Here is a 144,179-nt window from a genome sequence, read left to right on the forward strand (position 1 = left end):
ACACATCAGCGCATCCATATTGTTGCCAGATTGGGTTTCTACCCATCTGGGCTAGTATTGATTAAGGTTGGTTTGGATGGTAGATGAAAGGTGGTTGCTTTTTTCAAAATTGGCTGGGCTGGGGAGGGCAACAATATTGACAAACAAAGTGACATTTAATGGTTTGAAACAGTTAGGAAATAGGTAAATATGAATATCTGTACCACTCATATATTATGGACTCATTTATTTGAAAAGATGTGTTGTATTCAATCGTCGTAAGGGATGATTTTGACTCTTATTTGCTACTCACACAAAATAGTTTATTTTAAACGTAACCACCATCAAAAAATCGTTTAAAGTGGACCTATCATGCTCTATTTGAATAATATAGTGTAGGACCATACCTATATAAGGCATAATTATACTTTTTATTCAAAATACCAAACAGATCATGTATTTTAGCCATGCCTCATTTTGCTCAATTTGACATTTTTTAGCTCTGTTTTTGCAAGGGCTGATTCAGTGAGAACAGCACCATCTACTGGCCTGGCATATGTACTACAGCGTCTCCAGCGCTTTCGAACGGCAATGGCCGTGGCTGTCTCCTCCTGATTGGTGGAGTTGGCCCAATAGCCGTAGCGCCACCGTCCTGACGTCAGGACAGTGTTCAAATCTGGATCAGTTTTTATCAGATCCGTTGCAGCCCCTTTTTTAGAGATTTGGGTATGGAGGAAAATAGAGAGGGTTGTGTTTTCTGACACTTGGTGAGTTCCCTGGAACACCGGGGACACATATTCATGTATAAAAGACGTACAAAAGTGCATTTTGCATGATAGGTCCCCTTTAACTTAATTTCATCTTTGTCCCTAAAGGTGGATCCAAGTGAATGTTTTGCAGGTCCCAAGTCAATTATCAAGTCCTTCACGTTTAGTTTTCAGTCTTAAAAAAGGTCATTTCCAATTTCAATTTGCCCATTTTGCATATTGTTATTTGTTTGTTGTTGCCCACTGCACAGTTTTGACATGCAAGCAGATAATATTTGTGTTAACAACCTTGTTATCGACTGGAGCTCAGAGACGTAACATTAGTTTTCAACGGTTTTCTCCGTCAACATGATGCTGTCAAGTCAAACAAAGCAGATCTGGGAAATTAGGTGCCGACATGCTGGTAATGAATATCGTTAATGTGTGTTTACTCAGGAAATAAATGGATTTGTGGCACACTTTGATCTTCAGGCTTGGCGGGAGGTATCAAGTATTTTCAAGTCAAAAGACTCAAGTCCAAGTAAAGTCTTTCAACCAATTTCCTTGTATCAAAACAAAAAATTAAGCACGTTCACATGCAGCCATTTAAAAGTGGAAGAAGGACAACACTTCCCTGTTTCTCTCAGATAAAACCTCTCTGTCCTTTTCTTTCTAAGCAGCGTGGTGAGTGAGTATGTGATGGATTCACTCTGCAATCCATCCTGCCACACAGTGTTCCCACTACTTTCCCGCCTCTCTAATTCCGTCCTCTGTGTCTCTCTAAGCGACGGATGGATGGCAAACATCCCTGAACGACCCGCACACCTTTACTTCAACTCAACTGATCGTCAGCTCTCTGCTAACAAATGGATAGAGAGGAAGAAAGAATGGGAGAGTGCGACAACAGAGAAATTAGAGTGTGGTAGGCAGAGAGGTGGAAATGAGCCGGCAGTGGAGGAGCAGGAAAAAGCAGTAATTGAGTTGAATTGTGTCCCCGCTGGCTTGTTTTCTGGGTACACGAGGACAGCATGAGATGTGCGGATGAGTGAGGAGGCTGCTGACACTTCATACGGCTGCAGAAAGTGACATCCTTTCCACAGATAGACAGCCTAGCTTCACATTCTGATGTTTTCCCAGACAAAGAGATTGTTCCTCCGCTGTGTGACTGTCAAACAGGTCTGGTGAGGAATGGGCAATTACTGTTTTGGGGGTTTTAGGGGGAAATGATTCAAAATGCAAGATTTTATTTTTGAAACTAAGAAGCAAAGTTACAGAGAAAAGTCAATTTGAAGGAAGCATTCAAAAGGTTTATGTTTCACAAATTTTAACAATGTATTTTGAACTTATCAGTGTTCCCCGATTTAAAGGAAAAACCAAATGGTTGCCTGGTGGTCATGGGGGATTGTGGGTGATCTTTAAGTTGATATGGAAACATTTATAGAAAACTGTTACACACACACATCCATTGAGCATCATCTCTCAAAACGCAAATCAAAATCAAATATTGGCTCTATTTTAGCTCATTTATTGGTCCCTACCAACCCCTGAAAAAAAAGATATTGGGCTCTTTAGCTGCTAAATATGTTCACTACAACCTGTCGGTCTGCTGTTATCTGCCAAGCAGGTAGAGGTTGAGAACTGCTGGTTTCTAATAGCTTTTGCGTGCTGCAACTTAAAGCAACACAGTAACAAAACAATGAGCAGAATATTTCGCTTTTCATTCAAAAAGTCATATTTTAGTTCCAATGAGTGGATATCATAGAGAAAACAAAAATAATAATGTTGCTGAGAATTGGTTAAATTGGTTTTCTATTAACGATTTGCAAGGAGGCTGATAAACTCATGAAAAACAAAAACCTCAATATGTTTGGTTTAAAAAAAAAAAAAAACATTATTCAGGGGGCATTACATTTCCTTCAAATAGTACTTGCTGTTACAAAATTCATTAAAAAAAGACCTACATTTAATTCCTAGAAGACACAGTTGGCTGATGATAATAGCATGACAAGGTAAAACTTGTGAGAGGGTGCATCTTGAGTTGCGGACATTTTGCCAACTGATTCCCTCCTCCAGAAAGTTAAAACTAGTGCTTGAAAGTGAGATTTACAAGTTGAAATGGCGTATATGAGTTTCACAAACTGCTGTTTTGGATTTATTGAATTAACACTTCCATTTTTACTCTGCAGTTTAGAGCTGAAAAGTCTATTGAATCAATCCGACAAATGTTTAAGATCCCGGTTTGTGATTTTCACGGCGACTGCCTTCCCTTTGATACATTAACTTATTTTTCCCGTTAAGACTGACTGAGGTTCAGCGGGAATAAATGCCAAGGTCTTATCACGCTAAATGCCAATCTATGTTTGGCTTTCACAGAACCATTAACCGTTAACCTCTATTCATCTGCTGATTGGCCGGCGTGGTCCAAGTCAAACACGATCAATAGAGCTTCCTTTTACCCTCCAACCAGCCTTGGCAGAAACCTTCGATGTATTGATGAGTTCATCCGCTGGCAGATCAGCAGGAAGCTCAATGGGCCCAAAGAAACTCTTAAAGATCCTGTAAGGAATCAGCTGGCCAAACACACACAATACAACTCCTTCATCTTTATATAAAGTATATTACGAGTGTCATTTATAAATCCTGATGACCTTCATATGACCGTCACTGCATTAAGCTGTGGCCAAAAAAAGGTTCGACAACTAAATTCTGTAACCCAGTGCTGTTGGAAATCAGACTTAAAATGTCAGATCAAGTGTTTCACTAAAGTAACTCTGGGCTGAAATTGCTTTAAAGAGGTCCTATTATGCTTTTTGGAGATTTCCCTTTCCTGTAGTGTGTTATATAAGTTTTAGTGCATGTAAATGGTCTGTAAACGCCTCCATTGGAATCCTTTGTTTACTTCCGAAACACAGTGACATCACTATGTCACACTCGTGCTTCAATTCCAACACATTGTACATGACAGGCTAAGGGGCGGGACATATCAAAGCATCAATACACCCCTATGACATCCGTATTACACCCTTATTTTACCCATGTTACACCAATATTACACTGTTTTTAGACCAATATTACAACCAAGTAACAGCTATTGTACGCCAATATTTCACCTTAATTACACAGTTATTTCTACCCATATTACACTGTTATTATTCCCATAGTACACATTAATGCATCCGTATTACACCACCATTGTTACACCTGTATGGCACGCATTATATACCCAAGTTACCCCCATGTTATACTGTTATTACCTGCCTGAAAAGCTTCCATTGGACTCCTTTATTTACTTCAGTAACATAGTGACATCACTATGTAACACTGGCACTTCGATTGGCTAGCCCTCCAGCACATTGTGCTTCTCAAAGTGTGGTCCGCGGACCACTGGTGGTCCGTGAGTGCCCCCTAGTGGTCCGTGAGTATATTGGTAAAATTTCACATTTGAAATAAATACATTTAAGTTTTCCGCACTCTCGCGGGAATATCTCCGCAATGGAGCGAGCTTAAGTTTTACCTTCGATTGCATGATATAGCCCAGCGCAACACCTTCATCACACATGTTGCCACCTGTTTGTACCATTTTCAGGCGATCTGTAATCTGTTCTAGAAAAACGATGTGTTTTGGGATATTTGTGGAGTTAGGTGGTCCGCGAGTGTTTTTTTATTGGTTAAGTGGTTCTTGGTATGAAAAAGTTTGAGAAACACTGTTGTAGGTAAAAGGTTAAGGGGCGGGACAATCACAACAGAGCCGGCCAGCTAACCAATCAGAGCAGACTGGGCTCTGGTTTCAGACAGAGGGGGAAAAGAGGTGCTGCAACACAGGCAGTATGAGAAAAATAAAGAGCTTTTTGAACATTAAAGCATGAAGACATGTCCCAGTAGAGACACTACATACACATATGAACCTGAAACTGAGATAGTAGGGCCCCTTTAAATCACATAGCTCAAAGTAACACATTGTACTGGATTAACAAAACAAAAAAATAAATGTATCTGAAAAAGAAAGAAATCAATAAACATATTGTGTAAATAGGAGATAATGCAGTAGTTAATATATTCACTACAGAGATATCCCAATCAGAAACCCCTTAATACACCTTCCTTTAATAGGTTGTTTGGCCACACATCAAAGTGTTTAAACGTCCTAAATTTCTCTTTCTTCTTCTCTCTAAAACTGGCAGAGGCTCTTATTATTCCTCACGGTGCTCTCCATCATGACTTGAATCAAAGATGCTCTGAAACAGCGGGAAAAGCTTTGCCACGGTTCAGTTTTGCTTGTTGGACAACGGGGTAAAGAAAGGAAGAGGGAGGGCGAGGAGAGATAAGGGAATAAAGGAGGAGAGGAGAAGAATGAAAGAGATGGAGGTGAAGAGAAGAGGATTGGCAGTGAGGGAGATAAGCAAACATGTAAAGAGAACGTCTACTTTTGATGTGTTTTAATAGAGCATCTAACAACAAGGCCGGGAAGCAAAATAACTGATAACACACACATTCACACACACTCTGCACTTACTGGACTACACACACACAGCGTGGCCACCCACATGACCACAGCTGACATTTTAATGAATACTGTCAGACTCTTCTCTCCCGTCATACATATTGAATTGTGCAGCTGCCGAACCCTCCCAGATGTGACAGCAGCTGTGTTTCCATCTGAGGATCCTTAGAAGCAGCGCATTATAACTAATGCACTCAATGTCTTTACTTTGCTCATTATGAGACAATTAGTGATGGAGACACATTTGTGAAATGATGACAGAGTGGAAAAATATCAATAAACAAGTGCTTGTTCGCATCACTGGGAGAAGTATTCACCTAAGTTAAAAAATAACAACGGAAATACTTCTATAAGTAAAAGTATTTGAAGTATGAAAAGTAGTTATTATACAGTAAAATATTACCGTCAGCTTTTGTACTTTAATGTATGGTGTTGTTGGATTAATATAAGCGTACTGCATTGATGTATTTCACTGCTGTAGATATGTATTGTTGTTAATTGTCTAATTTACTCTTTTTATATAGTTCAATATATCTAGCAATATAATTCAATCTATTAGTAGTTCATATTCTATAAGATCATCACATGTTTGTAGCTTTGTTGCTGGCCTGTGAAATCTACATTTCACTTAAAAGTTGAAATAACAGCCCTGTTTTTATCTGTTTTTAACCTAAAAATAGGGAAAATGTTTGTCGACCAATAAAATAACACTTCATCTTTGAGTCCATTAGACCAAAAAAATAAATTACATTCAAAATTATCAAATGGGTATCTTTAACTTGACAGCAAGGGTGTGAAATGTGTGATCTAAAAAGTAGAAAAAGCTGTCAAACAAATGTAAAGTGAAAACATGCTCTGAGATTTAGTTGCATTAAATGGAAAAAACCCAAGTAAAGTACAAGTAACTCACATTTATAATTAAGTACAGTACTCTTCCACACGGTCCAACATATCAACCGATAAAATGTAAGCTGCATTTAATTGCTTTGATAAAAATGTACCAAATTTCCCTGTAAAATGTTAAAAAGGCATTCATGACTTTATGGAAAACGTAGCCACATTTCAATGCTTAAAACCCTACGGTAGTAAAACGGCGTCTGTTTCAACACTTTCTCAAAGATTATAATTAGCATGAAAGGAGAGAAAGAGCTAAATTAGCGTCAAGACCCGACAGAGAAAGAAGGAGGCGGTCGATGAGCAGAGAGGAAGAGAAGAAGTTGTTTATGGATTAATGTACAGACACCTCTCATCACATCTGACCATCTTCTACTCTCTTCTTGTTTGACCATCATGAAAGACGTGACAGCGATCAGAATTAAGCCCTCGGTATCCAACAGTCTTTGGAGAGACACTTCTTTATTGATGAAGCCGGCTGTTATCTACGTACAGTAAAAACAGCCTGAGTTCAATCCGCTCAGTGGGAGGTGAGATCTCTATCCATCGCCTTCATACACAGCTTAATTCAATTGGAGAGCAATTATCGACCGCCCGAGGCTTCGAGATCCTCGTCGGTTTGTGTTCCCATCAGGGAGGCTTGCTGTGAAGGACCCCCCCCCTCTGTATTGATGTGCTGCTGAGTGTAAAACACCAGAGCAGACTTTCTCCGTCACAACCTCAGCATTCAAAAGAGTGTGAACCTGAGACGACAGGTGATGCTTGTGTCTCTCAGTGATGTGTTTAATGAGTATGAGAGCAAGTAGAACAAAAGAATAGTCTCATTTAAAGGGGACCTATCATGCAAAATGCACTTTTGTACGTCTTTTATACATGAATATGTGTCCCCGGTGTTCCAGGGAACTCACCAAGTGTCAGAAAACACAACCCTCTCTATTTTCCTCCATACCCAAATCTCTAAAAAAGGGGCTGCAACGGATCTGATAAAAATAGATCCAGATTTGAACACTTTCCTGACGTCAGGAGGAGACAGCCACGGCCATTGCCGTTTGAAAGCGCTGGAGACGTTGTAGTACATATGCCAGGCCTCTAGATGGTGCTGTTGCTCACAGAATCAACCCTTGCTAAAACAGATCTAAAAAATGTCAAATTGAGCAAAATGAGGCATGGCTAAAATGCATGATCTGTTTGGTATTTTGAAAAATATTTTCAAATATAGCATGATAGGTCCACTTTAAGGAATATAGTACAATCAAGAACAACATAAACTACTTATACAGAGGTGGAATAATCTAAGAGGAAGGAAATCATTTAAATTCTACATAGGAGGAAACATTTTTCCAGATCTTTGAGACATTTATTTTGAGTTCTTAGAAAAAAAAGTCTGAATTCTGAGAAAACATTTCTGAATTTTGAGAAATGTCAGAACTTTATTTCTGACTTTTCTCTCAAAAAATCACTTTCACATGTGGCCCTAATCATCTTCCCTGAAATCCCACACGGTTTTCACTATAAAGGTTTTACTGTAGCATTTATTTCATATTTATGATTTCTGGCAACGCTCTAAAGTTATAAGTAGGTTGTTTATTATTACTATTTGGGGATGGAGTGGCGCAGTGGGCTGTGCGTTGATCATCAGATCAGGGGTGGCGTTGGGGAACTCCAGTTCGAAACCCGCCACTGCGTCAGGCCGTTGTGTCCTTGAGCAAGACACTTCATCCGAATTTGTTCCTGTGGGTACTGTCCACAGTACATGACCGTTACATGTATGATATGTGTGTAATGTGTACTTGTAAAGCGCCTTGATGACTTCGAGGTGTGAAGATGGGCGGAGTGGCGCAGTGGGCTGTGCGTTGATCATCAGCGTTGGGGAACATCAGTTCGAAACCCGCCGCTGCGTCTGTAAAGACGTTGTGTCCTTGGGCAAGACACTTTACCTGAATTTGCTCCTGTGGGTACTGTCCACAGTACATGACCGTTACATGTATGATATGTGTGTAATAAATGTAAGGAATTATTATTATTATTATTAGGATTCAGAAAGGTTTTAAAGGCTTTATTGTTTAATGCACATGAGATTTTCTTCGGAAACAACTATGCTATAGCTAAACTATATTAACATAAAGATAAAAATACATAAAGTGGAATCCAATAATGCCTGTGAAAAAAAAAGAGATAATGGTGCAAGTAAGTTTCAGCAATAAAAACAAATATATACATATAAGATATGAGGGCTTCACTAACAATCATTTTTTATTATCGATTAATCTGTCGATTTTTTTGCCAGATTAATCATCCAAGATCTTTGTGTGAAGCTGACCGTTGAGCGGCCCGACCAAGTAAGGAGGCAGAGGCAGAAATCCCAAATATAACCCGGTGTGGGCCTTTATTAAAAATCATGAACACATGACACACAGCCTCAATCTGCTGTTTCTCCCTGCACACAGCCTGCAGCCACAAAGATCTCACACCCCTCTAACCCAACAAGAAAACAGCACCTAAATACACACAGAGGGTGTTTCTCAATCGCGAGTAAAGCTGCTTCAGAGCCACTATTTCAAGCATACTACGTCATCGAGTGCCGCCGAAGTACTGTTCCAATCTCCAGTATACTTGGAAATCTACCGAGCCCGGCGTACTCCGTTTGGAGAAATATCGAGTGTGCACATGAGTAGACTTCGCGGTCTTAAAATCCCCACAATGCTTTGCGCACGGACCAATTTCCCCAAATCTGTGGCGGAAGATGTAAGGCGGGGCCTCTCATATGACGCACACCTGCACACTTGCTAGCGTGTTCCACACTTCGTTTTCCGAATGCCAGGAAGTATTCTTGACTCGCTTCTGAAGCAAGATGCTCGGCAGACATGTGCTACCAAGCAAGCGTACTCGCGATTGAGAAACACCCACAAACTAACAAGACACAGGTGAGGGTGGAGCAATTAGACACAGGTGAGGGGGGAGGAGCCATCACAGGGCACCAGTTGAACACAATCCCCAACAATTAAGCTATCCAACCCGTAACGGAGGCCGAGATCTATGGGCCCAGAGATCACCTCCGTGACACTTTGTGTCGTTCTTTGTCGATCTACAACATACTTTATATTCACTTAAATATGATGCAAAGGAAAAGAGGAAATCTCATTTGAGAGGCTGAAATGTGCCTTTTCTTTCAAATGACTTTTTAATTGATTAGCAGTCGCTTCTTTTTCTGTCAATTGACTTATTGATTGGTTGACCTATTGTTGCAGCTGTCTATTGTTTTTTGCTCAAATTGTACTTTTCTAATCTGACTTCCTTTTTTTACATTACAACTAAATAATCGACAGACACCAAATCAATTACTGCGTTCAATCAGCTCCAGAAATCATGAATATAAAAAGTGTTTCAGGTTCATAGAAACATGTCACTCGACGACAAATGATAACAAGAGAACAAGGAAGCAGAACAAATAAATCTCTGCTGAGGAAAAAACTCAATGCCACCGTCATAATAAGCTTTTTGCTTTTGTTATTGGATATCATGCCAGACTGAGACAGAGAAAGACTAATGTAGTGTTTGTTCAGTGAAGGAGGCTCTCAGCACTCATTAATGTGCTCTATTGATTATCACTCTTTGTGTTTTGTCTGAGATAATTTGTCCTTTTCAAGCACCTTTTACATTAATACTTTTATATTCTACTGAAACCAAGTCCATTTATATTTCCTCACCATAAAAGCTGCTTCTAAGAGCTCATAAAGCCACCGGGGTTACCAGCCACATTCATTCAAGCAGAGAACACTTTTATGTACTTCAACATCTTGTTTATACACCGACAATTTGCAGTTATCTAGTCAGGCTGACATCAACCCTCTTACTACACAACACCAACATATACAGATAAATAGAAAATAAGAAATAAAATGCCCTAGAATAAAGTGATTTGAGAGGCAAGCTGATGTTTCTGAAGAACACAGGATCATAAATTCAGCTTCCTGTTTTTATTGTGTTATCAGTAAATCGCATATTGGAGACTTGTGACGCATGTGAGCTGCTACAGATCAAATATACTGGCCTGTGGAGCAAATAAAATAAACAGATGCACCGGTGATTACAATCCTTTCAGAAATACACTGCAGTCACAGAGAGGACAGATGTTTTACACATTGGGAATAAAACCATAACTTGAGTTACACTGCTGACTTCCTTATTTAAAAGGTGTTTGAATCCAAATCACAGGAACAGCAGAGGATCTGCCGCATAGCTAAAAAAAAGAGGACCAAAATATATTTGGCAAAAACTTGAGTGTGATATCTCCTCAAACTTTGTTGTTAATTATTGGCAGAAAGTGACTGCCGGGTTTCTCACAATGATGTTTTGCCATTTTTAGTGAATCAAAAACATATTAAAAGTGCATGTTTTTGATTATTTGCTGTGTTTATATAAGGAGAAAGTAAAAGGGACTGCATCACTCACAGTACAGTCTGCATCAAGTTAAAGGGAGTTAGATATTGATCATCTGATCTCATATTTCACTTACAATTGGAGGGTTAGTTTAAAAAAAATTACAGTAACATTAACTAATTTCTTAGGAAAACCTTGGATTGCCAGACGTCTCCAACCCTTGGAATCTATCCAATGATGCTTTGACTTCAATGTTCATTCTCAAACAACCTATAGTATATGAATGTCTTATATCTTGTATTGAGTTGTGTTAAGTAAACATGTGTATACGGGTCTCCCTGAGGTGTCCTCTCATGAAGACTTCACTTCACACCATTGTGTACTTTAACTGCTGGCTTTCCAAGAACTGCAAAAACATAGAGACACCAGAACTGAATGACCCAGCTGAAGAGAGCAAAGGAGAACGATTGAATAACCTAAATAAACAAAGTAAGAGACATAATGTCGACGATTCAATAAGTGAATGATGTGCTAACATAAAGAGGTTGTATTGGATGCCTTTCATGCAAGTAAACTCCTGAAATCATACTTTCCTGACTCCAGTCTTTTTCCTGGAGATGTCCAGAAATGATAAAATACACAACAATGTACACACAGACTGTGTGAAATCCCAAGCCAAAACAATGACATTTCGTCACATTGCAGATGCTCCCTGCTAAAGTTCAGTTAGCAGGATTCACACTCTCCTCAGGGTTTCTGCCACTTCTAAACGTAAATATGCATCAGATGACTCTTGGACTAAGATTTCCAGGAAAAAGCAGGAGAAGTTGAGAATGTTGTTCCCATTTACTCCCCATGCCATGGTTTTTTATCTTTGAGCTGTCAGCTCTCGCTAAAAATTACAAAAGGTGACATCCTCTTCTCGGCTCAGATCACTTTGCTCTAGAGACCAACTGCTGAGCTGACAAAACTTTCCTTCACTTCAACACTTCTCTGCTCGCTCTCCCGCCCACACACACACACACACACACACACACACACACACACACACACACACACACACACACACACACACACACACACACACACACACACACACACACACACACACACACACACACACACACACACCACACACACACACACACACACACACACACACACACACACACACACACACACACACACACACACACACACACACACACACACACACACACACACACACACACACACACACACACACACACACACACACACACACACACACACACACACACACACACACACACACACACACACACACACACACACACACACACACACACCACACACACACACCACACAACACACACCACACACACACACACACACCACACACCACACACCACACACACACACACACACACACACACACACACACACACACACACGGAATTTGTCTCAGGAGCACAGCAACAGTGAAGCTCAACTCCCTAGACAGTTGTGAAATATGAACGTGAAAGCATCCGACCTGTTTCATTCAAATAAAGACGAGGCGGCTCGTCCACAACACATTCCAGCGGGAGAGTTTTCAGCCAATAAACAAAGATTTGTAATGATTCAAACATTAACATGTCCATCCCTAGACACAAGGAGCTGTAATGATGTGCAACAAACACTGCATTTGAAATAACCGACAGCAAAACGGAGGTGATACTGAGATAACTGTCACAGCGATAATATCTGATAACAAGCAGGTTGTCTGCAGACACCAAATGCACTGAATACATGTCAACAACCAAAAGGACTTCTGGAGTTAAGGAGTAAGAACTTCCAAAACTAGCAGGAGAATAGAAATGGCTATTTTGAGACACAAATAAATCCTCTTAATTTATTCAACTTCAAAGCACTGCTGTCGTTTCCAAAGACAATAAAAGCAAACCCAGCGAAAACAAGGGAAAGAGATTAAAAAGCGTGACTTACTTTGAGTATTCTTCATTATCTCTGTTGCAGCGAGAGTCCTTGTGTTTCTCCCAGTCCTTGCCATGTTTGCATGTGGTCAGCAGAATGATATCTTCCCCGTTGTGGATGTGATACAGAGCGTTCCTCGTCTCAGAACCGATGCCAGTCAGGTATCGCTTCCCTTTGAAAACCAGCAGGTACTTCCTGGAAGGCGGTGCATCGTTGAGCGTCAGATAACCCATGCCCCCTCCTTTTAGCGGGTGCTCCTTGGAGAATAGAGGGATGGAGATATCAAAGTTGGGTCTGAAGTTGACCACATCTGCGCTGGCTTTGGCCAACATGGCCTGGCCCACCTCGAAGCCCAGGTCCTCTGTGTAGTCCGGCCAGGTGCCAGAGTACAGGTTGAATATGATGTGGTTCCTGCCATCGTTCCACGTGGGCAGGCTCTGGATTCGGAGCCTGGCGTTCTGGACAAACTGAGCCGAGAGCTGGTCCCTGTCCAACGTGTCCACGGCCAGGATGAAGAGACAGGCCCTCGAGGGGTCTGTGGTGTGGAAGCGAGACTCCTCGATGGACGACAGGATCTTCTGGTAGGTCTCGGAGATCTCGTCCCCTCTCTGTGGAGGGTAGATGTAAACCCTGAAGCCCGTCTGGCAGCGAGCGAAGTCGAAGCAGGTTTCCATGCGGCAGCGCTTGTTCCTGTAGATGTTGTCTCGGATCGCTCGGCGTTCACGAGGCGACGTGTGCTGGTGTTGGACCTGAGGGCTGTCCTCCTGCAGACACACAGTTTATATTGAAAAAAACATGTCTATTTCATCAATCCATCAACACTGCATGATCAATTCTCAGCGAACAAATGAGAAGAAAATAAAGCTCTCCTTTAAAATGCCATAAACTCTGTTATCATATTCCAGTTTTGCCTTCATTTTAAAAAGATACAGTAGACGGTTACATTTTAAGCCTTTACATGGTTAATACAAATGTATTTTCCAGTAATATTACTCTTTAAATCTGACTCTGAATAGTCATGAAGCGCCCGCCTGATATTTGCCCTTCACATAACTTAAACGTGCTGTACCTTATTGGAGCATTTTACATGCACCCCCTTTGACAGCATTTTGCACGTTTGGCAAATCTGTGGCCTCCCAGTTATTCTTTTTATGGTAATAAACAAGATCAAACTGGCTCAATACAAGACACAGAGCTGACCGTTAACAGTCAAGAGGCCATGAGTCACAAATTGAATAATATCTGCATTTCCCACACGTCATAATCGGATATCGCCATTTTGTGAATAAGGCCTAATTCAGAATATCCGTTAAATTACATGACCAGTATCAAATCCAGAAGATTGTCATATTAGGTTGACTATTTATGCATTCACAAATGTTTGCCCGATAGGACTCACTTGACCATAATGCAGCACTTACAACCAGGAAAAGACAACACTTATGGATTTAGGATATCAAAATCTTAGACAATTTCAAATATGTCAATATATCAATATCCCAGTCCGATAGCCATGTGTACCTCCTGCTCTCCTCCCTCCAGGTACGGCTCCAGCAGCTGGGTGGACTCTGGCCAGTGCCTTGGGGGTCTGGAGGGGCTCCTCTGGGGCAGGGGCTGGTACACCTCCTGGCTCTGGTGGTAGTACTGGTAATCCGGCTGGTGGTACTGGGGGTACTGGGGAAACTGGTGATATTGGTACGGCTGCTGCTGGAACTCCCCGATTTGCAGACCCCACAGGTAGACGAGGAAGAGAAGACCGGCCCCCACAGACACAAGCAGGTACCGCTTCTTGGCCTGCATGTGTGCTGTGGGGGGGGGGGGAAGAGGAGGAGGTGGAGGGATAGAGACAGGAAGAGAGGAGGAGGAAGAGTAAGGGGAGGATAAAGAGGAGGACGAGGAACTAGGTAATGATGAGGAGAGGAGGAGCAGGGAGGTAGACACAGGTCCGCTCGACCCACAGACAGGCTCTCTATCCACAGCTCGGCATGTTGGGATTTGGAGTCACTAAAAGAGAAAAATAAATATTAATTAATTACCTTACAAGTTACTAATAAAGTCTCCAAGAAATGCGGTTACTAAACAAAGTCAAACTTGTTGGCAACTTTTTCAAGAGAAGGCTAGACAAATATCAGTGTAAAGATTTAATAATATGCTGATCATGTGGAGTCCAATGAAGATCAAAATAAATCTAAGAAATAAAATAAAAAGAAGCCATGTGCAGTTATAGGTGTCAGGTGCAATAGTTTGAAAAAAAAACGCACACAAATAGTCCTTCAAATAGCATCAAATAAAGTCAAACACTGATGCATGCCACTGTAAGCAATATGTTGTAAATCAGAAGTCCTTCAAGAAAACCAGAATCTAAAACAAGTGCCATTCATAATGTTGCCAATTCAATGTCTTTGACTTTTTGTAGAGCTTTTTACCTAATTAGATATTACTAAAGCCATTTAGCAAACAGCATTTGTAATCCTTGTAACTACCTGTGCAGCAAACATTTTGAGCAGTAACCGGTGTGTCCGGGTTGTGCGATTAAATTGTGAATATATCCCAACATTCGCATCAGTGAAACTAGATTAAAATGCAACTGGGGCAAGCTTAATAGGTGGAGTTTTAATGAAGAAAGACGAGGATGTGTGATGGTAAACTCAGCACTAAACTGCAGGATTTCTCAATGAGGAATGAGGATACATGAGGAAACACGTGGAATATCTGTACCGTTTAGTAAGCGATCTCCATAAGTAATGTTTGGATTATAGTAATGATTTGTTTCCTTTGTTTTCGGTCGCCTGAGTCCACAATGTAAAAGCTACAACACTCGGTGCACTGCCCTACCTGTTTACAGGAAACACCTGTGGTCCCGGGAACAGATCCGGACCTCCGCGGCTCCCCTCCAGCCGGAGCACCGCTCCTCAGCTCGGATACACATTCTCCAGCTCTACGGCCCAAAACACCCGATCACAAATCCATCCACGAATCTGAAATGATGTTAAAAGCAGGTTTTCCCAGCAGTCACTGAGCTCTGCGTCCGTTGGGAAGCCCAACACGGTGCGCTGGCTTCATCCTCCCCCGCGCCCCCAGTCTCAAACTTTGATTTTCACGTGCACGAGGCTCCGGCCGGGCGAGCACGCACCTTTTTATCCGCTTGGCAGGTATCCGAGGTGGGAACACACGATCATCTGCCAGAACAGCCGGGATAACACCGACAGCATCCATCCAGGATTAACTGCTGTGTTAACATGCATGGCAAATCATCAACTGCCATCACCCTTTAAAACAAAAAAAGGAAATCCCAGCAAGACAAGATCCAAACTTTTAAATGTTATTCCACCTGCTCGCCGGGTGAGAAATAAGCAATGATCAGCATCCCAGGTGAGGTAAGGGTATGCCGGCGCACCTGATCCGGAGAGACGCGCTTCGATAAAATCCCATTAGGTGCGTCTTCACGGTCTGACAACAGGCAGCGGGGTTTCCTCAATAGGGTGAGAGTGATAGAGAAAAAGAACAACCTGAGTGCTGGTGTTTCGGGGTTATTCCATCCTGACTGCTCGCCTCCAGCAGACCCGCTGTCCTCATGTATCCTTCCTCAAATCCTCAGATGGATGTGGACTGCGCCACCGTGCAGCAGCAGCAGATAAACCCGACACACTGAGGGGGGTTTGGAGCAGGCATGGCTCTGATGGTGAGGTGAAGGAGCTTGCAGTGATTCAGCATCTCTCAGTCTGCATTTCAAGCTTGGTTTTTAATCAGTTTAATAATGTAAAAGTCATCAGAAATGTATTTGGAAGCAGTAGATTCAACCAGGTCTTTCATATTGACTTTGCCATTCATCTTTACAAACCAAACTCCATTCAGAAATCTGCAAAGTAGGGGTTAGTATGCATTATCTGAGTTTAAATCAGTTGGAAAACATGACTTCCAACAGGCACATTTTAGGCATGTTGGTTGCATCTTTTGTGCAGCTTGTTCGAATAAGATATGAACTTACTGCCCCTGCACTAAGAAAATTAACACGTTGACTTTAATTAAATGTATTATGTCAACAGATTCCACATAATTGTATTAGGTTAGTTGAAAGCAATATATATTAGGTTTAATTTCATTTTATTGCTTTCAACTACAGTTATGTGTAACATGTTGAATACCTTAATTAAAGTAAATGTTTCAGATTTTCAGTGTAGGTTCGTCCCATCAGTAAACATAGTCGAGGTTGTATTTTCATGAAGTGCTGCCTGGTGCTCAATGGATGCAAATTCACTCTCAGCGTGTCTTGTTGGGTTTCTTATAATTAAGAAGATTTCTAATGCAGTTTGTTGTTTTCCCTACAATTTACACGAGTGAATTAGGCAACACTTTCGGGCTGTTGGAAAGTTTTGTAATCTGCATGCAATTTGTCTCGTTTGCTGCACTCTGCAGGCTCCCCTTGAGGTAATGATAATTTAGTTGCAAATGATGTTAAAAGGATTTGTCAAGGCCTGTCAAGGTTTAGTGAACGGACTCCTTGCCAACCTAAACCACTTTTAATTAAGCCCTAGCTCATTTCATCTCTTAATGATTCAGATATTCAGCCCAATGAATCAACTTTGACCACTTATCCTTCATCTCTCCTGCCCCTTAGTCATGTTGCTATTATTTGCACCGAAGCCATCGACTGAATACAATTAAATTGGTAATGATTTAAGTAGATGTCATTATCTCATCAATTAAGAGATGGTGTTCGCAGATGTTGTTGAGCCACACAGAGGCAGATCATGAAGCAAACAGTGCCATCGTGTGGTTCATGTTGCAGCCCACACTTCAATAGTTCCAGTTTACACACACACACACACACACACACACACACACACACACACACACACACACACACACACACACAAACTATAATCAGATCAGACAGGAGGAGATGCAAATCATAGAAGAAGAAATCAGAAAATTGAACATTAATATTATTCCACTGAGCCTGAGGGACTGTCTTGCTAATTTATGACATTTACACAAGGAGTGGAAAGCAAATAAGAACATTTACTCAAGTAGTGTACTTACTTACAATTTTGAGGTGGGCTATTACTTTTACTTTTTCCCAATGTAATGGCACTTTACATTTTTACTCCACTACAATTTAGAGGCACACTTTATACTTCTTCCTGCACTACAGTTGTGTTTTTTTTTACGGTTTGTACTTTAACATGAGCCATCAAGTTAAAATATTTACAGTTTGATAAATAAATACTGTACTTACATGTGAGTGTGTCAACATAGACTAGAAAAGTGCTATATATATAAATGAGTGCAATCCATTTACTATACAAAAAATACTAAAACATTGCGACATAATCTGAAACAGAATCTGTCAAAATCAAAAATCCTTTACTTGTCCCAAAGTGGAGAAATGTATAGTGTTAGAGCAAAGGAGCAGATAAAACGCAAAAAGGCAAGACAATCAAACATATTTAAGCATAAATGGACTTCCTGTACAAGTGTACAGTTCAAGGTAGTGTATACACCAAGTTATTAATGTGTCTCAGGCTTTTAAAATCTCTTAATGGAGCCGATGAAAGTGCATCTTCTCCAGCTTGTTGTTCTGTATTACATATCTGATCCATTGGTTTTGTCAGCTTTGTTTTCTTCTCATTTGAATTCATTCAGGGGTTTATAAATAACATTTACTCAACCTGTTTCCAGTCTCTTCCTGTTGTGTTCTCATTTTATTCTGGACGCTCCACTGTGATCTGGCTTTAAAATAATTGATATCATTATATATTACAGATTGTGTCGTATTGATTTTGCTGGATTGTTTTTCCTTTTTGTTCAACATCCTGTAAACCTATAGCTATAAAACTTGTGGCTGGCACAGTTTAATGTCTTCCTGTTGTTCAGGTGCCAAAAATGGACCGCTCACAGAAGGTGGGAGCGGTATAAATCCTGGATTTCAAACCACACTATCGAGGGGATTTCTCATCTTTAATCTCTGGCTGAACAATAGCAGAATACATCCTTTGACTTTACTTTGAATTGTAGGAATACACAGGCCAACAATTGTCTGAAACACTACCTCTGCACACCAGTTTTGTTTTCACTTACCTGAATGTGATAACTCTGAGGGATTGGCTGGTGTTGATGGCTTCATGGTCGATTAGGGGGAGATAAATCTGGAAAAGGACGCAGAGCAGCACAGAGAGAGAGGGAGCTAAACTTTGATCTGTTTCCAGTCTCAGTCCACCGCTTCACTTCCTCTTTTCCACCATCAATCTGGAAGCTTAAGGGATCATTTAGGTCAGGTGACTGTAAGTAAAGTCTTCTCTCCTGTACCAGCTTTTAGGATGCTGTGATGCAGCTTTAACATGGGATCTAACTAAGAAAATGTGCTCATGTATTTTACTTGGTGGTTTTTCTATTACTTAAGAAAAGGGTCTTGAAACTACTTCTATCACTGAATAAGATATACTGTATAAGAAAAGGTGAACAAGGTAAAACAAATCTAAGAAAATAGATATCACCATGACTCTTGCCGAGATAATTACTTACATGTAATGTGTTATTTTCTTTATTGTAAAGGTTTTCTGAAATGAGGCTTGTTCAATGATAATTATTGGTGAATGTAGTTGAGATATCCAGATGGAAAAAACACCTTAATATGTATTTTGGATGTTTTGTCTTTGCTAGTCTAAAAAATATTTTGGTTAATCAACATAATCCACATTTTGAATAAATTCGTCATCATTTTTTGAAAGGGGACATTTTAATTTAGTCTTTTTCAGACATCGCTACGATTGATATCTAAAACTCAACAACTCATGCCCAAACTAGATTGATCAGGCAAGAGGAAACACTTTTGTCTTTTTTTTTGGTGGGGGGGGGGGGGGGGGGGGGGGGGGGGGGAATAGTCCCTTTTGAGGGGATTTATTTCCTGAAACTAGAGAAGAGAAACTGATGTTATGTGTCCCCCTGCCATGACTACAACAAGAACTTTAAAAAAGTTATTTCAAGATGGTCAGCGACACGAGACGTGATTCCTACGTGAGAGAAATTGTTTAAACTCTAAATCTGTGTTCAGTATGCCATGTGGAGGAATCATCTAAATGCTAACAATGTTGACTCAGCCATATCATGGGATGGGGGCACGTGAACCCCCCCCTCCCCCCCACACCTTACACTGCATCACACACAAAATAATAAAAACATATCCATGGCTGTAATCTGCTTTGTGATTATTTGTTTCATCTAATGGATCAGGCTACCTAATGATGTAATACACACACACACACACACACACACACACACACACACACACGACACACAGACACAACACACACACACACAGACACACACACACACACACACACACACACACACACACACACACACACACACACACAGCCAGCTGGGCCACTAGCTGCTGTCCTGCTCTGTTCAGATGCTCCAGCTCAGCTCAGGATTTGAGGCTGCAGTGTAATTTCCCAACAATCCACATTTCCCGACCATCTGCTGCCGAACAAAACAGAAAAAGCGAGGCAGTAATTATTATCCATTTGAGAGTCATCACAAACCAACAGAGCAGCTAAAATGCCTCCTCCATCTACAGGAGTGCATGCACTGAAGTTTTTATAGGGGAAGCAAACAAATCATGTTTTAATGACAAACACACAGCAGCAGAGAATCATTCTTTGGTTTTTGATTGGGAGAATGGCACTTGAACCAAATGCAATATAACAACTTGAATTGGTCTGAACTGGTTTCATGCCTCTACTGTACATAACAAATCCAAAATATCATCACGTCATCATGTTATGTATTTAAGTTTCCAAGTAGCATATAAGGTGTTAAGCTGACATCTAACCAGACGTAACCAAAATAATTAACCAGAAGTCCAAATTCAGGATTCACAAATGCTCACCTTTTTTATACTTCAGAAAGCATCATAACAGAAAAGCCATCCTGAGAAAGAAAATGTCAGACATTCATAAAATAATACTTACCAATATCAGGATATATGTGCAATATTTCTGTTGTAGAAATGTATTGTATTTCTGTGTCCGTAATTCTTGCAGTTTTTGGCAATTTGGTGACCTTTCTTTCACAGTCATGTACCCACACAAACACTTGAAGTCTGTTTTATCTGTCCTTTTTTTCTATCTTGATTCGGTTTTATCAACTCATTTCTCTCATGTGTTTCAACCTAGATTTAAAAAGATAACCAGACACTACTACACCTGCATTAAAACCAGAACAAAAGACAGAAGAGTAGACAGGAAGTAGGACAAGGGGAACTCTCTGTAGGCTCGACTAGTCACTTTTATTGGATAAAACATGATAATACTAATACATAACATATGTTTCCTGACAATACAATTTCAAGATGGTCTAAAGAGGTTTATACTGATAGTGAATGCATCCCTCTTCACCTCAATGCATCTGCAGTGCAAACTGATTTTTCGTGTCACCACCACCCACTGGCAGTGTGTGTGTGTGTGTGTGTGTGTGTGTGTGTGTGTGTGTGTGTGTGTGTGTGTGTGTGTGTGTGTGTGTGTGTGTGTGTGTGTGTGTGTGTGTGTGTGTGTGTGTGTGTGTGTGTGTGTGTGTGTGTAGAAGAAACATATTAGGGTCAATCGATGAAAGGACAAGCCTCCAGGACTCAGAGTAAAGAAAAGCAGGACTCCTGTCCTCTCTTCTCCTCCTCTCTTCTCCTCCTCTCTTCTCCTCCTCTCCTCTCCTCCCTCTCTTCTCCTCCTTCTCTTTTAGCCCAGGACTGCTGACCTTTTGCCCAAACTGTGAAATGTCAAGAGGATGCTTGTAATGTCACAACAGCTCATCGGGGCGAGGATGCCGTTGTTATGGAAACCGCATCAAGTCCGAAAGTTCGATGAGACTTTTTTCACCTGAATAGAAAATAGCAGCCATTTTTTATTTAACCTTTAGTTCCGTTGTGTTTGTGCAGTTCTTCTCTAAGAGGGTGCAGCAACTCTTTACTATACATTCATGGAAACGTTGCATTGTGTTCAAAATGAGGCAACATTTACATTAATAACATTTTATATTATAAAAGCAATGCAAGTTTATTTATATAGCACGAAAACAGTATTTTTTGATGGACAGAAAATGCTAATTAAAGCTAAAATAGCATACATCAGTATAAAATCTAAGGTGTAAAAACTGTCGTCAATAGTTTTTTTCTTTATCATTAAATACATCAAATTAGTAATCAATTCTACACTTGAATTGCCCAGTGCACTTTACAGAAAATACGTTTTTTTAAAGAGTTATCATGACCGTTTACAAGCTTCTGATTAATTCAAGTGAAATTCAACCCAACTGTCCATCACTGCCGTTTTTCCATTGATGCATGTCTGAGTAAAAGCAGCGAGACCCTGTTTCTGTCAACGTCGAGATGATGGTTTATCTTGCGAATATTCGCTCGGATAAATGAAATCCCTGACGGCTTCCTCATAAAATATTTTCAGTATTAATGGCTTGTGATGGAAGCTGTAAATTCATGTTAAAATGAAGCAGCCATCTTGAGGTTTTGGCATTTCAATTATCCACAACACCCTGCGCAGTACACTCTGTCATTCTGTCAACTTTAATGTTTTAATATTCTGTTTTAAAGGCTGCTCACAAACACACACACACTGTGTATAGGCATTTAGTGCAAACACACACACACACACACACAATTTTTGATTTATAGTCGGAGCTATGCCTCAGTGACTAACCAGAGTGAAATATTAATGTGAAGGCAAAATGAGTGACGTTCTCATACATTTTCTAGTGAGTGTGTGAAGAGGGATAATTTACTGTAATCCATTTGATGAGGAGCAAGCAGGCGTTCAGGAGGGCATCCATCAGGACGCTGGAGTTGACTGTAATATGTGATTATCTTGATCAACATGACACCCAAACACACACTTACACATTATGCGCACACACCCACAAAGGTCCTGCTTTGTTTTTTAAATATAAGAGAAAATATTATGTTAATTTTCAGGTTCATATTTGTATGTAGTGTCTCTACTGTGACATGTCTTCATGCTTTAATGTTCAAAAAGCTCTTTATTTTTCTCATACTGCCTGTGCTGCAGCACCTCTTTTCACCCTCTGTCTGAAACCAGAGCCCAGTCTGCTCTGATTGGTTAGCTGGCCGACTCTGTTGTGATTGGTGAACTGCTTAGAGATGTCACGCTCCTTAGCCTAACACATACAATGTGTTGGAGCGCTAGCCAATAGAAGCGCGAGTGTTACTGTTGGAGAAAATACAAGCTGTCTCCTCTTATGGGCCTAAATGCATTGATACTGTGGGTGTGTGTGACTCTATACCGTGGATGACCTTGCAGCTGCCTCTTCTGAGATAGGAGAGGGCAGAGCATAATTTATGTTGTTGGTACAGACAAGAGGACACATATTTGTTGTCTCCTCTATCCTTCGAGGGGCAAAGAGCAACAACTGTGTGGAGGAAGTACGTGACTTTTCAGAGATGTTCCCGACACCTGCCGACGATGCTGGCGCCAACTCGATTTACGACTTTGTAGCTATCTCCTAATTTTGGACTATATAAGCTGGATGTTTTTCTCTGCTCCGTTGAGCAGTATACCTCATGTGTGTGAGTTGAACCATATCCTTTGTATGTGACTTAACTCTGCTCCTTCTTGCAAGAATAAATTAGTACCTGATTATTGATTCTCAACCCGGTGTTGAGTGATATTTTCCTAACAGTTACGTAGTGATGTCACTATGTTCCTGAAGTCAAAGGAGTCCAAAAGGGACCATTCAGCAGTGGGGGAGTGTGGGGGAAATAAACTAGCCTTTGCAGACCATTGACATGCACTAAAACCTATAAAACACACTACAGGAAAGAGAAAACCCCAAAAAGCATTAAAGGGCCACTTCAAAAAATATATATCAACCATTTCTGATTCCATGCAATCTTCACGACAACATAACCGCAACAAATAAAAAGCTGTCAAACTATGAAACTTCAGATTTGTGTCAGGACAAATGTGAGGTTGGCCCCATTGCAGAGAAAGGCAGAGTGGTAAAAGTTCAATGATGTATTGCCATATTAAGGTTGACAGTATATCGGCAGTTGCAGGTTAATGCAACATGAATGTGAAAGCAAGGAAACAAGGCAATAAGGAAGAGAAACAAAATGTCAGCAGGTGTGTTGGTTCATGTGTCGCTATCGACGAGAGAATTTAGAGGGAATAAATTATTCATGAAAGTATCATGTCTGCACAGGCAGGTGCAGATCTGCTCTGTGCTCTCTCTGTGTTTGAGACACTCTTCCCACACAAACTATTGAATACTGCTGGGGAGAAAACATCCTCCATGTGCAGTGAAAGTGCTTTTAGTTTTTTGGATGGGAAGCTCTACCATCTGCCGTCAAGAGAACAGAGTTTACTTGCTTGACTTGTTTGGAGTGGTTAAAGATGATTTCTGATCAGAGTTTCCATCTCAATGCACTCAGTGGAACATTTTAGCCGTTTTGATGCTTTTTCCGACAAAACGTACAGGCAGCAGGAGTCCATCCTCTCCTCCTTCATCGCTCTCTCTATCTCTCTTCTTCACTCCATTGCTTCCAATACACAGAAGATAAATCAAGTGCCAAGAGTCCATTGATGTGAGAGGAAATAAATGGACCATTTGTTGACAGAACTCATTTTCCCAGTTCCAGGTAATAAAGTACACTGTGTTTTATTCTGCTTCTTTTTCTGGCCCTGGCCTCTCTTCCTGTGTCACTCGTTTGTCTTGACAAATATGTGTGCTCGGTAGCAGACGGCCATATCGGGTTGGACTAGTACGCGCACACACACACACACACATACACACATGTATGCTCAGTCTGGCCTTGTCTGCTGGAGGCACCTGCTGTAGCCCGAGAACAGGTGCGCTGAGCTAATAATCCCAGCAGGAGCACTGAATCTGCTTTTTTCTGTCTTCTCTATTATCCCTCTCACTGTTTCCCCCTCTGTTCACTCCTAACCAGGTGCATCAGTTCACCAAACCCTCAGCCAAGAATATGAATCCAATAACAACTGAAAACTGGCTGATAATCAACACAAAAGAGGACAGGAAATAGCACTAATTAACACCTTTTGTGTATCCATGGAAGTCAACAGGATGACTTTACCACAATGCAAACATACAACCTGCTCATTCTGCCTTCTCCTATTTATTCATTCATATCTGCTCTCACCTGGGGGGATGGTTTGACTGGATGTGTGGACAGTTTTCCGGTTACGCCACATTGATCACAGCTGAAAGAGTCTCAGGAGGGGAAGGCTTCGGGCTGCTGGATGTCTCTCTTTACGCTGTAATTCTATTGCTAAGAAGCTCCATGACAGGAATCCAGTTTGTATGTAGCTGGAAACATCGACTTTCAGCTATGATTCAGGCCATGGAGGGATAAATGAGAGAGTTGAGAAGAAGTAGAAGAATTGAAAGCTTAAATTGACAAAGGCGATTTGGTGGGATTTGAAAGCAGTTTCACAATAAGTAAAGGGATGGTCATCGATTTAGTTATGGTACCCTAACCCCAGTGGCGGCGCCAGAGTATTTTTGTTGGGTAATCTATGGTAGGGCTAACCCATACAGTGGTGGTGCTCAAGTCAGTATTTGCAATGTAATTACATACACGCTATATCGCCCCCCCCGACAGTGAAACGCCACGCGTGAGATTTAGATTATTTCCCGGTCTCAATCAAAATGGAACTGTATGAAATAAAACGGCACATTTGTCTTGTAGTAAATAAAAAGGGATCACTGTGAACGTGACGTATGATAGTACACGTTGAAGATCCAATGGGGATACTGAATGGCGGTTTAGATTGATCTCAATCAATAAGGCATGACGCAGACCCAACGTTGCGTTGCTCTGATTGGCTGTAGGTCTGACTCTATTCAAATTGCATTCGGAGGCATTTTGATCTGACCGCGGCCGCGCTGATATTATAACGCCAGAGAATTTCCACACGTGTATAAAACTCCCCCACTACTTAGACTATTCCTTGCACCCCTCTTCTAGCATAAGCCCGAATGGTCTCAACCATATTGCATCAGTAACGTGCACTTGTTGTTACAGCAGGATCAGTTTGTATGTTGTGGACACGACCCGTATATTTTCGCAATCCGTGTTCTCAACATTTAGCATTTTGCTTATTATTTAATTTAATTTGCTTACTTTAACACCATTGTTCATGGTGGGGCTAAGGTGGGACTAAGCCATTTCTTGGTATGGCTGTAGCCTACCCCAGCCATACCCTGGCGCCGCCACTGCCTAAGCCTATAAGAAAAACTGCCAGATTATTCGGTATAAATGTCTCCATCCTTATCATTATCAAACAGTTGTTTCTTTTGTTTCACTTTTTACAAGATCACAGAATTAACAAATATATAAAAATGTAATTTTAGAGATGTCTTTGTCCACACGTATACAAATATCTTTGAAAACTTTCTACAGCGGCTGACAAAGTAAGTTTTATTGGCAAGTTGGAGAATGTTTCCTAAATGATGTGCATGTTGGTGAAGATGTTTGTTCATTTGCATGTGTTTTGGCACATATGTGTTTTTATATTTGCTTAGTTTTTTTAAACTGCAGCGCGTTTTGGGACGTTTTAGCGCGTCAGCCACCATATTTTTCTTTCGATTTTTTCCATCAAAAGTATTGATCGTATTTCAAATACTAAGATACAAATACATCTGCAGATACATTTTAAACATGATATGTTATGATCCACTTGAGCATGATACAAAATGAATAAAAAGGAAGTGAATACATTCCCTAAAATATGAAATGACTCTTTTAAAACTAAGACAGCTTCAAGATCAGCTAATGCAAAACTTCTTGCTAACAATCTCTAACTCTCAGTAACTCCAACCTTTCTTGACCTCCTCCTCAATAAAGTCTGCTCACCTCGGGCAGGTTAGAAACTCAATGTTTTGCTCAGAAACTCTACAGTCAGCAGGCTGAAGTGCTGCAGGAGCTGAAACTCTCTAACCTCCTACTCGTTCTGCATCTTCCCCGAACAAAAGCAGAATTTCTGAAAGCAGATATTTGTCAGACTGCGTGTTTCTCATTCTGTTGCTCTACAGTTGGTTAACTACAGGCTGCAGCAGGACTGATTTTTAAACAAGCACAGACTCGGGGAAAATGTAATAAATGTGATGTGGTGTTTGGTTGCTCTCAAGTGACAGTTTCACTTGTATTGTAAAATGCTTGCATGCACAGGCAATTTTGCACACACGCGGCAAGTATAGTGTGGATGTTCGTGAGCACACTTGCACACACACACACATGCATCCTGAGGAGTGTGTGAGCTGTACAACTGGGTGTTGAAAATGCTTGTCTGCCTGCAAGTCTTAGCAGAGAAGCAAGAAATCAATGTACTTTTTGGAAAGTTTTCTCACAGGGGAATAAACATATGACTTTTAGATTTTGAGGAATAAATATAGATATGTAATGATTGTGCACTATGACTGAAACGCAAAAACGTGTCGGTGTCATAGATCAGATGTGTTGTGCCTTCCTCACTATGCAAAATCAATAATTGAACCACTCAAAGGTGAAATGTATAATGATATAATCCGATAATCCATACAGATGGGTTTCATTTTATAAATATATTTTTACATTAGCACAGCGGGTGCTTTTAATTATAATTTCCTATCTAACCTCTATGGGTATTTAAAGGTTTAGTGTGCAGTATTAAGGATGATCTATATGCAAAAATGTAATATAATTTTCCTAATAGGTTTTCACTAGTGTATCGTCTCCTAAAACTAAGAATGAACATGTTCTTATTAGCTTAGAACAAGCACAGGTAGATACATCTCACACACTGGACCATTAATCAGTCCATCATTTCTCTATAAAACCCTCACTTATATGTTATTGTGCACTACAGTCGAGTGGTATCTAAATGAGCAGAAATACAGTATGTGTGAACAGAAATATAATTTATAACTTGGAATAAATTGGAAAACTGAATCTGAATAGCAGAATTGAAAATGTCATGTATTAGTATGGAACTGAATGTGATCTTATGAGATGAATTATGAATTTGGTTGCTTCGATAGTGTATTGATCCTCCTGTAATTCAACTAAACACTTCTGCAGTCATCTAAACTCCCACAAAGGTAGGCCAGGGTATTGTTTTCTCTTCAGTGAACATGATGTTAGCCGGGCTAGCGTTATGTTAGCTTTGTGTCCTGTTGCGTTAGCTTGATCTGCCAGCAGCTGTCAGGTTAGCTGACATTGCAAACAAGCACGCCAAGAATGCAAATATAATTTGTTCTCTGTAATATATGTCACCACAAGCAGTTTTCACACAGGAGGAAAGCAGCTTATGTTCAAGGTAACGCCAACAGCCAATGTTCAAGGTATAACAGAAACATAATGTGACAAATTACTGCACCGAGGGAGTCATAAGTAGAGCTGGTGGTGTTACTTTTCAAATGATTAGCCTACAGTTAGGAGGAAGATGTGCCAGTGTGCGGTGAAGTGAAGTGTGCAGCAGATTCCTGGCATGGCCTCCTAAACTTTCACATCCCCCTCTGAACTTACACTGAACTTCTCTCTTTTTCTTCCTGACGCTAAGTCATTTTTCTTTTAGAAAGTATTGATCTTTCTCTCCCTGGTGCAGCTATGAATAAATCACCAGAAAGTGACAGAGAGAGGCTGCTGTGTCTGGCAGATGCTAAAGGACTGAGGAAGAGGAGCTGGAGGAGGCTGACTTTCAGCTGGCCTGTTTGAAACACGGGACGCCAGGTCGCTATCACAGCTGCTGAGTTGGCCTGGAACAATGGAGAAAAAAAAAATGACAGAATTTGTGGATTTATTCCTGAATGTGTGTCTAAAAAAAAACTAAAAAAACAGGGATAAATCAAGTCATGTAACCCAACTTCGAGTGTATGTGACAGCATCAACAGTACCTTTGAGTTCACTTTCCATCAAATGTGTTTATTTACTATTTTTCAATTCATTTGCAAGATGTGATGTTGATCTTATATTTGAAATAAATCAACCTCACATCTTGCAGTATATTAATAATGCATGTCAAGATCTTTAATTTCATTACTGATGTACTGTACACATGTGATTGCAAACGTAGAAACTGTACGCCCGCTTACATACAAAATATATTATTAGCGTAAAGGACAATAAAGAAACAAATTAAATAGCCAGCTAGAATAGAGAAAATTGGGTTTTTGGAATAAGAATATCAGAAAATATTATGCACAAATAAACATGCATTCTGTTCACGTTACCCTTTTCCAAGAAAACCAATTTCGAAGTCTGCCAGTGTTGTTCGGCTGTAGCTCTGCAGCTGTTAGCATCTGTTGCAGCATCTGGTAAGAACGAGTCTCTCACTCTTCCTCTGCCCTCCCTTTCCGCTCACCTATGACCCTACGTATACACTCTGTGCATCTAATCACCACCACAGAGTGTTCAAAATAAAATTGCATGAAAAATATAAACAAATTATATAACATGCCAACAACATAGATGTCAATGTGTTTTTTAATTAGATTAACAACCACACATGTTTCCACATAGCTACTTAATTTAGGTGTCAATCAACTGGTGCCAAAAAATTTTTACTTTTTGAGTCATAAGCAATTATATTTTTGTAATACAAATGCAACTTCAGGTTACTTTACTGAATATGCACGATACAACGTACTCTGGTTGTGCCATTTCCTAAAAGAGGACATCTTTTGCAAAAGGCTGATTTAGCATTAGTGTGTTTAGCGTCAGAGTTTTTTCTTCAGGCTCTTTCGTCAGGGTCAGTGGTGTATTTCATCACCCCCCCCCCACCCCCCACCCCCCCACCCCTTCACTCCATCAGTGAGGTGGATTTACGTTTGTGCCGAGTAAGCACTTCCCCAACCACACCCCGCCAAATCAAATGTCACACCATCTCCTGGGGTATTAATCACACACACACAAACACACACACAGAAAAAGTCAGGAAAAGAGAGGAAAGGTCACTTCCTGAGCTGTTTCTCACTCTTAACAGTATCCCTCTTCCTCTTTGAACTCCTTTGTGAGTAAGGTTCTTAGTCCATGTTTGTAATTAAAGACACGCTTTACTAGGTTAGTCCTTAAAAAGTCATCCTGTGCATTGCTCAAACCCAAATAACTACATTTCAAAATGTTTTCAGACATTTCTCAACAGGGCCATAACTTTATTGAAGATAAATCATTGAATTTGGCTTGAAGTGGACATATTAAGCTACATTTCAGGTTCATATTTATTTCCCCCTGTCTGAAACCAGAGCCCAGTCTGCTCTGATTGGTTAAATGGCCGGCTCTGTTGTGATTGGTCATTACAGTACTGTACATGTCATTTGTTAGACTCTCTTATCTAAAGCGACTTACATACATTCAGTACTGTGGACAATCCCCACAGGAGCAATTTGGGGTGAAGTGTCTTGCCCAGGGACACAACGACATGCTGATTCGAAGTCCAGCACACTATCCACTGAGCCACAGCCTCCCTATGGTGGATATGCTGCCAACCAGTTAGAGATGTCCCGCCCCTAAGTATATCACATACAAACGAAGCACTAGTGTTACATAGTGATTTCATTATGCTACGATGTTACCGAAGTAAATAATGGAGTCCAATTGAAGAGTTTCAGGCAAGGGAAACTCCCTCTGGAGGAGACACAGGTATTTAAGCCTTTGCAGACCATTTACATGCACAAAAACCTATATAACACACTACAGGAAAGAGAAACCCCCAAAAGCGTATCTTTAAATAAATTAAACTGTGTGTAATAACCATATTTTTAAGAGATATGGAACCTTTCCTTTTGATGAAATGGTGCAGCCATAGAAAACATGGATCTTGGGTTTGGGTATTTCTCTCAGTTCTAAAATGATAGTGGAAAACTGGATGTGATTGAGAGGCACAAGTCTGCAGCAAAAAGATGAGACACACGTGGGTCGAGTGTCTTTCAAAAGCAGCCATTTTAATCCAAACAACCACTTAATGACTTGAACTGATGTACACAAACAGACATGACCTTTTACTGTTCGTTTTTCATTTATTTTTATTTTACCAGGATCTCATTGAGATTAAAAATCCCTTTTTTAAGAGAGTCCTGGCCCAAGATATAGGTAGCAGATAGGTAACATTAATAGAAATGTGGATTGGTGTTGATATACAGAATATACATTAAAAGTAGGGCAACATAAATAAATGAAAAAGTGAATTTATAAAAAGGCATCCAGAAATGTATGGACCGTTTCAGTTGAAGACATTCACAATTGACCATTCTTAAAACAGGATAAATCACATCAAACATACAAAAACTGTATACTGTTTACTTTGTATTTTCTCTAAATTCATTGCATGTTGTTTTTTTTTGTCATTCCTATTTTTATGGTTGTTTGAAATGTTTTCTTAACCCTCCTATTGTCTTCGTTAAAAACCATTAATCACCAAATTTCATTTAACACCCTTTCAAACTGTAAATATTGTATCAGACTACTAGTATACATGAAAAACTGCACTAAATATACAAAGAATAGACACTGAACATGTATTGCGTGTGCCAGGTGTGATCCATGTGGGGGGATGGGGCACATAAGAGCGGGAAATGTGTCAAATTGTTCTGTGTGTGTGTGTTTGTGTGTGCCAGGTGTGATTCACATGGGGGGATGGGCACATAAGGGGGGGAACACATCTAGAGTATGTGTGTGTGTGTTTGTGTGTGTGTGTGTGTGTGTGTGTTTTATCTGATCCGGATGGTTACTAATTCCTTTTCTTTATGGCGGTCATTTTTGACCGGGAACACCATGGGTGTTACAAAGTTGACTAAATCATCCAAAATGCAATGAAAGTGGTGATCAGCCGTTTTATATGTTCAAATGTCTTCTGTGAAGGATATCATAAAGCCTTAATGCAATCTAATGTAAAACAAAAAAGTTATGATTGATGAAAGTAGTAAATAGGTCAGATTTGACCCGAAGACAACAGGAGGGTTAAAGTGTATTTAGAAAAACGCTTTATACATTAAATTAAATATTATCATCTTTATAAGTGCCTATTTGGCTTTTTTTTTTATTGTGCATATACCAAAGTATTAGACGAATAACAATTCTGACTTGATGGTACTGGAGTTAAAAAATGAATAGCATTATAATTCATCCTCTGGGATCGGGAACGATTATTCAAATGTTTCCAGGAGCTGTTGAGACATTTCAGTCGTGACTAAAGTGGTTTAACATAGCTAAAAATATTTCCTGATAGGATGTTAACCCACTATAGAGAAAGACAGAAGACGGAGACTAATGGACAGCAAGGCTGAAGACGCTCAGACAAAAACTAATCTCATCCGTCTGCACAGGTCAGATTTCAGTCAGGAAATGGGTTTCTTTCTCTCTTCATTCTTCATCGATTCTTCTTTCTCTTTCACCTTGTCTTGTTATTTCCATCACTCCCTCCTTCACTTGGATGAATGAATGGATAGAAAAAAGAAAAAAAAACAAGGCGCAGTCTTCCTGAAGATATTTGTTTCCCGCTATGAAGAAAAACACTCTAGCAAAGAGAACAAAAATAAGAAAAATAAGTTAGAAGCTTTTCCCTCTTTTGTTGGACACAAATGGTACTCAAGAACTAACATCATAATCTTGAGATGTGTCTTTTTTGGTGGATTTGGTAACTCAAAGTAAATGCTGGTGACACTTAACATTTGTGTATAATATATTCCTAAAACGGGGAATAAGCCAACGACAAAATCACTAATATCTTCTATATTATTAATGCATATTTGTCCTGAGAATCCCAAGCATTGTTCACGGGAATGAAGAGCTACTTTTTACTACTGCTTATTTTAAAATGTGGCATTTATCTTAAACATGACAGCAGAAAATATGTATACTACGTTAAGTTTCTGTAATGTTTTTATCCGAAGTTTGCCATATGTGAGGGAGGCTGTGGCGCAGTGGACTAGTGCGTCGGTGTTTGGATCAGGGGGGCACAGGTTCAAACCCCACTGCAGTCAGCATGTCGTTGTGTCCCTAAGACACTTCACCCCAAATTGCTCCTGTGGGGATTGCCCACAGTATTGAGTCTGTAAGTCGCTTTGGATAAAAGCATCTAACAAGTGACATGTAATGTAATGTAATATGTATACCTGTTGCCATCTGTGTGTTAAGTTACTATGTGTTTCTATGTGAACATACAGTAGGTTGTACACCAGCTGGCAAAACAAAAATCCCCCTGTAGGTTTAAATATCCTATTTCTAGGAATTAAAGTGGTTTAAAGGTCAAAGATGGGTTCAGGTAACAGTAAAACAGGAAAATGTGTTGTCTGGGGATGCAAAATGATTGAAAGAGAAGGATGAAAGGAATATAAAAAGGTTAGAAAAGTGTCAAAATAACTATAATTTCACGGGAAGACTCGGGGTAGAGGAATGTGAGAATTTGAAGTCCGCTGCAACTCTGACTACTTTTAAATCCAGGCTGGAGTCTTTTCTTTTTGAAGCTACTTTTAATTGAACTATTCACATCTCACACTGCACTGTAACTTTTATTCATGTACCTGTATTATTCATGTTTTATTATCTTGGCTTTTTAATGTTTCTAATGTGTTTTATGATCTAAATTCTGGAATAGCCTCCCAACTGAGATACGGGATTGTCCCACTCAATAGCTTCAAAGGTCAAGTCAAAGAATGGTTGAGAAACAAACATCCGTGCAATCACCGCTAAATGCACTTTAACACAGGCGTATCTCCTCTTGCACTTTAGGTAGCTCTGGTATCTTCTATGTCGTTGCTGCTATATTGTACTGCCATGTCATAAATACTTGTGTATGCTGCTCTTGCTCTCTTGCACTTTTTGCATATCATGTATTTTGTTTTTGCTATGTTTGTAAAATGTAATTTTCTTAAATGTTTTATGTGAGGGACTGCGGATGGAAATTAGCTCAAAGCTAAATCTGGCACTGTTACGCTTGACACATTTTTTATGTTTTAAGTGTTCATCACTGTGCATTGTCCCTGCCAAATAAACGATTAATTAATTAATTAAATTAAATTAATGTCTTTCATTTTTCTAAAGCACTTTGAATTGCCTTGTGTTGAAAAGTGCTATATAAATAAACTTGCCTTGCCTGTGACAGTCAATCAACATCTTAATCTAAAATCTTTGCAAAAAGGTAATTGAGCATTCTCACCTGAGCAGATGTCGTTGAGTTCGTTGACTTCTTCCTGTACTTTGAGGAGGAGAACGTCCTGCAGGATCTCCTGCTGCTGCTCCTCAGCCTCCACCCCGAGGAGCTCCAGGTGATGGTCCTTCAGCCTCAGCAACACCCGGCCTGGAAGAGAGCGTTCATTCATTCATAAACTGGATGTGTGTGTACAGTACAATCAAATCTCTCTACAAACAAATTCTGTCTAAAAAAGTCTGAACAATTCTCACTTTTTCTCAAAATTATGATTTTTTTCTCAAAATTCAGACCTTTTTCTCAAAATCCTGACTTTTTCTCAAAATCTCAAAATCCTGACTTTTTCTCAAAATCTCAAAATCATGACTTTTTCTCAAAATTCGGACTTTATCTCAAAATCTCAATATTCTTACTTTCTCTCAAAATTCTTACTTTTTCTCAAAATCCTGACTTTTTCTTAAAATCTAAAAAGTCTGACTTTTTCTCTAAATCTCAAAATTCTGACTTTTTCTTAAAATCTCAAAATCCTGACTTTTTCTAAATACTTAAAAATGTTAATGATCACTCGTCTCCGGCTTGAGCTTCAATCTCAGGATCCATGTATTTCTGATCCTCTCCAGAATGGAAGTAGTCATCACATACAGAGCATCAACTAGTTCCTGAACAGTGTCCTTCACATGCTGATATCCAAGAGAGGGAGTTACACAGTCACAAGATGGAGGAATAGAAAGCAGTATTCAATGTTTAGTTCAGATTAGCTCCACGTCAGAAATGATCATGCTTGTCATATGTCTATCTCCATAGAGGCTGAATCATCATGTTAATCACATAGCTATCATATGCCTAAAACAGTCCTGATGCTCTTCTAGGTAATCATACATCCTGTCATGTACACAGCTACAGTTGGGATACCTTTGTTATCATGTGGACTCTGAGATTGGATGATTACATTCAGTATTCTCCCAACAGATCTTATCTTCTATTAATTGTGCAAATAAAGCAGGTTGAGTTTGATGCATGACTTGATACCTGATATGGCGTGTTTAATTATGGCTTTTTGGAGCGTGTCCATCTTGGCCGGGTGATAACCCTGCATCCACTCCAACACTTCTTCCACCGACCACGATGACACGCGCTTTGACAGGCCCATCACTCTGCAACACAGCAGGAGGATAAGATCAACATGTTAACTTGTTTACTACAAAACGGCAAATTTACGTTTGGCCATTTGATGGATAAGAAACATAAGCTGTCAGATATGAAATACTTCAATTACAAAAATATTTGAAAGAAGTATTTTTGTAACCATCTATCATAGCTTTCTCACTTCATGATTCAACAATGGCCTAATGTACTTACAGCAGATAAAGCCTGAGGTGAAATAAACAGGGTAAAATAATTAGTTTGAGGTTTGCAACAATACTGGCATAAAGCTGCAAACGCCAAAGATTACTTCATTAATATAATAATTTGAAATAAGTCACTTAATATTCTTTTCTATTCTTCATGCTTAACATTCAAAGTGAAACTTAAAGACACATCACTTATTGTGTGCCAGGCTGCAATTAAGTGTTATTTGTAAGCAATTAATCACTCAATATTTGTTTTGTTTTTTTAAACAGAACTGAAGAAATAGCGGGAGAAAACATTCTGTAAGAGCAATAGTTTAAAATCCAAATGTGTTTCATGTAAAATTGTCATTAACATCTTTAAAGATTTGACAGAAAAAAAATTCCAGAAGAAAATAAATAACACAGCCACATGATCTCAACAGAAATAAGTACAGTTTGTTATTTAAATAAGGACTGCTTGTGCTGTGTACAAACGTGAAAAGTGTTCCTGTGATTATTGAAGTTCACCTCACCAGAGTTTAAGTAGAATTGTATCACATTGAACAAGCAGTTGTCCCTCTGCAGGATCTTAAGGGGCCTACACACCAAACTGACACCAAAGAACACGTCCCGACGGAACACGACTGTTGTGTCGCCTCACGTCTCCTGCGTCTTGGCCAACAGTCGCACTGGAATACACCGCAAAGACTTCAGCTGACGGCCAAGTAGCACGTACGAACTGTGCATGCGTGAGTGGCAATAACTCTCCTTACCAGCAGGCGGCGGTTTTGCGGTATGTGCGGTTTTGCCCAGGGCGCATTAGCCGAGGACATTGTTTTCTATTGTCCCTCAAACGTAAGGAAATGTCAACACTTGAGATTAAATGGCCTTACCAAGATGGTGACAAATATCTCGTTGAGGGATCCCTCAGAGCTGAAAATAGCAGCAAGGTGACATCCACCAACTACGACACCAAACAAGGTCAGAAAAGTTCTCCCAAAAAGTTTCTTTAGCCTGCGGTTCTTCTGGTTTTCCTCCCAGCTATATCCTCCTGGGCTGCACCGCTATAGGGCGAAAAACTGCTCAACTGTTGATGTGACCTTTTCAGCAGACCAGTCTGGTTATTGGGGTATAAATATAGGAATGTAATTTCCTGTGTTAATTAAGGGGGATGCGTGATTGGCTGGTGCAATAACGAGGTCCCAGCAGAGTAATTGACATACAGACGGTGAAGACCTTTACACCGGGGCAAAGACACGGAGGAAACTTACAACTAGAGTCAGGTCGAGTGTAAAGGAGGAAATCTCACGGCTGATTTTATGCCTATGGACAGCATTTCCTAAACTATATGACTCCCAAACTGGGCTGATATCTTCAGGGAAATAAAGTGGATGTGTATAGCCTCTTGTCTTGCTCTGAAGCATTCATTTATGTCACCCAGTTACAAGTAAACCAGGACTTGTAAACAGAAGTAATATACGGGAACAAGAAAGGTGTGGAAATTGGCTTTTTGAAGGTGATTTTACCATCCTGTACTATAACTGCAACTTATTAATTAATGTCCACAACTTAATCCAAATGGATGTGTTTAAATCTTTATGAAACACACGCCTGCTGCCCGGGCTACACCTACACTTTGAACGTTTTATTGAGCTTTAGGGTAGCGATGTTGAAGTGAATTTTTGGGCAGCTATTCAGGTTTGACTTGGCATCTTGATTTAATATATATAGCAACAGGAACTGTATTACAAGTATTATGTAGAGAAGTGGTACCAGGTAGGTGTTTTAAACAGAAAGCAGTGCATTAATATCACTCTTGGTGATTTGAAAAACCTTTTAAAACATATTTCCACAAACTTAAAAATATGTTACATGGATGGATGTTTTCTAAAGCAGAAATGGGTGTATTTAGATTTGTCTTATATCATATTTAATATATAATGCCTGAGCTTCAGTGTTAGTAGAAAGAAAAAAAAAATTCTGATACCATAGTTGAGGAATTTAAACATTTCTATCTCAAACACTAATTTCATAAATAAAAAAGAGGCCAAATTCTAAAAAGTTAAGGGTGAAATGTTGCCTAAACACAAACAGTCATACAATGTACATTAATCACAGTCTGAATCAAGATGTAATCCTGAACATGTCTTAACAAAAGACAAAATAAAGAACCACCAGAGTTCACATGGGAACCAAAACCAGACGCAATGTTCCAACAGGACACAGATTCAAGATGCATCCTACATGCTTCCTAAAGTGTGATTCTACCATCTTGTGGTGCCTTGCAGAATTACTTTAATCTCTTGAACAAGCCTTAAAATGTTACAGTTGAGTAGTACAAGTTCAGAGACTTCATCTTTTTTTGCAGCCTTTCTTAGCCTGATGCAATCTGGATTTGATGCACTCGTTCTACAATGGCAGCAAGTTAGGGCTGATTTGTATGCTAATAAGTGTTTAAAGCATGAATTCATTAAAAGAGGACTATTTAAGAATATATTAAGAGTTGTGTATAAGCTTATAAACTCGTCATTCATCACTTCATTGAAAACTGCCCTTATACACACACACACTTCGTTCAATGTTGATTTAAAAAATATAACATGTGGTTGAAAATGTTGGCATTTCGACCAAATAAGGTGTTTTCTTAAAATACAGAGAAATGCCGAATTGAAGCAGTTACTCTGACGCAGTTTTCCATCTGTTCTGGTAAATGAAGCCTGGTGAAAATGTAATAAATATGAATGTAATTTGGCGTGTTGCCCGAGTACGTGGGAAGAGATACGGCCCGCACACAGAGGGATTACAGTCACCCATCAACTGCATTTCATAACACCAAACATCCTTAACAGCAGGTGAAACTAAACGCTCAAGTCTTTACAAACTTTAAGTAGGTTTTTCTGAGTAGAAAGTTATATTTACCTTCAGTCAGTTGTCTGTTTTTGACAGAATATTCCTCTACCTGTTGAAGTGTAACGTTCAGGTAACACAAAAAACATTCCTTTTCCCGGATCCGCCCACTAAGGTGCAGCTGCACGTGATGCCTTCAGTGCCGTCAGGAATATCTGAATTGCACGTGCATCATAACGAATTCCCCTTTCAATACTGTAGCTTTGTAGCTTTAAGTCCCTAAGAAACTCTTCCATCCTTCATTCCGGTGTAAGTTTTTCATTATTGGAGTCATTTAATTACAAATAAATCCAACAGGGCCTAAGAAACGTTTCACCTTGAGGGCCTTACCAACTCACTTTTGTTGTGAATTGGTGTTAGTGGTACATATAAGGCTACTTGCTACACAGTACACTACTTTTCTCTTGAAGGTGTGATTTATAATAAAAAATGTATACAATAAAAATTAAGAACTAGAATATTGGAGCTGTTTATGTAAAACTTGACTAATATTCTTCTATATTGATTGGTGTTGATGGGCTCATGAAGGCACCACCAAATTAGGTCAGTAGTCCTAATAGTTTATGTTAAGGCCAAATACTGATATGTGTGTCCCTTTCCTTTTTCCAGTTTCTGTTTCAAGTTCCCTTTAAAACCTTTTCAGATAGTGTTACGTTCCCTACTGGGCTAGGGGAACCAGAGGGAAGTAACAACATATGAAATAACCAGGAGAGAGAAAAAAGGAGAGGAAACTGAGCTATAAAGCCACAAAGTGAGGTTTTAATGGATAAAGAAAAAGGGCTCACCAGCCTACTTGCAAAGCAAACCAAAATAAACAATACACGAACAAACTGGAGCACATCTCCTAACACTTCACAAAAACACAGGCCTCACACAGAGACAGAGACATGCTGCACACATGCAGCCAGAGGAGAAGGAGAGAGCGACTGCAGCCTTCCTCAGGTCCTATATGGAGGCCCTGATTGGGGATTGGGAGCACCTGGGGAGAGGCTGCACCTGGGGAGAGGCTGCACCTGGGGAGAGGCTGCACCTGGGGAGAGGCTGCACCTGGGGAGAGGCTGCACCTGGGGAGAGGCTGCACCTGGGGAGAGGCTGCACCTGGGGAGAGGCTGCACCTGGGGACAACCAGAGGGAGAGAGAGACACACACACAAACACTACGGCACATAACACCCCCCCCCCATAAAACACACGTTATACCGCTCACAAGCAGCCAACACGGGCCCAACACACACATCACTCGCTTAATAGTTTTGAACAACATGCCAAATTGGGGATCAACTACACCCCCACCATGCATGACGGCGCACTTCACCGACCCAGTTTCAGGTGCAGGGTCATAGTGGGGGGCGTGCCCTTCCCAGAAGCCAGGGGTTGGAGTGAGAAGGCAGCCCGCCGGCTGGCAGCAGAGGAAGCTGTAAAGGTATTTTATAAGTGCAGCGAGGTGAGCCAGGTTCAACACACATCACTCACCGAACACAGATCCACATCGCTCTGAGCCAGGTCCACAGCCACCACTTCAGAAACGGGAACACCCACAGCACTGTCACAGACGAACGCAGAAATTAACCGCAACTCACCACTCTGTCGCATTGCAAGTGGGTGCTGGTCTCTTGGCTTTTCGACAGACCGCTTGGAAGCTGCCACCTGCTTCTTCTGAGCTATACACTCTGCCACTAGATGACCAGGGTCAAGACAAAAGAAACACAATCTCTTTTTCTTGGGTCCTGGAAGAGAAACAGAATGAGCATGTGTGGCACGCCTGTTACAAGCTTTCCAGAAACCAACACGATGAGGAGAATCGCTCTGAGCCAAAACACCACTGTGCATTAGCACCAGCTCATCCGCCATGGAGGCAGCCTGCTGCAAGGAGGTTATTTTTCGTTCATTTAAAACAGTATGTTCTGGGAGACAGTTTTTAAACTCCTCCAGCACTATGAGATCACAAACTGAAGTTAAGTCGTCAACCTTTGATGCCTTACACCATCGGTTGAATAGCTTGCTCTTCTCCATTGCAAAGTCTACAAAAGTTTGGCCAGGTGTTTTCTTTAGGCCACGAAAACGCTGTCTATAAGCCTCAGGCTCAAGCTCATACACTTTAAGAATAGCGCATTTAACTTTTTCGTACACAATACAATCTTCAACAGGAAGAGAAGAGCAAACCATCTTAGCCTTACCAACTAACTTGCACTGTAACAGTATGGCCCACACATCTTTGGGCCATTGCAAAGCAGCAGCAATGCGCTCAAACACAACAAAGTATGACTCAACTTCAGACTCACGAAATACTGGAACCAGCTGAATATTGTTACCAACATCAAAAGGAGCATCAGAACCTGACAATGGTTGTGTACCCGAAGAGGACCCCACTGAACCTGTCTGCAGCTCTAGGTGACGCATCCTGAAAGCTGTGTCTGCATCTAATGGCGCGTTTCCACTACACGGCCTCGCTCGGCCCCGCTCGGCCTCCTTTGGCCGCGCCCAGCCTCGTTAGGACCAGCTCACTTTGTGGCGCGTTTCCATTACAGTTTAGGAACCGGGTTAGTATCTATAGTAACGCAGTGTAGGCGGAGCGACGCTGCTTAAAACTGCCGTGACGTCATCTTCAATGCGACAAAGCGACACAACAATGGAGGATGTGGAAAAGATCGTTTGCTTGTTGCTTGCTGTGTGGTTCTTTATCACAAGAAATAGGCAAGAGATGTTTCGAAAGAGGCGACTTGTAGCAAGACGAGGTATAGAGGAAGCTGACGCGAGAGTTCTGGCAGCCCGCAGAGACTACAGGAGGACTCGAACTACTACTTCTTCGAGACTACAATGCTACTTGGTAAGCTAACGTTCGCTAACTAGCAATGTGTTTAGGCTCACGCTCCCCATACGACCAAAGTATTTCAAGTATTTAATTAATTGTAGCTACCACTTTTACGTATTAAAATATGTATGCTTTTGTTTGTGTATTTCAGAAGTTACTTCGCCGCCCTAGACCATGTGTTTGGATGCTCGACCGAGCTACCGAGTGGTGGAATGTGATTGTTCCATCTTTCACACACACACTCAGTGGGTGGAGAACTTCAGGATGTCTGAAGAAACCTACGTCTACCTGTGCAACAAACTGCGGCCAGCGATGGAGAGACAGGACACACCATTCCGTGTGTGTATACCTTTTAAGAAGAGAGTGGCCATCGCACTGTGGAAGCTTGCTACCGGCTCAGAGTACAGAAGCATAGGACATCTTTTCGGAGTGAGCAAGACAACTGTGTGCCGGTGTGTGCAAGACTTCTGTGCTGCTGCAGAGACGTTGTTAGTACCGGAACTAATTCGTTCACCAGACCGGGAGAAATTTGCAGAAATGGCTGCCTACACTGAGAACAGGTGGGGGCTCCCTCAGTGTGTAGGTGCTATTGATGGGTCACACACACCCATCTTGGCACCACAGGAATACCACTGTGACTATTTCAACCGTAAAGGCTGGCACTCCATCATCCTTCAAGGAGTTGTTGATGGTAAGGGACATTTCTGGAATGTGTTTGCAGGAATGCCTGGGAGCTTGCATGACGCTCGGGTTTTGAGACTGTCCACATTGTGGGAGTTGGCCAGTCGTGGCAACTACTTTCCAGCTTGCACCAGGAACATTGGTGGGGTGAATGCTGGCTATTACATCCTGGGAGACAATGCCTATCCCTTGCAAAACTGGCTCATAAAACCCTTCGCTGACACTGGACGGCTAACAGAAGAACATGTGACATACAACAAGAAGATTTGCAGTAGACTGAAGGGAAGGTGGCGTTGCCTCATGAAAAGAAATGACTGTAATGTGAAACTTGTTAAATCAATGGTGCTGACATGCTGTGCTCTGCATAACCTCTGCGAGAGTCATGGAGAGACCTATGATGATGGGTGGGATGCACCAGCAGCAGCAGAGCCAGGGGTAGCAGTGGCACAAGGTGCAGAGGAGGGCAGGGACATACGAGAGGGTCTGATGCGCTACCTGAATACATAAATAGTAATTGTATGGTATTGAACATAAATAAAAAAATAATGTTTCACATACATGTGTTTGTCAAATTATTTAAACCCAAGAAATGTTATCAGAATTGACTATTTAGTAAATATTTGAATTTCAAGCACCAGTATTTACTGCCCCATAAAAATAATAATCTAAGCAAATATCAAAGCAAACTATAAACATATACTTCCTGATCTCCAGCTCCCTCCTGAGCTGAAACTCTCGCTCACGCTCCTCCTTCTCCCACTGGAGACGAGCTAACCTCACTTTCAACCTGGCATCTAATTTAGAACCAGTATGAGAGGACTCACCCAACACAAGGGAGGCCATACTAAACAAACTAATTTGCAACTACTCGCCAGCTACCATTAAATCACCTCACTCAACAGGCAAATATATCTGATGCAACACAAAAATTGACTCGTCTTCCAAATAAAAACTTCCCCAGATCCTGCCTACCACACTTGCCTACCTATCTACTGGAGCGTGCCGGGCTCGAGGCGACTTTAAAGGCAAACATCAGCGGCCGAAACCCTGAAACGCCTGCCCCCAACAGGGACTAAATCCCCACCCAGGATTACCCCGAAAATAAAACAGGCAAAATAATAAAATGAGTGCCCGAAGGAAAGACTGATTCAGCCCAGCTAGACACTCCCCTATCTAAACTGAGGAAGCTGTTCAACAGTAAGATACTTCACAGCCAATGCTACACTTATATACACACACTACTGCTCACCACCAAACACAACCACACCAAACAACAAACAAATACTCACTCTTTGTCTCAAAGATCGGACGAGCCCCCATGTTACGTTCCCTACTGGGCTAGGGGAACCAGAGGGAAGTAACAACATATTAAATAACCGGGAGAGAGAAAAAAGGAGAGGAAACTGAGCTATAAAGCCACAAAGTGAGGTTCTAATGGATAAAGAAAAGGGCTCACCAGCCAACTTGCAAAGCAAACCAAAATAAACAATACACGAACAAACTGGAGCACATCTCCTAACACTTCACAAAAACACAGGCCTCACACAGAGACATGCTGCACACATGCAGCCAGAGGAGAAGGAGAGAGCGACTGCAGCCTTCCTCAGGTCCTATATGGAGGCCCTGATTGGAGATTGGGAGCACCTGGGGAGAGGCTGCACCTAGGGACAACCAGAGGGAGAGAGCGAGAGACACACAAACACTACGGCACGTAACACCCCCCCATAAAACACACGTTATACCGCTCACAAGCAGCCAACACCGGAGCAATACACACATCACTCGTTCAAAATTATTGAGTGAGTGATGTGTGTATTGCGCCATCATGCATGGTGGGGGTGTAGTTGATCCCCAATTTGGCATGTTGTTCAAAATTATTGAGTAACATGCCAAATTGGGGATCAACTACACCCCCACCATGCATGACGGCGCACTTCACCGACCCAGTTTCAGGTGCAGGGTCATAGTGGGGGGCGTGCCCTTCCCAGAAGCCAGGGGTTGGAGTGAGAAGGCAGCCCTCCGGCTGGCAGCAGAGGAAGCTGTAAAGGTATTTTATAAGTGCAGCGAGGTGAGCCAGGTTCAACACACATCACTCACCGAACACAGATCCACATCGCTCTGAGCCAGGTCCACAGCCACCACTTCAGAAACGGGAACACCCACAGCACTGTCACAGACGGACGCAGAACTTAACCGCAACCCACCACTCTGTCAGCATGATCACTGAACATGGCGGATGTGATATACAACCAAGAAGAAGCCTCGGACTCTCAGCCTCAGGCTCAGGCTCATCCTCAGATGCTCAATGAAGTTCAGAGGATGGTGCACCACAAGGAGGCCCAGTCCCACCTCAACACCTTGCTGGATGATAGAGAGGTGTTGAGGCAGACCATCGACGTCGTGAAACAGCGGATGGAGGCATATGGAGGCCACCAGCCACCTGCCAAGATCAGGCGGACCATCACCTTCATGATGCTGAACCAATTGTTGAACAACCTGGAAATGGAGATGGACCGCAGGAATGCCGTGATAGCCGGCATTCAGGAAACAGAAGAGCCGATTGATGGCATCACCACACTGGCGGGTGCCTAGTGTGCCATTGGGCTCCTCGTCTCTAAGCTGGTGTGTGCGAAGAGAGAACTAAAGCAGGCGAAGGAGAATGCGGAGATGGGGACCGTGGAAGCACCTCTGCCCAGCTGTCTGCCTGATGGGCAGAATCCAGTCTTGTGGCTTAATAATTTTGAACAACATGCCAAATTGGGGATCAACTACACCCACTACACCTAGCATGCATGACGGCGCACTTCACCGACCCAGTTTCAGGTGCAGGGTCATAGTGGGGGGCGTGCCCTTCCCAGAAGCCAGGGGTTGGAGTGAGAAGGCAGCCCGCCGGCTGGCAGCAGAGGAAGCTGTAAAGGTATTTTATAAGTGCAGCGAGGTGAGCCAGGTTCAACACACATCACTCACCGAACACAGATCCACATCGCTCTGAGCCAGGTCCACAGCCACCGCTTCAGAAACGGGAACACCCACAGCACTGTCACAGACGGACGCAGAACTTAACCGCAACTCACCACTCTGTCGCATTGCAAGTGGGTGCTGGTCTCTTGGCTTTTCCACAGACCGCTTGGAAGCTGCCACCTGCTTCTTCCGAGCTACACACTCTGCCACTAGATGACGAGGGTCAAGACAAAAGAAACACAATCTCTTTTTCTTGGGTCCTGGAAGAGAAACAGAATGAGCATGTGTGGCACGCCTGTTACAAGCTTTCCAGAAACCAACACGATGAGGAGAATCGCTCTGAGCCAAAACACCACTGTGCATTAGCACCAGCTCATCCGCCATGGTGGCAGCCTGCTGCAAGGAGGTTATTTTTCGTTCATTTAAAAACAACAGTATGTTCTGGGAGACAGTTTTTAAACTCCTCCAGCACTATGAGATCACAAACTGAAGTTAAGTCGTCAGCCTTTGATGCCTTACACCATCCGTTGAATAGCTTGCTCTTCTCCATTGCAAAGTCTACAAAAGTTTGGCCAGGTGTTTTCTTTAGGCCACGAAAACGCCGTCTATAAGCCTCAGGCTCAAGCTCATACACTTTAAGAATAGCGCATTTAACTTTTTCGTACACAATACAATCTTCAACAGGAAGAGAAGACCAAACCATCTGAGCCTTACCAACTACTAACTTGCACTGTAACAGTATGGCCCACACATCTTTGGGCCATTGCAAAGCAGCAGCAATGCGCTCAAACACAACAAAGTATGACTCAACTTCAGACTCACGAAATACTGGAACCAGCTGAATATTGTTACCAACATCAAAAGGAGCATCAGAACCTGACAATGGTTGTGTACCCGAAGAGGACCCCACTGAACCTGTCTGCAGCTCCAGCTGACGCATCCTGAAAGCTGCGTCTGCATCTAACTTCCTGATCTCCAGCTCCCTCCTGAGCTGAAACTCTCGCTCACGCTCCTCATTCTCCCACTGGAGACGAGCTAACCTCACTTTCAACCTGGCATCTAATTTAGAACCAGTATGAGAGGACTCACCCAACACAAAGGAGGCCATACTAAACACAAACTAATTTGCAACTACAATTAAATCACCTCACTCAACAACAGGCAAATATATCTGATGCTGCACAAAAATTGACTCTAGTCTTCCAAATAAAAACTTCCCCAGATCCTGCCTACCACACTTACCTACCTATCTACTGGAGCGTGCCGGGCTCGAGGCGACTTTAAAGGCAAACATCAGCGGCCGAAACCCTGAAACGCCTGCCCCCAACAGGGACTAAATCCCCACCCAGGATTACCCCGAAAATAAAACGGGCAAAATAATAAAATGAGTGCCCGAAGGAAAGACTGATTCAGCCCAGCTAGACACTCCCCTATCTAAACTGAGGAAGCTGTTCAACAGTAAGAGACTTCACAGCCAATGCTACACTTATATACACACACACACACACACACACACTACTGCTCACCACCAAACACAACCACACCAAACAACAAACAAATACTCACTCTTTGTCTCAAAGATCGGACGAGCCCCCATGTTACGTTCCCTACTGGGCTAGGGGAACCAGAGGGAAGTAACAACATATGAAATAACCGGGAGAGAGAAAAAAGGAGAGGAAACTGAGCTATAAAGCCACAAAGTGAGGTTCTAATGGATAAAGAAAAAGGGCTCACCAGCCAACTTGCAAAGCAAACCAAAATAAACAATACACGAACAAACTGGAGCACATCTCCTAACACTTCACAAAAACACAGGCCTCACACAGAGACATGCTGCACACATGCAGCCAGAGGAGAAGGAGAGAGCGACTGCAGCCTTCCTCAGGTCCTATATGGAGGTCCTGATTGGGGATTGGGAGCACCTGGGGAGTGAGAGAGACAAACACTACGGCACGTAACAGATAGCATAACACTTTTAGGTCAAATAATATGCCATCTTCACCCAACAGGGGGCGCACATGTACAGCAGGTGGTCTCTTTCTCCCACTCTCTTCTGCACCAGCTGCTCGGCTGCAGAGAAAAACTACAGCTGGAGTTTTGTGATGGTCACGTGATGATGTTGTCAGTATATTACTCCCAATGTTTCAGCGTGTTCGCTTCTATAGAGCACTGAGAGAGTGTGCATGGTGCAGTGTTTCCCTCTGCCTGCAGTCTGTTCTTCACATTTTAATGCATTGTTGAGTTCTTTGACAGCTGAAAAAACCTGGAGTTAAAGCAACAAGAAGCTACTTTTTGAGAGGAATTATGAGACACGTGGAGCTGTGATTTTGTTTACCAATTGACAGCTGACAAGGTGAGACAAAATGACTTTTGCAACTTCAGTTTATCGTGCTGAATTAACATAATCTGGCACATTTGTATCATGTGAAATGCATGAATCCTGCAGTGACTGCACCTGTTTGAACCTCAGCTGACTGTCACCTGTCATTCCTTTTAAATATATATTATGTTCCAGGGAGCACTTGAATTCAAAGCTCATATGCATATTAACATTTGTGCAAAGAACATAGTAAATAGGGACTTCATGAAGTGATTAAAGCTCTTTGTGTGAGTGTTAAAAGGTTAATGATATTTGCTAAGCAGCCGTTTAAATGCATGATTCATTGTGCTTTGACCTTTTTAAGATGGTTTGAATATGCATTGCAATTAAGCTCAATGGGAACAGTTAAAAGGCTGATGTAATGCATGTAATGTATTCTGGAGGACAGGAAATGCACTTTTAATGGAACTCATCCGCAGGAGAGTGTCGCTTTGTGTTTGAGCGGTCATGGGTGAACTATATCTGCCATAAATTAACCGAGCAAAATGGGTTAATGTTGCACACGGATGACTGAGCAATGATATAGGATGGTTGCATTATGTATAGAGATAGGTTGTGTTCCCACTAAGCTCCCTATACGTGTACAGAAGCTTCATGAAATCACCTTCAAGTGGGAAATAATGACATAATTAAACTTCAGATTAAGTTCAGGCACCGGTTGTGGAGCTCCTGAACAGGGTTATTGTGTGTTTGTGTGAGGAAACCCTGTGTGTATGTTTGCATTTGTGCACATATTAGATGCATAGTTTTGCTTTTTAATTAGTTGCATATGCTTTAGTTGTATGTCTTTCTTCTTTTTTCTTTCGTTTAACTATAAAACACATTTTGTTTCTTTTGCAATAAAATGTGATCTTGAAGTGTCTTTTTACTGCTTGCTCTGTTAAGTCATTTAAAACATCCCAATTCATACACTTCCAATATCTGTTCCTCCTGAGACCACACACGCTGGTTCGCTTGCAGACAATCAAGATGCTCAGTTGGGGGAAGGTCTCGTGACGTGATGATGCATGAAGAGATAATTGTGTCCTCTATAGCTGAGTGAATCTCAACTGTCTGCCTGTGGAGAGTCTCTCAATGTCTCATTTACCTTGGTTCAAAAGTCATACTCAACTTTGAGGTACTTGTACTTAAGTATTTCCATTTTATTTTGTTTAAGTTGATTAAAATCGTTTGAATAAGGTTTTAAGGCACACAGCTTCTTCTTCTTCATCTTCTTCTTCTTCTTCTTCTTCCCCTCCATCATGATCTGTTTATAGTGATTGGAAGGATCTCAAAGAAGGAAAGCCTCGAGTCATTTGAGGGTAGAAAGTGAAAATCCCCTTCCCATAAGGGTTCAGCCACATTAAATCCCCAGATTTGACCTCATCTCTTTAACACTGGGATCAACAGCTGATAATGTGCTTTAATGGATAATTTGGTGATCAATCAAATGCTAACCTGGATGAAGGGAAAATACGGAAAAAGTCATCAATGTCAAAGGTTATAACGACTCCTTGGAGTGTGCTCCTTTCACCAACTGTGAGCTTTGCTGTTCAAGCCTTTTTGTGATTTATGGTCAGTGTTGCTTTTCGTGGAGTCAGTTCTGAAAACGCTCCGGTAGAGTTCATATATTTGTTGTTTTGGGTAGTCTGGCACTTCAAACCTGACACATACCATGCATATTGCTGGAGGGATAAGTCATAAGTTTGTAGGCCAACCAGGAAGTTAGCAGCACCTTGGTTCCCTTGACAAAAGCCAATGGGATCTTTCCATTGAACAAAATGTAAAAATCTCTTGAGCTTGTGTTAACCACAGACCTTATTTCAGGCATCTAACAAAAAAAACTATTCAAAAACGCCACTGACGAAGAGACGAGGGAAGAAGAAGTACCAAATTGCTAACTCATTACTTGGTTTGAGGACTCATTCCCCAGCACTCTACTTTTATTCTAAAAGTCATTATTATTTAATCCAAAGTTCTAGAGATAGAGATGACTCTTTGCTTTCCCACCATCCTCTGTTGGCACTGACTAACAAATGAACTGAGTGTGTGATAAAACACTTGTACCCCTCCAAAGTCAGTGTAATTACAAGATAACTCACACACACACTCACACTCTGTAGACACAGTGACACACACAACACACACGGATAGTTCAGTGGGATCTCCTAGCAGCACTAATGTCTCCTGCCCAGCTTCAATCTAAATGTCAACCTGACCCCTCTCTCCCCTCCTGTGATGAGAAAGTCCAGACTGAGCGCTTTTTAACGACTTAATAAACACTCACAGATCACCCGCCGGGGCTTCTGGGAGTTTAACACCCCGCAGGCTCCTGACTGTGCAGCAGATTCAATTTTCCTCCTCAGAGACGTCTATGTCTGCATCTATTTGTTCTGCGATCCCTCTGACTTTATTCATACGTCGGCCATATTTGGTTTGCATCATGTGTAGCGTGGGAAACCAGAAGAGTAAATGTGCTTAGCTCAGAGTAAATACTTGGATATATGTCTGCAGCTGATCGCGATTCATTATCAGTTCAAGTGTTGAGGTATAACAAGTGAAATGCAATCTGCTTTTACGTAACAATTGAGTTATGTCATCGTAGGAGTGACAGAAACAGTAGCTCATCAATAGCAGCACCTGCTGGATGAAATGTCAACGTGTATTTAAGATGGATTTACTTCTCGTGGTGATAAGTGGCTTTTGAGACACATTCCTCTCCCAGGAGATGTTTTTATGAGATTTATGTGTAAGGTTACGAACGGAGGACATGTTGGAACCCTGCCATAACAATATCTGCCAAAGCCCTTCTCATTTATCACCTTGCGTAATTCATATGGGGTTAAAACCTGAGAGAGTTATGGTGCTGGAGCTACTTCTTTTTTGCGAGTCAAATGTCAGCCAACTGTGGGGAATTGTTTCAAGGTTACACTTTTATAAATGAAGCCCCAGGAGATTGACATTCTCAGAGGTGTACTTCAAATGGCGAGTGAGATATTTGTGTTCATATCGTGCCAAATGTTGGGTCTATAAGGATTATACTCTAGTGTTTATAGAAGAAGATTTATGAGCAGCATGTTTCAGTCGTATAGGTTTTACTATAATCACTACTTTTCAACTTGTAAATACCATTCACGTTCAAGTCGTATTAACAACTCAGAGTTTTCTGGACTAGCAATCGTGTAAAGTCCACAATTCAGGGTGTTCAAACCCAAATTCAATGGATATAGTGTCGCCCCTTCCACTTTTGCCCCATGACTGGTCTTTCCTTAATGCAAAATGTCTTTATGCCAATGTATTTCTAGCTTAAAGAAAAAATAAATCCAGCTAAAAGAAAAACAGGCGGACAGCAAAAACACAACCCCTGTCAAACTCTGTTGGTAGAGGAAACATATCTCATGACTCTGGTTAGACACAGCCACAATCCTCCCAATCCTCACACCACAAGGGTTACGCTCTGTTTGTTTAGCCTATGTGTGTGTGTTTGTGTGTGTGTGTTGTAGGGTGAAAAGTGCAACCCAGGCGGTCAAAGCTCTCATGACTGCTTCACCTGACTCACAGCACCAGAGGGCACCAATAGAAGAAACACACACACATTTGAACTTCCATAATTGTGAGGACTCTCACTGTAAAAAAAAAGGCATTTATTAAACCTTAATAAATGCGGCCTGTCCAAATCCATAGGTTGTTCAAACACCTGATTTCTGATCCATTGAATGTCATTTTTATATTCCTTAAACTGACTGATTAATATAACTTGATGTGTTGATTCCTGTGCCTTTATGAGACAAGTGGACCAAAACCATGCAAGGAGATTGTCCTCCACCCATATGAAAGCATCTACATGTGTTTGTTACTTCAGGATAGTAAGCGGTAAACAGTTTTGGTTGGTTGAGGAGAAAGTGTTTCATCATGTGTAATACTAACAGTGGATTGTGTGGTTTGTCTCCAGTCAGGAGGAGATGGAGAACAAGGCGATGTATCTGAGCACGTATGAAGAGAGAGAGAGTGGCTCCATGTATGAAGAGGCCTACGATGGACACAACTTGTCCAAGCTCAACCTGTGTGATGAAGGTAAGGACCACAGCGGAGATAAATGCACATTTCTTATCCAAGTAACAGACTTCTTTAATCCATCTTCATGGTAATAGAAGCAGGAGAGAAACACTAAATAAATGGATCACGCACAATAATCTGTCAAAGAAATATGTTGAACTTCAGATATCTTGCATTACAAATGAAAATCCGTCTTATTGACAGAATTTCATACACCCAGATTGATTTTCAAAGAGGGACTTTCTACAAAGACACACACACACACACACACACACACACACACACACACACACACTAATAACCAATACAGACACAAAAAAGAAGCAATGCAGTCACCGCTTGGCATTCGCTGTATACCTGCTATGATCAGCTTGGAATGTCCAGCAACATCTGCAAGTGTGTGTGTGTGTGTGTGTGTACAGGTGCAGCTGCAACATATCCACTCCTGACCCTGTGGTGTTCTCAGATTTCGACCCAGGGCTCTGTGAGTTTGGTGGGAAAGTCTTAGGAACAGAATTTGTTGACATTTTAGTGGAAGGAGAACAATGGCCACACACATCAGAGAGACTGTCCTCCTCCAACTTCTCTAATCCAAAAACTTTTCACACATCGTTCAATTAGAGAAGATATTCCCAACCATGCAGCTGCTCGTTTCGTTGAGGTGAAGTAGAACAGAGGAAAAAACAGTTGGGAAGTTTCTGTCAGTGTGCATTATGAGGTAAACACACTGTGAACAACGGTTCATTACACATTCAATTATTCACTTAAACGCACTAATAAGGTCCTCTCTATATCCCCTTATTACCTTAAACATTTAATCAAAAAGCTTATGTATTTCAGGCTCTTTCTGATTGGAATAAGTTACCGTTTTAATAAATGTTCTTCATCATTGTTGGGTTTATTTCAAAAAGTTTGACAGATAGCCCATGTTTTCAGTCATTTGGCTATTTAATGTTGTGCTGTTGTGTCTGCCATTTGTTGTCATGTTTGTCTGGGACCCCTCCATCTCAAGGGATTTATGAACTTCTAATTATGTGTAAAATACAGGCTTTATCCAGAAAAGAAATCAGATTTTATGGAGCAAATGTGGTCCTAATTTGACAAACTCTGGCATTAGGTATAATCAAGCCTCTTCACTGTGATTGGTCTCACTTGTTTAAAGTAGTTTAAACAGCACATTACCATTACCTTTAATGACGATATGTTAAAGTTCAAACATACACACATAGATAAGTGTATTTAAAGCATGTGTTGTTTTGTTTATGCTCACACACACGTCATGTCACCATCAACCGACAACAACAGAGACACTGATTTGTATGCACGTGCCCAGTACCATGTGCATTTGATTTGGAAAGTACAGTAATAGGATCTAAGTCCTTGTGAATTCACTAATGTCCCACAGTCAACAGTCAGAAGCAGTTCCAGGGCTGACTCACAATGACCCTGCAGGAAATAAACAGTTTCTAAACAGATTTGTGGCAAACTGTATTGTTGTTCCTCCAGTTTACTAATAAAATGAGCCTACAAATGTTGTAAACCCCACCTAATCCCTGTATTAAACCCACTGTCTCTTAAACACAACAATATGTTGACAACGTCATCCCAGCCAGATATGAGTCAGAGGGAACATTCAGCGGTGCAGAAATGATTAATGAATATTGACTTTTATCTCTCGTTTCAGTTGGGACAGCAGCAGAGCGTTACTTAAGAGTCTTTTTTAGAGAAGGTTGTTGGTAGAGAAACATTTCAACATATCAACAGAACATTTTGACAATGGATTCATTGTTTTTTTTAAGCAAAAAATACAAAATGTTTTTCCAATTCCCATATCAGCTGCTCCAATGTGAGTATTTACAGCTTCTATCTGATTTACTTCATTGTAAAATGAATATCTATGGATGTAAGACTGTGTGAAAAGAAGCAATTTGAAGATGTCACATCAGGCCTAGGGATTGTGATCAATTATTTCATTAACTTTTTTTATCACGTTTTGCCGAGTACATTTTCATCACTAAATAAAAAATAAATCAAATTCACTTTCTTTCCAAGGTCTTACATTGAGTTTAGGTAAGGTGGTTAAAAAACAATATGTGCAAATATTGTGTACACTTAATTGATATTTCTTTATGTAAGATAAAGTATAACATATGTTTGGCTGCTGCCCGTCCACAGCAGTACATCGCTTTGCTTTTATGATGTAACTTCTCTCTGTTTCTCCAAACTACGGGCATGGATAAGTACCTCACACAACCCCACTTCAAAACATCCAAACTACCCCTTTAAGGCACAGACACGACGGTGTTATCATGTCACTTTTACCAACCAACTCTTGGAATGACATCAAACAAGTCATGTTTACAGTCATGCAGCTTCTCATGCGAGTCGGAGAAAGAAAACATCATGAGACAGAAAATTATGTGATAATTTCCCCCTAAAGCTCTACACCGCTGGTTTTATATTCCTGCCTGTTTTTATGAAGGTGTGTGTGTGTCACGTATAGTTGTTTTGTCTCAGTTCAGCATGAGTTAAACTCTAGAGGCAAACTAGAGCAATTTCTGTTCCTATACATTCCTGTCATGTGACACATCTGAGCCAGCTGTGTTTGTCTTACGCCGGAGGAGTGTGTGTGTGTGTGTGTGTGTGTGTGTGTGTGTGTGTGTGTGTGTGTGTGTGTGTGTGTGTGTGTGTGTGTGTGTGTGTGTGTGTGTGTGTGTGTGTGTGTGTGTGTGTGTGTGTGGCTAGCTCCAATCCACCAGTGGCCACTGACTGATTGTCCCGGTCCAAATGAAATCATGCTGTTGGGAGGCCGCGCAGCAAAATCAGTGTTTAAATTCAGAACCAGGACTCGAGCCAACATCATGACTGTTCACAGGAAGATAGGATCTCATTAAAACCTTTTTAGTATCCCAGCGAGTTTAATATCTAACATACTGGTCATGTCACATAGGCATAATGATTTCCCAGAGACACATGGCTGTTCATTTGTCTCCGTTTGTTTTTCATCCATCCAGCTCATCTCAAGCAAAATGTAGTAGGTGGTAACTGAAAACTCTCAAAAACATTTAAAGGGGCCCTACAGTATAATGCTTTTGGGGATTCTCCCTTCCTGTAGTGTGTTGTATAGGTTTTTGTGCATGTAAATGGTCTGCAAAGGCAAAAATCCCAAAGTTCCCTCCAGATGGAGTTTCTCTTCCACACACTACATACAAATATGAACCTGAAAATAGCATAACAGGTCCCCTTTTAAATGTTACCCTATTTCAATAACATCAAAAATGTGTTGAAATTACATATCGAAGTATAACAATAATGAATAAAGTAGTGTTTTTGAGCAGTGGTGTGCAGAATGTCATTCATTTATTCTCTCAGCTTTATTGTTGAACTCTTGCATGCCTAAACCCAATAATTCTACTTATGGGAAAAGCACAGTGTAGTTAAATCATACTATTTTCTTGATCTGATTATTCTCTTTTGTGTTCATGCATGTAAACATAATCAATTTGTGATTATTTTCCTCTATTATTTCCCTTGAAACTGAGGCATGTAACATGTTGGTATAACAGCCAGATTAAATCTAATCTCCATTTAAGAATGTTTTCAATCACATGTTATTTTAATGTGGCATAACACACACACATTCATTTCTGTAACACTGCTGAGGATAATTTCTTAACAAACAATATTAAAAGTAACATGACATTGCTATTCCCATGACTGCTGAAAGATGTGACTCCAACAACGATCCTTTGAAAATCCTTTTGACCTGAGGGGAATGTTCCCTCGATAACAGCATAATCCCTGCCTCCTGCCAAGCTATCCCACACACACTCACACAAATAAAAAACACACTTGTTTTGCTCAACTTTGAATAGAAAAACACTTCCATCAAACATAAATAGTTGTCAAATGTATCAAGACTAATTCCCAAACATCTGTTGACCCTGAGAGGAGGTTTAAGTGGTGACATGAATTATAGTAATGGCTCCACTGAGAGGGTGTGTTCTTTTGTGAATTATGTTGAATTTATTTGAGCAATATCTGTGTGTGTTGCTTTCCCCAAATGCTTGCATCATTCCTCACCTCATTTGTATTTGACATAAGACCATAATAAGTCAGTAAACAAGTGTATTTGATATTGTCCCGTGCTTACATCTCATCAAGTGTACTTTCTCTTCAGTATGTTTTTAGTAAATAACATGATGGCGTGCACCACATTCATTTAATGTTTGATCTTCCTTTGTGTTCACACAGTACGTCATTGAAGGAGTAAATGTCAGGCTTTTCAAATAAAAGCTTTCTGAGGTTATTTGTTTTAGCTCCGACCTTTACTAACATTATTGCATGAAGAAACTAGAAAACACAAGCTTAGCCTTACACACAATGTCCCAGCCACCACTTAGAGAAATTGCTTTGTTTTGTAGCAGGCTAATCTTCAAACAACCTTATTAAACATGTTTATTCCAAAAGCCAACTTCCACTTGCTGTCCTTAAGAAAACCTGTCACCTCTATTTGGACTTTTTACCGACCCCAATTTCTTTGTTGTTTGTTTTGGTCAGGTTCTGGAAAGCGTCGCAGGAAGCAGGATCAGTGCTGTGCTCACCTGAACTCCCTCTCTGCCATCAAGTACGCCATCGTCTCCCTCTACATCCTGGTACTTCTCACCATCTTCGGACTCTGCTTGGCAGGTAGGGTGTGACCTGGTCCTCCATTAGCTGTATCTCTTTGACCATCACCAAACATTTTTTGATTTCCAGTGAACATTTAAAGGGGACCTATCATGCAAAATGCACTTTTTGATGTCTTGTATACATACATATGTGTCCCCGGTGTGTCGGGGAACTCACAAAGTGTCAGAAAACCAAACCCTCTCTCTTTTCCTCCGTACCCACATCTCTAAAAACAGGGGGAACAACGGAGCTGATCCAGATTTGCGTCCGATATGACGTAATATCGGGAATGTGGACCCACGGCACTATCAGAAATTTGCTATCAGAAACAATGCCCGACTGTTTTGGACGTAATATGGTCTTTGTTTACATTAGCAAGCATCGCTAACACTCAGAGCTAACCTGTACTGGAGAGAGTATGTGTCAAAAAGCAGGAAATAAAAAAAGGAACTCACCTTGTGATAAACGCGCAAGAGAAAAAGCATTTGAGCTCCATACTGTTTCAGAGAGAATCCTTGATGTGGTTTGGAACATGATGGCGTTTAATCACGGCAGCATTTAGCTGAGTATCTCGTAGAATTCTGCAGGCACAAGCTCCCCTTCCTCTTTTTCAAGCTAAGGACCCCGAATCAGCAGTTCTCAAACAGGGCTGAAATAGAAGGATATGAAGGATGTCTAACATGCATGATCTGTTTGGTATTTTCAGCAAAACACGTCATAGACCTGTTTTTATATATTTGTATATATCTGAGACCCATAATATATGCCTAAAAATAGCGCAATAGGAGACCTTTTAAGGAGTAGAGGAGCTCTGAAAATACAATAATTAATAGTTTCACGACTTCCTTAATGTGCATATTGGCCGTCTTTTGTTCTCAGAGTTCAGTTGTGCAGATGACATCAGCCATTCCTCAAGGTTGAATTGCAAACAAGGACACACACTTACACACATGACCCACTTATTCAATCCAAGGTTACACTCTTGGACGTGGTCTGAAACCTTACCCCCCTTTTTAAACTGTCTGTTATAGTTTAGCGTTGAGAACACACACACACACACACACACACACACACACACACACACACACACACACACACACACACACACACACACACACACACACACACACACACACACACACACACACACACACACACACACACACACACACACACACACACACACACACAATGAATAAACAATCATATGAAGCCTAACCTAAACTTCAGTCATGTAAAAGTGCTGTTGGTGATTTTATTGGCTTTCCTTAGTTGACATTTTTACTACTATAGCTGTTGAAATGTATGTAATATAACGTTTCAGGACCAGAAGTAGCACATATATCTGAATCTATTAAACGCAACTTCGTAGTAAATCGTGAAATAGTTTTTTTTGTAGTTTTTTACAACTGTTTTCTTTGCTTCCTGAGCGCTGTGTAAGTGTGATGGGTTTAAACGTATTTTCTAAATATATCACAGTATGTTTGAAGCATGACAAGCTTGACTTTTTAGAGGGTAACATAAAAGAGAGGGTAGCGATAAAGCGCGACGGTTCCATTTTTCTTTGTGCTGGATAGTTCCCATACCTCCTTAATGCATGGCTGTGGGAGTACCAGGTTTCAGTCTGCAGAGGAGTGCACTTTACATGTACACACAAAGGCTTTTAAGAGTGAGGAAAAAAGACCATTACCTTTGGCCTGATTCAAGAGTTGGCATCACAGCTGATTTTCTGCGAGATGAAAGCCATGATAATGTGGTTCAGACTTAAAAGTTTGTGCGGTTCATTTCACTGTTCAGCATTTCTTGACTGTAAGTCGAAAACTGCCAAAGAAGAACAGGAAGTACGGTTTAATGCTTGAATGAAACTCAGTTTGATGATTGGATTTAGCATTTTAGCGTACAACCTGAAGGCATTTGGCCCACATTTTATGCATTTTGGGTTGTGACCAGTTTAAACTCTCCAATGGTAGCGTATTCACCATCATGACAGACTCACAGTTTAGGCCAAAGACTCCACAGTGTCATTGATGTTATAATCGTTCTTATGGTACCCTAAGTACCAAACTTAATCATTGCATTTTTACCTAATACTTAGAAGAAATACTTGCAGATGTACAGTATATCAAATCAAATCAAATCAAGTTTTATTTATAAAGCACATTTAAAAGCGATTTTTGGTCGAGCCAAAGTGCTGTACATGTAATAAAAACACATTACTACAATATGCATTACATACCACATTTAGAATATACAAAATTAGCCCAATAATGGCCCTATCCAACAGACATGGGACATTGGAAACTACTTTTTCTGAGCCACAGGAGCAATGATTGCTCTTGTGCACAAATGGCAAAGTCAATGGCATATGATCTGGCCTTTAACCACTGTTCAAGATGATATGACTTATTATCTGTTTGTGGTTGTCACTGTTTGTCCATTGAATCTAATATTTCATTACATTACATGTCACTTGTTAGACGCTTTTATCCAAAGCGACTTACATACTCAATACTGTGGGCAATCCCCACAGGAGCAATTTGGGGTGAAGTGTCTTGCCCAGGGACACAACGACATGCTGACTGCAGTGGGGTTTGAACCTGTGACCCCCTGATCCCAACACCAAGGCTCTATCCACTGCGCCACACGCCTCAATCTATCAATTTCAATGCGCTAATTACACAAAAGATTGGTTGAGCTTGTAGCTGTTTCTAAATAAAATTTGATTTGTTTTTGACATCGGAAGAAACTGTCTTAATTAAAGGTCCTCTTGCGTCCTCTGGAAATACTTGTTCTTTTCATGACCTTATGTTTAAGTTACAGTATATGCTGTTGAAGAGTGACAATTGAGATGTAAAATGGGAAAAACAACTAGTTGACTTTGTTTAAAACTTGGGAATTGAGACAAAAAGTTGCATCTTTTAGCTTTGAATGACTAATTCCTTAATTAGGGGCCACTCACTGGTACATTATGTAATACAGGAGGGAGATAAGTAATCCACTTAACCGTTAAAACATTTTCCTGAGCGGTAAGAAGAGAAAAAGAACCACCAAGTCCCAAACAACACGTACAACTTCCAAGTCTTTGAAACATAACATGCCTCACTGGTTGGCACCCAAAAAGTGGAACAGTAATGTGGAAACGTAGACTTGTGACCTATGGAAATTAGCATTAGCTTTTATTATGTAATTTCATTTGGTGTGTGACACAGTGGCGTAAGACATTCCAGCGTCTTCAGAGCTTGTAGTTCCTCCTCCTGGTTCATTTGGAAAAACCCTGGAGTGATGCCGGAGTAGCGTCATGGCCAAACCGTGTGTGTGTGTGTGTGTGTGTGTGTGTGTGTGTGTGTGTGTGTGTGTGTGTGTGTGTGTGTGTGTGTGTGTGTGTGTGTGTGTGTGTGTGTGTGTGTGTGTGTGTGTGTGTGTGTGTGTGTGTGTGTGTGTGTGTGTGTGTGTGTGTGTGTGTGTGTGTGTGTGTGTGTGTGTGTGTGTGTGTGTGTGTGTGTGTGTGTGTGTGTGTGTGTGTGTGTGTGTGTGTGTGGAGATGCTGATAGAGGTGGAGGGAAAGAAAGAAGCCGTACAGAACAATTAAGGACGGTTAGATAGAAAATGAGCGACCCAGTAACATGTTGAGAAGATGTCTGGCTTCCCACCAGCAGGATCCTGGAGGAATCAACTGCTCTCACTAATCCTAATTTCATTTCAAGACTCTCTTGTCTCCGAGCCTCCCACTCTGTAACCACACGTCTGATGCCAGTGTTCCCAGGCACAGAGATGTAGTAAGAGTTTGGAACGGCTTCAACGTCGTCACAGAGGTATTTGGTTATTTAGGGCTTTTAGATGAGGTTGTTTAAGAAAAGCAATCAGACCGGGCTTTTCAACTGGCCTCTCCTAAAGTAAATGCCGGCCATCCAAAAGCTAAGTGGCTCCAGTGTAACTGCATGGGAGGCCCCTTTGCTGCTCACACACACACAGTGCATGCACACACACACTCACAGCGCCTGCCAGTTTTCCGATGTGAACACAGGTTCAACTCTGTGTTATCCACATTTGCTTTTTGTTTGAATTCTCACTTGACCTTTAGTTTTTTCCAGCTCTTTTTTCCAGCTCTTACATTGCTTCTTTTGGGTTTCTCCCAAATCCATGGCTTGCCCAATGCACTCAAACATCCATATTTCACAGGTAGGAGCCTCATACCTATAATATAGTGTTTTCTGTCAGTGCATTTGATCCTAAATCTTTGTTTTGGACAGATAAAAGAGGGAGAGTAATAAACAAAGGCAGAGAAAGATGAAACCAAGATGACAGAAGATGAAAAAGCCAGATGAATCCTGCTCCTTTCATCAGGCGTTTAAGAGCTGGCTTATCAGTACATTACTTCTACAAGCTTATCTGAATGCAGATAGGACAGAGCTCACAAGACTTGTCCCATGACAGCCAGTGTCAAAGCCTTGAGCCAAAACATAGACCATTATCTTCTCAGAGGCGCCTACTGTGGAAACTCTTGTCTCTGTAGTCACTTGTTTTGACTGACGCAGCTCAAGAGGAGGGCCGTTAATAAAGACATGTTTGGTCTTTTTCGCAGTACAGCGACACTAGAGAACTGTGCATGTTGACCGGGGAAAAGGGGGGGCATGATGTAACTTTTGAAGGCTTTACCTCCCAGAAACCCTATGGGCTGACCTCAGTTGGTACATTGGTGAGAACCGTTTTACTTCTGCTGCTGTTTACACTTACAGACTGAGAACAGCTGGCTCTCTCTTAACCTCTCATGAACCGCCTTAAATGTGCGCTTCGTATGTCATTTACACGCGCAGGCCTGATTTAGCAATTATAGCCTACACCGAGAAGTTTATGTTTTCACTTTATTTGTGTGACTCTAACTGTTTGTCAGCTTGATTATGGAAGAAAAACTGACCCGCTTTTCATCAAACTTGGTGAGTTTTGAAATAACTACATAACATTGAAAGTCATGTTAAAATTGAAATTGAACACAATTCGACACTTCAAATAACAGAGTACGTTTTGGCCTAAAAGCTGTAAAACTTGTAAATATAATATTCATTAATTTGAACAATTTTTCATTTTAGGGTGCAAATATTTGACTACACAAATATGACACCCCCTTGGTTGCAAAGGGGATCAAAATAATCACATGTTTTAATTTATCATGCTCAGATACAGTCCGATCTGTAATCATAAACAAGTCAATCTGAAACCAGAAGCTGAGGAAGAAACGTGTGACATGTAGAATTAGGAATAAAAGTGGGAAGCTAATTTGTTGTTTTTGCTGATTTTGTTGTCCCGCAGAGCGTTCCATATAATGCTCAACTGGGCTTTATTCACAATATAAACCACACCTCGTCCTGGTGGCTTTTGATTGGTCCAAGTCACATGTGACACTCCATAAAGAGGTTAACTCTTCTCAACTTTTCCAAAAGGAAACCAGATGTAGAGTTTTGTTAAAAAACCTGACTTTTCGGTTGTCTCCACATTATTTTTCCAAAATAAACAGCAGAAGAAAATATCCTAGAAAACGCCTAAGCCTTTTAAGATGTTTTCCACGAGTGCATCCAAGGTCAGATCAGCTCAGCACTGAAGAACATTTTTGCACATATACTGTACAAATAATAGGTGAGAGGGATGTTGGACTCAAATAGGTTTGTTCTATATGTAAATAAACAGAAATCTATAGAAATAAATGTTTACTTGAGAGTGTTTTTTCATGTTTAAAATGCTTTGACAATCAGGACCCCTTTTTGGTAATATGATTACATTAATTTGTTATTCCTGCACCCCTGTTTAAGAAATGATACAAAGGAAGTATACGGGTTTAGACTACAGTTAAACACTAAATTGAAAGTCATATTGAGTCATTTTCACAATTTAATACACAATAAACAATTTGTATTATTATTTTGATTATTGAATTATGCGAAAGGTACACACACTCAGTTATTTATCTTGTGTTGCTGCAGGGAAAACCCTTTTAAGCATTGGGTTCATACAACTCTTAAGTTAATTAAATATTTCAACACATAACCAGATTCTTCCCTCATATTTCTTAGTATTCCTCTAGCCATATAAGAACCCTATTTGTCTGCAAAGGGCTGCGATGTTTTTCATTGCATGTTGGCAAGACATACAAATACCTTGTGCTACATCTGGATACAGTTCTCAGAATAACAGGTTGTGTAAAACACCCAACAAACGCATCTAATGGCCAGAGATTGGCCCATATATGGCTTTACAGACAGAGCTTGACTTAAACATGTCTGGGTGTTCAGGACAGGAGGTTTAAACAGGATCAAAACATTTCATATAATGAGCTGAATTAGGATCTAACGGTCTATTACCAAAGATCATATAGGCACAATCGTCCTGGCTTCATCCACAAAACCGAATCTAGTTTCTACCGACACCTGGAGTATTTTACAGTCACGAGTATGGACATTAGCCAATTGTGTTTACTGAGTTATTTTCCAGTGAACGTAAAGCGCTGCCTGCATGCCTCTCTTCAACTTATAGGTGAACTGAGTCATGTTTTCCAGCAAACATGCGGCTCACAGGTTTGGCACGGTTGTGTTATTTTCCTCAGCCAGCCCAGTGTGCTGGAAAACATGATGGTGGTGGGTTTGTTATTATTCTTCAAAGCCATCACATCTACAGTGTGAGCTTGCGTTTCTCAGTGATAGGCACCAGGCATGTTATTGCCCAGCAGAAGTGGGCAACAGGCCCTGGGCTCTAAAACAGCTCGGGGTTATTTCAGTCTCTGGCCCATTATATAGTAACTGGGTTCGGTCATTTGTTTTCATGATCTTTCTTATGCGTTCTTTATCAACTTATCCTGCTGCCATGTTGGCTCTAATTAAAGCAGTTTAGTTCAGTGTTCTATTAATAGCAGTTGGTGTCAGTTAAACATTCCATCACTATAGCAACAACAAGTTTTTTTTCCATCCGTCTTTCTGCCAAATATGAAGAGTGTTTACTTTAAAGATGACACTAATGTCCAGGTTCATATTAGTGCTCTTTATTGGGTTGTGTGTGGGAGAGAAACTTCTTTTGGAAAGAACTTTTAACTTCTTCAAACTTTTACAGCTGGTTTTATTGATTGAAAACATAAAATAGTAAAACAAGTACAGCAACAGAACAAACACAAAAACAGCTCATTCAGAGGCAATTAACTGTGGCTGTACCACAAAAGAGGAAAGGTTACACATCAGTTTGCACATAAAAAGGTTATGACATATGGCATAATTAACTTGTTAGACCATTAAACATCCGCTCTTAATTTGTCGCTTTGACTGACAACCTTGGCACGATCTAATTGACTTAATCTAATTTTCTTGTATTTGTTCAGCCACATATCAAACTGTGGATATGTCTCTGATTTATCGGTGTGGACAGAAAGTTGGCCTGAGTTTCACAACTGTCCTTCACTCTACCTCGCTCAGCTCATTATTAAAGACCTAGGCAGTGAAACCAAATACATGACCCCAAAAAGTTTACAACCTATGTCATTTTGAGCAAAAAACAACCACACCTTCCATAAAAATGTACAAGCATTGGTTCTCACATCATTGTAATTTGGTTTGGCTGACCATATCATTCACTAAAGCCCTCTTCAGGGTGTCCGCGGGGTCTTAAAAAGTATTCAAAGTTGATAAATCAATTTAGCGAAAAATGAAGGCTATTCAAAAGTATTAAACTGCATTTTCCAAGGTATTACATTTTGTAGCTTGTTTCCAATAAGTATATAAATTGTCCAAAGAGGTTGTATTCTACAGTCTGCCTGAATGTAATCATTGCGTAGGTGTGTAGTGTGATTCTGTGTAGTTTATTTATGGCATCCCGTTGGATTTGACGTCATCTGAACAGGACATCGCACGCTCACTGCTTGATAGCGCGCGAAGGTCCGTTTACGCCGGTTGTTAAACAACATCGTTATGGGGAAATGCAAGTTTGCGTCCAAATGGTTGGAAGATAAGGAGGAAGGACAATCAATACTGTATATAGTAAATGTGAGGTGAAGTGTGTCGCCAATGTAACCGGTTAAAACTCAAAGTGGCCATGAGGTCTTAAAATGTATGGAAAGGGTCTTAAAAAATGTCTTAAAAGGTCTTACATTTGACTTCAGGATTCCAGCATATACCCTGCCTCTTGTTAAATGTATCCTAGTGATATCCAACCTTTTTGCTGTAATCTTTGCTATCTAAAGTCTTGTATGGCGTCCTCCTCTCTCAGTTGATTAAGACATTTCATACAGAAGGTTTGGGACAGTTTTGGAATAGTAACTATCTATTTTTAGGTCCAGCCCTGGAAGATAGTATACATTCCCTGTCATTAAAAAACCTGAAAATGCTGGGTCTGTGGGACCCTCACACTGTCAAGCCAAGGACATGGACATACTTGACCATGAGATAAAAACAATAACAGGCTAATTTTACCAACACCACAACCTTTAGATAACTTTAGGTCTTTTGAGGTTGTTTAAGAAACCACCATTTTTTTTACAACATGATACCAGATAAAAACCTGTCTTGAATGTAGACCAGATGTGTGAGGCTAAGTTTGTCTGTAGAAAATCTGACACCACAAAGTGCCACTCCTAGCAACTTTTAAGAGGGACTTTAAAGGTCTTGAACCACACCCTTGTGAAAACAATCAACATTTCTGCTGCTGGAGACGAGGTGTTTCTGATCTCACTCTGTTTGTGTTCGACACGGGAGAGGAATCTCTTCTCCCCTGAAGGAGAGTAAATCCTCAATGACAGATGCTGAGCGTGTGCCAGGAGAGACATTTAGTTTTTTATGTCCACATGCAAAGACACAAGAACCCTGACACATGTTGAGTTCAAGTATGAATGCAGATAAAAGCACATGTGCTCAAAAGGGATCATTTTGAGACACAGCACACAATCATCACAGCCTTCACCTGCATACTGACATGTGCAACACAAAAAACAAACACATTTCCAAAGACACAAGAGCAACCACAGTTATTTATACACAGTCTTGCATATACTGGAGGTGTGTGGCGCAGTGGATTAGTGCGTTGGTGTTCGGATACATGTAACATATAAAAAGAAGGTCAGCTTATGTTGAATGAACCTGCTCGGCCAACTGACTCTAGTCAAACTTGAAATAAGCAAGTAGGATTGTTCTGTCACCAAAATGAAGTTTTGCGAGTCAATGTTAGCTAACTTTGCCCACAAAAAAAACACCTAACGTTACTGATCAGACGGGATTAGGCTGTGGAGATGGGATGTTCACAAAGCAGCAAAATCTAAGAGTGAGATCATTTTCTTCACTTAATCCAAGAGGTTAGGTGGTGCAGAAAGGCAGGAAATTTGTTTTAAATTACATGTTTTTCTTCTCGGGGAAAGACCCCCAGACCCAAGCCAATAACATATCTTGCCAGTTTTGCCCCCTTTTTTATTTTTTAAACATAACCAGGCGCCCATATAGACATGTATGTCACATGAATACACAGTCCCAGGGCCCCTGAACTGACTCTGAGAACATAAAGCCTTTCCTAATGAGTTTCTGCACTCTGGTTATGGCCCTTTCTGCAAAAAGAGTCTGGAGAGGATCCAGCATTCCCTGTAGGAGTCCCATCATAAGAGCAGCGCACACACACACACACACACACGCACACGCACACGCACACGCACACGCACACGCACACACAGAAACATAGAGAGAAAAGAGAGGTCCAAAAGTCAGTGGAGAGCCTCATTCAAGCAGTCAAAGTCAAATACAGGTCATTAACATGTCAAGACTAATTAGACCAGAGCTCGTTCTCTCTTTCTCTCTCTACTGCTCACTCTGTCTGTGTTTTTTTTAATGCTGCAAATATTTGTTATCATGTCTTTAATGTTGTTTATTCAGTACAGCAGTCCAAAAACATTGCAATAAATGTAGTTGTTGTTTTTTAGGGGACATTTGAAGCATGGGTTATGGCCAAGATTACTCAAAGTTGAGAACAATGTACCAAATGCTAAGACATTAAGTTAAGTGTTAATGATAAAATGTTAGCATTCTAGCAAGCTAAGCTAAAATGGTTGACATGTTAAACAATATACCGGCTATACCTCAGCATGTTAGCCTTGTTACGGGCCGTCTCCACAGCAGCGTTAAAAAATCTTGAAACGCTTCTGCCCATTCACTTTGAATGGGGTGACGTCACTTTCCCTCACTTTTCGCCGAAATGCATTGTGGGCAGGCGAGCGGAGATTCTCAGGATTTTCAAGATTCAAAGTTGAACAATGTTCAACTTTTGAAGCTGAGGTGGAAGCGGCAGCCAATCAAATCCCGTGTACGCAAATCTGGCAGTTCAAGCTCTAGCCAATCAAACGGCGTGTATGCTGGGAGAGACATACCGCAGATCATTTCCTCATATTCCAAAAAATGGAGGAGAAATTAGCGGTAGCGAATCAATCACCCGGTGCTTTATGACCAGACCTACCGGGATATAAACCGGAGGAGCCAGGCATGGAGGGAGGTGGCAGAGACAGTGGTATGTTTTCGCCTGTTTTGGGGAGTTTATATCCAGTTTACTTCGGGCTTTTTGGCTTCGTATGTCGCGGGCGGGAGATTCATGTGATTGGTTGATCGCAAAAAAATCCCCAAGCCTCAGATACGCCCACCTCCAAGATTTTTTTAACGCTGCTGTGGAGACGGTCCGTTACGGTTAGCCTCACTTAGCCGCTTACTTATGATACTATAAAATATATTTTAAGATACAGCGTAAGTCTTGTGTGTGTGTGTGTATATATATATAACTCGTCTCCTTATGTGGACGCTTCGTTCCTCCTTCATGTGAAACAACAATTATCAGTTTTAAAGGGGTAGATTCTGAAACCGTGAGATTTTGCATCCATCATTAGTTTCTACATAAAGTTTAAGTCCTGCTCATTTAAACTAATAGCATAAAAAGTGATGACTGACAATAAATTATTCTTATGTTAACTTTGCTTGGTTATTTTCTTACCTTTTTTATATCAATAAAACCATTCTAATCCCACACCTCAGCGTATCCAGCTGACACCCTTGCTTTGAACCATAATAAGTTGTAAACATGCAAAACTACACTAATTCAGTGCAGCTTGATGCCAAATAAGGTAATGAGATGCAATAAAAGTGGAACGCTGCAGTGCGTAAATAACTCCAGCTTCTCTGATGCAGCTCTCTATAAACGGCTACACACATTTTTTTCAATCTCCAGAGGAGGGGGGGGGGGGGGGTTAGGGTTTTCAAGAGCACAATAGCAGGCGCCTAAATTAGTTTTTGTTTTTGTTTTACTAGCAGACTAATTACCAAACAACTGACTCGCAAGACTCTGAGCAGGCTGAGTTCATTTCTGTTACACACACTCACACTCACACTCACACTCACACTCACACTCACACTCACACTCACACTCACACACACATCTAGAGTGAGTAATGGTGATTAAGCTCAGTACAGTCCAATGGAACGTACATTACAAAACTGAGTGCTGGTTAGTTTCCAACTGTGTTTGGTGGGATGAAAACGTTGAACTGATGAATTGAACAAATTATGGAAATGAAGGTAGCATTAGTTTAGTCCGTGGGGACTTGGCTTTGAAACCAGAAGGTCGCCGGTTCAAATCCCACATCGGACCAAGTGTGGAGTGGAACATGGAGGTGCCCTTGAAATCCTCCCTAAGTGCTGCATGGTATTTAACAAACGCTCATATTAAATGCAGAGTTAAAATGTTACTATGTTGGCTCAAAGTTAAGTTGGCGAACAAATTAAAATGTTGCGCCATAAGGCTACCATTCAAAGAACTGCCCAAAGTAAATTTCAATGTAAAAAATATTCCCAAAATGTTGGATTTTGCATGTAAGTGAGAGGATACTCAAATCTTTAAGTCTGTTTCTTGTGTCATCATTATGTCACATTAACCAAAGCATGTCAGATTTGATGGCTGGTTTGCTCCATCAAAGGAAACAGTTGTACTGCTGTTGTTTGCATTCATGTTATGTATACTTTATGGCTTCTGTAAATTAGTTGACTTAGGTGATAACACTCCACAGCTTTGAGACAAACAGCAGATAACCCCGTGCTTCTCAAAACATCAACATGTTTCTGTGATAAACAAGTCAGGGACGGAAAAATACAAGAAAACTATACAATTGTATTATTACTCACTTGTTTTAATATAATTTTGTATTTACAGTGAGTTTGTCTTGTCTGCCTTGTTTTGTTTTATGTATGCAAAACCACTTGTAATATTCAAAAATATACTGCAAGTCTTGACTTATACTGTATCCTCTTGTGATTATATGCAGTACATTTATTAATCTAAATGCATGTACTATGAGTGACTAACAGGACCAAACAAGTAGCAGAATAAGGTACTTCTATTGTTCACACACACACACACACACACACACACACACACACACACACACACACACACACACGCACGTCAAGTCATTCAGCCTATAACAGCAGGAGCCACATCAGACAGGGTCCACACACTTAGAAATCAAACAAAAACCCCACCGCTGTCACTTCATTTGGACATTCCTGCAGAGATACAGCTGGCTCAACTTCACACACACACACACACACACACACACACACACACACACACACACACACACACACACACACACACACACACACACACACACACACACACAGAGGACTGCAGACTGTAGAGACATTGTTGTGACCCTGACCAAACCATCAAAAAAAGTACACTTTTTTTTCACTCTGCCAGATTTACAAAGACAAATTCAACAGCTCTGTTTAGAAACTATATTTATTTAACACCAAGTGTAATTATTTGGTTTGACAGTGATGTTTACTGTGCCAAAGCTGCAGAATCAGGCGATAATTGCAATAGCTGAAAAACAAAGAAATCCTATTTGTAATAATGGACAGATTGAATGTGACGCCAGCGGTTTACCAAAAACAATTTGCCAAATAGAATCATGAAAGTTTGACAGACAACATTCTTTAGTGGTCTCCTGTTTATAAATGCATTTCTCTTTGGTTCTCAGTCCAGGCTTACAATAAAAACAAACAATAACCGCTAAAGTTTAAACAACCAAAGTACATTCTTGCTCTGCAGCTGGACTGTTGGAGTGTGTGTGTGTGTGTGTGACAGGACCTTGATAAATAATTTCTACTAGCTGTCAATTTAATCTGATGTCATTTTCATGTCCAGTTATTGTCGTGTCCACTGTTGTGTAAAAATGTTTTAATATGTGAAACATTTCCCTACAGTTAACTTTACTTAGATAGATTGCAGCTTGAGTAGAAAAGCTGGTTAAGACCGATGAAAGTTGCCATATTCAGTATTGTTTTAGTATATCAACAAAACAACAGAAATACTACAGCTTTAGTTATTTTAAGCTCTGTGTTGCTTTTCAGCATTTTACAGCACATAGTTCGGGTTTTACTGCCCACAACTTTACTGTTTTGGCATATATTCCGCAAGAAAACACGTATATCAAAACAAATATATGACTTTATGTTACCTAGCACTGAACAGCAGGAGGCTGCAAATTAAATGGCTAGTTGTTGAACACAGTACCACATGTTTTATGTATAGAAAGTAGAATATAGTGTTGAAAATTGTTTTCAGTCGTATCACCTTGATTCTAGCCCTTTTGCAGTGATCCACTTAAAATGACCTAATGGCTACCTTTTTGAAGTGATCTCAGGGAAAGCAGGTTGTTTCTGGTCTGGTTTTAAGTTCCTTTAATTTCATTCTCATTCCCTGCTGGAAGACTTTCAGGTCTGCAGTTCACAGAAAGACTCTTTCTTCTTTATTTCCTCCCCTCCTTCCTGCCTGGCATCCCATCAAAGTGAAGTGGGATGTTGGTCAGTTTCTGTCAAGGTACGGGTGACTGGTGTTGCTATCCCTCTGACTTTTCCCCTACATTATTTAAAACACAATGTTTGGTCCATTATGGGGTCAACATCTCACTTTTTTGTCATTATAATAATTACTATATAAAGAGTTTTAAACAATGGTTTCCATACAAATATGAGAGCTGGTGCGTGTCCATTACAAACAGAATGTAAGTGAATACCATTGATTGCAGACACATATGGTAAATTAGCTATTTTTAACTGAGAACCAGCTGTTTTAATGTTCCTCCAGGTTGGTATTTTTCTCATCCTCCTCCCAGGTCAGATCAATTTCACCTCTGTCTGGTTATTATACTGAAACGGTTTGTAGAGTTTCAGTACATGGCGAATGGTGATGTCGTTTAAGCTTTTTACAGAGAGGAGTAAAGTTGTTCAAGCCCAAGAACTGCACAATATCATAATGTGACGGGCACACATTCAGTCAAAATCCAAGGTAAAAAAGGTAAAAGTAGAGGTGTAACAAATCCAACTGTCTTAATTTTTCAATAAATCCAAATGCTATCCTGCACCAGTATACAACAATCAGACATTACTGAACAATGATACTGGTGAAACAAACAAACTCTTACATTTCTTCAATTCAAAACTGGATATTCCTTGTTTTTAAGGAACGAAGGCCAAACATGTTTGGAACCACCAACCTCATCAACATGTTTAGATTTTAATCAGCACTTTTGGTACATCTTATCATGATTTACGCGTCTTGATAAGCCCTGAAATTCCTGCTTTGTTCAGAAGGGTCATTCCAGGTACTCAGTGAACCAGACTCATCACACGAAGACTGTTTGTTCTGGCGTTTTATTGTTTCTGTGTTTGGGTTGGAAGATTGCGGCATGTTTGCAGAAGCTTGATTTCAACAAGATGTTCTGGTAAGCATCGAATGAAAACCATCTCCATCAGTGGCTTATCCTTTACGACTAACGTCTGAAGGAGCTCAACATCAGAGGAGGAGGTCGAGCTCTATCATCTGACTCCTTCATGGAGGTCCAGTGATGAAAGACCTGCGATCAAACTAATGGTTTTGCCCAATTATGCTTCACCGCTGATGTGTTTTCAGAGGTTATACCACAAATTGTACAGCAATAAGGTTGATTATAAAGTTGAGCAGATGATGGATGAATGGACATATGTAATCAAAGTAATAATGTTTACGTTCTCTTCATTTTGTGAGCAACAGTTTTTTGTGAGGTCAAAGTTTGCACTGAAAATTGCCTCTTTTTTTATGACCAAAAGCAAAAGATTAGCCTCTTTACAAACACTTTATCTTCTCTGCATTGTTGGCAAACACTAGCACACAAAGAAACTCAATCTCACCAGTCAAACTTGGTTTAACCCTTTAAACTTGTATATGCTTTACAGACGGTTCAAGGAGAACGGTTTCTTGAAATAAGCTTGGCTTTAGTGAATTGTGATGAGCTTGAACTAACAATAGGGGAGAAGGGGGTAAATTGAGCCAGTGGGTAAATTGAACCACCCCCTGTAACCAGGCAACGCCTTATAGTTGTAATCACGTGACCAGAAATTATGCAAGCTCCTCCCATTTCTCATTGCCTGTGAAAGAGAGATGCTCATTGTGGTCTGGTAAGTAAAGTTTTTTACAAAAAAACGTTTTTTGCTTGTCAAAGTAAATTTTCTAGATGTCAGCTATATCGGCTGTCATGTCAAAAAAAATGTATACAGGTTTAAACAAATATATTGTATATGTTGATGTGTTGGCAGCGTATTAAACCATGTGAGTCATTAAGCTAAAGATGACTCTGAATTTTAATGCTGGGCTATTTTTTCTAAAATGGTGGCTATGGGGTAAAGTGAATCGTGGGCCTTGGGGTAAGTTGAGCCAGTTTTTCAATGGAGAAATTAATGAAAGTAGGCCAAGTTGATAATAAGAGCTCATTGTAGGCTACATTTAAAGTTGAATTTACCCTGTGTTTGATTGGTAAGATGTATGAAATTGTATCACCATTTGTATGATTACTTTTCCTTTTAACATGTTAAAAAAAATCAATCAATTCAATTGAAATTTATATAAAAAATATTTGAAAAACTAAACTTGTATTTGGTTTGTTATTTATTGTTTAAAGTTACCTTTAAGATTTTGTGTAGGTATGCCCAGGTTTGAACAGGTATGCCCAAGTTTGAACAGTGGTTCAATTTACCCCCTGACCTGGATCAACTTACCCCTTACCCGGGGCAAGTTGAGCCACAACATTTTTTTTTTCTTTTTAGAAGTAATATTTTCACTGCCCTTGATCAAATATTAATTCTTATCATTGCCATTGATAGGAGACATCCTGAATTATAGGTGTGTGCTTTCATTTTTACTATGTGTCATTTCTCCTTGCTTAGAGGACAGCATAACTAAAAAATGGCTCAACTTACCCCACTCTCCCCTATATGAGTAAGTCTATTTGTATATACGGTCTTTTAAAGCTAAATTAGTTGCTTTCTCTCCTTGGTAACACACACGCACACACACACACACATACACATACACATACACATACACATACACATACACATACACACGCACGCGCACACGCACACACACACACACACACACACACACACACAGATGCACACACACTTTCAATTAAGTAAGGTTATTTAAAAAAGCCTCTGAGAGCTAAAGAGGGAGATTAGTAACCATGGGTGCTGCTCCTGAAGTCAGTGCACTGCAACTCATTTGACTTTTATTCAACACAACACAGCGATAATGAAAGACGTGTTATCAAAGGATGATGATGTTAAACACAATCCATACACCATCTCCTGTCCTTACTAAAATTGATAAAGAATAAGTAAGAATGTGTGTACACTGAAACATCTACCTCCCACCACCACATCCATATGGCTCTAATTAAATTATACTACATTAGATGAAACTTTAACGATCCCATAAGGAGATTGAGTCATACTTTAACAACAGTAAATATCATTAAATAAGTTTATGCAACATAACATCAAAGGGATTTGTGTCACAGGGAAATGTAAACTTCAGATTAAAACCAGAAATATGATAGTAAAGTCAGTAACAAGGGCACTGAATTTACTGCATCGGACTTGTAGGAAAATCCAGGTTTTGTTTTATATTCGGCAGCTTTAATGTTAATATAGATTTTTTGTATTAGTGTGCTCTGTGTATTTTTACATTAACAAACATTGTGGATGTCTAGGAGGGGCATTTTAGGCAGATGCTATTTACACACGGTGTCCGTAGCTAACAATGCTATTCACACACGGTGTAGCTAACAATGCTATTTTCACACGGTGTCCATAGCTAACAATGCTATACACACGTGTCCGTAGCTAACAATCCTATTTACACACGTGTCCGTAGCTAACAATCCTATTTACACACGTGTCCGTAGCTAACAATGCTATTTACACACGTGTCCGTAACTAACAATGCTATACACACGGTGTCTGTAGCTAACAATGCTATTTTCACCCGGTGTCTGTAGCTAACAATGCTATTTACACCCGGGCTACACTTTTGATACTGTTTTGGATGTATAGGTATTTATGGAAATGTTTCTTTGATAACTTAATTCCCTTGTGCTGGCAAAGTTTCCAAGTAGCATTAAACTAAATTAGCTGCGTTAGCTAATCTCAGAAGAAGTCTGCGTATTGGACCATGTCATTTGAATTATACAAACAGTGAGAAAATATAACTTTGTTTGAAAGGGTACACACACACACACACACACACACACACACACACACACACACAGATAAAGAAATAAATGAAGTCACCATGTTGTCTTTGGCTTCGCCCACAGAGCAATGCAGCTCTGATAGACCTCCCTCTGTCTTCAGTCTCTGCCCTTACTATGACACTTTCCATCCTGGTGTGTGTGTGTGTGTGTGTGTGTGTGTAGGAACTACAAAAGGGAGAACATCAGACAGAAATACAAAAAAGCATTGTGCAAGGAATACACAGCCATCCAGATCCCATCTTCCTAAGGTCAAATGAACATGAAAACACACACGAGGAACAGAACAAGTGTTTTATTGTTTCAAAACATATAAATATTCAAAGAAAAGAAGAAAACAAATAATGGAAAGGCTTGAAGACTAGCAAACATGGATGCAAACAATGCAATAAATATGATGTTTAAAGAAAGAGCTTTGCAAATATTTAAAAAAGTGGCTTTGAACATGTGTGTTAGGTCTTATGGATATATGCAATGTGTTTTAATGGAAAACCTTATGCAGACGCACTGATCACTTGAGCCACTGCATGAGGATCATTTGAGACAGGAACACTATGTCCAAAATCTATCAAGACAAAAATGTGTGGAATTGACAATCATATTGTTGTTGTTTTTCATCCCTGGTGAAACATTTGAAGCACGTACGTACACTGTAGTATCACTACTTTACTCCTTCAGCTACCTTTAACATGCTCAATACTCAATACTGGTATTTACATTTTGTCAAACATGTCAAGTAAAAGACTAGCTTTTGGCAAGCTTTTTCACTAATAGTCCTTTTTGTTTGTTTACTGAAATTCCAACCATTTTCAATGAGGACAGAATGTTGCAAATAATGTGTTTTTTCACTGCAAACTAATCTTATTTTGGCTAAAACAATAATGCAGAATCCATCCACGTTACACGCTGAGGCCCAGCTGTTGCGTTGGATGCCTCCCAGCATTTGATACTTGAGTGGAAAGTGTTGTCGTCTGCACAGAAGAACTGAAAGACCATGAAGCTGTACATTTGGGGCTAATCGCTTCTGAGTCTTGCTGCCATGTCAGTATGTGTGTGAACTAAAGAGAAAAGGATAGGCATGTGAATGGAAAAGACAAGAGATGACTTTCCCATTTTATAGAGCTGAGAGCTTTGAAATGGATTTGTCAGGCCTGCGTATCTTCTTTCAGTCATTTCCCATCATGCTCGCCTGAAGTCACAAAACACGCACCTTGTAGATTCATCACTGTAACTTAACAGCAGTCTGACATAATAAGAGCTGGTGACTGAAATACAAGGGCAATTACAGCTTATAGTTTCATTCGGTTAGTTTGTCTGTGTTTTTGTCTGCAGGATTATGAAAAAACTATAAGTCCAATTTTCATGAAAGTTCGTAGAAGGGTGAAGCAAAGGCCAAAGAAGAAACCATTTCATCTTGGAGCTGATCTGATCAACAGAGCATTTATTGTTCATTTGCAAGATTGGACCTTTTTGTCTGAGCTCTTCAAGTGCTTGAGTTTTAACTAAATCATTGAAATGGAAATCCAGCAGATATTCTGGATAAATCAATACAGTATGTTTAAACCCATTGCAATTTCAATAAAGCATAGTTTGCCTGTCTCTCTAAACAAATATATCCAGTAAATGTGCATTCTGGTCATTTAAACAATAGGTGAAGAACTTAACTTTAGCTGAAGAAATTATATGATAAATGCTTTGTATGTTAGCCCTGGCAACTTTACAAAGTGATAATATGTCAGTTGTTATTTTTCTTTGCTGCCCCCTAGTGGCCAAAACGACTCTTTATTAATAGTATTTTATGGTATTTACTTTGCCGTACTTAGTTCCCAGCACTTAGTGCCCAGCACTTAGTACCCCCATGGAACTAAGTACAGATCGCGTTCACACCGGAATAAGTTCCCTGTGGGAAGATTACGCAAATGAAGCCGCTGACGTCACTTCTTCTTTTTCTGCTTTGGGTTTACTGGCAGGCCGCAAACAACTTCACGGCGTATACTGCCACCCGAAGCCCCCGGCTGGAAGTCCCCGGAGTTGGGGACTGGCCTTCCGAGTAAATCGCCAGAACGCCGACACCTCCTCATCACTCCACCGCTCCCATGTTTTTTTTTGTGTTGCCATAAGTTATTCTCTCTCCGTTGGTGCGCGGGGATAAGGATAATGCTAATAATGCTAATGCCAGCAAATACAATGGCGGCTTGACAAAACTTTTCAGAGTTTTACGGGGCGTGGTTTGCAGTTCGCCCAGCCAATCAGAAATTGGTACTTTTTTCTCCCCAGGAAAGTACCACCTCTCTAGCAGGCACTAAAAATGGGGGTAAAAGTTCTCATGAACTAAGTTCTCTTTTTGGTGTGAACGCAAAATTCCAGGCACTATCGGAATTAAACGGGAAAAGTACGGGTAAAAGTACTCTGGTGTGAAAGCGCCTATTGCTTTAGGCCTGTTAGTGTGAAGCCTTAAAACTTCAGTTGCCTGACAGTGACCTCTGTGGTTTGGTTGATTGTAACGCACAGCTCTCCTTGTTAACAGAGCTGCAGTTCAACAGAAATCAATTAGTGGAGAGTGATGTCTAATCCTGATTGATTGTTCCTTTAGGCGGTGTAGAGGAAACTAATGGAGGCGCGCGGTGGGAAATCTGTTCAAACGTGTTCTGGCAACAAGATATGATGATACGTTTATATGTCTTCACTCTAATAGCACATACTTGTTCCGAACTGTGAGAACCCACCGTCCTCAAATAGTGTGTGGTTAAGAAAAGAGATTCTGCACAAAACCCACACTGTGCTTCCCCTGAGCAACTTCAGAACATTTGGAAACCATTCATGGATTGCATTAACACTAAACTCTGTGCAGCAGCTCCATCTGTAACTTTAAAATCATCCTAACAAGATTATCTGACTGAAATGTGGTATTTATTTTGTGTTGCTGTTGGGAAAACGTTCTGTGGGAGAGAAACTTCCTCTGGAGGGGATTTCAGCCTTTGCAGACCATTTACATGCACCAAAACCTGTATAACACACTTCATGAAAGGGAAACCCCTAAAAGCACAACAGGGCCCCTTTAACTTCCACAAAATAGATACATTATTATCAACCGTACAGCATTATGTGTAGTTTGTTCAGGGGAAAAAGCACTGGTTACCTAGAACAAGATTAGCCCACTAAATGGTCTCTGCTTTTATTCGTTTTATCTTTTTTAAGCACCAGTACTGCTGGGAAGCTCCACTCTGGCATCATGTTCTGGTTGACCTTAAATGTGTTTGTGTGTTCTTCTGGAAACAGACCATCATTTAGCAATTAAGCTCCCTGTGTAGTGGAGAGGTTTCAGCTTATTTAGTTTTTCAGGTCATTAGATATAACCCTAACACACATAATGAGCTGGAATTGAGATGGTTTGTTTGCATCAGTGTGGCTTTGCAGCACTTTCTCTGAGGTCATGCAGGCGTTCCTTGGTCATGATGTTAAGACATAAAACCACACACACACTTTTATCACTCTCCTACGTGTGTGGAAACGTAAACATTCAAAGATTTTTGTGATATCACGCTGTGAGGGGCATCAAAGTGTTGAAGAGCATGTGTGAAGGGAATTATCTGCTTCCTCACGTTTCCAAAGTTATTCCCTTTTTTCTCCATCAGAGGTATTTTTTGCACACATTGGTCCCGGCTGTCCTGCAGAGAGGATGTCGTCATGCCGTAATGTTGAGGGTTTGGTTTCAAAATATCTCCCGGGCTATCGAGTCGTTACCATGCAACTTGCTCTCAACATAACATGAAACCGAGGAGCTTTTTCTCATTAGGCACGGTGGAGAACAGAGAAAAAGGAGAAGTGGCCTATATGCCAACGCCAAAAACAAGAGAAGAAAAGTTGCATCAGTAATATGTCTTCAAATGTGAGCAGCTAAAAAAACGTGTGTGACTCAGATTTTGTGACCCAAAACTCTCCACAAACATGTTGTCCCTCTTTTTTCGGATTTGTCTGTTTACGACTCGCCATCCAAAACTCCTTCTCGTTAATGTAATTAGGATTAAGTAGAACATCAGTAATATGTTAAACTGGATCAGAACTTGTTTTCCCACGAACTCTTAAATGAAAACATGTTGTTTTTTAAGGTGACATTAGCATAAAGCAAATTATAGATGATCTCATTGTTAGAAACACAACCAAAATAAATGTTTTTGTCATTTAATAAAGAGATTTAAGATAAACAACAACATGCTGGGAGTCCCCACTTGTGGAATAAGTACTGAGATCCTATTCTCTTGCAAAAACCACAAAAAAAACATTAAAAACTCTCAGTATTGTCAAAAGTAAAAGTATTCTTCTGCAGTAAATTGCCTCATGACCAATATTGATGAGTACAGATAATAATTTGTAGTTAAGTTAAGTAGTTTTCTTTTACATTTCTAGCAAGGTGGAGCTATTTTTATTCACAAAATAAGATTGTTTAGTTGAAGGGTTCTCAATATGTGGGTTAGGCCCTTTTCAAAAGGTTCAAATAGGATCGTGAAATTAGTGATAGGGTAGGAAAGAAGAAAATGTGTATTTATTTTGTATATACTTTAATCATAACTTGTTAATATTTAGGAAAATGTTTCATCTTTAACACTGTGTTGTATTTCGGAGGCGTGTGGTGCAGTGTGTTCGGATCAGGGGGTCACAGGTTCAAACCCCACTGCAGTCAGCATGTCGTTGTGTCCCTGAGACACTTCACCCCAAATTGCTCCTGTGGGGATTGTCCACAGTACTGAGTATGTAAGTCGCTTTGGATGAAAGCGTCTAACAAATGACATGTAATGTAATTTAATGTAATGTATTTTACAAGCTGATCATACGTTGTATTTTTATATGAAGTTTAAACCGTACAGTAAGTAAAGTTTTCAAATAAATGTAGTGGAGTAAAAAGTACAATATCTGAGAGTATGTATAAAAGTACCTCTAATCGTTCTGAGATACAGTTCTCCAGTGAAAAGCACTTACAGTAGTTACTTTCCATCCCTGGGAGTCCCTACGTCATATCTTTAATAAAGCGGGCTCTCTGCTGCAGGTATTGGACGAACAGCAACATGCAGGGGCCAATTTAAACATCGGCCAAAGTGAAGACAGAATGTCCACAATATGTTCTCAGTAAAACACAGAAAACCTCAAAGTGAGCCAGCCATGGAAAATGGTTTTGAAGTCGTAAAAATATTTAGGTCATCATGTAACAAAACAATACATTTAGAAAAGATAAACAACAGAAATTAGTGCAGACGACTGGATCGACATCTGCTCTGCATTAGAGGTTCTGGTTCGGTCCAGCTGACAGCAGTGATTGATAGTTAATGATACTCGATTTGGGGACTCAGGGATCAGTGAATCAACAAATCTCCAGAGATGGCAAAAGTACACACATCCTTTACTCAAGTAGAAGTACAGATACTCGTGTTTAAAAATACTCTTGTAAAAGTAGAAGTACTGACTAAACTTCTTTACTCAAGTAAAAGTAAAGAGGGCTTTGAAATGTACTTCAGTAAAAAGTACCCATAACTAGCAGCTGTTTTAAAGAGTACCTGACCTCCCTTTATATTAATAGAACAATAATGTCATTGTTAGCTAATGAATGTTTCCATGCTGAACAACGGCAACATGACAACGTTTTCATTGGTCCCTCTTCTTTAGAGAAGACCAGGAAATGATGGATACACGGATCGTGTTCAAATCAATAGGCACGCAATGACTCTAAATAATAATGATCACGCCACCAAACACACATTCAAACTAAAGGAACCAGCCTGTTTGGAAAATGTAAGAAGTAAAAGTAAAAAGTTGTCAGAAAAATAAATAGTGGAGTAAAGTACTGAAACCAGAAAGATGTACTTAAGTACAGTAACGAAGTATTTGTACTCCACTACTTCCCGTCTCTGGGGATCAGTGAATCAACACATTTCTCACCCTCTCTTCTCTTTCTCCCCCCCTCCCCCAGTCTCTCGTTCCCAGGTTTCCTCTCAGCACCAGCAGGTTCTGATGGAGAACGTGACCCGGATGTCGGAGCGCTCTCAGCGGCTGCAGCAGACTCTGGGCGAGCCGTCCACCCAGGCCGACCTGCTGGAGAACATCTGGAAACTGGAGAACCTCTTCCAGAACCACAGCGACTGGCTGCAGAGGCTGGAGATCCTCATCAAGGTATGTCACAGGACTGAAAAAAGAAGAAGAAGCAAAACGAGAGATTTCACAGAGCAGGGTTCAAGACCTGGGAACTGTTACAGGGAATTAATAGTTGACAAGATATTCAATGACAGTATGTAATAGAGGTTTAAGGTCCTAAATGCACTTTTTATTTTAAAGCGATGTGCTTTTCATTATTCCTCTCCAATCATTTATGTTCTATTGTACTTTTAAGTTAATAATTTTGTTTATATACATTGTTTTAAAGCAATTGTAGTTAAAAAACACAACAGGATTTGTTTATTTTTTCTTGAATTTACGATTAAATAATCTCAGAATTATTATATTTGTTTTCATAAATGTACCACTTTAATCTCAGAGATTGTGCACATATTATTGGAGAACAATAAAAGTGTTTTGGCATTACCCCCTCCCATGACTGTATATGTTTGAACCTATAATGGACCTCATACACCATCACATTTCTAATTGATATTTATGATGAATGACTATTTCTGAATCCTGTCACCCACAGGGCCTGGAGGTGGAGCTGAGGAACCTCCAGTCTAACTCCCTTCAGTCGGAGGGCTACCTGGTGCAGCTGGACGACAGGTTGTCCTCCCTGAGCAGCTCCACCGGGAGGAACCTGACGAGCCTCAGTGTGGAGGTGACCCGAGCCTCCACCTGGCTCCACGACCAGGACCTCTTGTTCAGGTACAGCCAGAGGTGGGAAGTAGTGGAGTACAAATACTTCGTTACTGTACTTAAGTACATTTTTCTGGTATCAGTACTTTACTCCACTACTTATTTTTCTGACGACTTTTTACTTTGACTTCTTACATTTTGAACACAAATACCTGTACTTTCTGCTTCTTACATTTTGAACACAAATACCTGTACTTTCTACTTCTTACATTTTGAACCCAAATACCTGTACTTTCTACTTCTTACATTTTGAACCCAAATACCTGTACTTTCTACTTCTCACATTTTGAACCCAAATACCTGTACTTTCTACTTCTTACATTTTGAACACAAACACCTGTACTTTCTACTTCTTACATGTTGAACACAAATACCTGTACTTTCTACTTCTTACATTTTGAACACAAATACCTGTACTTTCTACTTCTTACATTTTGAACACAAATACCTGTACTTTCTACTTCTTACATTTTGAACACTAATACCTGTACTTTCTACTTCTTACATTTTGAACACAAATACCTGTTCTTTCTACTTCTTACATGTTGAACACAAATACCTGTACTTTCTACTTCTTACATGTTGAACACAAATACCTGTACTTTCTACTTCTCACATTTCCCAAACAGGCTGGTTCCTTTAGTTTGAATGTGTGTTTGGTGGCGTGATCATTATTATTTAGAGTCATTGCGTGCCTATTGATTTGAACACGATCCGTGTATCCATCATTTCCTGGTCTTCTCTAAAGAAGAGGGACCAATGAAAACGTTGTCATGTTGCCGTTGTTCAGCATGGAAACATTCATTAGCTAACAATGACATTATTGTTCTATTAATATAAAGGGAGGTCAGGTACTCTTTAAAACAGCTGGTAGTTATGGGTACTTTTTACTTAAGTACATTACGAAGCCCATAGAGTAAAGAAGTTTAGTCAGTACTTCTACTTTTACCAGAGTATTTTTAAACACGAGTATCTGTACTTCTACTTGAGTAAAGGATGTGTGTACTTTTGCCATCTCTCGGTACAGCTTTATATTACAGTGAAGATGCTCATTTCCAAAAGATGAAAGTGTAACTGCATCACAATGAGGGCTGTAGAATTAAATAATATCTGTTTCTCTTCTCCTTCAGGGAAGCCTCAGGTCAGGTGAGCTGGCTGAGAGAGAAACTGGACGAGGTCAACTGGACGGTGGGAGCTGTCAATCACACCTTCAGCAATGACATCAGTATTCATCACCTGAAGATACAAGACTTACAGGTTAATCACAACATACACAACACAGTCCTACACATTGATGTTGCATTCACATGCTCCTTGTATTTTAAGAACATTTGTGTGTTCTTGAGCTTTACGTGGTTATGTGGAAACAATATGGAGATACAAGGATCTACATCATACAAGGATTATGACTAAGAACTTTTAAACAGTGATTATTCAAGTTGTTATCCAAGTATACTGAAATAGTTTGATGTTTTATATTAGTGATTTTGTCCTAGACTTGTTGCAACATCACTACATTATCTAAATCACTAATATACAGCTTGATATACAGAGTTAATGCAATTTTTTTAACTTTTTTAACTAATGTAGCTCAATTTACAGCAACTAACGATTAAAACCTGATACCAAATAGCAACTTACATGTTAGCATTGATATGCAAAAATGACATAATTAAATGTTATTACCATTGACCCAACATGTGTTTTTGTCCAGTGATTTGCCACATTTATGAAAACGTTTTACAACGTTGATATTCAGGCTTGTAATTGGGGCATTCAAAGGAACAGGAACTTTCTTTCCCCTATGAAAAGACATAAATGCAGCATGAATCTCCAACTGAAAAACATATTTTGTATAACTGTTGGAAGCACAAAGTCATCATTGATAAAGTACAGGAAATACACAATACTTTTAACCTGAGTTTTACACCTTACTGCAGCACACTGATGAAGACTGCAGGTGTTAACACTCCCTCTTCCTCCTGCTGCTCAGATCCAGATCAGCAACATCACAGAGGACACCAGCAGCCTTTGGGTGACCCACGTCCACACGGAGGCCGAGCTGAGGAACGAGATGGAGATCCTGAACACCATCACAGAGGACCTGCGTCTGAAGGACTGGGAGCACTCCCTGGCTCTGAAGAACTTCACCATATTCGAAGGTCAGTCAAGAAAAAAAGATTCAGATCGTGGCTCTGAGGGCAAAAGAATAACGTTTATTTAACCAGCACTTGGCTCGTTCCCAAATGAGGCAATTCAGTGTTTCTTTATGGCCTAAATGTGTCACGAGAGAGGAACTTGAAAAGTCAAGTACACCTCTTGTTGGTTTAAATCCCCCCCCCCCCCCAAGTGCCCCTGTGGTTAGCTGTGTGCGTGTCTAATAAGCATTAATTTCCTGATTTGCAGGTCAAAAGGCATCAAGATGTCGAAATTCAAACTTTTTTGAATGTTTTCAGCGACAGATCAAGAAAGGACTTTATGGGTAACATGTGCATGGGCAAAAACTATCAACATGAAGGACAAACAAAAGTGAAATATTCAATGAAGACACCTTCAAGTTTTGGAAGTATGAAGTGTGCAGCTAAGTAGAAGAGTAACACATGACAGACATGTGAACGCATCATGAACCTTACCTGGCTGTTAGTATTAGAAATTCCTTTGGATGGAAAATGTGTTTTTCAAAAAGATAGTGCTAGCGGGCCTGAGCTAATAGATTTTTGCATTGTGATTGAATACAAGCGACAATAGCACTAAAACATGATTTTAACACCGTGTGATTAGTAACCCGGGGTATAGAGAAACTTTGAATGTTCTTCCTCCAATCTGTTGGGGTCTGATTAGTCCCGACATGGTACAACTCTCTCTGCCCGGGCACCAAATGACTCCCCTGGCTTATTAAAATCAGAATAGGTATGCTGTGATGTAATGCTGGCAGGGGACTCAGCCCGTGTTGATTGATGGCAACTAAAACCGAACAAGACCCCTGATTGTGCGTCTGCTTCACATGTGGGTGGGATGCCGTTTCTTCCAAACCTGGAAACAATTGTGGGTTAAATTTAGACGCAACATCCAGGGTAAAAAAAACAGGTCTGTCATTAGTTTTATCTCAGCAGCCCATTTGTTTGTTGTTAGCTGGCAGTCACCTTAGCCAAGAAAAGTTTTACATCTCTATCCATGTTTATGCTTTCTCTGTTCTGTTCCCCTCTCATTCTTCCCCTCTTTTTTCTTCTTATTCAGTTTATTTGCATTTAATTCCTCTGTGACTCATGCCACACATGTTACTCGTTGTATTATCAAAAGACACATAAGAAGCTGTTTTAAAATCTGGCCTGGAGACTTTTACTTCTGCAGGTGGTAGATAGTCCTGTGCTTACTGACGGATAATAAATCACATGATCAAAGTCATCCTCAATGTTGTGGCTTATCAGTAAACCTTTGGATTTCCAGAGGCAACATTTCACACTTAATATTTTAATGTAACAACTCTATGCTAAATGCTATACACAATATCTATATTCTCTCAAGCTTATTCACAGTGATTTTTCCAGGTTTGGCCAGAAAATGACACAACTTCATAAACAAGTCTCATTGAAATACGTACCTTGACATCAAAGGGTTTTAGTGACACGTAGAGATTTTGGATTGAAGATCTGTTGTTGCTGAAAACTGCTGATGTGAGGGAGTTTTTGCTGAGTTAGTCATATGTTGTGAGCCGAGAAAAGCCGAGGCCTGGAAACATTTACAGCCATCGGTGTCATCTGATGGAAATTAATGTACATTTTTAGTGTCGTGTTTGCTTTGCTCGTTAAGGGTCCTAAAGCTCAGTGGTGCCTGGCTTACACACATTGAAGTCTTATGTATTTGTTGATTTTCATTTGCTACAATTTTATGCATTTTAACAAAAAGATAGGAAGCGCAGGTCATCCATTTCAACGATTTCCTTCATAGACAGTGTCAACTTTCACTACGTCTAGATTCCAACATCTTACTGTCCTCAGGAAATATCATAACTTAAAATGTCTCTAAGGGTCAATAGGTAAATACATATTGTCTTATATCCAGGCTAATACTGTAAATGTCTCAGTGTAACAGTATCTGTCCAACCAAAGCACTTTGCTCTAAATCCCCTCAGGATAAATCACTTTTAAACACACCCCTGCCCTCTTACATTAGGGACATACATTGAACAGGTTAGCCTCCTTATGACCAGAGTGTTGTCCATCTGTTCTCTGTTAAATTGACTGTATTCTCGAATAACTTAAACCTTGATAATGCCTTGCGTCATTCGTCATGGTGATGTATTTCAACAACCCCCGTCCTTATCTTCCCTACATCTGACATACGAAAATACAGACTCACTGCCCTGTTGCTCCACCCGACATTAGATTGACTGAATGTTGGACGGAGGTGCCTGAACTCGACACTAGTGTTGTATTCTTGGACTCAGCGCTGTCAGATGTTCCTGAAGGGGCCGCTGGGCTTGTTATTGTTGAACCACTCTCAGCTGAATGAAGACATAGGTCCCCGGAAAGCCAAGAGATTAATAATGTGAAGCTGTGCTAAAACAAACTATTTTGGAGGACGCAAGTTCATCAGGACCACCAGGGTGAACTGTCTTTACCAAAGCTGAGCGAGACAGACACACTTATATATCTTTCAAAAGTAGATGATTTCCAGACAGTATTTGATCTATGTAAACGTTGGTGGGGATGTGTCCAGCTTTCTCTCACTGCTGAAAGAAAAATGTTGGGTTTTATTTAACTTTGGCTACTCCTACAAGAGTTTACAACAAACAATTCTTGCGATGGGTTGTGGTACGTTAACTCCCCTCTTGCTGCTAAATCCCTTTTCGCCAATTGGCATGAACACCAACACACACATTCACAGCCCAATACTTACCCTTCAAGCCACATTTTAGCCTCCTAGGGAGAAAACTGTTGCCTCCAAAGGGTGGGAAACGTTTTGGCAACGACCATAGAGTGACCACAGAGCTGCTTGTTGTAGATCAAAGGAAGTAGTAGACTAAGATAAATCAGAGAACTACAACATCTCAATCAGTGGGACGACGTACCATGTCTACTTGGGCCCCAAAATGTGTGTTCGACCTTTTCTGACCTGAACATATCTTACTCTCATGTGTTGAATGGATTGCTATGAAATGTTGTGCAGAAGTTCACGGTCCTGCTGACTTTTGTGACCCTCTGACAATTCAACTCGCTCCCACAGAAGGTCATGGTTTCAGTTCTCCGTTGAAATATCTGTTACAGTAATTGGACAAAACATGGTGCAAACATCACATTCCCCTGAAGGGGGATGCACAAACTAGCCCTTATTAAATGAACTGGTGTGCCCAATACAATAAAAACCCAATACCCAGAAAACTTCACTCCTAAACTTTCTACTAATAGGCACAAACATTTGCATGAAGATCTTTTTACATCTTTTTATATGTATCACCTTGTTGCGTTTAGATTGTTGCCACATCTGTTGTATTGTTGACTGCTGCAGACTTTTATAGATCTAAGAAGTCCAGTCAAAAGTGTGCAGAGGCCCAATATTAAGACTGAGGACCAAAGGTTAGCTCAGGTCAAAAGATACAATGTCAGAAGAAAGTGCCTTTCACAAGCCAACACCACAAAACCTAAACGTATTTTAATTATAAAAGCAGACACAATGAAAAAGCTGGAAGAAAGGAATGTTTGGCATTTTATTCTAAACAACGGCAACAAACTCAAAAATGAATCTCAATTGTTTTTGCTATAGATCAATTTTTCATTGCAGTTCAACCTAATGCTAACCTCAACCTGAACTCCTTGAGAGTCCTCACTCTCTTCTTTAGTGGGCCTCACAAGAATCGAAATACAGCAACACACACCGATACACAGATGGGGTAGTAGACACCCAGCCTTCCTTCTTAATGTGACGTTTTCATGGTCTCGGGACCTGTGGTGACCAGTTAACTGTGTCCAGTTGTGAAGAAGCTCAATCTGTATCTCAAAGTCAGACAGCAGCTTGAGATGAAGAACATTAGCGGCTCTGAAGGATCAGAACCGCTGGACATGTGCTGGACAATAACAGGCTCTGAAATGTTAAGCATTGCCACAAGCTGTATTGCAGTCCACCTTGTTAAACATGTGGTTCCCATTGTGGTCTCTCTTTCTCTCTCTCTCTCTCTCTCTCTCTCTCTCTCTCTCTCTCTCTCTCTCTCTCTCTCTCTCTCTCTCTCACTATTTCGACTCTTTCCAAGTACAATAAACGTTTTGGATTGAATCCGTGGACCAGTTGTAAGACCAAGTTTGGCCTACATTTTGGCCGCCATGTCACTGTGTGTTTGGTGTGTGTGTGAACTATAATAAGAGACAAGAAAATACCCGGGGTTTCTTGACACTGATAAAAAATTATCTGCATTTGTTCGTATCTCTCTCAGTTCCATGTGTTCCCTTTTTAAGTGATAAGCTACACGGTTACTGCCTTCCTTGACTTTGGCAACACTTTTCATGATAAGGGCTCCAACTTACTGTAATAATAAAGATCCTGACACACCCTTGGTGGAGCTTCCATTTCTCTTCAGGAAGTACAGTGAGATAGAGGCAATGTTGATGTCAATTTATAGTGAATGAATAAAAATATATGCATCCTACTTTGTAAAAACCTGTTAAACTGTACACTGTTGTAACTTTAATTGGACTCTTCCTAAATCCTTGTTCTCTGGAGAATACCCTGGTGTAAGTAGTAAAGCAGGAATTGCGTGTTTGCATCGAGTATATTTTCTCTGTTACTGATTATCTTTTCTTCAACTTTATGTCACAATCTACAACCCTAATTCACCTATGAAACATATATGATACAACACCAGAAATCTAAGCTGACAAACTTCAGTACATGTAATCCTCCTATGACTGCAAGATAGTGTACTGTGTGTGGTAAACAACTATCTACAATCAACGACAAAGTGTGTGCATTAGTATTTGCATTGAGTGCATAATATCACCAATACGTTATCTCATCAATTGTGACCATAATTGTGTTTCTCTCTGCAGGTCCTCCGGGTCCAAAGGGAGATAAGGGAGATCCTGGGAAGGTAGGACCCCCCGGGGCTCCTGGGCTGACAGGATTGAGAGGTGGGTACTACAACTCTACCATTCAGATGTTATTGAGTAGAATAACAATGGCATAAGACCTACGAAACTTATACATTTAATCAATATTGCTTCCAACTTCTATTCAAACCACTTAATACAAATCCTCAACCTAGAAATGCTGTGTTATTCAACTTTGAAGTATTTCATTTGTAATGTTTGTAATGTATGTAGGAAATGGGAGATCAGGTATTCCTGTGAGTTCAAACTATTTCCTCTTAACTCATGTGAGCCCAAAGACGTAAAAAGTCTAATATTGCCTCGTGATTTTGGATGGTTTTACAAGCTGTAGGTCATAAAATTGTCCCATAAATGTACTGTGTAAACACCAAGTCTTTTGAGTCACATGCCTTTTTTTACACTAGAGGTTTGAGTGGCATGAAATGCTACCTTTTTACGCAAAACAGACTTTGGCTGGTGTTATTACCTTCGTGTTGACACTCACTTGTATTACTAATGCATTGAGCACAGAGAATAAAAAAGGTCATATAGATACGTTTACGAAAACAACACCCCCAAGCTTTGGATGGTGATTTATTTTCAGACAGGGCATGAACGGGGCCATTGGGACAGGTCATCCATCTTTGTCTTCACCAAAAACCACAACATTAACCTTCATCCAGACAGAATTGGCACCTAAGAAAGCTGAAATGGCTATTTATCATAAATACTGTAAGATACTGCAATATGAATCCAGATGTTTTTTGGACCCCTTCCAGCGGGGTACCTCTTCCTCTCGCTCCTCCCCTGTCATCATCCATCCCACATTCCCAGGCCGATGAACTGCAGCTCCTGCATGACATTTCCAAGAAGCATTATCTTTCTGCTGGAAGGAAAACCCCCACCATAGCTGTAGTTCCAGGAAAAAGTGAATTAAAAGAATTTCTAACTGTAAGAAAACAGCCTGTTTAATAGATAGCGAGGAAACATAACATTGAATGGAAACTTCCCCGAGGACCAAAACAGAACAATGTGCCCAATGTCCATCAAGCTTTTGTCTGTAGTGAAGGGGTCTTTTAATAATAAGTCAACCTCTGTAGGGTTCATACATTAGCCGCGTTCACACCAAGTACTTTGCCGTACTTAGTGCCCCGGCACTTATTACCCCAGGGCACTTAGTACAGATCGCGTTCACACTGGAATAAGTTCCCTGAGGGAAGATTACGCAAATGAGCCGCTAAAGTCACTTCGTCTTCTTCTGCTTTGGGTTTACTGGCAGGCCACAAACAACTTCACGGTGTATACTGCCACCCGGAGTCCCCGGCCGGAAGTCCCCGGAGTTGGGGACTGGCTTCAGTAGAAGCTGCTGGGACTCCCAGCAGCTTCTACTGAAGCCTTCCGAGTAAATCGCCAGAACGCCGACACCTCCTCATCTCCACCGCTCCCATGTTTTATTTTGTGTTGCCATAAGTTAGTCTCTCTGCGTTCGTGCGCTGGGCGAATGCTAATGCTAATAATGCTAATGCGAGGATAATAAAATGGCGGCTCTACAAAACATTTCAGAGTTTTACGGGGCGTGGTTTACAATTCGCCCAGCCAATCAGAACTGGGGCATTTTTTTCCCCCAGGAAAGTACTATCTCTCAGCAGGCACTAAAAATGGGGGTAAAAGTTCCCGGCACTCAGTACTCTTTTTGGTGTGAACGCGACATAAGGGGTACTAACGGAACTAAACGCGAAAAGTACGGGGAAAAGTACTCCGGTGTGAACGCGGCTAATATTAATTGTACTTATATTTGTTAAAAACAATTTGCAGAAACCATTCAAAGAAGAGCCTTCAAGCAGAGAGATACTCAAACGATCTGATGTGATTTTATGTATTGTAAAACAAGATTACATGTGATGAAATGTAAACATTATATATGGGAAAAAAATACACATGTCTTGTCAAGTGGAGACATTTGAATTCAAGATATTTGCTTCCTAATTGAGGTCTTTACAGGTCATGAATTATGGACTTGATTTTGGATCTGAAACAGACCTGCGGAAACTTATACATACATCCATTTTCCTAAAAAGTGACCCAATGTAAAAGACTATGAGGAAAATCAGAGCCAGACTCAATACTATACAACCGTCCTTGAAAACCAGTGTAACTCCGAGGCGACGCCAACCTGAAAGAAAAACCTGTTTTGAAAGTTGATATTTCTTAGCTGACAGTCTTTTGGATGATAAAAATACCATGTTATGAACAGGGTTACATAATATGTCTATGAAGCAGTGCATGCATGTTCTTCTATTACTCCATTTACATCGAGGCCAAACAAATCTGTCATCACGTTCAGGCTCTGAAAATCCTTTTTGACTTTCGTTGGACTTTCCTGCAAATCGCACAGAACATGTCTGCACTCCTTCCAAAATGTAATTGATTGCATTTTCCCAGAGGAGTTTTTATGACGACAGCGTTATTGACCCTTTGCAGCAGACAGAAAAACATCATCCATCATCTAGTTGTCTTGTGTCTTTGTTCGTAATGCCTTCAATGTAATTGTTTCAATGAGATTTCTGTGTGGTCACAACAGTGTAATCAGAGCATATCGAGGTATTGACAAAGGTTGTGCTTCATACGTCAACGATGCATTCAAAAACTCGTTACCACATTAATTTTAAGACGTTTGAGTGCAACAGGGTGGGTCTTTTCAAGAAAACTGTTTTTTATGGAACAAAATTAAGGATAGCGCTATTCTTCAAGCATTATAGATTTGAAACGTAGAGAGAAGTAAAAAAACTAAGTGAAAATGACTTCTAACATCTTTATGTCTCCCCGCATGTATGCCTGGGCAAGGAGGGAAGCATTAGGGCTTCTTGTTAATGTATCATGAAATCCGCATATTATTCCCTTTTTATTCGAGTTGCTATATGGTATATGGTTGAAATGATTTTGCAAGTCAAAGTGAACTTGAATCACTTCAAAGCCTGCGTTATATGATTCTTTTTGATTTTGCACCTAAGCATCTCATGTATGGATTTGAACAGATTCCTCCTCAAATGCTTCTTAAAAATAACTTGTGAAATTGTTTATTTAGTGGAACCGTTCACAACCAACACAGGTGTTTTTTCTAAAACTGCCAGGAAGCGAAAACAGCTTTGAGAATACACATTTTTTAACTTTAACCTATTACAGTTTAATGTCAAGTTTTGAATACAATTGACATGCTTTACGTTTGAATCCCACCTCAATAGTAAATGTGCTTTGAATGGTATCATAGCTCGTAATGAGGAGAGTCTCATGAACAATATTGCAGTATATTATGCTTGATTTATTTCCTATTGAATGATTTGTAATCACTTTTTGAGTTCAAGCTTGTACTTCTGTGTGTTTTTCAGGGTTCACCGGAGAAAAAGGGATGATGGGCAGCCGGGGAATTAAAGGGTCTGTCGGAGTCGACGGTTTTCAGGGAGAGAAAGGAGACATCGGACAACCTGGTCCCAGAGGTATGTCTCTCATATAAATCAATACATGTTTTATATTGTCAGAACTACAACATATGTATTGTGAGGGAAACTTCTGAAGCAATTGGAAACAGGACTCAGAGAGACACGATGGAGAGCTGGAGCTTTTGATGGCAAACACTGACGGTTTATTTGGAGCTTCGGCCGGAGAATTCACAAGACATGTCATGAGCCACAAGTTGACACAGGTTGAGATGCCAAACCAATTCTCAAGATCTCTACCCCAGACCCGTGTATTTAGCTAGTTCAGAGAGAATAATCAACATTGTGCATAACAAGATAGAAGCATAACACCTCTATCAGCTGACGCCATCAGGCAGGAACAGGGAGACAAAACACTGAGAGCACAGCAGCCAAGGTTGCAGGTGCCTGTGCTCAGTCAGGACAGTTTGAACTGATAAACTGGGTCAAAGTTATGGACCTTGGAAAATATTTCCCCAACATATATTATTTAAGCAATAGCTCACGACAGGCCGTGGTATATGCTCATTATATCACAGCTAAGGGGCGTGGTTCGGCCCGACGCGAAGCTGTGATATAAGGAGCATATAAAGTGTGGCAATATAAAAGAAAGAATACACACTCTAATTTAAATAGTTTTTATTAGTAAATAATGACGTTCAAAATAAAATGGTGGTGCTATGTAACAACACTAACAGCTAGCGAACATATTAGACAGAGAGCGTTGATCGATTATTTGGCTATTTATTTACATTAATGTGTATGTTGCCGTTTATTGTGCACCCACTGAAAAACTATCCAGCATCAGTAGCATGGCTTACGTGGTTACTTGTATAGGTTGAGGTTGTTCTAGGCTGTTGCTTGGCGTGGCGAGAATATTGCTCCACTTTCTCCGGTCCCCGAGATTCGGCTTCCAGTAGCTCTGGAGAGAGCTTTCGCACCTGTGGCCACTAACGGTCATCATTTCTCTGCTTTGTTTCAAGACCCGCATCAGAAAGCTTTTGAATGGTGGTACCTTTCCAGTTGGTCTACCTGCTCTTCACGTAGCTCTGCATGTCGTCGTTTAGGTGCTTTCTGGAGATAGGCACTGCTCAATCCACTCCTCCATAGTGAGGCCACCCCGGAGGTCGAAGTTAACCTTAAATGTTTCCATCTTAAGCTTTGTTAGTTAGTTAGTTTCATAACGGACGTAATGTAACAGCTGTAACGGTTGTAGTTTTTCTCAGACGCGGAGGGATACATGACTTGTGAAAAGTAACTACAATTCTACCCATGATATACGCTCATTATATCACGGCTAAGAACCAATCAGATTGCTTGATGATTTGACTTGTCCGTTTTATAAAGAAAAGCAATGAACTGTTAGACGTCACAGCCAAGAACGCCAATCTAGACATCGAAGCACAAGAACAAACACAACCGATTCATTATAATAATTTGAGTTTAATGTGATAACTGCAATGCTGTGTACTTTATGGGGTAACAGTAGTAGTTACTATGAATGAGCCACTTATTCACTCACCCTACAGCTCGTCATTCACAAGTCAGTAGAAAGAGCGTGTTACTCCCAGCAGTCTCGTACAACTCACAGCTGAATCTTCTCAACGCGTTCACAGCTAAAATCATTTCAGACGTCTGCTGGAGATGTTGACTTTTTTAGTCGAAAATTCCTCTGCAAGAATTCTCCGGCACGACCCAATCTTTCACACGTTTTACATCACGAACAGGTGGCTCTTGTTTTTCGTTTTATGTTTCGCAATGGTAGCTAGTGGTTAACTAGCCGTGCCTTCTTATATTTATTCCACATAAACAGCTGTCTGTACTAATCAAATCAGCTGTCTTACATGAGGTAATGCAAGGAAATGTTTTACCATGTATAATCGTAACAAAATAAACAGCTCTGTATATTTTTGAGCAGTATAATGTTCACGAGGAAAAGTGGAATTGAGAACACTGCATAACTTACAGCCTTCTGCAATCACACAATGTTTTGAAACTATAGTGCCTATGACGTAGTTAAAAAGCACAAATACTTAAGGCAACACATATATAGATATTAAAATTAAATAGCTGTTTTAGGGTTTAATCATCCACATAAACACCTATGATGTGTCATTCAAGAAGAAGTTTAAAGGGGCCCTATTATGCACATTTTCAGGTTCATTCGTACCTTGTGTTGTGATTGGCCAAACGCTTGGAAATGTGTTGGAGTGCTAGCCAATAAAAGCACAAGTGTTACATATTGATGTCACTATGTCATGGAAGTAAACAAAGGAGTCCAATGGAGGCGTTTTAGGCTCTTTAAGTCATGTTTTGAATCAATCAGTCAATTGCAGATTTAAAAAGATGTATTATTTCCCCAACACATTTAAAAGTATCCAGTGACCCATGTGCTTTTGCACCGAGCCTACTGCCCCTTATGAGCAAGTCAAAATAAGCCACTAATTCTCAAATATGATTCAAAATCCATAATGAGCATGTAATAGTGTCGGGACAGCTGAATATACGATTATGTTCGTTGGGGAGAGAGAGCGTCTGGAAATTCTTCCCCATTCTGTTTTCCCAGTAGTTTTCCATCGCACACTATAAAAATATATTTCCATGACATGAGCGTTCAACTTTTCCAAGTTGAAGTGAGAATAAAAAGCCAACTTTTTGAAATAGAAAATATTTTGATCACACTAAGACTTGATGACGTAGTGCTACAGATTCTCTCTGCCTTTCCTTCCATGCTCTCATCCATTTATCTATCAATCAATCCACTTATCCACACCCGTCGATATCTACATAACCCCCCCGACGTGTTGATGTTTCCACTCTGGCATCACCAGCCACCCAGTGCCAACCATAACACACACACGCACACGCACACGCGCACACACACACACACACACACACACACACACACACACACACACACACACACACACACACACACACACACACACACACAGTGCTATTGGGAAAAAACATCACCATGACAAATGAGATTTTTGGTGCGAGCATGTCGTTGTGTGTGTACGTTCACGTTGTGTGTTCAGCCAGCAGCTGTTGCTGATCAGAGTTGGTTTTGGCTCAAATGTCCTCTGTTGGAGTCCCGGTGTTGGCCAGTAGCTCCAAAACCCTGGACCAGATTGATCTGTTGTCTTCGGTTTGAGCGCATGGGTATGGATGTTATGGCTCTACACTCTGCACCAGACTCTACTCTAGTGTTGGTGGATTTTTAGATAGTTATTGTTGTTGTGTTGTTATTGTCAATTTTTCCATTACTGTGTCAGAATCAGAAATCCTTAATTTGTCCCACAGGGGGAATTGACGTTGTTACAGCTTCCTTATTAAGTTAAGAGGCAAGCACATGCTAATAAAATAATATAAGTTCAGATCCATGGTAAAAAAAAATGCACTTGCTTTTTTGAGTATGTCGCTTCATGGTTTTTTGCACTTATTCTAAGTCACATTTGTAAACGTAGCGTAATGTACAAGTAAAAGTCCTGGAATTTAAAACCTTACTTAAATAAAAGTATGAGCCAATTTAACGTTGCACCATAACTTATTGGTTCATTTGTACTTTCTATTCATTATCTAAATGTGCAAAGTAACTATCTACCGCTTCAAATAAATGTAAATGCCTCCAAAATATAGCCTGTAGTGGTAAAGAAGCATAAAGTAGCATAAAATGGAAAGACTACCTCAAAAGGATACATAGGTACAGTAATCGAGTAAATTAATTGTGTGAAACTGTACTAAAACAAAGGATGCTACGTGCTGCATACACACAGATGCCAGTTTTTGTCAATGTTTATTTTGATCAGTGAATCATATCAACATAAGCGAGGTTTTTGTTGAAAACCAACTTGTAGCTTGTACGTTGTAATTTGGTTTAACAGTCCTCTGCTTTGTGAAGAGTAAACATACGAAGACCATCGGGCAACAATAGCTATCTTGGATGAACAAACATGAAAAGAGTGTCCCCCACAAAATGAACAAATGTGGTGCTTTAAACATTGTTAGACTGACAAGTTAATTATGTAAAGAGTTTCAAATGAATGTTTTTCAAGATAAATGGAGACTAGATGAAGAAAAACAAGGGTCTCTGCGGATGTTTGGCCATCTACACTCTGGCAGTTTACAACAATGTCAGTCTGTGCCTCCACCCATCTGGAGTCTGTGTGGGTTTAACAAACCAGTGGAGGGTGAAGAGTTTGTTCTCTCTGCTGTGAGCGGGGCCTCAGCTGTAGAGACTGAAGGCTTGTTAAAACAGCACTGTGGAGCTTCATGGTTTCTTTTCATGGATAGAAAGACAGATCCAGAGTTAGTAGACTGAGCAGGGAGTGAATGAGGTGTTTACGTGCTTCTCTTTCTGGTTGTAAAGCTCCACAGATCAGCTGAGTCGAACAAGCCATGATTACGAAGATATATAATCTGGCATTTCATGATGTAAAACCACTGCATTTTCCTCGCTACATAGAAGAAAAACTACACAAACGTACAGACTGACAGCCCAGAAATATTTTGTGTGCGAACATTTGTTTATCTAGATATTGATCATCATCATAGGCAGTTGAGCTCCGGATACAGGAGGCTAATATTTGACCAACTATCATGCTTGTTTTAAACACCACAGAGGATGTATTTATGTTTGTGACAGCAATTTGCATATTACGGAAGTTCAGAAGTGTGGGGGAAACTTCTGAAGCAATTGGAAACAGGACTCAAAGAGACACGATGGAGAGCTGGAGCTTTGATGGCAAACTCTGACGGTTTATTTGGAGCTTCGGCCGGAGAATTCACAAGACGTCACGGGCCACTATCTGACCACACGGTTGAGATGCCACAATCAATTCTGAAGACCCCTCCTGTAGCTCCAGGTTTGAACTAGTTCAGAGTGTAATAATCAACATTCTTCAATAGATAGACTAAACAGCTGGGGACACTGAATCAACTTTAGTTGTCGGTTATGGCTCGGGGTCATCTACACCCAGAGAAGGATGTGTTCCAGGTGTCCCACAACAATAACTATCTCTGACCGAGAGTTGGCCGGTCATGAACTGGTAACAACAACTTGCTAGGGCAGCCCCTCCTTAAGGGAGATAGCGGCTGTCCAAGGCTGGGCATCTGCGTCAGAGGGCGAAGGATGACATGCAGGGCAAATTATTCCCTGACAAGAAGTAAGTAGCTTGCGCCCCTTACTGACAATATTGATGCAGCTCGTTAGACAAGTTGTTGTTTCTGAACAACCGTTGTTTGTTTTGAGTAACATGAGCAATTCAAAACAAAACTCTCTGACAGTGATCTCATGAGTTATCTGATTAATAAATGACCCGTGGTTTCATGTTGGTGACAATGAAACCATACTGATATTTGGAGTTGCTGGACATAACCATATATTGTAGTATCAATCAATCTATCAAAATACTTTATTTATCCCAGTCGGAAATTAGGTTTCATGACAGTTATACCAAATGATAGTCAAATAAATACATATATATATATATATATATAAACTTAAGGAGAAATAAAAATCCTTGCAGCCACGGGGACAAAACAGTAAATTGAGCGTCTGGGGATCAGGAACGAGACGGGGCGTTCCTGCAGTAGCATGCATATGAGACGTTTAGGGAACATCATTGTGAACAATAGGGACCAACAAATTAGGGAATGTTTTGTCTTCTCTGGAAACTATGACAATATCAGTTTGTTTGTGAAAATACTGTTTTTTGGGGCGTGTTTTTGCATTTATTCGACAATGTTGAGACAATAGAGAAATAAACATTCACACACATCCATCACCACTTCCATGTGTTGACTGCAAGGGCTGGGATTGAACAACAGACCCTCCAATTGGTGCACGACTTCTCCGCCACAGCCACGAGCATTTGACTATGAAAGCTCTCCATGCATCCAGTATTTCAGTCCAAACAAAATAAGTACCATCCTAGCAGATGCTAAGGCAGTTAAAACAGTACGCATTCAGCATTAGTTTTAATAAAATGTCACTGCTGTGTCCTGTGGCTCAGCAGCAGCCCTCCAATGTGTTTTTCTTGCAGTATTATTAAGTTGTTAAGGATGTGGTCAAGATGTGACACTGACAGCTGGGTGTGGTGTGAGATACTCAGCAGGAACACACAGTAACCCATCGAGTGCCACCTCCACTGGCAGCTGCCTCTGTGGTCTTGAACGTGAAAAGAAATAGTCAAATTAAAGGTGGGATGAATGCCCACTTAAAGCTGATCCTCTTATAGCTTCATGGCAAAAACAGACTTGTGGTTTCAACCCTTATGGCTGGAAATTAGCAACAAATGGCGCTGGAACAGTCTTCTGCTGCGAATGTTATTCCCATACTTTGGAAAATATCCTATTTTGAAATGAAAACAAACTGTTGTATCCAAGCTGCTGTTTGAAGGGAGGTGTCGTACATTTTGCAGAAACCACAAATGAGGGGATTTTTTACTTCCATTTCGTTTTTTTAACATCCACACTGTAGATCTTCCAAAAACAAATTCCTCTTCACTGCTACCTTCAAATAATCTTTATTAAATTCTTCAGTTTTCTCTCTTACTGCTTCCTTTCTATTGCCCTCACACAAAAACAACATTTAACCAGGACTTTCGGAGGTATATTAAGCTCCGGACACAGGCTGGGTGTCCTCTAATTGTTCACATGTTATGCCCATATCACATGGCGAGATTACAGGGTGGACTTTTTTAGAAGCTTGTGCAAAGAAAATATACAAAGAAGAGGAAGTGGGTGTGAGAGGAAAGCGCTTGAAATCCAAGCCTTAACATATTCGAGCTGCTGCTCTGTGTTATTTCAGATTGTTTTGCCCCCCTGTGTTTGGTGAGTGTGGCATTCAGCGGATGAAAAGGTCTACTATTGTTACTCTGTCATTACAAATGGGATATTATTACAGTAATTACTAAAAGCATGCAGTAAAGCCAAGTGGTGTTGGAAAGGCTTTCTCTAAATAGGAAACAAAAAGAGTGTTTTATTTCAATATTCCAGTAATGTATTACAAGTTTGAGTGGTTATTTGATTATGTTTGATTCAGTCGGACACAGTAGATAAAACATAAACTTAACACACTTATTCGTAAACCAATAAGGAAGATAGAAAATCAGAAACACAGATTTAATCTAATATTGGCTCTGGATACGCCAAATAACAACACATATTAGAAAAAAAGCAACTACTAAATATTAAAAAACAAGGTGTTATACGTACAATTTAAACATGACTCCGCTCGCTTCACTGGCTTCCAGTAACTGCTAGAATCCACTAGCGTACCATGCAGTGAATGGATCTGGCCCTTCCTACATCCAGGACATGGTTAAACCATACACCCCAGCACGTGCACTCCGCTCTGCATCAGCCAAACGGCTCGCTGCACCCGCACTGCGAGGGGGACCCAAGTTCCCATCAGCAAAAACACGTCTGTTTGCTATCCTGGCTCCAAAATGGTGGAATGAGCTCCCCATTGACATCAGGACAGCAGATAGCTTACACATCTTCCGGCACAGACTGAAAACTCATCTCTTTCGACTTCACTTCGAGCAATAAAATGACTAACAAAGCACTTATATACTAACTAAGCACTGGCTTATCTAAAGCCAGTTGAGTAGCACTTGAAATGTTTTGGTTCTATGAAACCTGATGTACTTATATGATTCTGTTTTCTTCAAGTTTGTATCTTCTTGGTCGAATGCACTTATTGTAAGTCGCTTTGGATAAAAGCGTCAGCTAAATGTAATGTAATGTAATGTAATGACTCAATAACATTTGCAAGCAGAAGTCTAATGAGTTTGTGAGGAGCCTGTTGTGATTGGTCTTTGGGATTGTACCCTCTGCAGACCATTGACATGCACAAAAACACACTACAGGAAAGGGTGAAGAATGTGTTTCTGCTCCTCTAAAGTCAGAATGTGTTTTTCTGTTTTGTCTTCAGGTGACAGAGGAGAGAGAGGGTTCAGGGGGGAGAAAGGGGATCGAGGAGACCGGGGAGATAAAACAGGTAAGAGAATAAATATATGTTCAACAGCTTTTTATTGCCTTTAAAACGGCGTATTTGTGTTTTTTTCTTTGGGGCATTGCGTTTTCTTCTGCTTCAGTTACTTCACTAGTGTTTTGCTTCAAGCTCGTAGGATGACGGCACACTAACAGACCAGAACTGAGTCAGGTAATCCTGTCTTAAAACAGTAAATTGAACATGGTCTGCTTAAGGATTCAGAACTGAAATGTTTTATAGACTTCCTTGGGGAAACCAAGTTGGAAAAAATGATGTTACATTAAAAATGGACCACTAATTAGTCTGGTAGTAAGTTCATGATCCAATTTCTTTACACCCACCATACATGTTTTCCATTAAAACATTTAATATGAACAACATTAAAAAGGTTTATGATTTCACGCTGGCGTTGATAAACTAAAGGTTTTTTGCTCCACTTTTCAGTCTGTTAACGACCTCCTGATCATTACATGAACATTTAATAATTGCACTTTACTTCATGAAAAAACAAAACTGCGTCTTTGTTATTGTTTTGATTAGGAGATAACTAGCAGCAGAAAATTACATATTGTATGGTTAAACTTAGATATGTTTTATTTGACTGCAAATACCAAAAAAAAACAATAAAACCAAATAAAACGGTCGATTATAATGAAAATAATCTCCTGTTGACGGCACACGGTCCTAGTAGAGAAACAGGGCTGTAATAAAAGCAGATACATCATTGCATATTAGCCGAAGAGTGATACAGTATAAGACCATCAAAGTATGAGCTGATGACTCAAACATCTACTACACCTGATATGTTTTACAAAGAGCTCTTTAAAGGAAGTTCAAATGATCAGTATCTGCTTTCCTTTTGCGTAATCTCGCGGTTTCCGACACATAATGAAGAACCACATGGCATCAAAAGAACTTGAAAACCATTATTTATATAAATATGTCCTGTGGTGGTAACCGAACCCTCGTACAAAACCACCAAGAACTGGGTTCAGGTAGAAAAAAAACCCATTAATGACCCTCAAAACCGCAATTATTATTTTTTTAATAATCACGTAAGTTTGCTGGTTCTCCAAGTGATGAGCGATGGGGTAAAGTTCACATCAAGTAGGCTTTGAACCCTCGACCATCCTGATGGTGTTCCTGCCTGTTAAGCAACCGTCAAAGATCGGTTCTCTCCTCACTTGCTTTACGAGAGATCTTTGAGGTTTCAGAGAAAGAAAGACCGGGACCACATGCTGCCGGCTGTCAGGAATATCTCATTTCGGCAGCGTCGTGCACTTTTCTTGTCACAAACCTCGTGTGGCTGATTTGTCTTTTGATGCATGACTCGGATCGTGTTACGCTTCAAAGCATTCAATGCATACCTAAATAATCACTTACCAGAACGAGTGACCTGAAGACCGCGGAAGCTTTGTGTTGTGGGTAAAAAAAGGGGGTTAGTGCACACATGTTGGGTGTTAGCACGAGATGAACCTGTCATACGGGACCTTATTTAACTGAAGGGATCAACTTCTTCTTAAGCCAAAAACGGTATTTCAGTGTTAAAAAAAAGAGCGCAAATGGACCACAGATTGAAGTGATTTATGAGATTGATAGAAGCAGAGGGAATAGTTTTCTTCTACCTGGATTGATGTTCTTTTAAATGATAATGAAATCTCTTAAGTCACCAAAATAGCCTTAAATAATCACAGCTTGAACTCTGTACAACACCTCATCTCTGGCCAGCAGAAATATCAAAGCTTCACACTTTTTTAACTCTGAAAACCCACAATTTGTACATATTGAATCACACATATCACACTGTACCTCATTGCATTTACATTTTGATTAAAAAAGCTTCAACTACTTTGCACACACCATGTTTATAGTTTATTTAATAGTAGTTAAGGCTATTATAGTGCATTCTGCTTTATTCTGTACATTTTATTTTTATCTATTAATATAAAGATGTGTGTATATGTTTGGCAGATGGCCTAAAAGTTTGTCTCCATATATCTTTAAATGCAGTACCAGTATACTATATGTCTGTATAGTCATATGTTTTCCCTTTAAAACATGATTGAATGCTGTTTTCTTGTATGCTAACACCCAGCACCAGGTTGAAGATAGTCAACATGCTACATATTGTGCCTTAAGTGAGAGCAAAATAACATCCTTTAGCCATTAATAATGCTGTGACCCCTCCACTGATTTGGACAGAGACGTTTGAGAATATCATAAACTCTACTGGACCGCGTAGATTTTAAGGCTGAAGACAAGAAATGTGTCTATCATTAGCCGAGGCTAAAGTCCAGCAATTTGCCGATTACAATTCCCCAAAGACATTTTCCCTCGCTTGTAACTAAACGCCCAATTTTTCATTTTTTAGGCCATTTTGTGTAATTTTCACTTGACAGTTGACATATTACAAGAGAGATTGGAAGTGATACACACACACACACACACACACACACACACACAAACACACACACACACACACACACACACACACACACACACACACACACACACACACACACACACACACACACACACACACACTTTTTAACCCTCCTATTGTCTTTGTTTTCCCCCCCTTACTTTGGTGTTCACGGTCAAATTTGACCGGTCCTGTTTTAACTGCTATTACATTAACACAAAAACCATTCATCATCACCAAATTTCATTTAACACCCTTTCAAACTGTAAATATTGTATCAGACTACTGGTATACATGAAAAACTGCAGTAAATATACAAAGAATAGACACTGAATATGTATTACGTGTGCCAGGTGTGATCCATGTGGGGGGATGGGCTCATAAGAGCGGGAAATGTATCAAATTGTTCTGTGTGTGTTTGTGTGTGTTTGTGTGTGACAGGTGTGATTCACATGGGGGGATGGGGCACATACGGGGGGGGAAACGCATCTAGTGTGTGTGTGTGTGTGTGTGTGTGTGTGTGTGTGTGTGTGTGTGTGTGTGTGTGTGTGTGTGTGTGTGTGTGTGTGTGTGTGTGTGTGTGTGTGTGTGTGTGTGTGTGTGTGTGGTGTGTGTGTGTGTGTGTGTGTGTGTGTGTGTGTGTGTGTGTGTGTGTGTGTGTGTGTGTGTGTGTGTGTGTGTGTGTGTGTGTGTGTGTGTGTGTGTGTGTGTGTGTGTGTGTGTGTGTGTGTGTGTGTGTGTGATCTGATCCGGATGGTTACTAATTCCTTTTCTTTATAGCGGTCATTTTTGACCGGGAACACCATGGGTGTTACAAAGTTGACTAAATCATCCAAAATGCAATGAAAGTGGTGATCAGCAATTTGATATGTTCAAATGTCTACTGTGAAGGATATCATAAAGCCTTAATGCAATCGAATGTAAAACAAAAAAGTTATGATTGATGAAAGTAGTAAATCGGTCAGATTTGACCCGAAGACAACAGGAGGGGTGATCCACTTTGTTGTGGGTCTGACGTTTGACAGGTTGTTTTTACAGTCAACCTGTGCAGCTACAGGGATACTAATATCTAAATGTTTTCAGCTTTGACTCATGAAAAACAACTTGTTATTATGTTCATGTAAAGCTCAGCTCAACGCTCGACTTGGTGCTGCTTCCCTACGTAAATACAGAGTAACCGAATCAATATACATTTACTTTGTAGTCTTCAGCTCTCACGTGTGTTGAAATACTCCAGACATGCTCTGTTTTCATTATTTATGTTCCTTTTTGATTTGCTGGATTCAATTATCCTTTAGCTGGAACAGAACAACTCCGGTCTCCCAGTGTAGTTTAATCACATTTGATTCATTTCTAATTTCACGCAAACACAGTTAAACAAAGACACATGCAGAAATACTCGTGCTGAGAACAGTATAAAGCATTGAGGTGAGTCTGTCTTTTCTCTTTTAATTTTATTCTGCCGAGTCAGACACAGTTTTATCCTACAGTATTTATGATTTTATTCACTTTTCTTTGGCGGTATTGTTATGAAGATTGTGTTGGATTGAACACGGCTGTTTCCCCCAGCTTTCAGTATTCATGCTTAGCTAAACTGTGTTTACCAAACAGATATTGCAGTGGTATCAATCTTTGTTCTCAGCAAGAAAGGGAAGAAGGGAAGAAGAATGGTCTGCAAAGGATTTTAGCCTTTGCAGACCATTTACATGCACACAAACCTATAGAACACACTACAGGAAAGGGTAAACCCATTTCAATCAGGAGAGACGGTTTTGATGTAAGAATACATATTTATTGCAGAGATACACAAATGAATGTAATGGTGATTTTGGCGATTAGGCCCCGTTGTGCAGGAAGTATCATTCGGGAAGGTAGAACCGATCCGATGAAACCCCCCGGGGTCTAGACACTGGTGGTGGTGAATGGATAGTTGGGTTCGGTTTGAAGGGGAGGGGCTTAGCTTGACCCTGGATTCAGAGGGACGGGAGGTGAAAAGGGGCGGAGGAGGGTTGCGTCGAGTCACCTGAAATGACAGCTGTCAGAGGGGGGGGAGCAGACTTAAAAGGTTTGGCAGAGAGCTATGATAGGCTCTTGGGAATAGAGCGAAGTGATTGGTTAAGCTGGAGAGTGACGCCCCCGGTCACTTATTGAGAGGAGAGAGAGTAGTTACATGGGAATAGTAAATGAAGAGTAAAGACGGTCTTCCTAGTTGAACTTACGCTGAGCTTCATAAGATATAATAGGGCATCTTTAAAAGCGTAATTGTCAAATACACAATAGCTCAGCGTAGTTAAATCCTCCAACAATGCAACATACAATACATCTAAGACATAAAAACAAGCTGATATAGTGCAAGAAGAAAAATAGGTAAAATAGTGCAAGACAATGGTGCAAGTCACACAAGTAAATGCAGATATAAGTGAACAATATACATGTAAAATAGAAGAACACGTCATTAAAAGAATCTAAAATGAAATACAGTATAGCGGATTAAAACAGTAAAAAAAATACTGCAGTTTAATCCATCTAGAAAAAGAAAATTAAGTATCACAGCGGAAGACTTAGAAGAAAACAGACTGACAACACTTTTCAATTCACTATTTATAAACATTTTTAACTTGGCAAACTTAGGACATTTCCATAATTATTGAACTATTGCATCAAAATGTTAAAAAAAGGACCACATGAAAGTCACACAAACTGACTTCAAACTGATCTTGCATTGTACGCCAAATGAAATGATGAATGTGCATGGCCAAGAAATTCAAATTAGAAGCAAACAAATTGCACTAAACAGAAAGAAGAAAAAACATCAAAGAGACATAACGAGGACACAATGTGAAGGACAAAAGCATCTGAGATTGGAGGAGGACATTTTCTGAACACATGGAGCTGGTTACATTTTGTCCCGCAGCCAAACTGTCCAGTCCAGAGCGTTCCTGCCAGATACACATTAGAACTGGCCGTCTTCAGGTATCCACAGTCTGTAACCCCCCCTCACATCCACCCCACCCCTCCTCACATCCCCAGACTAAAACTTCCTGGACGACCACCAACAATTATTGGATCTCGCTCGTCCGGTTCCCCCTGGACGATAACAGTCATTATATCTGAAGCACAGGAAGGCTTGTTATGAAATGTCAAGTGTGGTCCAAATTAGTGAGTTTATGGTGAAATGCTCTGTTCCAACGTGAACATGAGCTTAAAAATATATATATATATACAGATAAGTAAGACATCAGGATCTTTCAGCGTCTGCATTATTAGTCACAGAAGAATTTGGTTTGGTTGTCAACTTTTCTAACTCATGCATTGTTTTGCACAAGCTGTAAAAAGTCAGGATCATGACATATTATTCAATCTGGTGTTATTTACGTTACATCACACATATAGGCCCAAAATACACACATGCACAACCAGGACCTTTTGTCTGATAGGGAATAGAACCGATGACCCTCAGCTAGGACACTACAGACTGTCAGGGAATCATTTCCATAGATGTTTACCGTTTGCCCTCTGACGCAGAGGAACAACCTTGAGCAGCCGTTAACTCCCTTAAGGAGGGGCTGCCCTAGCAAGTTGTTGTTGTTGCCAGTTTGTGACCGGGCAACTGTCGGTCAGAGATAGTCATCGTTGTGGGACACCTGGAACACATCCTTCTCGGGCTGTAGATGACCCCGAGCCATAAGCGACAACAAATGTGATTCAGTGTCCCCAGCTGTTTAGTCTATCTAGTGAAGAATGTTGATTACCCTCAAAGCAAACTAGTTAAAAAAGTCCTACGAGAGAAAGGTGCTTCAGATTTGATTGTGGCATCTCATCCATGTGGTCAGACCACGTGGCCCGTGACTTGTCTTGGTGTTTGACATCAAAGCTCCAGCTCTCCATCGTGTCGCTTTGAGTCCTGTCTCCAATTGCTTCAGAAGTTTCCCCCACACAGACTACCGTACCAAATTATACTTAATAAGTACATAAACTTAAGTTCCAAGTAATTGATTGAATTCAGCCTTTTACTGTTTTTTACCACGGGGTTTAACAGCTACATTTATATTCTTATATTTTGATAGAAGGTGAATGAAAACCAGATAATGTTTTCATCACCTGTTAAGCTTTTGCTCCGGTATAACACATATTTAGTTAACAGAGGCACATTTACCTGTCTAAGATTATAGTTTGTATTGTATTTAAGGCAAGGCACGTTTATTTATACAGCCCCTTTCAACACAAGGCAATTCAAAGTGCTTTACAAAAATGAAAGACATTAAGAAACACATTATAAAATGGCATTTAAAAACACTAATTTAAAAGCAAAGATATGAAATGAAAACGAAAAGTCTTATCTTGTAAGGTTCATATAACTGAAACATAATGCCTGTGTCTGCCTGGTGATGGGATCTGCTCCATAATGTTATGATTTCTTTAATGGACTTAGCTTCACCCTAACTTCAAGTTACATTAAACGAGTCTTGATGGCTACATAGGCTATGTAGCATTACGCTAACTGGCTAAGGCTATATTGCATTGTCAATCCAGGTAGAAAAAACATCTAAAAAGATACTCTTATAAAATGGTGGCAGTGTTACTGCTGTAGGTGGTAAGCTGGACAACTATTCCTCACACTTGTGCTCTTGAATTTATCTTAAAACATTTCAGCTACAACATATCTTTGTCATGCATCATCCAGGCTTAAACCAGAGTTTCCGGCAAAATAAATCAAGCTCCCCACCGCCGGGTTGACATAATTGAGCACATCTCCAATATGTTGCAGTCCAGCTCTTCTCTGCAGAGATATGAATGTCCTGCGAAGTTTGCTTGTATGGTTTTCATTATCTCTAAAGACTACATGTGCTGCCTCCATCCTCCTCCTCCTCCTCCTCTTCCTCTTCTCCCCAGAGTCTCTCATTTGTACAGTGGGGAGCCTTAGGCACTTCACAGAGAGTGAAAGATGAATGGAGTGAGAGAGATGTGAAAAAAGTGGTGATTCTTGTCTCCAGGGGTTTCAAACATGTGCTAACTAAGACTACAAAGATGTGAAACATATGGCCATACATGTGATAAGATGGATGATAGGGTTTGTTTGATAACATTGTTAGATCACTTTTCACTTACAGAAACATCAGTGGAAATGTAAATGGTACATTTACTTAAGTACAGTCAATTACCGTTATCTCAAAATTGTGCTTCAAGTAAATCTATTATCTACCACTTTCTCAGAGGGAAATAATGTATTTTTTACTCCACTACATTTATTCAACAACTTTAGTGAAAGACTCTAAGTCTAATATGTACTAAAACAATAGCTGAACTTTCTCCAAATGCTAAATTAAGGTACAGTAAATTAGCGTTATCTCAAAATTGTGCTTCAAGTAAATCTGTTTTCTAACACTTTCTACTTCACTACATCACATCTCAAAGGGAAATATTGTGTTTACAACTTTAGTGAAAGACTCAGATTAATAATGCAAAATGAAATTCACCTTCTACCAGTCAATACTGCATATGTAAATATAAAAAAAATAGCTGAATTTTCTCTAAATGCAACATTAAGGTGTACAGTACATATTATGTCATCACCAATCATAAATAAGATGCAAAAATGACATTAAACGAAATTGCGAACTATGCATCAAGTACAGAAAATGTATTTGTTCTGCTGCTGTTGGAGCAGATTTCTCTCTGATGGCACAAGAAGGATATGTAAAAGCAAAGTTTCACATTTCAGTAATAGTTTAAATAAGTATTAATGACCGACACCTCTTCATCCTCATGCCAGCAGAGTCTTCCAGGTTTTACCCAACTTCATATGAATTTCAAAGGAAGGAGTGTTTTGTATAACAAATAATTGAACATCTGTTTCAGGTAATTGAGTATTCAATTACTCATTCCTTTCTGAAGACCTACGTGCTACTTTCAGCACTTGTTGCTCTCCTTACATTGTCTAGGAAAAGGAGCACCAGGAGGTTCTGATGTCTGGTTTGGATTTCCTGCTCTTCTGCAGGAACACGATACAATTGTGTGCAGCAGATATGATAGTATAATATTATTGTAGTTATTACATTATGATGGGCCAGTGAGTGCAGAGTGCTTGTCTTTCTAATGAGAGTAACATAGGACACACTTCAAATGTATGATGGTCTGATGAGACCAATATCCTGTCTACATAATGTGTCTGGCTTCACTCCCCTGCACTGCGTCAACAGTCAGCGACGTGTGTGTGTGTGTGTGTGTGTGTGTGTGTGTGTGTGTGTGTGTGTGTGTGTGTGTGTGTGTGTGTGTGTGTGTGTGTGTGTGTGTGTGTGTGTGTGTGTGTGTGTGTGTGTGTGTGTGTGTGTGTGTGTGTGTGTGTGTGTGTGTGTGTGTGTGTGTGTGTGTGTGTGTGTGTGTGTGTGTGTGTGTGTGTGTGTGTGTGTGTGTGTGTGTGTGTTGTGTGTGTGTGTGTGTGTGTGTGTGTGTGTGTGTGTGTGTGTGTGTGTGTGTGTGTGTCTCTCTTTCTGTTTTTCTTTATGCACTCTGAAAGGTATTAAATCAAGTAAATTATACGAGCAGCTGCTGCATATTTTCAGGGATACGAGATAATGTGGATCCATCAAGCCTCTGCTAACATAAACACAAACACACACACACACACACACACACACACACACACACACATTTGCACTCTTTATTGTGACTGTAATGTAGGTTCAGTACGTTCTTGTTTAGTTTAGTTGTTTAGTACAAGTTCTTGGGTGTGGCACTAAAACCCTGAATCCAGCAAACATGCTCAAACTAAACACTTGTTGTATTTTAATAGGTCTTACATTTTATACCCCAATTTATTTACTGAGTTAAAATCAGGCACTATCAAACCGTGTATGACAAACAATATTAGCAATATTAATTCCACCTTTCCTTGTAAATGAGAGTTCTCCATGCTTCAGAGAGAAATCTGAGTAGATAAAGGTCATCTCACCGCCTTCCTCTTTACGGTTACTTTTTTGTATTCAATGGTATTCAAATGTTTAAAGGTGGGGTAGGTAATTTTGGAGAAACCAGCTCGAGTGCGCTAGAATTTGAAAATACACAACCGGAAAAAATCTGCCACTTCCTTAGAGAGCCCCACCTCCAACACACACGAACGCGCACATGACCAATGAGGGCACGAGATAAGTTTGTGCACAGATGGAAGGCTGACAGGCAGGTAGGCCATCCAGTTATTTTAGCCGGGCCGGCTCAGATGATTGGTCGTGCTTTTTACAGTACTACGGCTTCCACAGATGACATTTTTTTATGGATTTTTTGTCAAAGCACTTAAGATATTCATTGCTATCGGGATGTTAAGAGCATTCCATGGAATATACTTACCTACCCCACCTTTAAGTACATTTCATTTAATGTAATCTAACAGTGCCTTCTCATTGCTGTGCTTTTATTATGTGCCTAAACATGATGACAATACAGATATTCTTATTTTAAAGACTGTAAACACCGAACCCAGGTTTATAAAAAAAAAAAGTGATGTATTGAATGTTGAAATGCAGGAAAAGTGGGGGAAAAAAACAAGTTGTGTCTCATTTCAGGGACCAGTGAGGCAGTGACTTAACTGGGGTTTGTCCAATAAGGTCACTGGATAAATGCTAACAGATGCATGAAGTTTTAAAAAAGGAAGTTATGAATTTCAAAATCCTTCAACCGCTACGCTGTCAAATACACGAGATTATTGCCAGACTATCGGTCATTATGTTCAGCAAACACTGAAAAGTGACTTTTGGACAGGACTTCAACCCTGCATTCTTGCAAAAAGAATGTAAAAGCATGTGTTCACTAAAAAGGTTCCCTCTCTCAAAAATAATGTTTTTTCTTTTTCTTTTTGACTCGAAGCCTTTTTCTGTGGTTTTTGGAAAAATAAATGTCTTGAATCATGTTGAAAAGAACCTATTCATCTTCTTTTGTTTTCAAATTGGTTTGATTTACGGGCCTTCATTAAACTCATAAACACTCACCATGAAAATAATGTGCTCAGTGTGAGTGTTAAGTCATGCCAACAAGCGAAGGATAAAAGAGAGTCATGTGTTCTTTCACTGCAGTCGTGTTGGAATAAATAACAAAGACTCGGTTTTTCTGCAAACTAAGGGACGTGATGCTGTTATCTTCAAACATTTCATTGCACGTAGACTCCAATAAATGCCTAGAAAACAGTCGGCCAATGCAATAAATAGTAGAAAAAAATGTGTATAAATTCCTCCCCATTAACACACACACACACAGATCATTATGTTAACGTGAGATGGTGTGTGTTGCAGTGGAGGAGACGCTGGTGCGGCTGGTGAACGGGTCGGGTCTTCATGAAGGTCGCGTGGAGGTTTTCCACGAGGGTCGCTGGGGGACGATCTGTGACGACGTCTGGGACCAGAAGGACGGAGACGTGGTGTGCCGGATGCTCAGATACCGAGGAGCTGCAGAGGTCCATAAGACAGGACGCTTCGGACAGGGTATGAGAGGGATCGCACGCACGCACACACACGCACACACACACGCACACACGCACACATACACTTGAACACATTTGAACATGTGATAATGTGCTCAAAATACTTAAAGATCACCTATTATGCAAAATCCACTTGTTCATGTATCTTCTACATCAACATGTGTCCCCTCTTCTTCATGTCTTTTCTACATCAACATGTGTCCCCTCCCTCTGTGTGAAGAGATTCTGAAAGTTTCAGGAAAAAAGATTCTCTCTCTTTTTGTCCTGATCCATTTATATAAAAACCTGTCTGAAAATGAGCTGATCAGATTTTGGCCACTTTATGATGTCATAACGATTTTTTGGCTTGTGTAACCATTAGCCAATCAGCAACCAAGGTAACCCCCCCCCCCCACCTTATCACCTGAATCTCCTCCTAGAGCACCATTGAGTTCTTTGTAACCAAATATCTCTCAGAGGGGCGTGGGGAGGGGCTCCTTATTTTCATCTAAAGTAACAGACACAGAATCAGCACTTTGGAAACAGGGCTGAAACAGAGGGGATTATGGGATGCTGCAATGATCTGTTTGGTGTTTGGAGCCAAACACTTCAGAGACATGTTTTGTATATATCTGAGACCTATAATATATTGATGAAAAACAGTATAATAGGGGACAGAAATGAGACACTACAGCTGAATCAGTTAACAATTTAACTTACACATATCACTTAGGTCAAAATAACCACTTAATAAATCAGAAATTACTGTCAACGGCCATAAGAAATCTATATTTTTGGCATGTTTTTCGAATAAATATATCATTAATAAGGAGATAATAAATGAACAAACCTTCAGTATATAGAAAAGATACTTAAACTACATTAAGCCAAATGTATTTTAGATGTCTGCATAGATGCATTGCTCCATGCATGCAGGTACATTTTAAATACAGACAGTTAGACAGTAACAAAGTGCAAAAACTTTTACCTTTAAAACCATTTTACCTATCGTTTGGAGGAAAAGATGGTATTTCCATAATATATATGAAGGTACTCTCCCTTTAAACTCACTGTTTTTGGGTCAGTGTGCAGTTTGTGGAATAAAGAACATCTCTATCATGACAGGAAATCGGTAAATGTTAGCCGCCCACTTCTGATAGTTAAATTTAACTGATGGAAGTTGTTTGATTTTTTACTAACCCTGCAGTTTTTGCCTTTGAGTCGTCTTTCCCGTACAATGCCCTACCATGCTGCAGGGATTCATTTGAAGCTTTTATGGGGAAAGTCATGTGAGCCAGATGTCGTTTAGAAAGAGTCTCAGAGGTCAGATCCATCTCTCTTTCTCTCCACTCACTTTATTTCAGTCACCAAGTCAGCCTTACTTCATTCAGAGTCTCCTTCCAGGCAGAGTTGTTCCCAACAAGTCTGGAAAATTGGATGGAAACAGAACTTTGTTTCAGGGGACGACCACCAGATAACAGCAGTGACTAACATCACTGCTGGATTCAATTTAAAACAATCTGGAATTTAAATATATCTTTTCACATGAGTCACCAACCTGTTACTGTTTTTAAAGGAGCCCTGCTATGCTAATTTCAAGGTTCATATCAGTATTTTGTTTCTCTACTTGGACATGTTTACATGTTCAAAAAGCTCTTTATTTTTCTCATATATACTTTCTGTGCTGCAGCACCTCTTTTCACCCTCTGTCTGAAACCAGAGCCCATTCTGCTCTGATTGGTTAGCTGGCCGGCTCTGTTGTGATCGCTTAGAAATGTCCCGCCCCTTAGTCATGATCTGATCTAAGTTTTTGAAAGTTGTTGTCCTAAAGTGTGACTCTTAACCATGTAATCATGATTTGTTGTATGTACTTGCTTGAGGTAATGCTTCTCCTCCTGTTTGACTATGTCTCCTTGATCCGAGACATTTTATCAAACCACAACTTTGCCTCAAGGGTCTTTTCAATCTGCACAGAATACGATACCCTCTCTCTCTGTAGACCCCCAAATCTTATCAGAAAAAAACCTCCCCAAAAGAGTTTTAATGGGGTAAAAGGAAAGGAACTTCAGCCAAAATAATACAATTACAGTAAAGGATGAGAAAATAATTCAAAGAATGTAAACATGTATGAAGCATATCATCTTTCTCTGCATCGGTAAACAATGATTTCTATCTCGCATGACTGGAAATGGAGTTTGTCCGACCTTACAATCAGTGAGGAGACGTCAACCCAAAGGAGAGTTCGTCACAGATGTTGGATTCTTTAACACAATCCAGAACTGACTGATTTCTCTAGATACCAAAGTTGTTTTTGTCATCACACTCTTTTCAAACCACTTGTTAATCTTGTAAATCACTGTAAAAGTGAGTGAGTCTTTTCTAAACCACCCCTGGGTGTTCCCTTTAAATCCCACACAGTGTTTTTTGGTGATCCAACACTTAATTGTGATAAGTCTCATAAGTTGGGTCTAACACCGCCGGCCTGCAAACAGAGCAGTAAAAGGTTGTGTTGAGATCCAGAGTAAACAGTTTTAAAGGTCCGTGTCCATTAAAGCAAACCCTGAGAGAACAGCTGGGGCTGGTGTAATCCCCCGCTGCATACCTCCTCTCCATCCTGTGTGCACACTGCACCGAGACACGTGCGCCTGCTGTTTCATGCTGCTTTGAAGATGTTTGAATCTGCAGCCAGTTTCCCTTTTGTTGTTTTACGTCGTGAAGTAAACCAGGAATGTTGGAAGCACATGGTCTGACTGAGATGCTGATTTTATGCAGATAAGAGACTTCAAACGCAGTGTTTTTATCACAATTTGCATTGTTTGTAGACAACTGAAATAATTGACATCACCTTTCTCCCTTTTAATCACAACTAAAGTTTATTTAGCTATTTCTTATCCAAATTGAGGGTCTAACGATACACTGTGCCATGTGTCGGATTTTGAAGTAGATTTTTGTCATGGGTTTTTGGCCGTATGTATACAGTTGATCTAAGTCATCTTGCATTTTATTAGTATCGGTTTCAGTGGAGAGTTTATGTGTCCACTGATGACTTGAAGTCTTTAAAACGTCATATATTTGAAACTCTAGTTGCTCTAATACATCCCCGATGTGGTTAAAAATACAGGCGAGGTTGGCACTGGACGGGGCCAGGACTGAAAAACAAACCAGTTTCCAAAATCTTAGTCATTTCATTTTTGAAAACATATTTCATACAATAAATCATTCAAACACAAAAACATGGATAATCAAATCTGGGTTGGGATTTGATTATCCATGTGGCACCAGAGCGTCAGTGTTTTGGTTTGCTGTAATACATTTTCCATAGGTTCAAACTTTAATGAATTGTCACAACTTAAAGGAAGTGTTATGCCGGATTGTAACAGGAAGCAATTTCAATACGTGGTATAGCTTAACTCAGAGTGTGATGAGATTTATACGGAAGAGGATTAGGGCCACATGTGGACATTTGAACATCCGACCAAAAGTACATTTTATTTTTGATTCCTGACTTTTAAGTTAAAATTCAGAAAAGGAAATCGAAATTCCGAGATTAAAGTCAGAACTCCACGATTTAACTCAGAATTTTGAGAAAAAACATCTCAATTCTAAGAAAAAAGTCTGAATGTTCAGATTAAAATTGGAATTCTGAGAAAAAAGTCGGAGTTCGGATATTATTATTTTTTGAATTCCGCCTTTTTTTCTTCAGAATTCCCACTTGAAACTAATGCTGCGTTCACACCGGACGCAGCATTCACTCTAATCGCTCTTATCGCATCGCTCTAAAGTCTAAACGCTCGAATTTCACCCTGGCTTTCAGCTGTGTTTACTCGCATCATTCAAACAAGACGCGCTGGCTCGGGGGCTACAACTACAACAAAATGAACATATTTGACCGTGATTTAATTGTAATACACGTTTCTAAATGATGCCGAAGTAACAACATACTGATACCGGTTAGTAAAAACCATGAATTAATGCTTTGTCAAGTCTGCAGACAGAAGGCAGGCGAAAAACCTTTTAAAATGCGTGTTTTCTAAATGGAGATTGGCTAAGCTAACGTTGTATATGCTCCGACCGTCCACACTCACAACAACGGCCTATACAGACATAAATAAAGCAGCGACTGTATTCGCCATGACACAGACAGTCTGTGGTTTGTACTTGTTTAACTTTTGTCTAGTTTCTGAACAGATATGAGGAGCTGTAAGCTCTGAGTGCTAACAGCTAATAGCTAACGACTGATGTTTTGGTTTTGTGGTTCTACGTCAGTGACAGCAGGCTGAGATCCTCACTGCTGATTGGCTACTGCGAGATCGCGTCACGGGAATTTGACGCTCAAATTGAAAAAATTGAACCCGAGCGGTTGTCGCGGCCCCCTCCACTCGCCTCAATTGCATCGCGACATTCCCATCAACCGCTTCATGCTCGCCGTCGGAGCGAATTCGCGTCTGTCCGCGTCTCTGCATTGACTTTACATGTAATCGCGCCCCCAAACATCGCATCGCGTCCGGTATGAACGCAGCATAAGATTTCACTTTTGGTCAGATCTCCCAAAAAATGTCACATGTCCCTAATCCTCTTCCGTATGATATATTTATCCTAAATAGATATATGATGTACTTCCCTTGTATCGTTTAAAGATATTCAACATAAAATACATTTTCAAATCTTGCATTCATCACCTGTGACACATAGCTTGTTCTAACTGTAACATGAGAAGCACCAACATTTATCTTGGATTCCTTTCGCCATCGGTAACCAACTTTACGACCTCATGATATAAGTTTTGTTATTCCTCGTTAGGTAATAAAGTCAGATATAAATTAAGGCGATTGACTCGTAAATAATAAAAAGAATGGGCTGAAAAGTCCGGTTCTACAAATCACCAACAGCAAGATTTTTCAGATGGTCCTCGTGAGGCGATAACTCACTTTTCAGTTGTTTTGATTTTGACAGTGCCTTGATCTTTTTGCCAGTTATAATAGGAAATAAGATTAAGAGTTATTTAAAAATATTACGTTTTGGCAACATTCACCAGCTGGCCTGAAGCTCCTCTGCTTTTCATTATACTGTTTTTTTCAATTTTGATTTACTCCTCATCCATGACTTCACCAACAAGATGATTGTTATGTTGTTTATTCCTATTTTCAATCAGTCAAGCAGTCTGTTCCTCTCTGACACCTCCTTGTTCTTGAGTGATACACTGTTATGATTTAAGGGCAGCAGAGATGACATTAACACGCCTCCAGATGTTGCCTTCAGGGCCTCACTGATGATGACTCAGCCTCTCCTCTCACCTTCAGCGCATACACCCTTTAAGTCAGAGGTGTCAAACTCAAGGCCCGGGGGCCAAATCCGGCCTGTGACTTCATTCTATGCGGCCCCGCAAGAGCTCTGAAAGAATATAATATGTTTATTATACGATTACATGCCGATCTACAGAAGCACGATGTCCATAAACTACATGTCCCACAATGCATCTCAAATATGCCTTTTATCTCAGAATGTTACTTTTTTTTCAAAATGTCACTTGTTTTTTTTGACATGAGAGAGAGAGGGAGGAGAGAGAGAGACATTCTCACTGAAGAGACTTGCAATTATTTGCCCTAGACTTCCCTTCTTAATTATGAAGTTATTACCCTATCAGATAGTAATATAATACATTATACATATATTTATATAGTCTTAAAGTTACAACCGGCCCTTTGAGTGCAACCATAATGCTGATGTGGCCCGCGATGAAATTGAGTTGGACAACCCTGCTTTATGTCATGTGTCCTTAAACTGCATCATCAGCGCGTGAGTGCAACCAAATGTTACTCGATCTCGCTGTTATTCCCTCACAGCTGACTACCATCCTATAAAAACTGTTGCAAAACTGAAGGGACTTTCTCAAAACCTCCAGTGATTCCTGGTTTTACAAACAGGAACTCAAGTTTTATAGCAAAACACACACTGCCGCCAAAAGCTCTGCTAACCAGCTGCTGTGTATTTTATGAGCAGATGCAAAATTGTATGATCAACATTTCTGTGAGAAGAACTTGCTGTCTCAATCAGAAGACTCATATTCACACACTAATATACGAGGTCTTTTTGTCTGCATCTTGCCTTTAAAACCTCTATCCTTTTCAAGTGTTCATTCATAACATTTTTGGGCCAGAGCAAAGTAATACCTGAATAACAATTTGTGTGAAATTATGCAACAAATCCCAGTAACTACAACTTAACATTTGACGAAAAGAAGAAAGCAAGCTGCTTTGAGATGCAGATGTGTCCGACACATAATCTTCTTCACGTGTGATTAAAATACGGCTTGACTCTTTTTTACCTTGGTAATAATGTGAGGAATATTCTGCCTTTCTTTATGATCCCTGTGAGACTCATTCATCAGATACAGCGTAATCACACTGGCTGCAGTTGCATCATTTTAACTGTGGACATGAACGTAGAGGGAAAGTGATGCACGAACGAGCCATCAGAGAAACAAAAGTTAACTTGGACCGCATTGTAGCGAAGTCCAGATGTGTTTTAAGATATAGCTCTAATGATGAAGAAAAATATGTCTTTCCATTAGTTGCATTCCACCTTTGTGCTCATGTACTTTATTCTAATCCATATTATTTCATATTTCGCCTACTTACCTTATTGTATTTAATTATGAATGCTTCTTCTACTCCTTCCTACATTTAGTAGACAATGTTTACATTATTTCTTCCTTTCCGTGCAGGTACCGGTCTGATCTGGATGGATGACGTTGCGTGTGCAGGGACTGAAGACACCATCCACCAGTGTAAGTTTTCCGGCTGGGGAAAAACCAACTGCGGCCATGTGGAGGATGCTGGAGTGACGTGTGCCGTCTAAAACCTTTACGATCACTTCTGTAGAGGCAAAGTGACCCCCCCCCCAAAAAAGTGCCTTAAACTTTGAAGGAGCTCCAAGATGCACAACATTACCCGGAGTGTCACATTTGCAGAGTGTTTTACGTGCAAAAGACAATGACACACCTCTACGTTGAACTACATTTTATTTAGAAGTTCATGATGGGATTGTTTTAGCAGGACTGAGGGCTAAAGAAAATGCTAAACTTTTCAAACTGTCAGCGACCGTATGAGCTGGAGACGATCGCATGACAGGACTCTTCATCAGACTTATTACAGAGTATATCTGTCTTCAATGAAGGCCAAAGGTCAGCTTTAACAGCGTCTATCTGCCCCCAGAGGATCGCAGGGGTCATGTTTGATGTTTTGACTTCAAGTGTGGATTAGAAGCTAAAACAACAACGTCATCACCCCCGAGTCCTCATTCGTCTCCAAGGTTCGGAGGAGTTGAAACGGCACATAAAGAAACTGACAGGACAGAGTCAATCACAAACTCACTTTCCATTTACAGGCAGCTACTCTTCACAGTATTATATGGCTGTCAAGCTATACTAAACACACAGTGTTGCCTTATTATTCATTATATAGCATTTCCTAGGAAGCAATCTTTTGATGGTTTGCAGGTCAAAGCTTAATAGCCACCATTTACATCGAGTGTTACTCAAAAAATGCATTGTGTGTACCCTTTCTACTTCTTCGTAAAACCTTTGCAAAGCAGGTTAAGTATGACATTTTTTAATCATGCTTTGTCAACATCCAGGTTTGTTATGGAGCGGGCTTCTTCTTCCTTGGCTTTGTTGGCAAAATGCTATATTTTTTGCGCATTACCGCCAATAACTGACGATCAGAATAACAAACTCAAATCGGACGCCACTTGTAAAAACATTAGGGTTACTACGATCTCGGGCCGATCATGGACCAATGACGGACCAATCACGACCCTCGCGTTTCAAACTGTCCAAAATAAAATGCTCCATCTGTAGTGGTAAAATACTCCACAGTGCACCTCTTTTCTAACCTATATTTGTACATGTTATACACAGAAGTATTACCTACAGTAAATCAGTAGATCTGCAAGCTTATTGTTTTGGTGTTCTGCTCTCACCAGCATTATTTCCGTCTGGAACAGGACTTTCCTTTCTTGTCATGAAAGCTCTTATTAACCCACTTTTTGTTTCTTTTCCAGCACAAATGGAAAGGCTCCAAAAACTTAGTGAATAGCTAGTAAATTGAGTGGAACCTTTAGAAGCTCGAGACCAATTCAGATCCTTTTCTGATCGCATGGTGAAGACCAGAATAGAGCTAAAAGGAGAATGAACAATTGGATTTACATCAATCAGACGTACAAAATGTATGTTGGTCTTTGTTTTCTGGATGTTGTAATTGCTGGAACAACTTTATAGAATATATTTTAGGAAGAATTGAAGCGGCAAAACAATTATCGCAGCTTTGAAGTGCAGATTTAATCTCAATATCTAGACTTCTTTTGTCTTGCAAATCAGAAAAACAGTGTTTATTGCGTGCTATTGTTTTATTTCTGCAAGCATGAAGACAAAATGCAACTAACAAAGGTTTTGGAAAGTGTTATAGGTCACAGCAGTTGACAGATGAAGCGATTATGAAGACGAGAGAACAGCTGATTATAAACAGATGGGTGCATGGACGACTGCCTCGTACGATTTACAGCTTTCAGCGCTCACTGCCAAAAGATGGGTTGTATCAGCATTAATGCATATGTACTGTATATGTGCACACACACACACTAAACCAACCGTAACACACACGCTTTTATGTCTCTCTGAAAGGATTCATCTTTAAGGCTGGTACACATCCCAAGCATCGTTTCAGTAACTTGAGTCATGTTTTATATTTGAAGGGGGGAACATTTTTTAGTGCACCTCAAAATTTGGCAAAACTCACAGGGCTGTAGTTGAATTCCCTCCGCTCCTATAGTTTGTAGAGAAATCTGTCTGTGTAAGCTCTCCTAGTTTAAATAAATCAAGAGTTGTCTGGCCCACTTTCTTTTTATGAAATTGAATCCGTGCACATGATGTCCATTTAAGAGGTTGTGTCCATATGAGGGAAGGAAACAATTTTGGATGTGACTTTTTTGAGGTGGCTGAAGCCAGAAATCATACTTTCTCTACCTCATGCTCAAGTGCCTCGCTGTTTGTCGGGGGTTTCTGTTTTTCAGCATGACTATACCGCAAAAGAAAGACAAATTGAAGAGGGAAAAGAGGGAGAGGGCGTCTGGGGAAAAGGGAAAATGAGGTGAGAAACCAGACTTAATAGATGTAATGTGTCTCAGAAGACGCTTTAGCAACTCGAAGGGGAATTGGGGGATTTCAAAAGTGTATTGCAAAGCACACAATGGCTTCTACTAACCAAAATCAGCTATAATACAGTATGTAAAGTATTTTCATGATGTCTCAAAGTGTTGACTGCCTATATATCCTAGTTGTACCTTTTGTATTATGATTGCACTGATTTGAATACAAATTAGTGCAAAAACGATTAGTTGATTTATCATTACATTACATGTTACTTGTTAGACGCTTTTATCCAAAGCGACTTACATACTCAATACTGTGGACAATCCCCACAGGAGCAATTTGGGGTGAAGTGTCTTCAGGGACACAACGACATGCTGACTGCAGTGGGGTTAGAACCTGATCCGAACACCAATGCACAACCCACTCCGCCACACGCCACCATTCATCAATTATAAAATCAATTGAGTCCTATTGAGTAATCTCTTGAGACATTGTTCAAACAAAATTATCTTAAGCTTCTCAGATGTGAGTATTTGCTGCTTTTGACTTGCTATCTTCAAGTATTTAAAAAAACAACTGTTTTGGACTATTGGTCCAACAAAACGAGACATACAGGTGATGGGAATTGTTCACAATTTTGTCACAATGTATATAGACTGAATGAATCTATTAATTGGTCAAACAGCTGGCGGATTCATCTATTACATTAAAGCCTAAAAGAAATACAAATGCATGCATGTCTGAGTGTCTTATAATGGAGACCAGTTCAGTTAATCTAAAAATACATCTGCATGGATCTTAAAGATGCGCTTTAAAGGCGCCGATTATCAGTCCTATCTGAAGTGCAACAGATGAAGTTATATGTCTTTCTTATATTGTCAGATATAAGGTAGTGGGAGGAGTACACAGGAAGCAGTTAAACACAAATATTGCATGTGAAATGCAGCAGCTGTCAGTCACAGTTAATACGAATTTCTGGGCTACGAAGTCGTTTAAAGTTAAAATAAAAAGGGAAATAAAAATACATGACATATCTTTTACTGCACAACATGGTACAGAGATTGCTAGTACAACACAAATCAAAGGACCTATCATGCAACATACAATACTAAAACAGTCATTATACATTTAATTTACAGTATTAGCAACTGCTTACACTGTAATGTCCAGCAGTATTTTTCTTTCTGTACTAAATGAGGTGGTTTCACTTAGAATGAAGTGAATGGAACAAATACGAAATGTTATAGGGTTTTATACTTTCCAGCTAATGTGTGCATGATTAAGTGTCATATTTTAAAACACACACACACACACACACTTGTACAATATCTGCTCTGTTTTCTGTAGCTGGCAGTAGTCTGAGTGGCAGCCAGGTCTTTATGTCGTGTCCTGATGACCCTCATTCATCTTGTCGAGGCGTCAGCACTTTGCCAGCGGAGGACTTATTGCCTTTCTGAAACAACAGCCAAAGATAACACCAAAAGATCCTGCAGTATATTTTCACTCTTTTGCTTATTTGTCATCTCCTCTTTTAACCAAAGGAGCAAACAAAATATTATGGATTGGAATTCCTATGCAGAATGTTGTGTTTATGCAGGTTTGAGGGTGTTTCATTCCACAATATTGATCGCAGCAGGCCTTTAATGTTCACTAATGCTGAAAAATGAAGTGCTTTGACAGAAGTAGGAACTATTGGAGGCCTATGAAGACGTGGCAGTGCTCCCAACTTTTCTTTTGTTTCTTACCATTTCCTTTTGAATGTAAGCGGTGCAAAATGGAAGAAGTAAAGACCAATGTTTTAAAAGAAAAAGTATTCTGACTATTTTAATAGCGGTGTGACGTTTACTAGAAGAATTATAAGTGTTTGGTCTCCTTATCATCATATAGCCAATCATAAATCATGTTAAACCTCAGTGAGCAAGTCTTAGTCAAGTATTCGGATCATGAGTTTGCTAGCTGTCTAACTTAAAGGTGGGGTATGTAATTTATTTCAGAAACACTTTTTGTTATATTCCATGGAATGCTCTTAACATCCCGATAGCAATGAATATATTAAATGCTTTGACAATAAATACATAAAAAAATGTCATCTGTGGAAGCCGTGGCGCTGTAAAAAAAGCACGACCAATAATTTGAGCCGGCCCGGGTAAAATAACTGGATGGCCTACCTGCCTGTCAGCCTTCCATCTCGTGCACAAACTTATCTCGTGCCCTCATTGGTCATGTGCGCGTTCGTGTGTGCTTCCACTAGTTGACTTTTCTTCTCACATGTAATGTATTTTGACGTCATGTTGTTCCTTCCCGGTGAAGTTGCAGCCTATCGGATTGCAAACTGTTGTGATGTGACTTCCTGATTGGCTAGAAGCTCCTCTGACCTCGGATCAACCCTCCGGCCTCATGGGGTCAAACAACTCAAATACTTTGATTTTGAAAAGAGCCTAATAATGCCTTACCTTTTTCAAAGTGAGAACACATTGCAAAGTGCACTTAACCATCTAAATGTGTAATTTTCTAAAATGTATACTTGGTTTTACAAAGACCTTGCTATGCTATACTTTGGTGCAATGTCTCTGAGCACATACACGTGTACATGTATCTGTTTTTTATTACATTGTGCTGGTCATAACTCATTTTAAGGGCTGCAGAGTTAACGTGTACAAAAATAAATGCCTAAATCAAACATGATCATGTCAAGAGAAATACTCCCTACAGTGCTTCACTCTTACTTTAAAAAATATACGTTATGTTCTGTTGATTTGTACCACTAAATGCTGTATATGCACTGCTGAAATAATAAAATGTAGGTTTGTTTAAAAAGGTGAACTTTGTTATTCCTGCTTCTGAACATTGAGAGGAGAATTGGAAACAGACACTTTAAAGATGTCAACAGGTAAAGAGTGTTGACTTGTGTGTGAGCAGTGGTGGTATACAACATACATTTACTCAAGTACTGCACAATGTATGTACTCATTAGCTTAAACGGGCCCTTTTATGCTTAACCATGTGACTCCAAATGTGGTGATTTTACATGCAAATGTTTCTGAAAATTCTTCTACTTTTAAATCTAAATCGACTCTTTTAAAAAGACTCTTCAATGACCTGGAAAAAAAAGTATCACTAAGATGAAAACAGGGTTGTTTTTTTATAAAAAGTTTAGTCTTAAAGGTCCCATGTCATGGCCATTTCTACTGATCATAATTCCATTGTTGAGGTCTACTAAAATACATTTATATTGTGCAATTTTCCAAACTCACATTGCCCCCCCTGCCCTCCCTGTGAGCCCAGTGGCCGTCTGCGAGACAGCGAGACACAGCGAAACCCAGCCCGCAGCCTGGCTGGGAGTTTGTGTGTGTGCCCAGGCTGAGTTCCGCGGTGTCTCGCTGTCTCGCCGACCCCACACCAGTGAGCCGGCTCACAGTGTCCCGCTCCTCGCAGCAGCGAGCCTCACAACGTCCCGCCGAGTGTGTGTGTGTGAGGAAGTCCGCGGATTGGTCCAAACGTAACGGCTCCGTGGACGTTACGTTACGTCACTATACCCGAAATACGTCACTATACCCAAGAAGTAAACAATGGAAAAAGAGAAATCTCCAACGAGGCGTTCTGGGGCAGCATGGACAGGTCTTTTCTGTGTTAGAGTTTTACTCGCTACAGGGTGTACTTTGAGGGTTTGTGACTCTGCAGACCGTTTACATGCAGAAAAAGCTACATAACACACAAGGGGACGGCTAATAACCGGAAAAGCATGACATGGGACCTTTAAGAGATACAGGATTCTCAGAGTACAGTAACTGACCAACACAATTAGATTTGATAGAATATGATACAAAAAACACCCCAAAGTAAGATAAAATAAAATACACGGACTATTACTAATCCCAATTTGGGAATTTTTGTTGTTGCAGCAGCATAAAACAAAACAAGGCATTGCACATGATAACAAATTGAAAGAGTAGAAATAAACAATTCTAAAATATAAACATCTCAAAATAGAAATAGAAATAAACCAGCATTAGAGAGTAATGTATATAAAGTAGTTAAAAGTAGCTCAATCTGAAGCATCTCCATCAGTCAAATGCAACTATGCAGCAGTAATATTAATCCAAAAACATCGTATAGCGTATAGAAAACAGGACAGGGAACACTTTTTTCACATTTTTGCTGAAACACACTGTTGCTAAAGGGTTTTAATGCAGGACTTCTAGTTGTATTGGAGTATTTTCACAGTGTGGTATAAGTATTTTTACTTAAGTACCACTTTCAGTTGCGAATCCAATCACATGGGCTGAAGCACGTGGGTGTGTTCAACCTGTATGAGCTTTGATTGACAGCTGTGAAGAGTAATTTCAAGTAGGAATGTTTCCACATGCGAAGCGGATGTGGAAATGATTGAAATAAAAATCACCTGACGTCTGACACACATGGCCGACAGTCAGAACAAAGACTGTGCATCGTGTTTGACTCAACGTGGTTTCATTTGTCCTCCAGGAAGGTAGGACTTTATAGATATACCTTTTTATTTCATTCAGTAAAATATATACTGTACGAATAAAGTGGAACATATGTGACACATACAGTATGTAGATGGCTAGAAATATAGATTGATGGTAGACAATTATAACAACTAGACGATTTTGTTTGCCATTGGTTGAGTAATGTAAGAGTTATTTATGTGATTATATCATCATTAGAAATTGATCTGATAGATAGAATTGGGAGGGATGAAGCCCTCTTTATTGGTCACACATGCAGAGCACACAGCACACACAGTGACATGTGTTCTCTGCATTTAACCCATCCTATTACCAGGAGTCTAGTACTAGGAGCAGTGGGCAGCTATTGTAAAGCGCCCAGGGAGCAATGGGAGGGAGGGGGGAAGGGAGGTGTCCGGTGCCTTGCTCAAGGGCACCACGGCAGGGCAGGAGGTGAACTGGGACCTCTCCAAGTAGCAGTCCACACTCCATATTTTAGGTCCGGTCGGGGACTTGAACCGGCGACCCTACAGCTCCCAGTCCAAGCCCCTACTGACTGAGCCACTGCCGGACCACCATTTGCATTTGATTGTTTAAATAAAAGGAGATAATCACGTTGACTAAAGGCCAATAAGGTGACTGCCATCCATCCCTCCTCTTCTTCTTCTTCCCATCGGTGGGCATTTATGATCCATCCATAACTCTTTGTCAGTGTTTTGGAGTGTCAGGACAGATGATGCATGTTTGCACAACAGCTAATTGAATTGTATTGGCAGCAGTCTTGTGTGATTCCACATGCAAAAAAGAAGCCAAATTATCACCAGTTAAAACCACAAGCATAGAGAGAAAGAAAGTGAATCTTGACACATGGATCCTGGGCGGTCCTACACTTTGTTGCTCATGACCTTAAAAAGTCTAAAAATGTAAGTTGTTTTCTGGTAAATGTTCCTATTTGTTATGCAGGGTTTGATCAGGTTTCCCAGAAGAGTGGAGACTGTTCTCCAAGGATAGAAATGTCCATGAGTTTGAAATAAGATGTTTAACAATCACATGTGGGTGTAATATCCAAGCATCAACAACCCAAAGTGTTTGATTCCTTTGAGTTTTACATATAAATGTGGTTGAAAACAATTCTGGAAAAGGGAATCTTTATATCCTTTTTTTGTTGTTTACATGGCCATTATAAATACTCAGGATTTGAGAAAAAACATCTGGTACATTGTGTAAACTTAGAATTAAAAACTGCATGATTTTAATAAAGTTGCTCCTATAACTGAAAACCTATCCACCAAACTTTTATTAAAATCTTAAGTTTCAGGATCATCTAGACCAGGGGTGTCAAACTCAAATACACAGTTGGCCAAATAAAAAAAATGGGTACTAGTCGAGGGCCAGACTGGTTCAATGTTTATTGCAAAACTTATTGAAATGAACTTATTGCACATATTAAACCTGGAACTAACAAAGCTTAAATTATTGCCTATAAAAACAACATGAAATAATCAGTTGCATTCATTTCTTATGGCTCTATCTGCAGAGTCATTTCTTATGATTACATTTTTCCACAGGCCAACAACAGCTTCAAAAAAACTATTTCCCTCAAAGAAAAAACCAAACCCTGTTGTCGCAAGAAAAAAGTGCAAAAACTCATTGAAACTCAGTGTGCTGCTCTGTGATGCTAGTTCAAGCCAGATACTTGGCATCTCATATTGGGTGCAAGTTCATCAATGTTTGGGGTCAGGCTCTGAGCTGAGGAAACCCTCAGGATGGAGTGAAGGTGCAATATACCGGCGGGCCAGATCTAATAGTAATTAGAAATTATCCTGCGGGCCGAAATTAAATCCACCAAGGGCCTGATTTGGCCCCCGGGCCTTGAGTTTGACACATGTGGTCTAGACCTTGATAACAGCCATTGTGAAAAACAAACTCACCACAAGGTTCATAATGCTGTTCTGCCGCTTTCATTGATCATCTTGTTGTGAGATTGCTTTATTAAGTTCTTTAAAAATCTATTGTTTGCTTTTTTAAACCTCAAATAATCCTGACAAATAGAGAGGAATGAAATCAATACAGAAATAACGAGTTATGAAAGGATGATATACTGCATTTATTCAATGTGAGCATGTAATGTCACAATGTGCAAGCATACAGCATACATACACATACAGAGAACACTTGCACACCAATATGACATACAATACATATATTCAGTTTGATTTTGGTGCAATGCTTTTAGGTATCCACATCCTTTTTGCCATCTGCTGCATGTAAGTCCTGGATTGCTATCAGCAACATATGCATAACTGTGATTCTAAAACAAATCTTGAAATATCATTTGTATCTGCTTAATATAAACACATCCATATGTGAGCAAACATCTGGCTGTATCTTATCTTGTTGTATCTTATGATAATGAACCGTCCATATAGATTACATATCAGAGAGGCTTTGACACACAATAGCCCTCTTATGTTTGTATTTAAATCATGAAAATAACTGAAGCAATTGTCCCTAATGTGATCATGACATAAAGGATCATCCTCTCTTTGTTTGTGACCGTTTCCCTGTGGTTTGAGCAGAGAGTAACCCATCCTTTTTCTATCAAACTCACCACAACATGTGGCAGCATGAGCCCACAAACATGAGCTCATATCCTTTCAGGGTAACCAGGATTGGGGTGAAAGCAAGAGTTGCAGTTTTTCTATCAGCGTCCAGTTGTCATCGGACTACATTCCTGCTTCTCTTCCTCATAATGAAGTGGTTATCCCTCCTCACAATGAGAGGAGCGAGATGGGAACATCTGCAGCATGTGAAGGAGATGAAACAATAATGGGATCATGAGAGTCAAGGTCAAGGTCAACCTCAAGTGAGTGAAATTCTTTCAGACAAACCCTGACATTAAATGGAGAACAGACAGATGCTGTGATGATGATTAAACAAATAAAGTACTGTACTATACTGTATACATTCCCAAAAGATTGTATGTGGAAACAAACTACGAGTCATTGTATAGTATGTCGAAAATATCATGCAAGAGTATAGTAAAGTTTGTCAAGATATAATGTGAAATGTCTTATCATAGTGTGTCAACGAATATGTCAAACGTTTAGAAAAAAAGGTAATAATATAGTATGTCAAATATATCATGAAAAAGTCATAGTATTATATATTTCAAAAAAATATCATGACATTTTCCGGAAAATAATATCCCAAAAGATCAACGTATAGTATGCTGAAACATATTAATAAAAAGTCATAGTATACAATGTTGAAAATATCATGCAACAAGTCATATTATAGTATGTCCAAAATATTACTACACATATAGACAGTGTAATAAGTTAAAATATATATAAAAGGCCCTTGTTTAATACGTTTGAAGCTCCTGAAGAGTATGCAAAAAATCATGTAAAACAAAAGTCCTATGACATTATGTCTACATTTTTTTTTAAAGAAAGTCATAGTGTTGGAAAAAAGTCGTGGTTATAGTATGTTGAACAAATATGTGTAAAAAGTCACAGTATACTATATGGAATATATGAAAAGACATACCATTTTATGTCGTGGCTGACCTCTATTGGTGAAATAATGTATTACAATGGTAACTGCTTTCAGTATTATGTTGACATACTTTTAATCAAACACCTCATCATCACAGTACTACATATAAACCCGTCTAAACTCTCTAAAAAATAACAGGTATGGAGATTAGCTACTGTCTTTATACCCAGACACAAACGACATGCGTTCAGTTTGTCCCTCTGTGGCCTCCGTACAGCCCGCTGAGAGGGAAGCATCGTTTTGAATGTTCGGCGCGTTTTGGGTTTTGAGTTTGTGCAGCAGATTTGTTGAGACAGTGAAAGTAAACGCAGGTAATGTAACATTTATCCATTAAGGTATTAAGTTAACTGACCCAAAACACTATTATGGTTGGTCTGCCACCATATTAAAACCAAAGCTAACATTGGCGTTGCAGTAAATTCATGCTTCCGTTACGCCATGTTTCGTTATAGTTTTTGCTGTTGGCTAAATGTTTACACAATACTGCTGCATGGTCTATAAGCAAGTTATCTATCAATTAATGTCACTTTACAGTCAATTACCAGTTGTGCAGATATCGTAATGCCTTTTCTTTTTATGGAGCCACAATTATGTCGTTGTGAATTAACGTAAAATGTTTTACACGTTACGTCAGTTATGCCAGCCTCCATTCACAATGTAGTTATTTATAGACTTTTTATGTAGTTTTACTAAAGATAACACTGTAAGTTAAACCCAAGACAGTTTAGATTTTAATGTAGCTTATATTACATGCATCAAAACACAACTTATATACAGTTTAAACAATACATGTCAAATAGTAAGTCTAACAATTAACCAGATTAGCTTTAACTAGATAGTGTTTCTCAGGATAGTTACAAATGATCTGTATGGGTCATTTGCTCTTCTCCCATTCACTATTTTGTTATTCATTGCATTTTATGTAGTCTTTAAATATTTCAGGATAGGTACATGTAATCTGTTTGGATCGTTTGCTCCTATCCCCATATGTATGTTCCCCTGTGATTTCTTATGTTGTTTGTTTTTCCTAGCACAGAATGGCCTCCACATTTATCGATGAGATTGCGATGAAGACCCCTACAAACGTCCGAGTGAAGAAGTTTGTGAACGGAGGGACCCCCATCACCATCCCGGCCTCACCCTTCATGAAGAAGCTCGGCTGTGGGACTGGGGTCAACGTTTACCTCATGGACAGGTTTGTAGTTTTCTCTGTTTGATAAAAAACAAATGTGTCTGATATATCAACACCGGAAAAACAAGACATGCAAATTCTATGAGCAGTTTCTGTATTGAATAGTCACATTTCTTCAGAGGTGGGAAGTAGTGGAGTACAAATACTGCGTTACTGTACTTAAGTACATTTTTCTGGTATCAGTACTTTACTCCACTACTTATTTTTCTGACGACTTTTTACTTTTACTTCTTACATTTTGAACCCAAATACCTGTACTTTCTACTTCTTACATTTCCCAAACAGGTTTGTTCCTTTAGTTTGAATGTGTGTTTGGTGGCGTGATCATTATTATTTAGAGTCATTGCGTGCCTATTGATTTGAACACGATCCGTGTATCCATCATTTCCTGGTCTTCTCTAAAGAAGAGGGACCAATGAAAACGTTGTCATGTTGCCGTTGTTCAGCATGGAAACATTCATTAGCTAACAATGACATTATTGTTCTATTAATATAAAGGGAGGTCAGGTACTCTTTAAAACAGCTGGTAGCTATGGGTACTTTTTACTGAAGTACATTTCGAAGCCCATACTTCTTTTAGTCAGTACTTCTACTTTACCAAAGTATTTTTAAACACGAGTATCTGTACTTCTACTTGAGTAAAGGATGTGTGTACTTTTGCCATCTCTGCATAATATCTTTCCAAAAGATGTCGTGTCAATATTTTTGTCACCCATTCCTTCTGCATATGAAATGTTTATGTCTGTCCATAAATAATATCCATGTGTTGTTTATTTAATTAATCCTAGAATGGGAAAGCTGAACGCGTCTCCCTGGGCTGTGAAGAAGATCAACACCAAGTGTGCATCCAATCAGATGGCGGTGTATCAGAAGCGCCTGAAGGAGGAGGCGGAGGTCCTGAAGGGAATCAACCACCCCAACATCGTTGGTAAGACGTCACAGCAGGAAAATGATTCAGGAGAGAATACATAGATTAATAACTTAATGCTTCTTTGGGTCTCTATCATCAATTACCAAAGGAATACTTCGATGAGACTTAAGGTACAAACTGCACACATATTATTGATGATAACTTTGATAAAGGCTTCACAATCTCTACTTCAAATGGACAGCGATAAAACTCCCATTTTCACAAAGGCCTGATGAGAAAAATAAGTAAATAAATCTTCAGCAATGATTGTCTTGGATCTCAGCTCACTTTGACAGTTCTCATAAAATATATTAAAGAAGAGAAAAATATGATCTAGAACAAAAAACAATGCAAGTTAAAATATAAGGATAAAATGAACATGTATATAGTTAAAATATATATTTGTGATGTGAATGAACTGTAATGTAAACCGGAAAGTAGAGGATGTTCCTACGGGTCATTAAAAATCTGGAAAAGTCATGGAAATTCAAAATGCTAATTCAAGGCCCTGGAAAAGTCATGGAAAACAATATTTTTCCCAAAGTTTGGGAAAAGTCATGGAAATGTAACTAAAGTTGCATCAAATATAATTTATATTTTATCTAATCGCGGAAATAGTAATACTATAATGATAATAAATACTGTATCGTATAGTAATGAAACGTAAAATGTTATTTAACTGTCGAGGTATTTTGCTGGTGAGAGATTTGAGTTGATTTAGCGTGTAGAAGCTAGTAAGCCTACTATTTGATTTGTTTTAGATAGGCACAACATGTTTCATATGCAGACATTATTTTCCAGCTTACCATGTTAAAATTAAAATGTTTCAGTGGTACCGCTGAGAAAGAGTCATTTCTTTGGTCATGGAAAATTAGGTAAAGGTCATGGAAAATCATTGGTGAAAAAGTGCATGAACCCTGAGGTGAATATACATTCTGGGATGTTATCAGGTAGTAATACAAAGTAGTACAAATGGAAAAGGAAAGGAGGTGAAGGGACAACATATAAGTAAACATGCTCTAGATTCAGGCTGATTGGACAAATGCTTTAACTGCCGTCGGCTTTTCCATAGCTTTTATTTTAATTCTCTCACCAAGCACAACAATCTGGTGTTGATTATGTGTCCCTGCCTTCCCAACATCGTAGGGTTTCGTGCCTTCACCGAGGCCATAGACGGATCAAAGTGTCTGGCGATGGAGTACGGAGGAGAGCAGTCGCTCAACGACCTGATCGAGAAGAGGAAGGTGGAAGGCCTCAAAGCTTTCCCTGCTGCCAACATCGAGAAAGTAGCGCTGCATGTTGCACGTGGCCTTCAGGTAAACCATAAAGTCACTTCCACCTACATCTTTCTCTGGACTCACTCTGATGTCTGCATACCCTAGAAATGTCAATGTTAGTTTATTGTTTATGTCAGCTGCTCTTCCCATTTGAACCCCTTTGAAATCTCAAGTTATAGGAGTGTAATCAAGCAGGTCATAGAAGTTCTTATTTTGTCCTTTCTCTCCCTAGTATCTGCACAATGAGAAGAAGCTGCTGCACGGCGACATGAAGTCCTGTAACGTCGTCATCAAGGGCGACTTTGAGACGGTGAAGATCTGCGATGTCGGCGTGTCTCTGCAGCTCGACGAGAACATGAGAGGTAACGTGAGAGTTCATGTCAGTGAAGAAGATAGAAATCAACGCGGTAGCTTTAATGTGAAAATGCAGCCTTGTATACTAATACTCTGCATGATAGTATTCAAGTTCAGGGATATCTCAAAAATAACAAACTGTGTTCCCCAGCTCCTCAATATATTAAGAATTTAAAAAAAATAGTAGGTCAGTATCAGAAACCTTGTTAACAACAGGGAAAATATAGCACATGTCCCTATATTTGTATTTATAGCAGGTTACACAATCATTTAGACAAACCTTTTAAAGATACAATTGTAAAGAGTCATTCCTTTGTTGTTCAACCTTGAAGCAATTATCTCAAGGTTTTCAAGTGATAACAGTTTTGGAAATTGAGCGATAACAAAGCAGCCACAGGACGGATCATATCACTCTTGCAACGTCAATGTACAACCAAGTGTTTTTTGTCAATATGCTCAGACCGTTCATAGGCCACTACACGTCTCTGACATTATGTAAAGCACCCTACTGAGAAAGAAACACAATGATTTACCTTTTAGCTAAATCCAGTTTGTTTGTAATTACATTTTTGTATACGCTCATTTATTTCAAAGATTGTGCATCCCTTCCACATTGTTGCATTCAGCTTCATATTTAACCATGACATTATAAGTAATTTAGATAACACTAAACACATCCCTGTACTCCATCACATCAAACAAGACAAGTGACAACAAAAAAATGGTGGTGACGGCACGTCGTGTCACGTGACTTGAATTTTGAATTGAGTCGTCCCTTATAGATACTATCTCTTTACATGTGCACACACACCATTTTGAATTGCGCCGTCCCTTATCCTATCCCACCCCTCCTGGCATGGTCCTTGGAAGATGCGGCGGTGTTTTGTTTTTTTCCGTCACAGGAACGCGCTTTGCTGGCGGCGAAAAGAATCCCACCAGACTCCTTTGCCCCTCCAACAGAGCGATGTCCTTGTCCTTTTTCCTTTTCGCCATTTCAAGCGATAAAAACTCTCGATCTTCTCTCAAATTATTTATTTAGTTTGGACGCCCTCGGCTCGAGTTCAGGGCGCTCCGAGCTGAATAAGAGCGTCAAATGACGGCAAGACGCCCCCCTGGCGGAAACGCTGATTGACTGGAGCACAAAGGATGCTTCAGTCTGACTTTATTGAATCTCCCATTAGATGGTAGCAGTTCATATTCTCTGTTCAGAACATGCTTTGGGTCCCAGATGATGTTGTTGGACAGCCTCTCAGGTTATTATGGTAAGCTGAGTCATAAAGTCTCTGACAGGGTCGACCAACAATCTTTGAACAGATTTTAAACAGGTGGAGCAGTTTTGATTTTAAAGCAGTTGACAAACACTTGTACCGGGTAGTATTGCAGTACTGTAGAATAGACAAAATGTCCAATCAGGTTTCATGAATAGTGTTTTCCATTCTCCTCAGTGTCAGATCCGAAGGCGGAGTACATCGGCACCGAGCCGTGGACACCGAAGGAAGCTCTGGAGGACGGAGAGATCACGGACAAGGCGGACATCTTTGCATACGGGCTGACGCTGTGGGAGATGATGTCGCTGGCCATGCCTCACCTGGAGATGCTGGTGGGTGAGGACGACGAAAAGGACGATGAAGAGGAAGATGAAGGTGAGACAGACGCTCTGTGGCCTCAGGAAGCATGAATGTCACACTTTGTCAACACAAATTCCTTCAGGAGCCACATTTTAGTACATTTTAGACTTGTTTTACTGAAATATGTTGTTTCCATGCATATTAGATACACATTTGTAGCTTATTGGAAACAAATACTTCATAGCTGTTATTAAATATATGAGAATCACATTTTTATGGCATACTACTTAGTATTTCTGTTGGCATAAACTGTGACTTTTAAAGACAATTGTAGGTTTAGTGGTACAAATCTGTCGTGAGCTGAGCTGCAATAATATCTTCTTTATACTGTGACTTTTTATGTTTTTATTTTACAACAGTACAACAATACTATGACTTTAAACTGCTTTTTTTATACAATTCTGTGTCTTAGTATGGCATGAAAAGTCACAGTATACTATGTCATTATAGTCACACAAGTAAAATGTCAAATTCAGATCTTCCAGTCTCTTCAAATTATACACATTTTGGTTAAGGTTATCGAAAATTGGGAACGTCTGTGGATAAAAAGCTTCTTATGGTTGATTTTTTTTTACATTTAATGCCGGTACATTCTAATCTCTAACCTTCAAATTATACAGTCACATTTTGGTTAAAGGTGGGGTAGGTAATTCACTTCAGAAACACTTTTTGTTATATTCCATGGAATGCTCTTAACATCCCGATAGCAATGAATATCTTAAATGCTTTGACAATAAATACATTTAAAAAAAATCATCTGTGGAAGCCGTGGCGCTGTAAAAAGCACGACCAATCATCTGAGCCGGCCTGGCTAAAATAACTGGATGGCCTACCTGCCTGTCAGCCTTCCATCTCGTGCACAAACTAATCTCGTGCCCTCATTGGTCATGTGTTCGTCCGTGTGTGTTGGAGGAGGGGCTCTGTAAGGAAGGGGCAGATTTTTTCCAGTTTTGTACTTTCAAATTCTAGCGCACTCGAGCTGGTTTCTCCATTCCTACCTACCCTACCTTTAAGGTTATCCAAAATTGGAAACGTCTGTGGATAAAATGGTTGATTTTTCTTTTGACATTTTAGGCTGCTACATTCAGACCAGTTGCGTTTGTGTTTCAGACATATCGATTGAGGTCAGTTTCGACGAGGACGCGTTCTACGAGAGGTTGGGCACGCGGCCGGCGGTGGACCTCGAGGCTCTCGGCAGCTCGTACCGGAGGATGGTGGAGCTCTTCTACCTGTGCACTGAGGAAAACCCCAAGAACAGACCCACAGCCGCACAGATCCTCCAGGCTTTAGAGAGCAACGCCCCGCTGAATAAAACCTCCAGCGAGGTGATCGTCATCGACTAGATCTGCAAGTTAGTTATCTAGTTTAGGATCCAGACTATTATTTAAAGGCTGGTTTAAGATGTGTTGCGAATTTCTCTTATTTACTATGCAGAAAATGTAAATGTTTCGGATCTGGACTAAATGTAGGGAAACACCAGGCGCTGAATGGTTGATTATTTTTTTTGCGTGAATGAGCTTAGAAAAACAAATCTTTATACTGTCCACGCTTTCAGGAGCATCTATTTGTGTTGTCTTTGCTACACAGTATTTCCTTTTCCATGTATTTCAACTTCTAGAGTGTAAATGTTTCTACTTGCTGTTTGTCTTATGTTTGTTTCTGCACTTCTGTAAACATTCATGTCTCGATCTAACTCTTGAGCTATCCTGTGTTTTTGTATCTTCTTTGTATGTTGCGCTTATGTATTATCGGCTATAATAGAATTAAAGAAATATAGAATGAAGTTGTTTTTGTATTGTTATTTGAGCTAAGCTGCAATAAATACTATGTGCTTGTATTTTAGGTATTAAAATCATGCTTAGCAATTTATTTCAAATAGGAAGTATTAGGAACTCTAAAGAAAACAGTGGTTATTATTTGATGCTAAAACGAGATTATCTTATGAGGTTTTGTTGTGTTATATTCCAACCCAGTCTCACGGCATTTCGTGTTATAGTCACGAAATGAATCTATTGATTTGTGTTCACCAACACGATTTCCCCCTTTTTTTCGTGTCACACAGAACGATTTTAAAAGCAATGTAAATAACAAATTGGAAGGAAAAAAATATGTAAAACAATACAGATTTCAGTATTCTGACACAGAACGATTTTAGAAGCAATGTATTTCTATTGGTATGTTTCGTGCCTTTACCAAATAATAACAAATTAGAAGGAATTTTTTTTTTTTTAAAATACAGATTTCAGTATTCTGAGGCTCGGAGCCCCATTTATTTTCCTCGCGGACGGCAAAAAAAGTCCGACATTATACGATTTAAAATAAAAACAATAATCGTGGCTTGATATTGAGTAAGAAAATGTTTTTATGAACCACACAGCTTCTGGTATTCCAAGACCCGACCAGACAAAAAGACGTGTTGCAGGCACGAAACACACTACTAATAGAAATACATTGCTTTTAAAATCGTTCTGTGTGACACGAAAAAAACAAAAGGGGAAAATCATGTTGGTGAACACGAATCAATAGATTACATTAATTTGATACACTTTTTAAAGGAAGAATTATATAAAACAGATTTAAGAGAACTGTTAGTCAGGGTGTATGCAGGAATCCTGAAGTCAAATCAATGAACTACACAGAATCACACTACACACCTACGCAATGATTACATTCAGGCAAACTGTAGAATACAACCTCTTTGGACAATTTATATACAGGGTTCTTACACCTTTTCCAAAGTCAAATTCAAGCACTTTTCAAGCATTTTCAAGGTGCATTTCAAGCTTATCAAGCATCTTACAGCTGTTGTAAATTACATATTTATATACACATACTTATCCTCAAATGATTATTTCCCTACCTCACATTAAATCAGATGTTCTTTATGCTATAAACAACCAAATGTGTGTTTCGTGATAGCATTCTACATGAGGATGAAGAATTAAAGAAAAATAAAACAAAGTGTAATATTTCAAAATGAGTGACCCATCTGTAAGTAGACTGGGCCTCCCATATAGAGAACCGCAGTGACGCGTCCTAAAACCCGGAAGTAAACTTCTTCCGGTTCCTTCGACAAAAACGCAATGCAATTTCTCCATAGGATTTTGGAAAATAGCTGGAAATAATGTCTGTGGTGGTTGAGACACATTTAAGAGACGGATCACGTTTTGTTCAGCCGGATAATATCCACATCTCCTATAATTTTCTAATCATAAATCTATCGATCAGATTTATGATAAGAACATTATAAAAGTAGGGTAGATATGTGGATATTATCCGGCTGAACAAATCGTGATCCGTCTCTTAAATGCGTCTCAACCACCACAGACCTTATTTCGAGCTATTTTCCAAAATCCTATGGAGAAATTGCGTTTTTGTCGAAGGAACCGGAAGAAGTTTACTTCCGGGTTTTAGGACGCGTCACTGCGGTTCTCTATAACCTGGCTGAGCCAATATACAACAATCCGCGATATAACTTTTCAATACATTCTTTATTAACATGTTTCAGGTCCTTAGGTTGGCAGTGAACATAAGGCTCTCCCAGGTTAGGCCAAAGGGGGCATTATATGCACACATATACTGTATCAACTCAAATGTGAATTTTCCTTCACATTGAATCAGCAATCAGAAATTATGCAAATCAAATAAACTTTCAATCAGTCTTTTAGGTCCTTGAGTTGAAAAAGCAAACAGAAAACCTGCACAGAACACTGCACTGAATCATTCAAGGTAAGGCTAAACAGCATACGGCCTATTAGGGAGTGTCTTTCAGTTCCTTGAGTTTGTCCGTTAGCTGTCTCTCCAGATGTCTTTCCTTTTCCTTAGCAGCTCTTCCAAGGCCATTGGGCTTGGAGATGAAGCTTAGTTTTCTTTTTATGCAACTGTGTACTACTTCTACTCCACTACAATTCAGAGGTACAAGGTGTACTTTGACTCCACTACATGTATTTCCCTTTAGTTACTTTACAGATGTGGATGAATGATGTGAAATATAATCAAGTGTTAAATCAGACTTTAGTTCCACCTGGAGTAAATTCACAAGCTACCCTGCAGTATACAAAGTCATTCAAACTAGCTGCACCTTTACCAGCTTTGAGAACACTTTAATGATCAATCATTATAAAACATATCATATATATTATTCTGAAATGGAGCCTGAGTGACCTTTGAGATATAACCCTCTTTCAATCCCAAGAAAACATTCCTCATCAAAGACACATTCACCTCCGACAGACTTTCACTTGTGGACTAGAGTTATCCTGTGGATGAACTCAAGAAACACTATCTCCGCCTACAAGGCCTTCCCCTTCCCTCATTTCCCAAAGTGCAGCCTCTCCTACTAATAGGTGCAGATAACTTTCACCTCATTACCCCAACCAAAAGAGTCTTCTACCAATAGCCCTCCAGCTAGGTTCAAATACAAGATCTCACTCCTCACCCATCAGTGCATCCACGGGAACGCTCCTTCATACCTCAAGGAACTACTCTCCTCACAAACCTCCACACGCAACCTCCATTCTACAACCAACCATCTGCTTCCCCCCCCCCCAGCACCAAACTCCGCACCATGGGGGGGCTTTCCGTTCACCTGTGGAATTCCCTCCCAGACAAACTGAGGACTCCTTTAAGAAGGGCCTAAAAACCTTTCTTTTTTTAAAGCCTTTTAATAAACTTGTGTTTCTTTAAAAAAAAAAAAAAAAAGTATATTATGCCCCTTGTAGCACTTTGAGATTAGTTTTAGCAATTAAAGGTGCTTTACAAATCAAATGCATTATTATTATTATTATTATTATCATTAGGTTGGACACTCCAAGGGCCCCCCCTATTCAGGAGCCATCGGATGCCCCCCAGAGTCTCTTCACTCCAACTGGAACCCCCGATGCCGAACTCAGTCGTCAGGTGGAAAAACTATGGCAGATAGGTGTCCTCCCCAGTGGACCCCCTTCCAGCAGCTCATTGACCGGGTCCTGCGTCCCACTCAGTATGCAGATATCCGGATGACTACATCGTTCAAAGTGAGGTGTTGGGGCAGGTAAAGTCGGGGCTCCAAGCTAACCTGAAGAAGAGTGAGTTGGGGTATCTGGGGTCGATGGAGTCTCCTCTTTGGTGCCGGGATGGGTGGGAGGTGGTGGTAGCAACACATCTTTCTTCTTAAGAAAAGCTTTAAGTACAATTGATTGTTTTTGTTCATTTCATATTGAGGAGAGCCAACAGGAAGTCTCTCATCAGCTGCAGCCTTCTTCTTTATTTTCCAAAATGCCTCCACGCTCCTCTTCACGTCTCAAACTCGCTCCGTGATGAATAAACTGAGAACAAATAAAACCTGAGCTTACAGATTTGTCTGGAACACCAGAAAACCGTGTTGAAACCTCAATAAATAAACTTCACACGGTACGACCTCTCACCTTTCTCTGTGTCTTCACTTCCTGTGACCTGAGAGGAGAAGGAGAGAGAGAGAGAATGATGATGATGATAAAACAAAGAGAAACAGCCAGAATGATGAAGAGAGAAAGAAGAGTGTTGTTTTCCTCTGAGGTCACGCTCCATTAAAGAGTTTCATATCTTGATGAATGGAGGATATGGTTTCAGTACTCACAGGTCTTCTAGATCGTGGTTCTGAACGGCTCTCCTGAGATCCTGTAGAGATGAACACAATCCAACAGTTTTAGATCCAGTTTAAAATAAGTGTTTGTTCTTTGAGTTAGCTTCAGAGTCCTGATCTCATGCTTTACATCCCATCATATCTTCTCTGCAAACACTACGACTGCCTGCCACAGCTCTCAGCTGCATTACAGGAAGTAACCACTCATTGGTCTAGAACAGGGGGGTCCAAACTGTTTTCACCGAGGGCCACATACAGAAAAATATATAAAGGTCTGGGCCACTCTCTAGAGCATGGGTCGGCAACAGGCGGCCCGCGGGCCATTGTTGGCCCGCCAGCAATAATATTTGGCCCATCATTTTGAGAATAAAAAATCTAAAAATATTTTGAGATTTTTTTTTTTTTTTTTTTTTTTTTTTACAACATCGGACCGACAGTCGCACATATAGGCTATAATGTCCGAATAGAGAATCTACCTACACCTGAAGAATGCTTATTATACTTTTATCTATGTTGAGAATGAATGACATACAGCACAGGCACAATCAGGCAGCGGGGTGCACTGACGTCAATTAAAGTACTTATTTAAAGGACACCTATCATGCTATATTTAAATGATATATTGTAGGGCCATACCTATATAAGGTGTATTTATACGTTTCTGTTTTCAAAATACCAAACAGATCATGCATTTTAGCCATGCCTCATTTCACTCTATTTGCTGTTCTCCAGCCCTGTTTTTGCAGGGGGCTGATTCTGTGAGCTGCAGCTGACCACGCCCCCCTGCAGGAGAGGGGAGCGTGCTCTGATCAAGTCAGAAGAGGGGGAGAAAAAGAGATCTCCGTCCTCCGTGTTTTATTCTTATATTATTATATAGAGTCGTTATTCATTTGTTTTAAAGCTCAATAAATAACAAAGAAGACCTTTGACCGGCACTTTTCTAATTTTGTCCGGAAGATTTAAACTTTAACGGACATCTTGACCGGCGAAAGAAAACCTAACTGAAACTCTGCCACACGGTCGTTCCTTGGAAGAGGCGGAGAGGTGGGTGTTTGTCATCTGCTGGTGGACTAACCGGAGAGAATTACAGTGCTCGGGGAGGGAGAACAAAAGCCACAGCGGAGAATAAACAGAAGGGTAACCATGGCAACCATGCGCGGGAAGTCTTCTTCGCTGCTTTTGTGGCAGACTACAGCGCCACTTACAGGCCTGGCATATGTACTACAGCGTCTCCAGCGCTTTCGAGCGGCAATGGCCGGCCGTGGCCCAACCCCACATTCCCCTGATTGGTGGAGAGTTGGCCCAATAGCCGTAGCGCCACCGTCCTGACGTCAGGACAGTGTTCAAATCTGGATCAGTTTTTATCAGATCCGTTGCAGCCCCTTTTTTAGAGATTTGGGTATGGAGGAAAATAGAGAGGGTTGTGTTTTCTGACACTTGGTGAGTTCCCTGGAACACCGGGGACACATATTCATGTATAAAAGACGTACAAAAGTGCATTTTGCATGATAGGTCCCCTTTAACTATTAAATACATTGAGTTGAGTAAAATACTTGGTTACTGATTAATTTAGGTTATAATATATTAAATAAATTGCAAAGCAAAACATGCTGTAATTTATTTATTTTGTATTTTTTAAAGGTTTTCAACCTGAAAGAATCCTAATGTGTGTCCTTTGAAATAAAGAAAAGGAAAAAGGATTCCAGTTGTCCATGCGTCCTCTGTTGCCCCTCAAGCCTCTCAAATGTTGGCAAACACTCAAATAAATGCCAAAAACCCAGAGAACTTGACAATACTTATCAGAATAAAAGTATGTTAAATAACACTGCTACCTAGTTAATAACTCACTCAGTGGAGGCTCGTCCATTGAGGAAAGGGAGGACCATCCTCCCTAAAATTTCAGAAATGTTTTACTTTGAAGAGAACAATAAATGCACCTCAATTTAAAAGATAAGTCTGTTAAAATACAGATAATAGCCCTGACTTTTAACATGGGACTGAAATGGGGCTAGAGACGACGATCCTCCCTTTGGGCGGGTCTATCCAGAGGCTCTGGATTGGGCGCCTATATCATCAGTGAACCAATCAGCGGATCTGACTGGGCATCAGAGTGTTGATGGGGAGGGTTATCAGCGATATCAGAGTTTTTTCTGAACCGGGGAACAGGGGCGCTGCGCCCTCTTACCAAAATCAATTCCTTGAATTAGGCTTTGATTATGTTCTGGCCCGCCATCTTGTGGCTCAGCAAAAAATTGGCCCACGGCCAAACTTACTTGCCTACCCCTGCTCTAGAGGTTTACTGCCTCATAAGTTCAGTTATAAGTCAGAAACCTCAATCAAATGAAGGTAAAGGATGCTTGTTACTTGAGGATGCTTTAAGAAACAAAACAGCTCTCAGCTCTCCAGAGAGTTTACTTTATTCTGTTAGCAGCTCATTCCTTTAAACAGGAGCTTCAGATTGATTATAATTACAGGATATATGAAGGGTTTCTTTCACGCTTGTTATAAAAATAAGTTATTGGGCTTTTTTCTTATCAAGTTAGATATGTTAGAAAATGTTTTCAGCTTTAATTGACTGAAAGGTGGGCTTATTAACACATGAATACTACTGTGTAATATATGTTTACATATATATTTAAGAAGTACAATATAAGACAATCAGAAGTTTCCTTTGTGGGCCATATTCCATTATACTTTCAGAATTTGCTGAGGGCCGATTCCGAGGGCCGCATTTGGCCCCCGGGCCGCAGTTTGGACACCCCTGGTCTAGAAACTAAAAACATCCCATAAGAACAGACTACCTTTCCCACTCTTCTGTAAAACCCCATATGTCTGTTAGAGAGTTGATTACTAAAGTGTGGCTTTGCATGTTCAGCTGGCCTTCTATAGTTGATGGAAGAATGACAGAGCCTGCAGTCAGTGGGTAACATCACTGATCTGTTTCCCCAGTGAGAGAAACACCTCCCTGTGGTTCATACAATACTGCTGAACCAGCAGAGACCCCTTACTGACCTGAGAGTCTCCAGTCTGCAGTCTGGACTCTTCAGAAGATCACTCAGCAGCTTCACATCTGAATCCTGCAGAGCGTTGTTACTCAGGTCCAGCTCTCTCAGATGGATGTTGGACTTCAGAGCTGAGATCAGAGCAGAACAGCTGATCTCTGACAAACTGCAGCTCATCAGCCTGAATAAAGAAAACATGATGTAACTTTAGAAAACAAAGTTCCTGTTTGAAATAACTCCAGGTTTAATAATCTGTTCAGAGTTAAACAGGGTTTTAAAGGTCTCCTATCATGCTATTTTTAGGCATATATTATGGGTCTCAGATATATACAAATATATAAAACATGTCTATGATGTGTTTTGCTCAGAATACCAAACAGATCATGCATTTTAGAAATCCCACATGTCCCTCTGTTTCAGCTGTTAGAGAAGAGCAGGTTCGGGTCCTTAGCTTGAAAAAAAAAAAAAGGAGGTGGAGCTAATGCCTGATCAGAATTCTACCAGCAGAAACTCAGCTAAATGCTGCCGTGATTAAACTCCATATTATGTTCCAAACCACATCAAGGATTATCTCTGAAACAGTATGGAGCTCAAACTCTTTCTCTCTCTCAGGTTTACCACAAGGTGAGTAACTTCTTATTTCCTGCTTCTTCACACATGCTCTCTCCAGTACAGGTTAGCTCTGAGTGTTAGCATGCTAATGTAAACACAGACCATATTACTTCCAGAACACGTCTCATTGTTTCTGACAGCAATGTTTCTGATTGGCCCGTTGGTGTAAAGCCCGCCCACAATTTAGTAATGCCGTCATGACGCAGCAAATCTGGATCAGCTCCGTTGTTCCCCCGTTTTTAGAGACGTGGGTACGGAGGAAAAGAGAGAGGGTTTTGTTTCCTGACACTTTGTGAGTCTCCTGACACACCGGGGACACGTGTTGATGTAGAAAAGACATCAGAAAGTGACTATTGCATGATAGGAGACCTTTAATATCAGAGATGATGTAGAAACAATCCATTGATAATCTGGAACTTTAACTTTGATCAGATGTTTAACAGCTCCTTCATCTCCCTCACAGCTCATCAGTACTGACAGCATCTCCACTGACTCCTGGAGCACAGAGTGAGTCTGTGGAAGCTCAAACACTCTCCCTCACACATTCACCTTCTCTTTGTTACTCTGATCAATATTCAGTCATTAGCAACAGTGGAAAAATAACTTTAATGTATTTTTTTCAAATTCAGAAAATGATAAACACAAACAGATGAAGTTCAGTCAGTGAACTAACCTGAGAGCCTCCAGTCTGCAGTTTGGACTCTTTAGTCCAGAGCTCAGACGCTTCACTCCTGAACCCTCCAGATAGTTGAGACTCAGGTCCAGATCTCTCAGATGGGAGGGGTCAGACTTCAGAGCTGAGGCCACGACTTCACAGTGAGTCTCTGAGAGTCCACAGCCAATAAGTCTATAATAACACATATATTACAACATGTGTTAAAAAAAGAGGAAACATAATGACCTCAAGCATTTGATGAAAAAAATATTTGACATATGTTCTGATTGAGATTTGCTGTTAGTCCATTTTAATAATATATAATAATAGAGTGTAATGTGTTGTCAGTGTGATCTGATCACAGGTCTGTGCTCCTGCTGTCACTGACTGTTACCAAAAGAAACAGAAATTAAATAAATCACTTGACAATATTAGAGATGTACATATTTAAATGTTAATTAATATTTAGATGTGAATGATGGATGTTTTGGCTTCTCTGAGCATCTGGAAATGTACTGTGCACACAAACACAGTTAACAAACCAATAAAGTTTCAATATTTTAAACTGAATACCATCAGATGTTCTCAGTATATGAGTATTAAGACATAACTCTGGTATTGGTGGGATATGATATAGATCTTATTTTAAACTCTAACACATTGTGATAAAACCGTTTGTGTGTTTAATGATAAAGAAACTACTAGAAAGTAATAATAACTGATAACTGTAAGTCCTGCTGTGTGGTGTGATCACATGCTGAGAAACCTCTAGAGTCCTTCATGTGTTTGACATGTCACCTCCATCACTCAATATGAAGAGAGACACGGTTCAGTTTAACTATTATTATAAATAAATAGAAGAACAGTGTTGGTTTATTTTGCTCTCAGTATTTAAACAGCAGAAATGTTATAGTGTTTATTTGAATAATTAAACTTCTGATCCACATTAGTTTATAAAGTTAATCACATCTGGACTTACACAGCCTTCCTGCAGTTCCTCACAGCTGGAATCAGTCTCTGTTTTCCCTCATCTGATGTTTTGTACTGATCCAGGTCCAACTCATCCAGAACCTCTTCTGACATCTGCAGCATGTAGGCCAGAGCAGAGCAGTGGATCTCAGAGAGTTCCTTCTCTGATCTGTTCTCTGACTTCAGGAACTCTGTGATCTCCTGATGTACTGAGTGGTCGTTCATCTCTGTCAGACAGTGGAAGATGTTGATGCTCCTGTCAGGAGAGGAATAACTGTTCATCTCCTTCAGGTTGCTGATGGCTCTCTGGATGATTTCTGGTCTGTTGTCTGTGCGACCCAGCAGGCCTCCTAAGAGTCTCTGGTTGGACTCCAGAGAGAGGCCGTGGAGGAAGCGGACAAACAGGTCCAGATGGCCATTTTTACTTTTGAGTGATTTCTTCATGGCGCTCTTTAGGAAGACATCCAGGGATGGGTAACCCTGATCACTGCTAAACATGTTGTTATAGTCTCCATGCAGGAAGACATCCAGGGATTGGTTATCATCATCACTGCTATCACTGTTATCATCACTGCTATCACTGTTGTCTTCGTCCCAGTCACTCTTCAGGAAGTCCTTCAGTACCGCTGTGTTCCTGTTGGTGTGACAGTGCAACATGTAGACTGCAGCCAGAAACTCCTGAATGCTCAGATGAACAAAGCAGTAGACTGTTTTCTTGAAGATCACACTCTCTCTTTTGAAGATCTCTGTACAAACTCCTGAGTGCACCAAGGCCTCGGTGACGTCAAGACCACAGCGCTCCAGGTCTTCTTGGTAGAACATGATGTCTCCTTTCTCCAGATGTTCAAACGCCAGCCTCCCCAGCTTCAGAAGAACCTCCCTGTCAGCCTCCGTCAGCTGCTGTGGACTCGTCTCATGTCCCTCTTCATACTTCTGCTTCTTCCTCTTTGTCTGGACCAGCAGGAAGTGTGAGTACATGTCAGTGAGGGTCTTGGGCAGCTCTCCTCTCTGGTCTGTAGTCAACATGCGGTCCAGAACTGCAGCAGTGATCCAGCAGAAGACTGGGATCTGACACATGATGTGGAGGCTCCTGGAGCTCTTGATGTGAGAGATGATTCTGCTGGACCATTCTTCATCACTCGATCCCCTCCTGAAGTACTCCTCCTTCTGGGCGTCAGTGAAGCCTCGTACTTCTGTTACCCTGTCCACACACTCAGGAGGGATCTGATTGGCTGCTGCAGGTCGAGAAGTTATCCAGACGAGAGCCGAGGGAAGCAGCTTCCCCCTGATGAGGTTTGTCAGCAGCAGGTTGACTGAGGACTGCTGAGAGACATCAGACACAACCTCATTGTTTCTGAAGTCCAGAGAAAGTCTGCTTTCATCCAGGCCGTCAAAGATGAGCAGCACTTTACAGACAGCCAGCTGCTCTGCTGTGACCTTCTGTAAGGTTGGATGGAAATCATGGAGCAGCCTGAGAAGACTGTACTGCTCACCTTTGATCAG

At 40.2% G+C, this 144,179-nt stretch overlaps 6 protein-coding genes across 7 annotated transcripts in view; 2 read left to right on the top strand and 4 right to left on the bottom strand.

Annotated features, from left to right (window-relative positions):
* The window catches only part of LOC117486878 (exostosin-1), a 308,682-nt gene extending 293,154 nt beyond the window's left edge, over positions 1-15,528 (bottom strand). The window contains exons 1-3 of the mRNA XM_034135461.1: positions 15,289-15,528; positions 13,975-14,457; positions 12,466-13,217 (exon numbers count right to left, since the gene is read on the bottom strand). Of these exons, the coding sequence (XP_033991352.1) occupies positions 12,466-13,217; positions 13,975-14,253 (1,031 nt within the window). The 5' untranslated portion in view covers positions 14,254-14,457; positions 15,289-15,528. The remainder of the gene's footprint in view (positions 1-12,465; positions 13,218-13,974; positions 14,458-15,288) is intronic.
* A 15,821-nt stretch (positions 15,529-31,349) lies between these two features.
* On the bottom strand, positions 31,350-37,979 carry LOC117486999 (sterile alpha motif domain-containing protein 12-like). Its single transcript, XM_034135628.1, has 4 exons — positions 37,874-37,979; positions 34,653-34,777; positions 33,633-33,773; positions 31,350-31,991 (listed from the first exon to the last, which is right to left on the bottom strand). Exons 2-4 carry the CDS (start codon positions 34,771-34,773, stop codon positions 31,975-31,977), a joined length of 279 nt encoding a protein of 92 aa, XP_033991519.1. The 5' UTR covers positions 34,774-34,777; positions 37,874-37,979; the 3' UTR covers positions 31,350-31,974.
* Positions 37,980-38,988: 1,009 nt separating this feature from the next.
* Positions 38,989-40,323, bottom strand: LOC117486895. The gene is made up of 2 exons (XM_034135483.1): positions 39,441-40,323; positions 38,989-39,275 (listed from the first exon to the last, which is right to left on the bottom strand). Exons 1-2 carry the CDS (start codon positions 40,258-40,260, stop codon positions 39,172-39,174), a joined length of 924 nt encoding a protein of 307 aa, XP_033991374.1. The 5' UTR covers positions 40,261-40,323; the 3' UTR covers positions 38,989-39,171.
* A 6,124-nt stretch (positions 40,324-46,447) lies between these two features.
* On the top strand, positions 46,448-118,763 carry scara5 (scavenger receptor class A, member 5 (putative)). Its single transcript, XM_034135446.1, has 12 exons — positions 46,448-46,667; positions 50,626-50,747; positions 55,290-55,418; positions 78,986-79,185; positions 79,703-79,881; positions 81,003-81,129; positions 81,866-82,034; positions 86,913-86,993; positions 90,338-90,445; positions 98,367-98,432; positions 109,131-109,319; positions 116,022-118,763. The coding sequence occupies exons 2-12, from the start codon at positions 50,636-50,638 to the stop codon at positions 116,153-116,155; spliced, it is 1,494 nt and encodes a 497-aa protein (XP_033991337.1). The 5' UTR covers positions 46,448-46,667; positions 50,626-50,635; the 3' UTR covers positions 116,156-118,763.
* Positions 118,764-126,688: 7,925 nt separating this feature from the next.
* On the top strand, positions 126,689-133,619 carry pbk (PDZ binding kinase). 2 transcript variants are annotated; one of them, XM_034135454.1, is made up of 7 exons: positions 126,689-126,786; positions 127,507-127,670; positions 128,456-128,595; positions 129,724-129,893; positions 130,087-130,216; positions 131,654-131,851; positions 132,947-133,619. In XM_034135454.1, exons 2-7 carry the CDS (start codon positions 127,513-127,515, stop codon positions 133,177-133,179), a joined length of 1,029 nt encoding a protein of 342 aa, XP_033991345.1. In that variant the 5' UTR covers positions 126,689-126,786; positions 127,507-127,512; the 3' UTR covers positions 133,180-133,619. The 2 variants fall into 2 exon arrangements, with proteins under 2 accessions (XP_033991345.1, XP_033991344.1); XM_034135453.1 differs by having other exon boundaries at positions 127,512-127,670.
* Positions 133,620-136,523: 2,904 nt separating this feature from the next.
* LOC117486886 (ribonuclease inhibitor-like) lies at positions 136,524-143,031 on the bottom strand. Its single transcript, XM_034135472.1, has 6 exons — positions 142,687-143,031; positions 141,726-141,899; positions 140,451-140,621; positions 137,433-137,473; positions 137,242-137,269; positions 136,524-137,142 (listed from the first exon to the last, which is right to left on the bottom strand). The coding sequence occupies exons 1-4, from the start codon at positions 142,956-142,958 to the stop codon at positions 137,440-137,442; spliced, it is 651 nt and encodes a 216-aa protein (XP_033991363.1). The 5' UTR covers positions 142,959-143,031; the 3' UTR covers positions 136,524-137,142; positions 137,242-137,269; positions 137,433-137,439.
* Positions 143,032-144,179: the final 1,148 nt, after the last annotated feature.

Source organism: Trematomus bernacchii, unplaced genomic scaffold (assembly GCF_902827165.1).
Source record: "Trematomus bernacchii unplaced genomic scaffold, fTreBer1.1, whole genome shotgun sequence".
NCBI classification, from domain to species: Eukaryota; Metazoa; Chordata; class Actinopteri; order Perciformes; family Nototheniidae; genus Trematomus; species Trematomus bernacchii.

What these genes read in the sequence shown, in the direction of transcription:
- LOC117486999 (XM_034135628.1), bottom strand. Translation starts at nt 34,773, where the DNA reads ATGGGCCTGTCAAAGCGCGTGTCATCGTGGTCGGTGGAAGAAGTGTTG. An exon ending in AATTAAACACGCCATATCAG is followed by an intron (nt 33,774 to 34,652) that starts GTATCAAGTCAT and finishes GCTCTCTTCCAG; the next exon opens with GCCGGGTGTTGCTGAGGCTG.
- LOC117486895 (XM_034135483.1), bottom strand. Translation starts at nt 40,260, where the DNA reads ATGCGTCACCTAGAGCTGCAGACAGGTTCAGTGGGGTCCTCTTCGGGT. An exon ending in ACTTGCAATGCGACAGAGTG is followed by an intron (nt 39,276 to 39,440) that starts GTGAGTTGCGGT and finishes ATACCTTTACAG; the next exon opens with CTTCCTCTGCTGCCAGCCGG.
- scara5 (XM_034135446.1), top strand. Translation starts at nt 50,636, where the DNA reads ATGGAGAACAAGGCGATGTATCTGAGCACGTATGAAGAGAGAGAGAGT. An exon ending in GGCTGGAGATCCTCATCAAG is followed by an intron (nt 79,186 to 79,702) that starts GTATGTCACAGG and finishes TGTCACCCACAG; the next exon opens with GGCCTGGAGGTGGAGCTGAG. An exon ending in GACCAGGACCTCTTGTTCAG is followed by an intron (nt 79,882 to 81,002) that starts GTACAGCCAGAG and finishes CTTCTCCTTCAG; the next exon opens with GGAAGCCTCAGGTCAGGTGA.
- pbk (XM_034135454.1), top strand. Translation starts at nt 127,513, where the DNA reads ATGGCCTCCACATTTATCGATGAGATTGCGATGAAGACCCCTACAAAC. An exon ending in GCTCGACGAGAACATGAGAG is followed by an intron (nt 130,217 to 131,653) that starts GTAACGTGAGAG and finishes CATTCTCCTCAG; the next exon opens with TGTCAGATCCGAAGGCGGAG. An exon ending in CGATGAAGAGGAAGATGAAG is followed by an intron (nt 131,852 to 132,946) that starts GTGAGACAGACG and finishes TTTGTGTTTCAG; the next exon opens with ACATATCGATTGAGGTCAGT.
- LOC117486886 (XM_034135472.1), bottom strand. Translation starts at nt 142,958, where the DNA reads ATGAACAGTTATTCCTCTCCTGACAGGAGCATCAACATCTTCCACTGT. An exon ending in AGGAACTGCAGGAAGGCTGT is followed by an intron (nt 141,900 to 142,686) that starts GTAAGTCCAGAT and finishes GTGTTATTATAG; the next exon opens with ACTTATTGGCTGTGGACTCT. An exon ending in TGCAGACTGGAGACTCTCAG is followed by an intron (nt 137,474 to 140,450) that starts GTCAGTAAGGGG and finishes TCATCTCTACAG; the next exon opens with GATCTCAGGAGAGCCGTTCA.